The following is a 115,676-nucleotide window of genomic DNA, read 5'->3' as shown; positions in this document are numbered from 1 at the left end:
GCCTCAGAGCCCCATCCAACAGGCACAGGGGAATCCTGGTGCTGTTAGCTGAGAGTTTGCAGCCAGCATCCTCCTGGTGCCACACTGCCAGGGCCAGGGCTCCTGCTCACATCTTCTGAGTGGCTAAATGTTCCCCTGAAAATCTTAGAGGTTCTTGCTGCTCCTTTCCCAAGGTAATGGTGTGTCTGACGTGTCACCAGTGCCATAGGACCACAGCCCAGCCCCTCCTGCTGCTCCTTCACTCCCTTTATCTCACCATTGTGAGTGAGCCATACCCCAAGCAGCCAATGCCACCCCTGCCCTGCCAGTTAATGGCAGAGGAAACAATGCCAACGAGATGTGGGCACTGGACACATCTGGGCTGCTCCCAGAGCACCTCACTCTGGCTGCAGTAACACCCACACCTGGGGGCTCTGGGAATGGATCTTGGTGCTGATGATCTGTGTGTGCTCGGAGCACAAAGATGAAGGGCAGATGCTGGGTGCCCTTTGATGACAGTGGCAGAGCTCTGCCAGACGAGGACAGGATGGGTGGCAGTGCTTGGCCCAAGCTATTGAATCTGTAATGCCTCATTTGGCACCTTCAGTTTCCAGTTCCTAAGGAAACAGAAGGAGGAGGATGAAGGAACATGCCAAGCCCCATTCTGTGAATTATTACAAAAAGAGGTGTAAATATTTCCTCGGTAACCCTAGAGCCAAAATGCCAAACCCCAAACCTCTCCAAGTGGCACAGTGCCATCAGGGTGGGTCCCACCTCTGCTGCCACAGAGGCGGGGTAGGGAGCCACTGGCCACTGTGAGCCCTGTGGGGACAGTAGCAGCACCTGCACTGCTCTGACCCACCAGTATTAATAACAATGGTGCCATGGGAGATGTCCCTGCTGCTGGCACCACCCAGCCCCAGTGTGCCAGGACAGGTGACTCTGGAACAGCTCAGATCTTTGCCAGCTCTGGCTGCAAGGGCACTGATGGGGTTTTCCCTGAGACTCCTCTCACCCTACTGGGTTCCCCTGTGGAGGCTGGTCTGAGCCTCTCCCAGGCTTCTGCACTCAGTGACACCTGTTTGCTGTGCAGAGCATCCCAGGGGTACTGTCAGCATTGCCACTGCTCCTGCCAGGCTCTGCTGTACTGGCTGCTGAGCATGGGATAGGGAAAGCTTTTCTACCAACTGTATAAGGGCTTTTCAAAATGGAGTTTGGATAAGAAACTGTGAGAAGAATCTTCCCTTTAATGAAATGTCAGAATTTTCCCCATTTTTAAAGGGAAGCTGGTTTTGGAATTGCCTCCTGTTTGGTTCTGATAGCTTCAACCAAAGTCTTCCACTATTCTTTTTTAATCTTCCTGTAGTTAAATTACAGAAAGATGACATTAAAAAAAAAAAAAAAAGGAACATATTAAAAGACATTAAATAACCCAAAGACAAGGGAGCACCTTGTATGGTCCCCCATAAGTTTGAGACTAAACTTATGGGGTTTAGTCTCAAAACCCCATAATCAGCCTTACCAAAAGTCCAAAAGTGAATCCTACTTCTGTTCCCATCACTGTCCTCATGGATGCAGGAAGGGGAGGAGGACAATCCTTTCTGGCTGTTCATTTTCACAGCAATGTGCTGAATATTAATCACTCTCAAACCCTCTGCTGGAGGTGCTGCTGCAAATTACCCGTCCTGCAGCCGCTCTGTAATTCCTACATGGGAGCCACAGCCGGGGCAGGCGAGGGATCCCGCAATGACCTCGCTCTCTAAGTGGCAAACACATCCCTGGCAGTGTCCCTGAACACCCTGACAGCTCCATTAGACGTGCCACTGTGCATCAGGCTGTTGTCATCCCCGTGTTTGCTCTCCAGCAATTGGACACCTTTCTCCTCCTCCTTAACGCAAGAAATAAATGTAGGACAGCGAGGTTGAGATTTGGGTATTTTCAACACTGATTGACTTGGCTTTTGACACCCTTGGAGATATAATGAGAAAGCCCTGCCTTGTCCTTGCACTGACAGCCCTCCCTGTCCTCAGGCTGGCCACCTTGCTTGTCTCTGTGCTGGTTACCCTGCCTGTCCCCAGGCTGGCAGTACTTCCAGCTCCACGTTCCTGGTGGCAGTGGCAGCGGCCCCAGACTGGCTCCTGGGGAAGGTGGCTCGGACCCAGCAGGAACACGGACCCTGGGCAGGGGCTCCCTTGAAATAATGTGAAATAATTCCCTTTCACATTTCCTAGTGGAAGTTCTGCTGAAGGGGAAGAGCCCCTGCCAGGCACACAAAGCACAGAAAGCAGTCCTCTGTTTTTCACAGATACAGCTGTTCAAAGGAATTGCAGCACCTTCACCTCAGGGGAGGCATTTTAATTACTCTATTGACTCGTGCTTCTGAGAGCCCCAGACATGTCACAGCTCAGGCTGGGATCAGAGGGATGCAGAGAGACAGGGAGGGAATGCATGACCATCCCTGCCAGCCCCATGCAGCCCCACTGCTGCCCCATCACAGTGCCAGTGCCCTGCCCTGCCCACCAAGTGGTGCTGGGCCATTCCACGCTGTCTCTGACCAGCATCAGACCATCTTCATGTCTCTGATCTGTGTCTGACTGTTAAATAACTCAGCAGCAGGGGAAAAAAATACTTGAAAAAATATCTGGAAGATATAAAGCCATTAATGAAAAACATCAGAAAATAGATATCAAGAAATGACACCGCAATGAGAGCTTACTAATAGGAAAGGCTAAAGATAAAACTAATTTAAACCTGATGAGACAAGACATCTCATCTTCAGGAGAATGAGAAGTCAATAGTTGTCTGTCAGTAAAGGAAATAAATTGCTCACAAGGGAGGAGGGAAAGCTGCAGGACTGCTGGGCCCCAGAGAGCAGCAGTGCCTGTGACAGACTGTGAGATACCCTCTGAATTCACAAACCCCACAACTCAGAGCTGCCACTCACCACCGGTGCCTCTGTCATTGCCATGCAGGTCACAGCCCAGCAGTGCTCCGGGGAGGCACATGGACATGGAGGGAGGCTGGGGACAGACAATGCCAACCTGGGGGGGCTGCAGAGCAGCTTGGGGCTGGTCTGGGGGTGCACCAAGCAATGGCAATGGAGAGCTCGTTGCATTTCCAGCACAGCACAGAGCTCACCGCTGGCTGCAGAGGAGCCTGCAGGAGCAGCTGCATCTGCCCTGACAGAACCCAACCACTGCCAGTTTCAGAAGGGAGTGAACTAAAGATAGAACTGTTCTCAGAAATGGAATACAGTTTTGAAAGTTCTTTATGTTGCATTAATCCCAAAGCTCTGTGCAAAGAGCTGGCTTCAGAAATAGTGATGAAAAGCGGCTGAAGGAAAACTCCCTGGACCCCCAGCCCACAGCAGTCGCAGAGCAGGGAGAAGGAGGAGGCCTGGAGGAATGGGCTGGCAGGCACATGGAGCCTGTCTGCTGAAGTGAAAAGCCATGAGAAAAGAGAAGGAAAGCACTTCCCCTGGCACAGCCTGGCAGGCTGCTGGCATCACTCAGAGGCAATGCCTTGTCACCTGCCACCCCCTCAGCAGAGCGAGGCTCCAGCTGACCTAAAGCAAACTGTGCTTACAAGCTTCCATCGGGGAAAACGTCTATCCTTCCCTACACCAGCACCATGACATGCAGAGGGAACACAGACTGCAAAGTTTGAGGGTTTCTGGGGGAGGACATGATACACCATGGCCAGCTCTGGCACTGGGAAAAGCCTGAGTGCTCTGCCTAAGCTGCTTCATAAGTATTGGAGAAGGGAGCAAATTTGGGCAGGTGAGTGTAGGCAGTGATGGGAATCAATTTTGAGGCTGTCCTTAGGCCAATAAAAGCCAGTGCTGAGCAGGGAACAGGGGCTGTGAGCACCTGCTGCTGTCTGTCCCTCCACTCCATGAGCACAGCCAAGACCTGAGGACAAACAAGTTTGTTCTCTGATGGGGGCCTGGAGAACAAACGGACTCTTGTTCTCCCTGACAGCAACCTTTCTGCCAGGTGAAGCTATTTGTGTGTGTGGGTGATGTCCAGCCTCACCCACACACCCTGCCAGCAGAAAAGAAAGCACAGGCTGTGATTTACGAAATGCCCGTGTCAGGAGACACCCTCAGGGCACAGCTGCTGCTGGAAAGTAAATGTCATCCCAGCACTTCAGGTCTGTACTGGGACACCCGATCTGCCAAAAGCCTCCTTAGGTGTTTGCCCATGGGCGGAACTGGGGCACGACTCACCGTAAGGGCACAACTTCGACCTGCAGAAGGCACAGATGTACATCAGGGAGATCTGGGAGGGTTCAGGGCTCTCATCCCTGCTCAGGGTGGGAACAGAAACGTGCAAGAACACGAGGTAGGACCTCAGCTTTCCCAACAGCTGGATTTAGGTAGCAAACCTGACAAGTGACACAGAACCCGCATCCCACCTCCAGGCCTCAAGAAAAACAACACATTCCTTCTTCCATGCAGTGCCAAAGGACTGACTCAGCCTCCAAGGTCACCGTAAGCACTTCCTAATGGATGCTTTGCTGCCTTAAAATCTCAGTCTTCATTCCCGAGGCCTATAAAAACTAAGGAGGCAAAGCAAATGGTGAGTGCTATGGCTCCCCGGGGAGCCCGTGCAGTGAGCATTATCACCTCCTCATCAAAATGTAAAATCCAGCTCTCCTCCTCATTAGTCTCCCGCTCTTAAAATAATGATTGCAAAATGGCCACAGCTGGCCTCAAAGCAGGATGGAGGGGGGAGGGCACACTGTGGTCTGCATTTCCCACTAGGAATAGATGCTCCTGGGGAGGTCAAAATGAGCAGGGAAAAGTTTGTGTCAGCCCTTTCCAGGGTGCTGGCTTGTCCCAAAATGCCTGGGAATTATGATCTAAAAGATTTGCCACAGGGCAGTTAAACTCTGCCACTGCCCAGTGGGCTTGATGAGCCAAGCATGTTGGCCTCAATGCCCATCACCTCTGAGGGCTGTTGCTTATACATGCTGCTGCTTCCTTTGGGATTTCATCCCAAACTGCTGCCTCTTCCTGAAACCCCCCTGCATCACAGGCTCATCCTCACTGAGCAGCAGAGGTTCAGGCCTTGGTTTGTGAACTTGGGCCAAAGACACTTTCCCATGTGGCAGCAGGAGGGCAGATCAGTCCTGTGTGCCTGTCAGCCCCTCAGAGCCCACACAGAGTGCGCTGACTCTGCGCACTCTTCACTTCTAGGAGAAGGGACTCAGCTCTAAGATAATAAGCAAAATGTACTTGTTTCTTGAAGCCTAATGAATATTCAGTGAACCATGCTGTTTTCAAAGAGAAACAATTATAGCCCAGAAAGAGCTGAGCAGGAGAGGCGGCTCTCGAGCAAAACCCTTTCACGGTTATTTTAAAATTCTGAAAATTCATGTCATGACTGCCCTGCTACCAGCTGTTCCTTCAAAATTGGTCACTGGCTAGAGCCTTTTACAAGGATTTATTTTAATGACATGATTATCTGTAGGAAAAGGGGTGATCCTTTCTCACATCGCAGTTTACTCACAAATGCAGGTCACAGGTCCTTGTTTGAATTTCACAGAGCAGGCTGGAATGTGACACTGTGCAGCCAGGGTCAGCTGCAGGCTGATGAAAACAAGGAACTGTCAGATGCACTTGAAGAACTTACTGGCCATTTAAATCAATACAACCACTTCTCTTGGTAAGCAAAGGGAAGGACATCCATAGATGTTTGGATTACAAAACTGCACCCCAGGTTTTAAGAGGCCAGAGATGACCCTCAACTAGCAGCCATCTCTTCCCATGCATTCCCCAGGCATGGAAACAGGGAAATCTTCTCCAGACAAGATCCAGTCCTCACCAGTATCACGGTAAGGCTGCATTCCTTCAGTCCCAGACACAACAGATTCACTGGTGCACATTAAACACCATTTTTCATTCCACAGTCCAGTGCCACATTCCAACACACAAGTGTGGTGTGGGTTCTTGCATCCCCTTTCTAAGCATTTTGCCAATATTTTGAAAGAATTAATCCATCTTCTGTTATTTCAGTTCTTTCTACCCCTTGACAGTACTCCTGCCATTCTCCAGCAGCTACTGGGGATGTGTTTTGTAGGTACTACCAGCTTTTGCAGCTCCTAAATTCAGCTGAGCTCGTAGGAAGGAACAGCTCTGCACATCCATCTCAGGCTGGGCTGTGCCAGAGGACGTGATCACAGGGAGAGGACAGACCCACTGTGAGAGTGGGACAACCCTCAGGGCAAGTCAAAATACACAATCTCACAGTACTTGGATTTTGCAAGTTCACACACAGCTTCTACCCCTTTGAACCTGCACACATCTATGAGGGGTAACTTGGTACCAAAGCAGAAATATATGTGTATTTTATTATTTTATAAATAAATTTTAATATACATATATATCTCCCTGGTTCTACCATATCTCCACCTGACCACACTTCCTTGTTTCTTCATGGAGAATATATGCTGTTTCCACCCAGGGCAGCAGGGATCCCTCAGTGAGAAGCAGCAGCACGGGACAGAGTGGTCCGGCAGAGCGAAACTCCCCGCAGGGTCTGCGAGCTGGCAGAGGTTACCTGAAAGAAACAGCACAGGTCTTCAGGCACAGAAAGGCTGGGGAGGATCTATTCTAATTTTAGGCTCTTTTGGCAGCAGCTGCCCTAGAGAACAGCACTGTGCAAGGAAATGAGCACTGCAGGTAGGTCACCTTCACCATCACATAGTCCCCGGGCTGGGCTCTGCCTGGAGCCCCACACTTGGCAGCATCCTCCAGCTCGGTGTCGGGGAAGATCACCTTGATGTTGCCATCGTTCCTCCCGCACAGCTCCGAGGCAGAGCGTTTGCTGGGCTGGAAAGAGGACAGGGAACATTACCTGCATGGCAATTGCTCTGATTCACTGCTGGGCTTTATTGCCTCAGGAATTAATTGAGCACTATTGATGGAATTAAACCCACATTAACCAAGCCCTGGAACAGAGCACTGTGGCCAGAGCTGCTGGGTGACACTCACACACCAAAGCACGAATTCTGTGCTTGGCCAGAGATACATCCCTAACGGATCCCGTTGCCTGTGCTCAGCTCAGTGCTCTGGGAAAGTCAGGCTGTCTGTTTAAGTGTGAAGAAATGGTCTTGGGAGTCCTGGGATTACAAGGGGAAAGTGAGAAGGGAAGGCAGAAGTGGTGACTGCTGTGCACAGCCTCAGAGCCAGCAAGAAAGGAGGACAATTCCATTCCAGGCCCACTCACCCCTTCCACCAGCACCAGCTGGGCCTGTCCCACCAGTGCCACGTTGGCCCTCGCAGCCTCCTCCCGGAAGGTGGCAATGAGCTGCTCCAGCCGCCGCTTCTTCACATCTACGGGGACATCGTCCTGCAGCCGGTGATGCGCCCGGGTCTTCTGCACACACAGAGCCAGTGCGGCCCCTCAGCAGCCAGACTGAGCTCAGAGTCTTGTCTGACCCCAGCCAGCTCCACTGCTCTTCCAGCAACAGCTTCCCACATTCCAACAGCATTTCAGTTTGTATCACAAATGAACTATTCCAGTGCCAGCCATGTCCTCGTGCTCCTCACATCTTTCTTCTCCACCTTTTAGGCAGAAGGTCTGATAGAGGGCACTGAGTATAAGTGAAATAGTTTTGCAGCTCCTGTGTGGGATGTGCCTGTGCCTGTCTGTCCACAGACAGGTAACAGATTGTACTACTTCTAATCTATGTACTAAATGGTGATCCAAATCCCTTTGCTTCCTTGCATTTTCCAACCTTCTGTCCTCTTCCCCAACAGAATCATACACACTGGAGAGCATTGTAATAGAGACTTACCAGCTACCCACTCTTCTCATGGAAATACCTTCTCAAAAATTCACCACTGCCCTCCAGACTTGACTGACAGACCCTCATAGTTGGGCTCCAGCCCCGCTTCAACAGCGCATTCCTCATCAGCAAATAATGCATCTGCAGCCTCTGCTGACACAGTCACTTCCCTGCAATCACCCTGGAGCATCTGCAGATCCGGGTCACCAAGCAGTTACCAACCCTGACACTCCTACAGAGAAGATGGAAGCCTCCCAGGCACAACAACAGCTCTTGCAGAACCACATACCCTACAAGTGTTGCTTGGGACAAATGACATCTACCAGTATACCAAGTCTTTGGGAATGATTTTCATCAGCTTTTTAAAAATGTGTTTTTGTGAGAAACAGTACTGAGGAGTTTAGGGGACACGTCCAGAGATAACAGCCTTCTCCACCACGGCCTGCACTCACCTGTCTCATGCTGTAGGCAAACAGGAAGCCGACGTTGTAGCGGACTTCCTGCAGCAAGGACACCGTCTGCAGGTGATCCTCCTCTGTCTCTCCGCAGAAGCCAGCGATGAAATCACTGCTCAAGCTCACTCCTGTAACAGAGACACAGCTGTACACTTCCCTCATGGAAGACAGGAATGCCGCACTCAGGAAAGGACAGTGAGATGCAGCTGTGCCAAGTTCAGACCAAGCCAAAGGAACACACACCTGGAATAGAGTCACGCACGTGGTGCACAAGCTCTAAATATGCTTCTCTTGTGTATCTGCAATGAACAGCACATGGATTTGCTAACTGGAAACCCACAACATCAGTGAGGAGAAACCAGCAGCCCAAATCACAGAGCAGGACACAGGGCTCCTTGTGGGGTGACTCACCCTCGCCGCATGGCCTCCAGGACTCGTGTGCTCCCACTTTGGGCTGGGAGGTGCAGCTGTTTGCAGATGTTGTGTCGCTCCTGGATGAGCTGCAGGACCTGTGGTAAGTGACCAGGAGATGTCTCAGACAGCTTAACTGTACCTGGGTGCCAAGGGAAGAGTCTTCCCTGGTTAAAAGCCAGCAAACTGCAAACCTGCCAGCTTTAGCCCCAACATCCAACTCCCAGGAGCTGCTATTCCCAGTTTAGGAACCCACATTCTCTTTGTTTGGGAAGGCAGCACAGCCCATACCTCACATTTCAGAGCTGCCTTGCTGCCTGCAAGCAGAGGTCAAGGTGTTTATTTTATACTTGCCTCATCGGGAAAATCCTTGGGGTGTGGAGAGGTGAAACGGATCCTCATTTCTGGATCAATCCTAGAGACCTGGTCCAGCAGGTGGGAGAAGCGCAAACCTCCCGGTTTGGCTTTGTAGACTGTCCTAAAGCCACGGCTGAGGCCGGGGGCAGCCACTGACTGAAACTGCACCTCAGACAGGTCTCGAAAGCTGTTGACATTCTGACCCAAGAGGGTCACTTCTTTCACTCCCTACCAAATAAACAGAGAGGAGGAAATATAACCTGGGCAGGATGGCTGAGCTGCAAGGGCAACCATGGTTTTACTCCAAGGAGTTCAAACAGAAGCCCTCCCATCCCTGTCTGTCATGGAGTATTACAAGGGGAATCCAAAAGCCACTGGTGGAACCCACCACAACCTCATCTCTGCAGATAAAGGCAGTGACACTGGTTACAAGTACCACTGAAAACACTGTTACGTGGAACCACCCTTCCTCCCATGGCTTGGGACAGGTGGGAGGAGGCTCTGCCTCACCTGATCCGAGAGCATCCTCACTTCCTGCAGGATGGAGGCGATGGGACGGCTCCTTTCCCGGCCTCGGGTGAAGGGCACGATGCAGTAACTGCACATATTGTCACAGCCCCGCATGATGGACCTGCCGAGAGGTAAAGCACAGGTTACATCCCCCTCCTCCAGAACCATCCATGCTGCATCCTGCCCAGGATGAGCACTGCTGCCTGCAGCCCGCTCCACACACAGATCATCCACACTGCATTCAGCTTGCCCTGAGCCAACACCTCCTGATTTTTCATGCACATTTCCAAGAAAGCTAGAAAGAACTAATGAGGTACAAATTGCCACTGCAGCCTGGCAGTGATCAAAGACCCTTCTACATCCCAGTCCTGCAGAGAGTGATACTGTCCTTCCATATGCTACAGCCACACCAAGCAGAGTCTGATTTCATACCTGACAATGTTATCACAAAACTAAACAATCAGAAGTTATAATGTGTGGAGCATTAGAAGAAGGAGGAGCAGAACCTGGGGCAGGGCACCACAGAAGGCAGGGGATAAGAGAGGCATGGACTTCAGGAAGGGACAGTGGCACAGAAATCACTCAGTGTAGCATCAGGCTGAGAGTCAGCATTCCCAAAGGAGAAGAAGCCCACAACAGCCAGAGCTCAGGGCATGTTCTCCAGGGCTCAGTTAACACAGCAAAGCAACAGCAAACACACACACACACACTCTGGGAAATTCAGTGCAGCAAGGTTCTGGGAGAATCAGTGCAGCCAGGCACTGCATCTCCTGGGCAGCTGCTGTCACTGACACATCTACTCTGCACAGATTTGCAAACCAGAGCCACAGAAACAAGCAGCAGGGAAAAGGTACTCACACAAATGCTGTTGTGCCACCTGCACTAGTCTGGACAGGCAGAATGTCAGCATAGGTCTCATCTAGGGACAGCAGGACATTGGCAGCTTGCTGGCCAGACTCTGCCACTGCCAGCAGCCGGGGAAGGTCACGGTAGGCATCAGGGCCTGCCACGACATCGACCAGCTTCTCCCTGTGCAGAATCTCCTCCTTAAGCCTCTCGGCCATGCATCCTGCCAACAAAGGAGAAGGCTCCTCCTGAGGCAGTGCCTGCCCTCCCTGACTCCCCACAGCCCTTCCCAGCTGCTTCCAGCCCAGCCAAAGGCGGCTGCTGCCAGTGGGACTCGGGCGAGGCAGCCCGGCCATACCCAGGATCCCGACGCGCAGCGGAGCACGAGCCTGGCGCCGCCGGGCCTTCAGCGCCTTGAGGTGCTGCAGACGGTTCCAGATGGCCTGCTCTGCCTTCTCCCTGGGGAGCCAGGACAGCGGGCTATTCCAGCTGCTGCTCTTGCCCAGAGCCCCAGCCTAAGCGGCCCAAGTGCTTTGTGAGGAGGATTCACCTAAAGGCAGGGAATCTAATGGCACCTGAGAGTGCCGTTTGTGGTGTGGGGATAATGTCTTCCCTCTGTCTTATCTGCTAGCACTTTCTTTGCCAGTGGAGAGCATCTCTACTGCAGGAACACTTTAGGGACTAAGCTCTTGGGGAGAAAAAGTGTCTTGGCCATAGTACAAGGTATCCTGCAAGTGACAATGAGCATTTAGTGTCTTCTGCATTCAGGGAGAATGCAGAAGGAAAGAAGGAAAGTTCCCTTTATATCAACTTGCCCCTAAACATATTTCTCACATTTTTTAAGTACAGACATTGTACTAGAGAGTTGCTTCGAGAGAAGATAGAGTATTTAAACATATAATCATTTATTGTGCAAGTCTCTCACTACCCATGGCATATACACAGAGATGACACTACCAAAGAACTTCTCACTACCCAGAGAAGCAATTAGTAGCACAATTAATGTTGTAAATCATAGCACCAGCCAGCCCTACCCTAAACTAAAGAGCCAGTTTCACACCTGCACACTCCTTTCCTTAAGCAACAGCTTTACTGCCTTGGTTTTCAAATGGTAATTCCTTAAAAACTGCCCCAAACCAGTGACAAACATCTCCTTACCTCACAGAACAGGTGACAAGAAGAACCACATCTGCCTAAATCAAAAGCAACAAGAAAAAAATCAAAAAGAGAAAAAGCAAACAGAGAAGAATCTATAAAAACCAAACAGTAAGTTCTCATGCCCTGCCCAGGTAACCTGAAGAGGTAGACTCTAAAGCTCACTTAACTCAGGGAAAAAGACCTGCCTGAGTACACAGCAGGTTTTAACAAAAAGAGTTACAAGAAAGAAACAGAAGACAAGCACAGTCTTCACTAAATGGTAAAAGTAAACCCAAAGATGAGACAGGAGGATCCTGCTGTGTCTAATCCCTCTCCAACTGAGCTGGAGCCCAATAGTTTAAAGAAAAAAGACAACCCACAGCTTTCTAGCACACTTGTTAAGCAGTTTCCTTCACAGAACTCAGACTGCAAAACTCATAACATCCCACAGGGCTGCACTCCAAAGAAAAGCTGGGACTTGCATGCACAGCCAGGGCGTGAGGTCTCTGCTCCAGGAGAGCTGCCAAGGTGCTGCCTTACCTCCTCCAGCTCCTTTGTCCTGGCATAGCCATTCTTCTGCAGGATGGCCCAGGCGATCTCGGTGTCACTGACGTTCATCTGGCAGCCGTAGGTCTCCAGGTACACTGCAACAAAGGCCGTGTGGCGCAGGAGCCTGCTCAGCTCCCATCCACAACCCCTCCCATGCCCTCCGCTGAGGGAACAAGCCCTCAACCCCACCACCGGAGTCAGGGAAGCAGCACAAAAGCTGCCTCCACCTGCAGCCCACAAAGGATAAACCGAAGGGCAGGCTCTGAGAAACCTTGTGTTCTGACACACGGCAGGGCTGGGCTGTGACCAGCAGCAGCTGTGTCCCTACCGAAATACAACTCTCAGGGCAATGAACAGCACCCCCGCCAGGGCACCGCAGCCCCACAGGGGCTGCCACAGCCCCACTGACAGCCCAGCGCACACTGCGGGCGGGGGCCAGAGCGAACTGCGAACCGCCCAACTCCATGGTGCAGGAACACACACGACACTGCAGCCAAGGACTAAACTCCTTCGAGCGTCAAAACCCCCTCAGGGCCCCAAAAGCTCCCAGACAATCCATTTTCCCCACTGTGCTTCGACTGTGAAGCACCACTCTCTGCACCGGCCTTACGGCTGCCCTTGACCCGGCAGAGAGGCCACAGCAGCAGGGTTCGGCTGACGCCAACAGCTCCGGCCCCGAAGACCCACAGACCTTTCGGGGCCCCGGGGGCAGAGCCCGGCTCGGGCGGCAGCTCGGGCGACGGCCCCGGCTGCTCCGCGGCAGCTGCCCTCAGGAAGTGCCGCAGGTCGGGCCCCGCGGGCAGAGCGAAGCCGCGCCCCACCAGCCGCTGTCCCGGCCCGCAGCGCGCCCTGCGGGCGGCCCCAGTACGGGAGACGGCCCCGGGCAGGCGGAGCAGCCCCGCCGCCCGCAGCGCACGGGCCCCGGGCAGCATGGCCGCGGCGGGGCGGGGCGGCGCTTTGGGGGACGGACCGGCACTGCCGTGCGCCTACAATGCGGCCCCGCCGCGGCCTCCGCCCCTCGGCGCCGCGTTCCGCCCCGCCGCCGTTCCGGGCCCGCCCCGCTGCTGGGCGGTGCCGCCGCGGCAATCACAAAATCACAGAATTAAATAGGCTGGAAAAGACCTGCGAGATCATCGAGTTCAGCCTGTGACCCAGAACCAGCATTTCAACTAAACCGGAGCACTGAGCGCCATGTCCAGTCTTCCCTTAAACACCTCCAGGGACGGTGACTCCACCATCTCCATGGGCTGCCCGTTCCAAGGTCTAAGGACCCTTTCTGTGAAGGAATTTTTTCCTAATATCCAACGTAAACGTCGCCTGGTGCAACTGAAGACCACGTCCTCTTCTCATGTCCCTTGTTCCCTGGGAGCAGAGCCTGACCCCCACCTGGCTGCAGCCTCCTGTCAGGGCGTTGTGAGGGTGAGAAGGTCCCCCTGAGCCTCCTTTTCTCCAGGCTGAGCCCCCACAGCTCCCTCAGCCTCTCCCGGTGCTCCAGCTTCTTCCCTGGTACCACTGCCCTTTTCTGGACAGAATCCAGCACCTCCATGTCCATTTTAAAGTGAGGGTCCCAGAACTGGACAAAGCACAAACCCTTTCCTGGTCCTGTTTCCCCACTGTGGCTGATAAGGGCCAGGATGCCCCTGGCCTTGTTGGCCACCTGGTGCTCATGTTCAGCTGCTGTTGACCAGCACCTCCTGGGCCTTTTCCACTGTGCTCTTTCCAGCCACTCTGCCCCAAGGCTGGAGTGAAGGCACAGGACAGCAGGACACAGGTGTTCTGTGCTGCCTTGCCATGACCATGGACACAGCCAAACCAGGCTGTCCCAGTCCAGCTGCCATGTGGCCCTGTGTGGCCCGAGGTGCAGACAGAGACACCAACAGCACATCCCAAGCACCAATGTCTTTATTGCTGCTCAGAGGAAGGAGGGGAGGGGGTGGCCCAGGGCAGGTGACCCCCAGCTCATGGTAGCACCAGGTGAGGCCCCAGCTGGAGCATGGAGGGTCCGGACCAAGGCAGCAGTGCAGGACACTGGCAGGACTGGTGGTCTTTGGCTCATGCAGGGAAGGGCAAAGTGGTGAATGGAGCGTATTTAGTGCTGAAGGGCTCTCATCGCCTTATCTTCATCCCCGGGGCTGGAAGCGAACGTCTGCTCCAAGCAGCAGGAAATTCTGGGAGAAAGAGAGAAAGTGCTGAGCTGCTACGGGCTCTGGCAGCTGCATTGCCCAGCACCCATCACTTCCCTGAAGGGAGAATGGATTGGAACATGTGGCTCTGCCAACCCCTGTGCCTGTTTTTCCCCCAGCAGGTTCTGGAGGCGTTTCACAGCCACACCTCACTGCAGCTTTTTGCGATCCCCATGGTGACCCCACTTTGGGGTTTCCCCAAGGCACACCACAATAGGGGCTCTCTCTGCTCCCCTGGACCTGGTACAGCTCCTTACAGCAGACAAGGCAGGGGCTGCATCCTACCAGGCATCACAGCATCCATCCAAGCATTGCCAGTCAGGGAGAGTGGGGATTTGGGGCTGACACTGCTATAAAAACCGCTGTGGAAAATTCAGACCCCAGGCTTAAGAACTGGAGAACGATGTGGTGCCATCCCAGACACCCACCTAGCAGCCAGGAAAAGCAGAGAACTGGTTTGCTGCTGAGAGCTCCCATCCACCACTTCCTAGCACAGCTGGGGGAACTGGATTTGGAGGCTGTGCTGGTAAGCAGGGCTTTGTGGGCAGCAGGATGGGCCCCAGCTGGGGCCAGGTGCTCCCTCTCACTCACCTGGTGGAACCTCACAAGGATATTGGAGAGCTGAATCCTGTCCAGAAGTGGCAGAGGGAAACCCTCATCTAAGCGGGCTGGAAAAGACAACACATGTGTCTGCATTGGGATGGGAATGGGAGTCAAGGGAGCACAAAGCACTCAGAGAAGGTGGCCACCTCCTTCCCCCAGCCCTTTCCTCTCCTCCACTCTCCTGGGGCAGGCAGAGGAAACTCCTCCCAAGCTCCACAGAAGGGCTGTGTGTTGTGCCATGATAGCCCCCTTGGCCCATCCTGCCACCACTCTGGTTGAGCTGCTGGCGAGGCAGGAGATGCAGGGATTCGGGGAGAGGGTCTGGAAAGCATTAGGATATGCACAGGGCTCATTTTTTCCATTGCGTTGGCTGCTGGGAGCCTGACAGAGCAGCAACAAGCTCCCACCACTTCACTGCCACCTCCTGCACTCACTTTTCCCTGCATCAGCCTTGGCAATGAGGATTTAATTAGTGAGCTGGGACCACTTGGATGGAGCAAACTGAGAGGAGGGTGCTCCAGCAACCCTATTCCCCCCAGTAGGTTCTCACCATTGAGATGTGGGAGGAGGACCCTGGAAGTCAAGTAGTTCATTATGGACTGTAGAAATTGCACCTGGAGAGTGGGGAGAGGAAAAGCTTTAGTCTGTGGGACAGGAGACATGCAAACACTGGAGAATAACTAGGAAAAGACAACGTGACAAGAAGCTGGGATGGGCACACACTTTGCCAGAGACCAGCAGCTTTGTCTGGCTGCACTGGCAGGGAAGGAAAGGTTGGGGTGAGAGCAGCAATGGGTCTGGCTCCACATGCTTTCCCAGCCTTGCAGGCTGGGGCAGGAGGTGCCTGCAGGGTCAATGGGGGGGTGGTCCCATTTTGGCAGGCAGCAGGGAATGACTCCCTGTTCTGATCCCCAGTAGGCTGCCAGCTCCATGCTGGAGGCTCTGGTCGTGGTCAAGGATAGCTTACCTGGAAATGGCCGACAGCCGAATCCTTCAGAGACAGCCTGATCCTGCACAGGGACAGAAGTGGTGCCGTGGAGGATGTCCCAAGGGAGGGAGTGATTCCACCCATCAATGGCCATGCAGATCCCACTCCCTCCAGCCCCAGCTCATTCCCTCCACACCAAGCCCACATCCCAGGCACCTTCCCATCCCCTCTCTGTCCCTGGGCATCCAAAACAGAAACACCCCCAGCCACCCCCTGCCCAGTCAGTGGCTGCTCCCCTCTGTACCTGCCCACATCCAGGCTCCCAACGATGCGGCCGGATCTCACGTTGATGACAGCGGACACGTTCCCTGTCTGGGGAGAGAGCACAGAGCTCTGGCAGTGCTCACCCCACCTCACCCCAGAGCAGAGAGCCAGGGGACAGCTCTGACCAGCTGAAACACACCACTGCCCATCCAGGGGCGTGTTTGCACCCAGCATTAAACCTGGCATTTGTCAGCTCAGGAATTGTTCAGTTGGGGACACCCCCACTGTGCCTGGGCAGCACCTGGGAGCTCCCCTGGCAGGATCTGGGCAACTGCTCAGGACTGGGCCCTGCAACTGCAACAGGACTGGGCACAACTCAAACTCCCCTCTGCCCCATCGCCACAGGCCGTGTCTTAACTCACCAGGCTGAGGAGGAAGAGAGGAGCCAGGCTGGAGTTGGGAAGGATAGCATAAGCCTGGGCATCCACAATGGGCTGGAATGAGATTCCTCCTGGTCCAATAGTCAGGAATGGAGCAGTGGGAGTGGACAGCCTGAACTTCATTGGCATGTTTGGGTACATCTCCTCCAGCTGTGTGGGAGTAGAGAGAGGATGGGCATGATGGCACAAAGCCCCAGTCCTCAGGGAGAACACCTGGCACAGAGCAAAGCCTGTGTGTGCAAGAGCTCTGGACAGGCAGGGCCAGACTGCTCACCTGGGGAAGGAAGGCTGATAAGATAGACGTGTCCAAGCTGAATCCCGATTCCTTTGGGATCTGCAGGGAGAGGATTGTCACACTGGGGCAATGTGGCACAGAGGAGCCCATGGCGAGCCCTCCCATCCCCAAATGCTGCCATGTCTGACAGCCTAGCCCCATCCCACAGCCCCCTGCTCTCTCACTGGGGCTTCTCCAGGAACGCTGGCTGCTCCTGGAGCACCTCAGCAAATGGAACCCCTTTCCCAGCCCTGTCCCACTCATGCCACTCACCATGGCCTCTGTGATTTCAAAGACCAGTGCCCCAGCCTTGTGGTAGGCAATGCCAGCTGTGTTGAAGAAGTAGCTGGAGGCTCCAAAGTAAACCATGCGCTCGTGATCCGAGGGGAAGGCCAGTGGCAGCGGTGAGAAGGGGACAGCGGAGCGGTGGGCCAGGGAGTAGAATTCACCCTGGGAGGAGGGAGAGATTTGGAGAAGGGGTGCAAATAGCAGTGGGGCTCACATGCTGCCTCTGGCTGGCAAACAACCTTTGCAGCAGGCTCCAAAACCTTGGCTCCCACCTGCCTTTGGCAATGGCATTGGCCAAATCAAGTGTCCCCAGGGCTGCCTCTCACCTTCAGGTCTGCATCCAGGGACTGGGCAGTAGCTCTTGGGGGTGCCACTAAGGAGTAATCGATCCCAGTTTTGTCATCTATCCTGGCTGTGACTGTAAACACAAGAAAGAGAGGTGAGTAAGAAGGAGATGTTCAGGAAAGCTGGGAGCAGGTGGCCTCCTCTGGCATCTGGGCAGTGCCATGATTGCGCTTCCTGGTGCATCAGCTCACTACCAACTGCCCCTCTGCTTGCTTCTGCTAGGAGAAAAAACCCCCACTTTTCTCCTGACTTTTTCACAGCCATCTCCTGGACCTGAGGAATGGCCATCATCCCTAGTTAAGGTAGCCCAAGCCCCCACCAGCCCATGGGCACAGATTCTGAAGGAATTTCGTCAGCCACACAGGACACACAGTGATTTGTCTTTGTTGAGAAGGTGCTCCCCAGCTCCCAGCCTGGGTGCCTGAACACCAGGAGATGGGGAGTGGACAAAGTAACACATTCCTCATGGTTGGCAAAAGCTAGGAAGAGCTGTTCCTAAACCCACTTCCATCCTCCCAGTACCTGATAATGTCCGGAGCTGCTTCTGGAGCTCATTTTGTACAGACTTGGCCACATTGTCACAGACCTGCGGGACAGAAAGGCCACAGAGCTGAGCAGGGGCAGCTAGGTCACAGCCACACTCCCTGCTCCATGGCAAAGCCTGCTTAAGTAAAAGAGCACACAGTGATGATTGCCTCCATTCATCAGGCGGCACATTAAGTGTCCAAGACACAAGCAGGGTTTCTACCTACAAGCATCTGCTCAAAGCAATTTCCCCTCAGCACAGTTCAGCTCTGGGGAGATGCTTGGAAGGAATCTCATGTGGCCCATGCAGGAATGAACCGTGCAGAGCAGCCAGGGCATGGCCGAAAAAGAGCAACAGAGAGGATTAACCCACCCCACAGGCGTGTCCTGTGGCTATAGTTACATCCCTGCTTCTAATCCTTTGAGGACATCACCTACAAGTGAGGGCTAAAGACAACCAGAAAACCCAGGGCCCTGCCTTCCACTGCTCACATACCTTTCTCTCTAAATTCTTCCGCAACTTGGATTCAATAACGCTGTGGAAGAGGTTGTAAAGCCACCTGCAGAGAAACACAGAGAGAAGCCCTGGCTAGCTCAGATCCATACTGCAGAAGTATGTGCCCAGTAAAGGGAGACCCTAGAGATGCAAGACCCTGGGAGCATCATTCCCACACCGATTTGGCATCTGGCTTTGTCCCAGGGTTTACATTTGCAAACAGACTCACTGGTAAACCACAGAAGTCTGATGTCTGCCTTAACCACACTCACCCTCTGTTAAATGTGCAGCCACAGCAGGAGAAATTCAGGCCAGATTTAAGACCAGGCAACCTCAGATTTGCCAACAACCTACTCCTTGCAACAGGGCCACATTCCCATGGCAGGTGGGCTACCACACAGTGTTTCCAGACCTTCCAGTGAAGTCACATACCCAAGCTTGCCTGAAAAGCGCACTCGGACTTTGGAGATGCGGGCACTGCAGTCTGAGGTGCTGATGGTGGGCTTCCCAGTGGTGTCACTGCCCAGCCTCAGGATGATTTTCATGTAGACATTTTCTACCTTCAGGTTGAAAGATCCGTGTCCCCGGCTGCAGGGAGAAGGGGGATAAGAAAGGGACATTTGTCAATGACAAGGCCTGGTGAAGAGACCTCAAATCAGCTTCAGGATGAATCAATCTGGATCACTCTCCCCCATGTATGGTATCTCCAGAGGAGATTGGGAAAGTGTTTAAACTCAGGGGAACCACATTTCACTGGCACATAAACTAGGAGAGGTAACCTTTAAATAGAGGGGAGCAAGAGCAAGAAGGGGAAGAGTGACTGGAGGGTCCATGTATAGCTCCCCTTCCATGTGTCTTGTTCCTGCCTCCCAGCCTGTTTTATCCATCATATCTGGGGGAGCAAAGTGACAGCTGCCCAAAACACAAGGGAGAGGGAGAGGAGAAAAAACCTGTCCAATTCCAGAGAGGAAGACACAGAGTGGGTGCCTGAAGAGGGAGGGAAGAGCTGGGAACTCACATAAAGAGAAATTTCACCCTCCAGTCTCCATTCAGCTCAGCAAAGGCGTTGGAGATGGAGACCTGCAGGCCCACGTTGGAGATTGGGGTAATCCGTGAGTGTGGCAAGCGGAAACTGGGAATGCGCAGTCTAAAAATATATGAATAAAAAGAAAAGTCATGTTACAGTGCTTCCTTGCTCCCAAGCACAAGGCTAGGGAGGGAGGGAGAGAGTGAGACAATCAGGGAGGGAAGGAGGGTGAGCAGGATGGAGTCACTGCACTGGCAGCATCCCCTGCTGCACTTCTGCTGCTGCAAAACTACGCCTGGCAGGGACACACAGAGCAGAGTGGCACCTTTGGGAACGTGGCCCTTGCAGCCACCCAAGGCAGCTCGAAATGCTGCACTGCAGGAGCAGAGAGGCACCTGGGGCACCAGGGAGCCAGCATTTCCACAGGGACTGGGCTCCAGATTCACACAGAACATGGGCCCGGGTCCCACAGGCAAGGCCATCTCCACTGCCCAGGCTTTGATTGCACACAGTCCACCCATGACCAGAGTGCCGTGACCCTGGTTCCATTTTTCCCCTTGGGCAAAGAGTGAAACAGGAACATGCACCAAGGACAGGGCCAATATCTCAGGGAGCTGTGGAGGGGACAGGATGGTCCTCACTGCTCCGGGGGCCCCCCACTCTCCCCAGGCTTCCTGCCCCTCTCCTTGGTTGGGGGTAGTGGGTGGCTCCAGGCCACTGGCAAGGCTCACCTGGAGAGTGAATAGCGCACCTTCCCCGATTTACCCGAGATGTCTGGCAGCTTCAGCTGGGCCAGCTCCTTCTCCAGGATTGCGATCCCCTGCTGTTGGGCTGCAGAGACACAGGGAGAGCATGACTCCACAACTCCACCACTCCATCATTCCAGCCACAGGAGCTGGAGCTCACATCGGGCGCGCAGCAGAAGGATCAGAGGAGAGATCCAGGTGATGCTGCCTCCCAGGCTGGCTTTAGAGCAAACCTGTGAGCACACAGGCAATGCTCCCTGGTGCCCTGCTTGCAGCCCCAAGGGAAGGTGGTAACCACAGAAAGGAGAGAGGCATCCCAGTCCTCACTCTCCAGGCTGAGCAATGGCTGAGATCAGCATGAAGTCCGAGGCACTGGGATGCTGTGTGTTTCTCACACAGTGTATTTCAATCCATAACTGCGCTCTGCTGGAGCCAGGGCTCTGCCTGCCTCGATAAAACCAGCATGGGGCCCATCCATCTCCGCCACTGCCCCTCCCTAAACTCCCCAACTCCTCTCTCCTCTGCAGCTCCGTCCTCCAGGGCTCATGGCTCGGCTGCGTGGATGTGCTGTGGGACCAGCACCCTCCTGCTGTGCCAGCCTCCCACACTGCCTGGCTGCAGCTCCCTGAGACCCCCCAGGGCTGGACCCCTCTCCAGCGGCTGCATCAAGTTGTGGCGTGGGGGGCAGGCAGGTGCAACAGGGGAAGGCCTGGCCAGTGGTGCCTTTAGCACCCCTGGCCAAGGATTTCCCCACGCTGTCCCTGTGCTCCTCACATGGGCACCCATGGCCAACGATCCCCCATCCTGCCCTGGGACCCTGCCCTTCTCACAGGGTACTTGGCTCCACACCTCTGCCACCAGCACATCTGTGAGGAGAGAAATCAGAAGCAGAACCCACCGTAGTCCAATCCTGCCTGGGTGATCCTCACCACAAGGCCAGGGTTGGTGGCTGTGGTGAGTGCCAGGCACAAGGCCAGTGCCCCGCAAGCCACTGCCACGCTCTGCATCCCCATCCTGGCTTCCTGCAATGCTGTGCTTTGCTGGGCTCTCCCAGCCCACACCACCTTTATATCCCTGCCATAACAGGAACCTTGGGCAAAGGTGGTGTGTAGAGCCACGGGGGGTGTCACCAGGACTTCCTGCTTGGCCACCACCCTGCTCTGCTGTGCTGCTGGCACCATTGGCACGTCCCAGCACAGCGGCACACCTGGCGCCCCTCACCGAAGGTAGGGAAGGAGCAGTGGAAACTGGGAGGCAACAGCCCCATCTCCAGCTCTCTGTCACTGGCAGCAAAAGCTGGGAAGAGCCTGGGCTGTCCAGGAACAGCATCCCAGCCTTGCTGCTCTCCATCTCTGTCCCTGTCCTATGGCTCTCCTGGCTACTCTGTGAGCTGCTTCTCACACACCACAGACATGCCCAAGGAACCAGAGCAGCCGTGGGGCACAGCAGTGGCTAAAGAAGGCAGGTCACAGCTTCTCACCTCATGTGAGCAGATCCCGGGGACCCCCACACCCAGCAGGGCTGGCAAAGGAGCACCTGCCTGGGCTGGGCAGCTGCACCAGGGTGCCTACCTCAGTGGGGTGCCCTGCACCTCCAGACCCTGTCACAGGGCTCCTGCACAGAGCAGCCACATGTAGGAGGAGACATCTATCACCCCAGGATCAAGCTCCAAAGACACCACTTCTAAGGCCTGATATGTCACAGCTCTTGTCACGATTGCTGGAGACAGGGGCAGGAGCTGGGTGCAGCCAGGCAGGTGTGAGGGGGGAACACCCCTGTTCTTCCACAGCCAGGAGAGCTGGGCTGCCTGGTCTCACCTTTCAAGATAAAGGTGAGGGAGGGAGGAAGAAATAATTCAGTCAAATTCATTTCTTGTTCATGATGTCCAGGAACAGAAAACCCATGGTTGCTGATGCAGGCAGACCTCATGCTGGATCCAGGGAAGTCCTGGCTGCCAGAGGCAACATTGTGCCTGAATTCCATGGGCAGAGCTCCTTTTGCCCAGAGCTCCTTTTGCCCAGAAAGAAACATCCAAGAGCAGAGGAGAAAGGCAAAGGCCAAATCCCCACTCACAGCCTCCTTGGCACTGTTACCCTCCCTGTCACCCATCATCAGCTCTTCTCTGGGTCCAGCTCAGTTCAGAGCAGGAGCTCCAAACCTCCCATGGTGACAACCCCATCTCACTGAATGGCTGCATCAAAACAACATTCAAGATGTTCAGGAAGAGCATGGAGGAAGCAGAACTCTTCCATGAGGAGAAATGAAATTTTATAAGGAATAGCACAGAGAGGAAGCAAAACCAGGAAGTCTTCCCCCTAGCTTTGAACAAATTTTGAAGTTGAACTGAATAAATGCCTTCAAAGAGCTGAACCCTGGCTAAACACTGCCGTGTTTGGCAAGGAGCAGCCAAAACCACATCAAAAGCTCAACATATGTGCCGGTCCCAGTAATGCTTCCTGCAAGTGGTGACAGAGGGAATGGAACATGAAATCCTGCCCTGCTGGCCCCCACCCTTTGGACAGGTAAAGGCTTCTCCTGCTGAGCTGCTCTGCCTGTTCTTGGAGTGTGGGGTCTGCTCCATTGGGGAAAGGCTGGCTCCCCCAGGCTGCTGAAGGAGCAATGGGAATGGTCAGATGGGAACCAGGAGCCCAGGAGGACAGGGACTTGCAGGAGTCCTGTGCTGCTGTTGTCCTTTGCCCAGGACTGCAGGTCAAGACCCCTCTCCCCACTGTCCATAGGAACCCCCTGCTCCCCAGGCCAGGAGTCCCTCTGGCCCCACGCTTCTCAGCACGTGTGGGCAGTTCCCCATCCTGTCCCAGCTCTTTCCAAATCTCTCTCGTGGTGCCAAGGCTCAAACCCCCCTGCAGCCACGTGCCGGGGCTACCCAGGTACTACAGGCACCTGGCTCGGGCAGTTCTGCCCCTCGGGCTGTTAGCAGTGCAGACACATTTGCCATCTGCAAGAAATTCTGAATACATCTTTGTTCTGTGGTGCTATAACCTGCCCATTTGCCATCTGCAAGGAAATCCGGACACATCTGTGTCCCCCGGTGTCATTACCAGCCCGGGAATTCCCCGGGCAGCTTGTGCCAGTGCCAGAGGCATGACTGCTGCTGCTCCCCAGCCTTCCACTAGCAGGGATACGTGGGCTGGGGAACCATGATGGAATACCCATGGACTCAGTAAGAAAAGTGAGAGAAGCCTGCCTGGGTTCGGAGAGAACTTGGAAAGAGAAGTTGTCAGCCCAAAATAAAACCCCCCTTACCCATTTCCAGCCAGGACAAGTTAATTGTCGCCCACAGAACTGGGGAGTGGTCAGGACCTGTGGCAACTGTGGTTGTCCCCAGAACAGGAACTTCAGCACAGAGAGGTCACGGTAGGCATCAGGGCCTGCCACGACATCGACCAGCTTCTCCCTGTGCAGAATCTCCTCTTTAAACCTCTCGGCCATGCATCCTGCCAACAAAGGAGAAGGCTCCTCCTGAGGCAGTGCCTGCCCTCCCTGACTCCCCACAGCCCTTCCCAGCTGCTTCCAGCCCAGCCAAAGGCGGCTGCTGCCAGTGGGACTCGGGCGAGGCAGCCCGGCCGTACCCAGGATCCCGACGCGCAGCGGAGCACGAGCCTGGCGCCGCCGGGCCTTCAGCGCCTTGAGGTGCTGCAGACGGTTCCAGATGGCCTGCTCTGCCTTCTCCCTGGGGAGCCAGGACAGCGGGCTATTCCAGCTGCTGCTCTTGCCCAGAGCCCCAGCCTAAGCGGCCCAAGTGCTTTGTGAGGAGGATTCACCTAAAGGCAGGGAATCTAATGGCACCTGAGAGTGCCGTTTGTGGTGTGGGGATAATGTCTTCCCTCTGTCTTATCTGCTAGCACTTTCTTTGCCAGTGGAGAGCATCTCTACTGCAGGAACACTTTAGGGATTAAGCTCTTGGGGAGAAAAAGCGCCTTGACCATAGTACAGAGGGCGCTTTGGGGACAGACCGGCCGGGAAGGGACGGGGAGGCCCCGCCGCGGCCTCCGCCCCTCGGCGCCGCGTTCCGCCCCGCCGCCGTTCCGGGCCCGCCCCGCTGCTGGGCGGTGCCGCCGCGGCAATCACAAAATCACAGAATTAAATAGGCTGGAAAAGACCTGCGAGATCATCGAGTTCAGCCTGTGACCCAGAACCAGCATTTCAACTAAACCGGAGCACTGAGCGCCATGTCCAGTCTTCCCTTAAACACCTCCAGGGACGGTGACTCCACCATCTCCATGGGCTGCCCGTTCCAAGGTCTAAGGACCCTTTCTGTGAAGGAATTTTTTCCTAATATCCAAAGTAAACGTCGCCTGGTGCAACTGAAGACCATGTCCTCTTCTCATGTCCCTTGTTCCCTGGGAGCAGAGCCTGACCCCCACCTGGCTGCAGCCTCCTGTCAGGGCGTTGTGAGGGTGAGAAGGTCCCCCAGAGCCTCCTTTTCTCCAGGCTGAGCCCCCACAGCTCCCTCAGCCTCTCCCGGTGCTCCAGCTTCTTCCCTGGTACCACTGCCCTTTTCTGGACAGAATCCAGCACCTCCATGTCCATTTTAAAGTGAGGGTCCCAGAACTGGACAAAGCACAAACCCTTTCCTGGTCCTGTTTCCCCGCTGTGGCTGATAAGGGCCAGGATGCCCCTGGCCTTGTTGGCCACCTGGTGCTCATGTTCAGCTGCTGTTGACCAGCACCTCCTGGGCCTTTTCCACTGTGCTCTTTCCAGCTACTCTGCCCCAAGGCTGGAGTGAAGGCACAGGACAGCAGGACACAGGTGTTCTGTGCTGCCTTGCCATGACCATGGACACAGCCAAACCAGGCTGTCCCAGTCCAGCTGCCATGTGGCCCTGTGTGGCCCGAGGTGCAGACAGAGACACCAACAGCACATCCCAAGCACCAATGTCTTTATTGCTGCTCAGAGGAAGGAGGGGAGGGGGTGGCCCAGGGCAGGTGACCCCCAGCTCATGGTAGCACCAGGTGAGGCCCCAGCTGGAGCATGGAGGGTCCGGACCAAGGCAGCAGTGCAGGACACTGGCAGGACTGGTGGTCTTTGGCTCATGCAGGGAAGGGCAAAGTGGTGAATGGAGCGTATTTAGTGCTGAAGGGCTCTCATCGCCTTATCTTCATCCCCGGGGCTGGAAGCGAACGTCTGCTCCAAGCAGCAGGAAATTCTGGGAGAAAGAGAGAAAGTGCTGAGCTGCTACGGGCTCTGGCAGCTGCATTGCCCAGCACCCATCACTTCCCTGAAGGGAGAATGGATTGGAACATGTGGCTCTGCCAACCCCTGTGCCTGTTTTTCCCCCAGCAGGTTCTGAAGGCGTTTCACAGCCACACCTCACTGCAGCTTTTTGCGATCCCCATGGTGACCCCACTTTGGGGTTTCCCCAAGGCACACCACAATAGGGGCTCTCTCTGCTCCCCTGGACCTGGTACAGCTCCTTACAGCAGACAAGGCAGGGGCTGCATCCTACCAGGCATCACAGCATCCATCCAAGCATTGCCAGTCAGGGAGAGTGGGGATTTGGGGCTGACACTGCTATAAAAACCGCTGTGGAAAATTCAGACCCCAGGCTTAAGAACTGGAGAACGATGTGGTGCCATCCCAGACACCCACCTAGCAGCCAGGAAAAGCAGAGAACTGGTTTGCTGCTGAGAGCTCCCATCCACCACTTCCTAGCACAGCTGGGGGAACTGGATTTGGAGGCTGTGCTGGTAAGCAGGGCTTTGTGGGCAGCAGGATGGGCCCCAGCTGGGGCCAGGTGCTCCCTCTCACTCACCTGGTGGAACCTCACAAGGATATTGGAGAGCTGAATCCTGTCCAGAAGTGGCAGAGGGAAACCCTCATCTAAGCGGGCTGGAAAAGACAACACATGTGTCTGCATTGGGATGGGAATGGGAGTCAAGGGAGCACAGAGCACTCAGAGAAGGTGGCCACCTCCTTCCCCCAGCCCTTTCCTCTCCTCCACTCTCCTGGGGCAGGCAGAGGAAACTCCTCCCAAGCTCCACAGAAGGGCTGTGTGTTGTGCCATGATAGCCCCCTTGGCCCATCCTGCCACCACTCTGGTTGAGCTGCTGGCGAGGCAGGAGATGCAGGGATTCGGGGAGAGGGTCTGGAAAGCATTAGGATATGCACAGGGCTCATTTTTTCCATTGCGTTGGCTGCTGGGAGCCTGACAGAGCAGCAACAAGCTCCCACCACTTCACTGCCACCTCCTGCACTCATTTTTCCCTGCATCAGCCTTGGCAATGAGGATTTAATTAGTGAGCTGGGACCACTTGGATGGAGCAAACTGAGAGGAGGGTGCTCCAGCAACCCTATTCCCCCCAGTAGGTTCTCACCATTGAGACGTGGGAGCAGGGTACTGGAAGTCAAGATGTTCATTAAGGACTGAATCATTCGCACCTGGGCAGTGGGGAGATGAGAGAGGAAAAGCTTTAATCTGCGGGACAGCAGACATGCAAACACTGGGGGATAATTAGAAAGTGGAGATGAGGAACTGGGATGGGCACACACTTTGCCAGAGACCAGCAGCTTTGTCTGGCTGCACTGGCAGGGAAGGAAAGGTTGGGGTGAGAGCAGCAATGGGTCTGGCTCCACATCCTTTCCCAGCCTTGCAGGCTGGGGCAGGAGGTGCCTGCAGGGTCAATGGGGGGTGGTCCCATTTTGGCAGGCAGCAGGGAATGACTCCCTGTTCTGATCCCCAGTAGGCTGCCAGCTCCATGCTGGAGGCTCTGGTCGTGGTCAAGGATAGCTTACCTGGAAATGGCCGACAGCCGAATCCTTCAGAGACAGCCTGATCCTGCACAGGGACAGAAGTGGTGCCGTGGAGGATGTCCCAAGGGAGGGAGTGATTCCACCCATCAATGGCCATGCAGATCCCACTCCCTCCAGCCCCAGCTCATTCCCTCCACACCAAGCCCACATCCCAGGCACCTTCCCATCCCCTCTCTGTCCCTGGGCATCCAAAACAGAAACACCCCCAGCCACCCCCTGCCCAGTCAGTGGCTGCTCCCCTCTGTACCTGCCCACATCCAGGCTCCCAACGATGCGGCCGGATCTCACGTTGATGACAGCGGACACGTTCCCTGTCTGGGGAGAGAGCACAGAGCTCTGGCAGTGCTCACCCCACCTCACCCCAGAGCAGAGAGCCGGGGGACGGCTCTGACCAGCTGAAACACACCACTGCCCATCCAGGGGCGTGTTTGCACCCAGCATTAAACCTGGCATTTGTCAGCTCAGGAATTGTTCAGTTGGGGACACCCCCACTGTGCCTGGGCAGCACCTGGGAGCTCCCCTGGCAGGATCTGGGCAACTGCTCAGGACTGGGCCCTGCAACTGCAACAGGACTGGGCACAACTCAAACTCCCCTCTGCCCCATCGCCACAGGCCGTGTCTTAACTCACCAGGCTGAGGAGGAAGAGAGGAGCCAGGCTGGAGTTGGGAAGGATAGCATAAGCCTGGGCATCCACAATGGGCTGGAATGAGATTCCTCCTGGTCCAATAGTCAGGAACGGAGCAGTGGGAGTGGACAGCCTGAACTTCATTGGCATGTTTGGGTACATCTCCTCCAGCTGTGTGGGAGTAGAGAGAGGATGGGCATGATGGCACAAAGCCCCAGTCCTCAGGGAGAACACCTGGCACAGAGCAAAGCCTGTGTGTGCAAGAGCTCTGGACAGGCAGGGCCAAACTGCTCACCTGGGGAATGAAGGCTGAGAAGGCAGAGGTATCCAATCTGAATCCCGATTCCTTTGGGATCTGCAGGGAGAGGATTGTCACACTGGGGCAATGTGGCATAGAGAAGCCCATGGCGAGCCCTCCCATTCCCAAATGCTGCCATGTCTGACAGCCTAGCCCCATCCCACAGCCCCCTGCTCTCTCACTGGGGCTTCTCCAGGAATGCTGGCTGCTCCTGGAGCACCTCAGCAAATGGAACCCCTTTCCCAGCCCTGTCCCACTCATGCCACTCACCATGGCCTCTGTGATTTCAAAGACCAGTGCCCCAGCCTTGTGGTAGGCAATGCCAGCTGTGTTGAAGAAGTAGCTGGAGGCTCCAAAGTAAACCATGCGCTCGTGATCCGAGGGGAAGGCCAGTGGCAGCGGTGAGAAGGGGACAGCGGAGCGGTGGGCCAGGGAGTAGAATTCACCCTGGGAGGAGGGAGAGATTTGGAGAAGGGGTGCAAATAGCAGTGGGGCTCACATGCTGCCTCTGGCTGGCAAACAACCTTTGCAGCAGGCTCCAAAACCTTGGCTCCCACCTGCCTTTGGCAATGGCATTGGCCAAATCAAGTGTCCCCAGGGCTGCCTCTCACCTTCAGGTCTGCATCCAGGGACTGGGCAGTAGCTCTTGGGGGTGCCACTAAGGAGTAATCGATCCCAGTTTTGTCATCTATCCTGGCTGTGACTGTAAACACAAGAAAGAGAGATGAGTAAGAAGGAGATGTTCAGGAAAGCTGGGAGCAGGTGGCCTCCTCTGGCATCTGGGCAGTGCCATGATTGCGCTTCCTGGTGCATCAGCTCACTACCAACTGCCCCTCTGCTTGCTTCTCTATAGAAGAGAAAAAAGCTTTTCCCTCCTGGATGTTTATCAGCGATGCAAACCATCTCCTGGACCTGAGGAGCGGCCTTGATCCCCCAGCTAAAGCAGCATGAGCCCCTGCAAGTCCTTGGGCACTTATTCTGAAGGGATCTCCACCGCCTGACACAACACACAGTGATTTGTCTCTGCTGAGAAGATGCTCCCAGCTTGGGTGCCTGAACACCAGGAGATGGGGAGTGGACACAAAGTAACACATTCCTCATGGTTGGCAAAAGCTAGGAAGAGCTGTTCCTAAACCCACTTCCAGCCCCCCAGTACCTCTCAGCGTCCGAATGTACGTCTGGAGCTCACTCTGCACAGACTCGACCACATTGTCACAGACCTGCGGGACAGAAAGGCCACAGAGCTGAGCAGGGGCAGCCAGGTCACAGCCGCACTCCCTGCTCCATGGCAAAGCCTGCTTAAGTAAAAGAGCACACAGTGATGATTGCCTCCATTCATCAGGCGGCACATTAAGTGTCCAAGACACAAGCAGGGTTTCTACCTACAAGCATCTGCTCAAAGCAATTTCCCCTCAGCACAGTTCAGCTCTGGGGAGATGCTTGGAAGGAATCTCATGTGGCCCATGCAGGAATGAACCGTGCAGAGCAGCCAGGGCACGGCCGAAAAAGAGCAACAGAGAGGATTAACCCACCCCACAGGGGCAGGAGCACTGACTGCCCTGAAGCTGAGCTTTGCTGAACTCGTACAGCTCTGTGTGCCAGGACAGGAAAGTGCATGTGTCTGCCTCTGTCATCCACAACTGAAGCCCTGGCATTTGTGGGGATTTTATTGCTGGCTCACCACTACCCTCGGAAATTTACTGCGGTGCACTGTCCTGCAGATAGCTGAGGAAATCTCCACAAGCTCCTTTCAATGTTTTCACTGTAACATCACAGCCACCATGGGCAGGATCCATCCGTCATCTGTCTGACTGGGCATGCAGCCCACAGAGCTGATGGTGAGATGCAGCGCTGCAGAGGGGCAGCGACCACACTGACAGAGATGAGGAGGAGGAGGCAACACAGCCTTGGGCATGGCCTTAGTGACAGCAAGTTGCAGCTCTTCCCTGTCCCCAGTGATATTTTTCTGTCTGTGCTGGAAATGCTCCATTGCTGCCTGTGAGGATGTTGCTGCAGGCATAAAAATGCTGTCCCAGTGACTGGGATTTCCCCATGACCCGCATTTCCCTGTGACCTGGATTTCCCTGTGACTAGGATCTTCCTGTGAATGGAGTCCCAGAACTCGGGGTACTAGAACTGCCCAAGCATTGCAGCAACAGCAGGAGGCAGACACGGGCTGCCTGGCCTGGGCTGAGGCCCAGCTGTGCCCAGGGTGCAGCTCAGTCCTTACCCCTGCCCTCTCCTGCCCATTGCCCCTCACACCATGACTCCACAAAGACAATGAAGAATGTGTGTAGGGCAGAGGGGGTTTGGAGGAGGAGCAGAGGGCAGTGGGGTCCCTTTGCAGTCCCAGAGCTGTCCTGCTTCCAGGGGACAAAACAGCAGAAAAGGCCTCTGAGCCCTGTTGTTGCTCCTGCTGCCATACCATCTGCTGCCACAGACCCCGGGGGACTTGGGAACATTGTTGCATGGAATTGGGAATAGTGCCTGGGCAGGATGGGATCTGCTGCAGGAACGGAATTTGCCTGTTCTCCAACTGCCTCCTTCCCAAGCAAGGTTCACATCCAGAGAGGCTCTAACTCATGCCAGTTATCCTTGTAGTAATTATTGCTAACAGCTTGTTTCCATGTCTTGTTGCAGGTCTCCTGCATGTCAGTGTCTGTAGTAGGCAGCGGTACCAGAGCTCCCTGACCGCCCTCAGTAAAACAAAACACCAAATGTCTGAAATCCAGGAATGATCGTTTCCCCCCAAGTGCTCCCCAAAGCCCTCCAGAATACGGCTGGTTAAAGGACAGCTCTGATCAGGTTACAATGAGTTTGGCTGAGACATAAGATCTAATTAACTGACCACATGGAAAGAAAAGTCTTTGTTAATTAGGAACCAATTATGCTGGGCTTTGGCAAAGGCACCAGGTTTCAAATTCAGCCTGAGTCACTCTATGCTATGGAGCCTGCAACACCCATTCCTTCGGTTTTACTGAATTGGCAACAAAGTCATGTGCTCTGGCTACAGTTACCTCCCAACATCTATCTGATCCTTCCGGTACATCACCTAGTGAGGGCTAAAGACAACCAGAAAACCCAGGGCCCTGCCTTCCACTGCTCACATACCTTTCTCTCTAAATTCTTCCGCAACTTGGATTCAATAACGCTGTGGAAGAGGTTGTAAAGCCACCTGCAGAGAAACACAGAGAGAAGCCCTGGCTAGCTCAGATCCATACTGCAGAAGTATGTGCCCAGTAAAGGGAGACCCTAGAGATGCAAGACCCTGGGAGCATCATTCCCACACCGATTTGGCATCTGGCTTTGTCCCAGGGTTTACATTTGCAAACAGACTCACTGGTAAACCACAGAAGTCTGATGTCTGCCTTAACCACACTCACCCTCTGTTAAATGTGCAGCCACAGCAGGAGAAATTCAGGCCAGATTTAAGACCAGGCAACCTCAGATTTGCCAACAACCTACTCCTTGCAACAGGGCCACATTCCCATGGCAGGTGGGCTACCACACAGTGTTTCCAGACCTTCCAGTGAAGTCACATACCCAAGCTTGCCTGAAAAGAGCACCCGGACTTTGGAGATGCGGGCACTGCAGTCGGAGGTGCTGATGGTGGGCTTCCCAGTGGTGTCACTGCCCAGCCTCAGGATGATTTTCATGTAGACATTTTCTACCTTCAGGTTGAAAGATCCATGGTCCCGGCTGCTGGTAGAGGGGAATGAGAAAGGGACATTTGTCAATGACAAGGCCTGGTGAAGAGACCTCAAATCAGCTTCAGGATGAATCAATCTGGATCACTCTCCCCCATGTATGGTATCTCCAGAGGAGATTGGGAAAGTGTTTAAACTCAGGGGAACCACATTTCACTGGCACATAAACTAGGAGAGGTAACCTTTAAATAGAGGGGAGCAAGAGCAAGAAAGGGAAGAGTGACTGGAGGGTCCATGTATAGCTCCCCTTCCATGTGTCTTGTTCCTGCCTCCCAGCCTGTTTTATCCATCATATCTGGGGGAGCAAAGTGACAGCTGCCCAAAACACAAGGGAGAGGGAGAGGAGAAAAAAACCTGTCCAATTCCAGAGAGGAAGACACAGAGTGGGTGCCTGAAGAGGGAGGGAAGAGCTGGGAACTCACATAAAGAGAAATTTCACCCTCCAGTCCCCATCCAGCTCAGCAAAGGCATTGGAGATGGAGACCTGCAGGCCCACGTTGGAGATTGGGGTAATCCGTGAGTATGGCAAGTGGAAATCACGAAGGCGCAGTCTAAAAATATATGAATAAAAAGAAAAGTCATGTTACAGTGCTTCCTTGCTCCCAAGCACAAGGCTAGGGAGGGAGGGAGAGAGTGAGACAATCAGGGAGGGAAGGAGGGTGAGCAGGATGGAATCACTGCACTGGCAGCATCCCCTGCTGCACTTCTGCTGCTGCAAAGCTACGCCTGGCAGGGACACACAGAGCAGAGTGGCACCTTTGGGAACGTGGCCCTTGCAGCCACCCAAGGCAGCTCCAAACGCTGCGCTGCAGGAGCAGAGAGGCACCTGGGGCACCAGGGAGCCAGCATTTCCACAGGGACTGGGCTCCAGCTTCACACAGAACGTGTGCCCGGGTCTCACAGGCAAGGCCATCTCCACTGCCCAGGCTTTGATTGCACACAGTCCACCCATGACCAGAGTGCCGTGACCCTGGTTCCATTTTTCCCCTTGGGCAAAGAGTGAAACAGGAACATGCACCAAGGACAGGGCCAATATCTCAGGGAGCTGTGGAGGGGACAGGATGGTCCTCACTGCTCCAGGCCCACCCCCTTCCCCCCTCCACTCTTCTTGCCCCTCGCCTGGTCTGGGGGTAGTGGGTGGCTCCAGGCCACTGGCAAGGCTCACCTGGAGAGTGAATAGCGCACTTTCCCCACACGCAAGACACGAGAGTCCCCCGAGATGTCTGGCAGCTTCAGCTGGGCCAGCTCCTTCTCCAGGATTGCGATCCCCTGCTGTTGGGCTGCAGAGACACAGGGAGAGCATGACTCCACAACTCCACCACTCCATCATTCCAGCCACAGGAGCTGGAGCTCACATCGGGCGCGCAGCAGAAGGATCAGAGGAGAGATCCAGGTGATGCTGCCTCCCAGGCTGGCTTTAAAGCAAACCTCCAAGCACAGAGCCCTGCAATCACACTGGCAATACTGCCTGGTGCCCTGCTTGCAGCCCCAGGGGAAGGTGGTAGCCACAGAAAGGAGAGAGGTGTCCCAGTCCTCACTTTGCAGGCTGCTAATCAGGTGAGGTGTGTGGGAGATCTGAGGCAGTGGGCTGCTCCATGCCCATTGCCAGCAGGCGAGGATGGATGGAGCTTATGTCCCAGGGAGCAGCATGGCATCACTGGGTGCTGCACCCCAGCCTCCATCTGAGAAGGGGAGTCACGTTCTCTCCCACACTGCCTGGCAGAGCTGCCTGGTAAATGAGCTGTTTCTCACACAGTGTATTTCAATCCATAACTGCGCTCTGCTGGAGCCAGGGCTCTGCCTGCCTCGATAAAACCAGCACGGGGCCTATCCATCTCTGTCACTGCCCCTCCCTAAACTCCCCAACTCCTCTCTCCTCTGCAGCTCCGTCCTCCAGGGCTCATGGCTCGGCTGCGTGGATGTGCTGTGGGACCAGCACCCTCCTGCTGTGCCAGCCTCCCACACTGCCTGGCTGCAGCTCCCTGAGACCCCCCAGGGCTGGACCCCTCTCCAGCGGCTGCATCAAGTTGTGGCGTGGGGGGCAGGCAGGTGCAACAGGGGAAGGCCTGGCCAGTGGTGCCTTTGGCACCCCTGGCCAAGGATTTCCCCACGCTGTCCCTGTGCTCCTCACATGGGCACCCATGGCCAACGAGCCCCCATCCTGCCCTGGGACCCTGCCCTTCTCACAGGGTACTTGGCTCCACACCTCTGCCACCAGCACATCTGTGAGGAGAGAAATCAGAAGCAGAACCCACCGTAGTCCAATCCTGCCTGGGTGATCCTCACCACGAAGCCAGGGTTGGTGGCTGTGGTGAGTGCCAGGCACAAGGCCAGTGCCCCGCAAGCCACTGCCACGCTCTGCATCCCCATCCTGGCTTCCTGCAATGCTGTGCTTTGCTGGGCTCTCCCAGCCCACACCACCTTTATATCCCTGCCAAAAAGGGAACTGCTAGTCAGGGTGGTGTGTAGAGCCACGGGGGGTGCCCCCAGGACTTCCTGCTTGGCCACCACCCTGCTCTGCTGTGCTGCTGGCACCACTGGCATATCCCAGCACAGAGGCACACCTGGTGCCCCTCGCCGAAGGTAGGGAAGGAGCAGTGGAAACTGGGAGGCAATAGCCCAGTCTCCAGCTCTCTGTCACTGCCATCAATCCCTGCCTGTGGCAGCAGTGAATGCTCAGTGGAGCAGAGCTGGGTTTGGCATTGGCAGCTGAGCCTGACAGAGCCACATTCCTGCAGCCTGCACCCAGCAAAAGCTGGGAACAACCTGGGCTGTCCAGGAACAGCATCCCAGCCTTGCTGCTCTCCATCTCTGTCCCTGTCCCATAGCTCTCCTGGCTACTCTGTGAGCTGCTTCTCACACACCACAGACATGCCCAAGGAACCAGAGCAGCCGTGGGGCACAGCAGTGGCTAAAGAAGGCAGGTCACAGCTTCTCACCTCATGTGAGCAGATCCCGGGGACCCCCACACCCAGCAGGGCTGGCAAAGGAGCACCTGCCTGGGCTGGGCAGCTGCACCAGGGTGCCTACCTCAGTGGGGTGCCCTGCACCTCCAGACCCTGTCACAGGACTCCTGCACAGAGCAGCCACATGTAGGAGGAGACATCTATCACCCCAGGATCAAGCTCCAAAGACATCACTTCTGAGGCCTGATATGTCACAGCTCTTGTGACGATGGCTGGAGACAGGGGCAGGAGCTGGGTGCAGCCAGGCAGGTGTGAGGGGGGAACACCCCTGTTCTTCCACAGCCAGGAGAGCTGGGCTGCCTGGTCTCTCCTTGCAGGACAAAAGCGAGGGAAGAAGAAATTATTCAGTTGCTTTCATTTCCTGTTGGGGTCCAGGCACAGGAAACCCATGGTTGCTGATGCAGGCAGATCTCATGCTGGATCCAGGGAAGTCCTGGCTGCCAGAGGCAACATCCTTGAGCCAATTAAGGATGTTGTGAAATGCAGCTGTTGCTCAAGCACAGCAATCCCTCGGTGCTGCAGCCTCATGAGACCCCAAGGGATGAGGCCACGTTGTCCATTCTGGAGGAACTCGGCACGTGGAGATTGAGGATAGAGGGACCAAGTCATTCTGTTGCCCTTTGACTTTTGTCCCACAAGTTTTCAGCAGGGTCACTTGCAGGCTGCCTGGCAGACAACCAGCAAATGCCCACTGGGCGCGAATGAGTGGCTATGGCTTTGGAAAGGGGCACTGCAGTCACTATCAGCTCTGGGACCTGGGAAAGGGGGACATGGCAAGGATGGTGCCAGCAGAGAGGGACAAACCAGCCAGGGAAGAGCTGTGTCCCACAGGCACCCACCATCACCACTCGCAGGTTGTGACTCTCCATCAGTGCCAGCCCAATCCATCGCTGGGAGCCCAAGGGTAGAGAGCTCCTTTTGCCCAGAGCTCCTTTTGCCCAGAAAGAAACATCCAAGAGCAGAGGAGAAAGGCAAAGGCCAAATCCCCACTCACAGCCTCCTTGGCACTGTTACCCTCCCTGTCACCCATCATTAGCTCTTCTCTGGGTCCAGCTCAGTTCAGAGCAGGAGCTCCAAACCTCCCATGGTGACAACCCCATCTCACTGAAGGGCTGCATCAAAACAACATTCAAGATGTTCGGGAAGAGCATGGAGGAAGCAGAACTCTTCCATGAGGAGAAATGAAATTTTATAAGGAATAGCACAGAGAGGAAGCAAAACCAGGAAGTCTTCCCCCTAGCTTTGAACAAATTTTGAAGTTGAACTGAATAAAAGCCTTCAAAGAGCTGAACCCTGGCTAAACACTGCCGTGTTTGGCAAGGAGCAGCCAAAACCACATCAAAAGCTCAACATATGTGCCGGTCCCAGTAATGCTTCCTGCAAGTGGTGACAGAGGGAATGGAACATGAAATCCTGCCCTGCTGGCCCCCACCCTTTGGACAGGTAAAGGCTTCTCCTGCTGAGCTGCTCTGCCTGTTCTTGGAGTGTGGGGTCTGCTCCATTGGGGAAAGGCTGGCTCCCCCAGGCTGCTGAAGGAGCAATGGGAATGGTCAGATGGGAACCAGGAGCCCAGGAGGACAGGGACTTGCAGGAGTCCTGTGCTGCTGTTGTCCTTTGCCCAGGACTGCAGGTCAAGACCCCTCTCCCCACTGTCCATAGGAACCCCCTGCACCCCAGGCCAGGAGTCCCTCTGGCCCCACGCTTCTCAGCACGTGTGAGCAGTTCCCCATCCTGTCCCAGCTCTTTCCAAATCTCTCTCGTGGTGCCATGGCTCAAACCCCCCTGCAGCCACGTGCTGGGGCTACTTAGGGACGACAGGAGCTGGGTTGGGCTGTGAGCAAGGACACCAGCCATTTTTGCCATCTGCAAGGAAATCCGGACACATCTGTGTCCCCCGGTGTCATTACCAGCCCGGGAATTCCCCGGGCAGCTTGTGCCAGTGCCAGAGGCATGACTGCTGCTGCTCCCCAGCCTTCCACTAGCAGGGATATGTGGGCTGGGGAACCATGATGGAATACCCATGGACTCAGTAAGAAAAGTGAGAGAAGCCTGCCTGGGTTCGGAGAGAACTTGGAAAGAGAAGTTGTCAGCCCAAAATAAAACCCCTCTTACCCATTTCCAGCCAGGACAAGTTAATTGTCGCCCACAGAACTGGGGAGTGGTCAGGATCTGTGGCAACTGTGGTTGTCCCCAGACCAACAGGGACTTCACCAGAGCTCAGAGAAACCCTGTCATCAAGGTGTGGGGAGCTGCGGCTCCTGCCCACTGCACCGCATGTGGAGTCAAAGCCTGATGCTGTCCACTGTCACCTGCACATCTCTGACAGCCTCTGATCCAGCAGCAACTGAAAATACAGCTGAGGAACATGTGGGGGCTCTTCCACGGTTGTTTTCCCAGCTGCAGGCTCAGCATCACCCAGCCTCAGCTGTTCTTGGAGCTGGGAGGGCTCTGGGCCAGCATGGGGTCACCGCTGACGCCAGCCCTGACCACTTCATCTAACACAGACAGCGGGGACACCCCAGGACCCCAGAGCTCAGAGAGCCAGAGCCTGGTGGGGCACAGCCAGCAGCAGATGTGCAGATGGCCCCTGGATGTGGAGATGTGGGCAGGAGCCACCAGGGTCCCACCGGGAGCCAGCCCCAGAGACCACCAGGGCTCACCACTCTTACCCTCCCTCCATCCCAACATCCCAGTGACATCCCAGGGGTCCCTTGGGACTAGCACTGCACTCAGTGTGTCTCCCCTTGCCAAGGGCTGCATTCCCCCAGACAGGCGGGCTCCTCTCACAGCACGCCAGCTTGTGACACAGTCTGGGAGCCTCATGGGAGACAAAAGGGGACACAGAGAGCCGAGGGGGTTGATTTTGCAGAAAAGTAAAAATAAAAATGCAAGAACGGTGACCTCGGGCAGAGCCTAGGGGGATCTGAATGGTGGCTCTGTGCCGACAGAGGGGCAGGGCAAGAGGCCACAGGCAGCCTGTCCCAGCAGCTGCTCGGGACAAACAGGACATGGAGAACAGGAGCAGCAGAGGAGGGTGAGCTCATGGGGTGAGGGGGCCTGGGGACACCCGAGTACTCCCCAGAAGCTCTGCCTTTTGCTGGACTTGCTCCCCAGCACCCTGACTCCCAGCCTTGCTGTCTGAGGCTGGCCAGAGGGCATAGGAAACTGCTTTGGGGGATGTGGGGATGCGAAGCTGGCCCTGCTGGTTAACTCCATGGGTTGGCCCAGCTGAGCACAGGTGGCAAGCGACACCTCAAGGTGCAGGTGGGGAGCTGCTGCTCTGAGTGCAGGGTAGTGAGGTCCCTCTGGGCTCAGCTCCACATCTGTCTCTTCCTGCTCACCAATACCACAGAGGAATTGATCCGTTGTGCTGGTGCCAGGACACAGTCACACTGTTCTCCTCCCTGCCCTCAATGCCCTTTCCTGGCCTTGCTATCCCAAGAGCCACAGCTCTTGGGTCCATTTCTGAGGTGACTATGCAATTAAAAAAGGTCACAGCCTTGAGCTCAACTTCCCCTGCACTCAGAGGAACTATGAAAAACCTGAAGCTGGTAAGTGAACTAACACAATTACAGGAGCAATTGGCTGCTGGTGGGATGAGGAGCTGCCCAGCTGGTCCCAGCTGGCAGTGGGGATGCTGCCCAGCTGGTCCCAGTTGGCACTAGGGATTCTGGCTTGGAGCCAAGGGCCAGTCCTGCGTTGGGCTCAGGTGGGCACCCCAGCTTGGTACCCATGGCCAAGCCTCTGCCCACCCGCAGGACCAGCACTCGTGATCCATACGGCAGCGGGAGGGCTCTCACCAGCTCCCAAGGAAATGGGAAGCAAATGCGAAGGCCTCGCTGGCGCCGTCCTCCCTCCCACACGCCAGCAGCCCAGCTGCACCTCCTCCCGTCTCGGCTTGTTTTCACAGCGTGTCCTTTGGCCGCTCGCTGATCCCTGGACAAATGTTCACTAGCGAGACAGCCCCGGCAGCCTGCAGCCCACGCTGTGGCCGTCCCACCCACCCTGGTGCTTTCCCAGCCCCAGTCCCGGCCTTGAGCCCATTCCCACGAATGCAACAGTGGAAATGACTGCACCCTGAGCAAGGCGCAGAGAGGCTGAGAGTGCTGGGCACTGTTCAGGGCTGGCAGAGCTGGTGATGCTGTGCCCACAGTGCTTGGGGCTGGGAGAGCTGTGCCCAGCATGCCTGGGGTTGGAAGAAGTGTCTGTGCCCAGGACTGGCAGGGCTGTGTGAAGCAGCATTTTGCCTTAGGAGAGAACAAATCTGTGGCTTTGGCTCTTATGCTAGTTGTTTTTGTAAAGCTCTGGTTGCTGAATCCTATGATCCTGCCCCTCAGTAGGTCCTTCCCATCCTTGGAACAGTTCAAAATCCCAAGAGAGGCACTCACTGTCCTGATGCTGCAGTTTTGGGGCAACTCAGGAACAGGAACTGGGAGCCATGGGATCCATCCAGGACATAGACCACTGCCGAGAGTTCACACTGACCCTGGATGGATTGGAAAAGAGGGACACTGCCGCACAAAACGCCTGTATGAGCACATCTGCACACATGTACAAACACATGCACACATACACACACATGCACATACAGCTCTGTGTGTTGCCGGTGTGTTCCAGGACCCTTCGCCTGGAGCTGCTCGGGGGGGACGGCGGGGGCTGGGGGAGGACCCCCGGTACAGTCTCCTCCCGCACCCGCTCGGGGTCTCTTTCTCCTTCCACTCCGATCCCATCCCATCCCATCCCGCCGGGGGCCGCCCCCCCGCCCGCAGGGACACACAGGGGGACTGTCCCCCAGGGGCCGCGCCTCGGGAGCGTACGGGGGGCTCCCGCCGGCGGGCACAGGAAAGCGGCCCCCCGCCCCCCGGCTCTCTCCGGGCCACCCCCGCCAGCTCCCTCCCTCCCCTCCCCCGCCCCGCCCCGCTCCGCTCCCGCTTTCTTCGCCTTTTCTTTCTTTTCCTTTTTTTTTTTTTTTTTCTTTTTCTTTCTTCTTTTTTTTCCCCCAGAAGAGGCGCGGCGGGCGGAGGGGGCCGGGGGGGCCGGGGCTGGCCGCCCCCGCCCGCGGCTCCGGAGGCGCCGGCGCCGGGAAGAGCCGCCGGCGGAACGGGGACCGGCCGGGAGCCCCGGGCCGGGGAGAGCCGGCGAGGAGGAGGAGGGACGGGACGGTCTGTGCCGCGGCCCCCGGCTCCTCTGCCACTTCCTGGGAAACATGGTAATTCCTGGGGCATCCCTCTCCCTGCCGCTGCCCCTCCCCGTGGCTGCCGGTCCCGCGGGCACCGGGTGGGCACGGGGTGGGCAGCGGGAGCGACAGCAGAGGGAGGTCGGGAGCGAAGGTGGAAGGAGGTGCAAAGGCAGAGGTGGGTGTGGAGGTGGGTGTCAGGGCAGAGGTGGGTGGGAAGGCAGAACCAGATGTGAAAGTGGAGGTTGGGTGTGCAGGGTTGGGGATCAGGTGCGGAGGAGGACGTGGCCGCGGCCGCTTGGGCAGGTGTGTGCGGGGCTGCATCCTGCGATGCTTAACTTCCCTGCAAAGTTTTGTCAGGGGATGGCGTGCAGCGCCCGGGAGCTGCAGCGCGAGCCGTGCCAGCGCGGGGGATGCTCGCGGACCGACTGGATCATTCGTCACCGCAGCCGGCACGTGCCGTTGCCCCGGGCTCTGAGCTGAGCGCGGCCTCCGCTCTGGGCCGGGCTGAGCGCTCGCACCGTGCCCTGCCAAAGCTGGTGGCGGCAAGGGCTGCGGAGAGGCAGAGGAATTGGTATTCAGGACTGGTCCCAGGCTCAAACCTCGCTCCTTCCTGAGCAGGGGGGAGAAAGGAGCTGGAGCTGAGTCACCCTGTGGCTTTGGGCATGGGTTAAACAACTTTACCGCACCAAAACCCCAAAGCCCAGCCCGTCTTGTTGATGTAAACCAGTTTAAAAATATGGGTATTTGGGGAGAAATATCAATCTCTATTTAACAGCACTTTAGCTTATTAAAATGGAAATAGCTTTGCAAATGTAAATCTCCTTATGCTCCCTAATGCCTTTGTTCCAGCTCCCTCCCAGCGGGTGGAGGGGCTGCTTTTGGATTCCTATGGGCTCCTGGCCCGCCCGGATGCGGCTTCGCCTACGAACTCGGAGCTGCTGCACCATGGTTACCCCAAAAGCCTCCCCCAGTGATGAAGTGCTTTGTGACACTCCATGAAAACATTTTTAGTCAGTCATTCCAGGCCAAAATATTCCCCAGCACAACTCAGGCTGTGTCTGGTGCCTCCATCAGTCCCTGGTTCTCTCCTGACACTGGCTCACGCAGTCCCTGCCACTGGATGAAGTCCTGGGTGATGGAACAACAGGAAACAGCCTCAAGTGGTGCCAGGGGAGGGTTAGACTGGATACTAGAGAAAAATTTCTTCACTGAATGAGTTGTCAAGCCCTGGCACAGGCTGCCCAGGCAATGGTGGAGTCACCACCCCTAGGAGGATTTAAAAGACTGTTGGAGGCAAGGCAGGCAGTTCTGGCTCATCTCTCATGGCAGCATTCAGAGCTGGATGGATCCTCCTGTGCTGTTGTGACTCCTCGCCTCAGTGTTGGGACGGGGAGGAAGTCCAGCCAGGTAGTGCTGGGCATGGAGGTGGTGGGCACCTGGCTGGGGTCGGCACTGGAGACCAGGTGGCTGCAGCAGGACCCCGCAGGAGTAACATGGAATGGGGTGCTGGGCTTTGCCCTTTATCAGGGATTTTCCAGAGTAAGGTCTCCAGTCCATTCTAGGAACTGTACACAATAAAACAAAGCTTGAGGAGAAAGGTCCAGGCAGAAAACCTGGACAGGAAACACAGGGCAGATCAGGGCCCTAAGAAGGGACTGGCTTGCATCCTTTTCTGCCCAGCTCTCTGGATTCTCCTGTCAGGTGCAGGGGCAGGAGATTCCTGTGCTGAGACATGGAAAAAAAGTAATGAAGAATTAACCAGAGCATGACTGCAAAGTGCTTTAGCTAAAGCGCATTAAAACTAATTAAGCTGAATTAATGGTGGCCCCTTTGTCTCTGTATGGGCTCCCGGACCAGGGATTAGCTGCCTGAAAGCAATGCTCACCTTGAGCTAATCCCACCAGACTTCCTGGGTGCTCTTACAGGAGCAGGACCCATCTGCTTGGAGGATGCTCCTCTTCCCCACTCGCCAATGGGGTCCCCTTGACAGGTGTGCCAGGCTCATCCCCACGCTGCCTGGAGCGCAGCCCGGCATCACGGAGCCGTGGGATGGCTTCTCTCCATGTACCAGCCATGCCACACAGCTGCCAACTCCTGCAGCACTGAGAGAACGAACTGGGAACTGCTGGTCCACAGGTGGCACAGACCCAGTGTCTTCACCCCGCTCTGGGGCAGTGCGGGGGGATGCAACGCGGCAGAACGCTTCCCAGAAAATAGAGGCATAATTTTGAGTTTGGCGAATTCAGCAATGAGTCTGGACCAAAACACCCAATCCATCTTCAGATGTTTGTCCTTCCTCCCATCTGCTGCATTCCTGCAGCGAGCTGCGGAGCCCGGCACAGCCCCACGATCTGTCTGGTCTGACTGCGGTTAACCCCTCGGCTGCTGCGGCTCCTCCGCCTCCACATGGCTGGCGGCCGAGCAAGGCGGCTGCTGCCTCGGGGCTTATCCCAGGCTCCTTAACCACAGCCCGGCGCTGGGAAGCGGACCCGCCCCGCCTGCGGGGTGGGTCACTGCGCCGTGCTTGCTGTGCTCCACTCCCGGTTCCCCCGGTTTCCACCCTAGGAGGGTTTGGAGCCCCGAGCTCAGCAGCATTGCCATTGTGAGCGTCCCAGGGCCCCGACAGTGGCACAGTGCAGCGTGGGATGGTGGGCAGAGACACCAGGTCAGGCGGAGCGGTGTCCCCGTTGCAGGGCCACTCTCCCACCAGCGACACTTGCCTCTCTCCCGCAGGATGCCGGGTCATTGGATGCGGCGGTGCAAAGTGCTCTCCAGGCCCTCTACCCACCCTTCGAAGCCACGGCTCCCACCGTCCTGGGCCAGGTGTTTCGGCTGCTGGAGACCAGCTACCAGGGGGATGGGCTCTGCTGCCTGCTCCAGTTCCTCATCCCGGCCAAGCGGCTCTTCGAGCGCCTGCGGCAGGCAGCCTGTGTAAGCCCCCGTGCCCCACAACGGTGCCCCCCGTGAGCCTCTCCCAGACACCGGGGTTTGCCCTAAGGAGTCCTGCCTGCACAGGCACGCTGACCTGTGGGTTCTCTCCCTGCACGTCCACTCCTTGTCCCATCTGCTCCCTGCAGAGGGACCGTGGCACACCCAGCTCCCTGGGATTTGTCCAGCATATGTGGTCCCTGCAATAAGGGCAGAGGGGACTCTGGGGTCATCTTGCCTTGATCCTAGAGAGGCTTAAGCAGGGGTTTCCCCTCTGTAACACATGGGTAGACTCTGCACTGTGGGAAAAGCCATGGCTCAGGGTGGGTTTGCAGGGCTGTGCTGCAGGGGCTTGGCTCAGGGATATGCACTGGGTCACCAGGCTCTTTCATCCTCATTATGGGAAGCACAGGGCTGCACAGCAAGAGTGTGTGGGGGTGGCTGGGAGGCACAGAGCTGGCAGGGCTCTCTCATGCGCTGTGTTCTTCCTCCCTCCCAGGCTCCCTACTTTAACCGCATCTTTCTCCATGAAGGCTGGCCCTTGTGTCTGCACGAGAAGGTGGTTGTGCACCTCGCACCGCTCAACCCCCTCCTGCTGCGCCCCGGGGACTTCTACCTGCAAGCAGAGCCCTGCGAGGAGCACGCAGCGCGTGTCACCATCAAGCACCTCTCCTTGGACCTGCGCTCTGTGGAGGAGACACCTGTCCCCGAGGCCACCCACGCTCTGCTCTTCACCAACACATGGCTGGAGGAGGTGAACAGCAGCTGGGCCGGAGCTCCCCTGCACACCTGCCTGGTGGCCACCGAGAACGGTGTCACCCCGCTGCCGTGGAGCCGGATTGCCACCCCTGAGTTCACCGACAAGCCCAGGGCTGGAGCTGACAGTGTGCCTGCTGGAGCCCAGCATGAACCTGCTCCTGAGACTGCACCTGGCACACCCGTGCCCCATGGCACAGCGAATGTCCCCACACCCTACAGCAAAATTGTGGGCACCATCCCAGGCTGCAAGGCAATCTCTCGGAAGTCAAGCCAGGGACGATACCCGGGACTGATCAAGGTGGAGCAGGCAGGTCTGCAAAAGAAGCCGGCCACACTGGTTGTGCCCAGCCTCAGTGAAATCATCAGCCAGAACCTGGAGGGGGAGTATGTGGACCTGCTGGAGCAATCCCAGGAGGACTTGGATGTCCTGACCAGATTCCTGTGGCCCACCTGCCCTCCAGGACAAATAAGGGCTGGGGCCGAGGAGATGCTCCCCTGGGCAAATGGGGGATCAGGAGCAGATGTCTGGCCCTGTGGGGGAGCACTGAGCTCAGAGGAGAGTCCCTGCAGCCCGTGCCTGGAGAGAAAGCTGAGCCAGGAGCCAGGGCCACATGGCCCAAAGTGCCGCCAACGTGACTCCTACATGGCTGCGCTGCAGAACCCGGTGAGCTTCGGCTCTGGGCTGATGGCGGCCATCCTGGAGGAGCCGGACAGCCCTGGCTCCGAGCTGCCCCCTGCCACCCCCCGTGAAACCTCTGCACAGCACAGGAAGGGGGCTGGCAGCCCCATGCTCCTCGCCCGCCAGTCCCGCCGAGCAACTCCTGGGGTGCAGGAGCGAGGGGGGTTGGTGCAGCGGGGCAGCCCCCGGCTCCCCCCAGGTTCCAGCCACAAGTTCTCCTTCCTGAAGGGCACACGGCTCGGGGCAGCCCCCGAGGATGAAAGAGTCAGCAGCCAGCACGAGGGAGCCTGGAAGAAGATGTCGGCCATCTACTCACCCAGGATGGGCAGAGCCAGGGCAGCAGGGAAAGGTACCATCCTGTGGGGCTGCAGCACCTGACCAGGCACTGCTGGGGCTTTGCTATTCCTCTGCTTCATTGAGTGTCACCAGCTTCCCTCTCCTCTATCCCTGTGCACAGGTACGAATGCAGCCACTGCTGCTCCCGTGGAGGAACGGTCTCTGGAAAGTTCCAGCTGCAAGAATGGTCCCTCTGTGCCCAGCACTGGCACTGCTGGTCGGGAGCCTCCAGCCTGGCAGGACCTGCATGCTGGGCTGCTGTGCTCAGGCATCATCTGCCTGCCAGGTACTGCTGGCACTGCAAGCCTGGGGAATGGGCGGGAGAGGCCTCAGGATGGAAATACAGGCTGCTGGAGAGGGTGTTTTGGAGGAAGGTTTCAGGGCTTTGCTGGAGGCCAGAAATACTCCAAGCGGAAAACTTTTTTTCAGCTGGGTAAAAACATTAAAAACATAAATGTAGGCAGCCTGTGCAGAGCAGCTGCCCTGGTCCCAGCCGCCCCAAGCCCTCCCACACCATTCCTCTCCAGTGAAGCTGTTCAGCTTTAGCTGCCAAATACTAAACATTTGGCTCCTTCTTTTTCCCAAGAACCAAAAAGCAATAACAAAACCCATATTTTTCTCAGGAAAAATGTCCCCAGCAGCTCTGGAATTCCAGACATTCATGCCAAGAGCCCCCCTGGGCTGGCTCTCCCCTTCCAGAAGGGCCAGAGGGGCTGCACCATGGCAGGCTGAGCTGAGACAGCACTGATGGTTACCCCAGCCCATTGTGGGGTGTTCAGGTCTGGCAGGTGGCTGCCAGAGGGGTCACTCACCCTTTGTCCACAGGGAGCTCGGACAGGCTGGGCAGGGCCCTCCTCCTGGTGACCACCAGTGGCAGTGCCTGGCGGGCTGCGTGGTGTTCAGCTGCCGAGCTGGCCAGGCTCATCCTCTGCCTCTGCTCCCTCCCCAGGTAAGAGCCAGCAGGACCTGCCAGTGACCCCCGGCTGCTGCCTGGCTCAGGGCTCCCAGGCAAAGAGGGGATGGATGGCCAGCATCCCACACACTCTGGTTTGGGCACATCCCCAAGGTCCCTGGACCATGCCCCTGCCAGAAGCACATGCTCTGAGCCCTTAGGGGGGACATCCCACAGGGACGAGGCCACTGCCTGTGGCTGTGGGTTCCTGCCTGCCTGGGGGTGCAGAATGTGGGAGGGGGCTTTGAGGGGGCTTTGAAACACTCCTGCTGTGTTTCCCCTCGCTAGGCAAGAAGTGAAGAATGGTGAGAGGCGAGAAGCGAAGGATGTTGGGCTGACAGTTGTGGTGGATGCCAGGAAGCAGCCGCCTGCTCCCGTCCTATTCTCAGCCCTCCGCTCCGTCCAGGTATGCCAGGCTCTGTGTACCTGTGCTATAGACATGTCAGGGCTGTCCCTGTCTGGGAGGGAGTGCTGCCACCCTTTGGGGTTCCCTCAGAGCCTCCCCTGTGCCTCCGCTCTCCATGCGGTCTCCAAAGGTCCCTTCTGAACCCTGCCATCACCCAGCAGGCGTCACCAAGAGCCCTCCAGCATCCTGATAGGAGAATTCACCAGGAAATGGGCTCCAAAGTGACAATCCACTGTCGTGGCAGAGTCCTTGTGCCAGTGCCCAGGTAGTGCCACAGGAGTGCCCTGTGCTGTCCAGAGGCTATGGGGTCCCCGCTGCCACAGCACCTTTTGTCTTTGTATGCCCAATAGAATGCTGGCCCTGATGCTCCTCACATGGAGAAGTGTCACTGGTGTCAGAAAAGGGGTTCACTCATGAGGCTTTTCCCATGGTCCTTTGCCAGGGAGCTGGTGGCTGGGACAAGGACATGGCCTGAGGGACATGTTTCCATCTCCCACGCCAGTGAGAGTGGGAGCCTTTTCCTTTGCAATGAGCTCACCAGCCTCGGCTGACCCAGGAAAGCCCTGCACTGCCATGGGTGATCTGAGGGCTGCATGTGGAGTTTGCCCTGGTGACTCTCCCCTGCCTCCCACAGAGTGTGTCTCCAGGCTGCATTCACAGCATGCTGCTCCTGGCCGAGAAGGAGCTGGTCTCCCACCGTGAGAGGCTGTCTGGGGTGCAGGTGAGCCTGTCCCTGTCCCTATCCCCTCAGCTGGTTCAATAGGGGGTTTTTCCCTGTTCCAGGCAGCCTTACAAGCCCTGTGTCCTGCAGGTGGAGACCCTGACATCGCTGAAGGCTCTGGGCCGCCACGTCGACAGCTCCCAGCTGCCCCCAGAGCTGGACGGTGCCTTCCCCTACTGCCACGGCGAGTGGGTTCAATTCTTCCAGGTGTCTGTTACCACGCCGTGAGCCATTGCCTCACCTCCTCTGTGTCCCTCTGTCCCCACTGCATCTTATGTGTCCCACAAACATCCCTGGAAAAGCAGCAGGAAGGGCTGGGAGAGGGGAATGAATAGGAGAGCTCTGAGCACAGGAGGGTCAAGCTCCTTCCTATGTGCTCCTGCCTGCAGCTGCCCATCCACCTCCTCACTCCCTTCCTCATCAGTTTTAACCCAGTGCCTCACAGTATTTCCTGCTCTGTCCTGGCACTTCTCCTTCTCCTCCTCCTCCTCCTCCTCATGGGCAGGCTGCCCCCACTGACCCATGGTGTGTGTCCCCCACAGAAGCTGCAGCCCTTCACAGCCAGCCTCAGGCAGGCATCAGAGCTGCTGCAGCGCTGCATCCAGGAGCTGCGGGACACCGACGCACTGGCTGGGACACAGGTAAGAGGGTGGCAGCACCACAGATTGGGGACATTCCCAACGTGTCCATCTGCAGTGCAGCCACAACAACATTTCCCTCCAGTTCCCCAAAACTTGGCATAACCATTCCCAGACTGGCTGCTCCTGGCCATGGGGCTGTTCCCTGTCCCCTCTGCTCCTGCCTGGGGAGCAGCCCCAGGTACCCGTCCCGTGCTGGCTGAGACCCCAGGTGAGACACTTGTCTGACCCTCCCTTCCTCCACAGGATGCGGCCGCGGGCATCAGGAGGCACCAGGAGCTGATGCAGAAGGTGCTGAGTGACCCTCAGCTGGTGCGGGTGCAGCGTGAGGGTGGGTTCCTGCTGGCCAGGCTGCGCAGGGAGGCTGCCCGCCTCTGCGCCTCCGACCACATCAGGTAGGACAGGGCAGTTCCTCTGGTCGGGGTTGCCAGTGCCAGCTACCCCCGCTCCTGCTGGCTGAGAGAGCCACCTCCCCGTGGACAGCCTGGTCCCCATGAGTCCAAGTTATTGCTATGCTCCATCCTGCTCTGGAAGCATGGACCAGGTGTCTGGGGCAGCCCATTGCAGGAGTCCTCTCGTCCTCACTGGTGCCAGATCCCTGAGAGGGTCTGCTGTCCCAGGCCAGGCCAGATCTGTCACTGCTCTGCAATGCCGGCAGCAGTGCCTTGGGCTGGGCTCGGGAAAAGCCACTAGATGGGGCCAGGTCCCGGCCATGCCGCACCCGGCCAGCTGTGCTGTGCTGTGTTCCTCTGGCCGCGCCGTGATCGTCCAAGACAAGTGGTGTGCACTTGTCTGGCCGTGCCACACTCATCCAGTGATGTCACAGTCTGGCCGTGCATGGCTCCTCTGGCCATGCTGTAGTCATCCAGTAATGTCACCCCCACCTGTACGCGCCATACTCGTCCAGTGGAGCCGCAATCTGGCCACGCTGTTACTCATCCAGCCATGCTGTAATTGGGCCATTCCATACTCACCCGGTGATGTCGCTGTCGGCCGGGAATGCTGCACCCATCTGGTGACACCGCACTGGTCCAGCCATGCCACGCTGCTCCACCGTCCATGCAGACAGCACTGATCCACTGCTCCCTCCTGCTCCCTTCTCTCAGTGGGGCTGGGCTGCACTGATAGACGGGGCTTTCCCATCCCGTGGTCCCTGCCATCCATTTGCTCCATGGGTTGGGAAGATGTTCAGGTGCCTGCAAGGCTGGGGTCAGGAGATGAGCAAGAGACCTGCTCCCCTCCACCTTGTGCATCTGTGAGCTCACCTGGCAGCACCTGGCAGTGATGGTCCCTCTCCTCCCAACCCCCAGGACCGGTATGGAGTTGGCTGAGGGGCTGTATAGTCAGCTGGAGGAAGAACTTCACAACCTCGTGTCCCAATCCAACAGCTGCCTGGAGCACCTGAAGTTCCTCCACAAGGTCCGGGAGCTTGAGGCTGAGTTTGGCAAGGTGAGCTGGGTGTCCCTGGGGTGCCACAAGTTGAAGTTGCCCTCTGTGGTGTTCCATGGTTGAGTGTTTTGGTCACGTTTCCTTTATTTTTGATGATGATAGAAGCCTGGAGAGTGGCAGGATTGTCTGAGCTTTGATTTTCATTATGGGCGACTGAGTCTGGGCTGGGATGCGGGGCTGGGGCAGGAAGGGGAGGTGCTGTGGACACGCTGCTGCCATGGCTGTCCCATCTGATCCCTGTTCCGCTCTCTCACAGCTGGGGTCCTGGCTGGATGGGGAGGCAGCGGCTCGGCTGCAGGAGATGGGCACCGAGGATTGGAGTCCAGACAGCTGCCAGGGCTCCGCCGAGCACTTCAAGGAGTTCCTCACCCAGGCCACAGTATGTCCGGAGGGGCTTTTCTGTTACAGACATCCCATTGGTTTGGAAAGAGGCTTCTGGGAAGAACTGAGTGTCCCCAATCTGTTGAGTCACACTGCAGTTGTCAAGCTCAGCATTGTGGGGACTCTGGGCAATCCTGCTCCAGTGAGGGGGTGGCTGTGCTGATCCTTGATGTGTGCTGGGCTGGGACTGCTGTCCCCAACCCCTGCTGCACTCCATCCTTTTTCCTACAAAGCCTGGGCATCCATCAGACAACAAATAACATTGTGATGAAGATCTTCTGGTTCCCCTAGACGTGTAGGCCCTTTAGTCACACACACTGCAGGGAGGGTGAGGCATGGTGACCCCACTTGGGACAGGAGGTACATTTAGTGCATTTTGAACCAGGCCAGGGCAGAGCAGAGATTTGGAGAATCCCATTGCCTTGTTTCTTCTCACTTGCCCAGAAGTGTTTCTCATCCATCTGTAATGGCGATGGATGGGCTAATGGCGATGTCAAGTTCTACCCGTGGCGCATCACCCTGTGAACATATCCCAGGTCAGCACCATTCCCAAGTGTGGAGCTGTTCCTTCCTCCTGTCCCTGCAGGCTCGGTACCAGCATGGCCTGACCCTGTGCCAGGAGGCGGCTGAGGTCCAAGATGTGACATTTCCTGAGGCAGATGCCTTCCAAGTGTCTGCAGCCCTTTTCCAGACAAAGCTGACGAGCTTCTCCAAGCAGCTGGAGCGGCGGCAGGCAGAACGGGAGCTGCTGCAGGAGCTTGTCCAGTTCTCCAACAAGGTGGGTGAAAGGAATCTTCCCCTGCAGGACATTGGGCTGCTGGTGGCCACGAAACCAGCCACTCTCCCCTCTTTTGTAGGTGGCGGGGCTGAAGCTGGACTGCCGGCAGTGCTTGGCCCGGGCGCAGCGCGGGGAGGGCCAGGCACTGCGGTGCCTGCAGAGATCCTTCCAAAAGCTCTCGGTGGAGTTCGCCCTGGAGAAGCTGAAGGAGATGAAGGCTCAGGTGCACAGGATGCAGAGCAGCCAAGGGTCGGCAGCCTGGACAGAGGCACAGCACAGGTACCAGGAGACCCGGCAGATCCTGGAGGAGATGCTGGCAGAACTGCAGGAGGCCTGGGGAGCACAAGCTGATGGGCAGGGAGACTCCTCCATGCCCCCCAGCCCAGGGTCTGCAGCTCCTCACATGGAAGTCCCGGTGTGCAGAGCAGCCCCCAGCCCCAAGCCAGCAGTGTTGGGGGGCAGGGAGTTGGCAGAGCAGCCAGAGACCAGCACTGAGGGGCCAGGACAGCCCCAGGGGCCGGGACAGTCCCAGTCCAGCACCACTCCTGGCTCCACGCCGGGTGTGGAGCAGAGCTCTCTGCAGCCCCACTGCCGGCTGGGGCCTCAGGGTGCCCGCACCTCTCACCACCACATCTCTGCTGACACCCCCCATCCCAATCCCAAGAGCAAAGCCGGCCTGGGAGTGACAGGACACCTCACCCAGGAGCACAGCCAGCCCCCTCGGAGGCGTCCCTTCACCCTGCCTCCCTGGATACGCTTCCCAGGTGCTGACCCACCATGCCCTACTGCTGTGCCCCATGGGACTGCCTCAGATCCCAGCACGGCTGGTGCACCAGCCGGGCCACAGGCAGAAGCTGCCCAGTACTTCCAGATTTCCAGCCAGAGCAGTTTCTCCTCTGAAGACTCAGATTCACAGAACTCCATGGAAGAAGCCCCAGCAGCAAGCCTGGCTTTGCCCAGGGACCTCCAGAGTTCCAGACAACCCTGCCCGCCCGAAAAGGCCCACCAGATCATTTACCTGGAGAACCACCACACTGAAAGTTCAGCTAAAGCAAATGCCAAGTAACCAATTCCTGCAGTTGGGGCTGTTTCTGTCCGGCTGCATAAGCCTCGATCACAGACTGGATGAGACTTCTCATGCTCAGAGGTGGGATGCTGGAACTTTTTACCCCACCCTCAGTCCCAGAATCTTTGGTTCCCTGCCCTTAGTGCTCTTCCTCTGTGGATCAGCAGTAATTCCATCACCAGCTCACAGAGTTCATTCACAATCTACCAGATGTGTAGCGATCCTCCCATAAAGTGCCTTTATCCCTACCAGTGCCAGCCTTGTCTCAGGCAGTGGGGAGGGTTCCCACATTGGAAGCTGTGCCTGGAATATCCCAGGGGAGTGCAGACCTGTGAGATGTTCCTGTCTGTCACTGTGCTCCCTGCTCCACCGGATGGTTTCACCATCCCTGTGCTGCTGCTGCAGCCCTGGCTGAGCCCCAGCTGCGGGCCCTGGGTTTGTGTGTGCTCATTAACACGGGACTAACTCCATTAACATTAATAAACCTGAAGAGAAACACCTGGATGGTCCTCATGGAGGCGAGTGAGACGTTGTGTCCCACTGAGAGCCAGCTGCTGGGGTTCTCACCCAGGTTCCAGCTGCTCCTACCACCCCAGCATAGTCCAAGAATGCCCCCTGTGCCCCCTACATGGGCTGTGCCCACAGCCTGGCTCTCCTACTTGCTGCCAGCACCTTGGCCCTGCTCAAAGGACCCTTTTGCAAAGCTTAAGTGCCTCAGTCTCCCGCTCTCCCTCCCAGTAGATGAACAGAGTGGTGTCATCCTGCCCAGCCTGCCCACTCTGTTTTGGGAACTTGCTGTCCTGAAGCCTTTGGGCCCCGTTTGGTCTGGGTGCGACCTTGCCGAGCCCAGTCCAAAGCAGCCTGAGGTCCCCAGAGACCCCGTCCCCGCAGGCGCGTCCCTGCTCTGCCCGTTTGGGCATGCGGGAGCGGCTGATGGCAGGCGGGACCCTGACTGGCGGGGCCAGGCACTGGCCGGCCGCCCCCCTGGGCAGCCGCAGCATGAGCTAATCAAGAGACATCAGAGGAGAAGCGACCTCTGCCTTGGAGGCCGCTCCAGAAAAACACACTCCCCCTCCCAGCCCAGCACGGTCACGGCTCGCACCCTGCGGGATGCTGCGCCTCGGCAAAGGGCACTCGCCCATCCCAGTCTGGCTGAGCATCACTCATACCCCCCTCAGCCTTGTTTTTGCCAGATCCCGAAGCCAAGCCCCGCTGAGCTCCTTTCGGCCCCAGCTGCCCCCCGCGGGCGCCACGCTCCTCCTGTCTGGGTCATCACTGAAGCATTAACGGGACCGACCCCGGCCCTGCCCTGTCACAGGACCTCTGCCTGTCACCACTCCTGCTCCTCCCCACTTGTCTGCTCTTTACTTTTCTCTACAATTTTTTTAGACTCCATCTTCCCCAGCTCAACACTCATTTCCCTACTCACAATTCTGTCCCTGCTCCACTGAAATCCTGGTCACTGAGTCTATCCCATTCCTTTTGGTTTTAAAGTTGTAGTCATAGAGAACCCGGACAGGTCTGCACAGCCTGTCCTGTGCGAGCCTAGAGTTCATTCCATTCTCCAATAATGCCACATCCTGAGTGGCACCAAGGTCACCGAGCCAGGACATTTCTACCTCTTCATGATGTGTCCCTCCTCCCCATCCCCATGCCCTACAGCTGAGGGTGCCCATGTGGCCAGTGCAAGCTGTGCCCACCTGGATGGGACCCAGCTCACTGCCAGAGCCAAAAATCTTTCCTCCCTCCAGCATCATTCCAAGTCAAGCCTGACAGTTCCTTTGCTCAATTTTCCACTCTGTTGAGAGCTGATCTGCTGTATCCCCTCCATTACAGCTTTTCGTTTGGAGAAATAGTATTTTCCAGCAAGAAGGAGAGTCATTTTTCAAACCAGATGGAATTATGATTCTTCTGAATAAAGCAAACAATGACTTTCCTGTTGTTTTCTTTTTCCATAAGTCAAATAAAAAAGGATATTTTGCAAATCCTGAGTTTAACCGATAACAAAAAGGGTAATTTCCGGCCTGTGGCTGGAGGGTGAATCGTTTCCCTGGAAGGGTGCTGTCCACTCAAGAGTCATCAGCCCCCACAGCTGAGTGGGCATACCAGATCCCTCCTTCCCTCCTACCAAAAAGTGTTTTGCAACATTCTGCAAAAATTTTCTTATCTCCACTGATCCTTCAGCACATGATTTATGACTCCCAGGTTTGACCAATTAAGACCTAACCTTTCCAGAAAGGCAAGTACAGGAGTTAATCAATGTCTCCTTTCCCTCGTGAAATGGCAAAATCATGTGTCAGGGGCTGGCAGGGATCCAGCAGTGTGGGCTGGTCAGGGTCTGGCAGTGCCAAGGTGCAGAGCACCCCCCAACCTTGGAGGGAAACTCCCACAAAACCCCAGGAAATGCTTTTTTCCAAAGGAAAAAAGCTCAAAAATGTTGGATGCAGCAGACAACAAAACCAGCTCAGAGAGGTGGAGGGCCCATGGATCAGGCACAGATCCCAGCCCCAGAGAATGACCTTGTCTTCCCCATGGCAGTTCCTGGGTCAGCCGTTCCCCCTGTGCTTCCTGAGCCCTGCTCCAGCAGAGCACAGTACATGGATTGGCACAGAACAGGGAGGTCCAACCAGAGACAGCCACGGCACTCTTCTTCCTCCTCCTCACCACCAGATTTCCATCAAGCTCTGCCCTACAAACTGCAGGGGCTGCAGGGTCACTGGGTTCAAGACAGAGCAAAGAGGAAAAACAGAAGAGGAAGAGCAAGAGGCACTGGGGTTCCCAGACTCCCAGCCACTGCCACAGCTGTGCCCTGTCCCAGTCAAGGAGGAAGTGTGGGAAATGGGTGGCAAGGCAGAGATGCAGTTACAAGAGCGTGTGGGAAAATTCAGAGCCCCCCACATGCCCCCCCACCAGCAGTTCTGGTGCCAGCAGAGCCACCACAGGCCCATTCCTGTCCTGGCAGCCCCTGGAACTGGGGTTCAGCCACAAACAGCCGTGGGAGTTCAGGAGCACAAGTTGGGGGCTTGGTCCGTGCCACAGTGGGAACTGTCTTGCCTGGATTTGTCCTCCTGGGTGACAGCCAGGGCGGTGGGTCTGGTTTCAGCAGGTAAACACAGAGGCAGCTCTGGGTGCAAGAAGGAGCTGAGCTGTGGGACAAGGACACCAGCTCAATCCTGGCTTTGGGACGTGGCTGCAAGCAGAGGTATCCCAGAGAAACTTCATTCTCTCCAAGTGCCTGCTCTGGCAGAGCAAAAAGAGGTCTTGCTTGTCACTGAGCTGGGGTTGCTGGTGCTCTGGGGAGCTGCAGGATAGCCATAAGAAATTGAAAACCAAAGAAACCGGTGATACCAGAGGAAAACAGGAAGGGTGAAGGGTAACGCCAAAGGGTAGAGCTCCAAGGGCTGGACATAACTCAATCTGATCTGAGCTGGCCAGGGAAAGGCCAACGCAGCTGCTTTCCAAAATCTCAGCTGTGCTGCATCCCAAGGGATGAAGGGAAAATGCCTTTGCCAGCGCTTGCTCAGGGGCCCTGCAGACACCCACCCTGGGAAGATGATGACAGGACACAGGCCACCTGCATGGGGGACACACACAGCTCATGTGTTAGCCCTGGGGGAACCACCCAGCTTCAGGCATTAAATCTGGACATGTGCACTCATGGAGGAGCACAAACACTCTATGCACCAACTGGGGAGCACAGATCCTTCTTGTTTCCCCCTGCAGACCCATTGGAGCCTGAAAGCTATGAAGGTGGTGAGGGATTACCAGGGAGCGGCGCCCTGGGGGAACAGGCGCCCTGGGGAGGGAGCGCTGGGGGGGTTCCAACAAACTGCTGGGAAATGACAGCCAGAGGCTGGAATTCAGTTTGCACCAGGTACGGCCAGATCAGTTTGCAAAACATTGTGTTTGGCTCATGACGATGCTGGCAGTGGACATGAGCCCATCCTGCAGCACTGCAGCCCACTCTCGAGTGCTATGGGACCCTACCACAGTGGAACTGGCCTTGTGGTCATCCTGGGGCCACCAGCAAGGAAAGGTTTGGCACAGCTGGAGAATCCACCTCCCCTGCATGCATTGCTGCTGTCCAACACAGGACCCACCTCCCAGGGGCTTGCTTGGGACCTTGCCAGGGAAGCCCCCAGCTTTCCTGCCCCCACTGTGCTTGCAGACCCAATAAACCCAGAGACTTTCAAGAGGGTTTTCTTCTCTCATTTCTTTTAAATAAAAATACAGACTCTGCCTAAAACCAAAGACAGTAACATAATTAATTCCTCCTGAGGCCCCCCCCCACCCCCGGCCTTGCACCAGGACTCCCAAGAGAAGCTGATTATCAGCTGCTGGCCGATCCCTCCGGGTCATGCTGGTTCAGGCTCCGCATTTTTCGGGAACAGCCTCTGGCTCAGCCCTGTGCCGTGAGCTAGGAGCCAGAGCCCCGGACTGCATCCGATACCACCGCACATCCCTCCCCGTGCCCTGGGAGCCGCGGGCGCCTCAACTCCACGGGCTGGATCTGCCCTGTGGCTGCGACACCGGAGCACACCACGCCTGCCTGGGGGGCCGGGTGGAAAAACAACCTGCTTTTCCTTAAAAAGTCACTTCTCCTCCTAAAGGAAAGGCTGCAGTGCTTGGCCTGGCACAGCTGCCCACAGCTGGAACAAGATCCCCTTTATGCCAGCTCTAAGCCCCACCACCTCGGGAGCCCCGCGCTGCACTGAGCCCGTCTTGCTGAGCCGCTGGCCCAGCGCCAGAGCTGCCTGTGGCAACCAAAGCCCCAAAGGAAGCGTGATGCCGTCACCATCCCCACCCTCCCTCGCCCCAGCCTGCATGCCCTTAAGGACCCTTGTCTGCGGCTGTTGAGGAGCTCCTTGGCTCTGCCGACCGCATATGGAGCAGCTACAGTCTTTCACCCCAGCTTTGGGAAGTACTTTCCCATGCTCACAGATCAGAGGTGTGAGAAGGGGTAGTTGCTGCCTCTTGCATGCCAGGATGCCCACACAGCCCCCAGAGCTCCCTGCTGGCCCTGCCATCGTGGACATAAAACATTTTGTCCTGAAGTCACCTCCCTGCAGGGCCCCTTACACACCCTCACCCCGGGACGAGGCTGGGCCCCCACCGAGGAGCGCACAGGTGCCCCGGCTTCGGGGGGCTGCGGGAGCAGCGGCTGGGCTGAGGCTGAGTTTGGGGAATACCCGGGGCGGGAAGCACCGAGGAGATGGGCAGAGCTCCTGAAGTCAGTTGACGACTTAACAGGGCGACTCAGAGCAGACACTGCCCCTTTTCAGGGGTTGTTTATCTGCCTGCACAAGGGACTGAGTCAGGATGTGCGGGCACTGGAGGGGCTGCAGCCGCCCCGGCACACACCCAGCAGAGCAAACAGCGGCTCTGTCTGTGCAGGACACACGGCAGGGACCGGCACTGCAGGGACCGGCACGCTTTGAAGCAGCTCCAGGAGAGAGGCGGGGGCGAGGAAATTCGCGATCCTGCACTGAACACCTTGAGCAAATGAGGAGTTATTCTGGGCTTCAGCAGTGCAAACACCCTCTTAATGCAACCCTGTCTTAGTAAGAAGAGTAAAAATAACACCAGCAGTGTGGCTGGCCTACCATGGGCGGCATTTTCCAGTGCCTGGTCAGACAGATGCCTCCGCAGTACAAGGTGGTGAGTGAAGTGGGCACTAAAGCTGGAAACAAGGGAAGTTTCCTCTTGGTGAGGTGCTGGGACCAAGCCCGGAGCTCCCTGGATAGCCCCTGAGGGACAGCCCTGACTGGACAGAGCCAGAGGGACAGCCCTGGGAGACAGCCCCAGGGGACAGACAAGCACTTGTCTCCTGCCACTTCTGCCCCAGGTGCCGGAGCAGGGACAGGTACTGTGAGTGGTTCCCATTCTGTGTTTGGCAGGCAACTGGACAGAAGATAATCCCAACAGCCTGTCCAGCACCAGACACCCCAGCTTGCCCAGTCCCACACATCCCACACACCCCTACCCCCCTCACAGCAACAAACTGCTCGTGCTTCCAAGCTGAGTGAGAAATGGCTGCTTCCAATTCCTCCACTGCTGGCAGTGCTCTTCTGACTGTTTGTCACACATTAACTCAAGTGTGCACCTCCGCTGCAGAGTGCATCCAGAGTTCACACTGGGTACAGGAGGAAGAGCGGGCTTGTGCAGGCAGAGCCGAACCCAGCAGCACGAGCCCAGACACACTGGCACTCAGCAACACCAGTGGCAGAGGTTCCTGTGCCCACGAAGCAGCCTTGGGAGCAAGGCCAGCTCAGGGCAGGTGACACCAGCTGTGGGCTCCCATGGCCACCAGCCCTCCCCAGGCGTCACAGTGGCCTGGCAGAGGACAGCAATTCCTGTGGCCCTGATGCTCAGAGAGGGTGCAGCCCATGGGACACTCTCCCCCACTGACCCCTCCCTGCATCCATGGGAACAACTCAACCCAGTGCTGTCCACAAGGACCAAGGGGTCTGGGAAGAGGGAGAGGGTGTCATTTTCACTGTCTCTTCTCAAACCTGAGCAAGGAGAGCAAGACCCCAGCATGAGAGTGGCACACTGACAGGGCAGCACTGTCAGACTATTCCTGTATGGACCTTGCTGCGGTGAGGTGGCACTGCTGGGGTGAGGAGGGCCCTGCTGGCACAGGCTGTGCACTTGGCAAAGGCCCCCACCATGACCTGCACACCCCGAGCCCATACAGATACATGGTGGAGTAGTACATGAATTGTTTCCATTAAAATCAGCTGTCCCAAGCTTTCTCTCAGCAAGGATTTGCTGATTCTGCTCCAACATCCCTTCCCACCTCCCTTAGAGAACGTGATGGAGGATGGGACACCCCCAGCCACGGCTGCATTGCGGGGCAGTGCTTCTGTAAAGCCAGCCACGTGCCCCCAGAGCAGGACACACCAGGGTACCTGCACATGGGGCTTCTGCTGGACTCTGCCCTTGGCATGCTTGGACCTTAGCAACTCTAAAATCCCTCTGTAGAGCTGGAGGGGGAGTTTGACTCACTACACCCTCCCGGTGCAGTGTCCTGACGTGCCTGAGCAGAGCACTGGCCACAGCTGGGGGCCCCTGACCAGGACCAGCCCAAGTGTGGGGAGGGCAGAACTCCCAAACCCCAAGAGCCCACGGAGGTGTGGGGTCTCAGCCCTCTGTCCCTGATAGGTGGTCTCTAGTGTGTTGGGTGACCCTTAGGACACACAGGGAGGGCTGGGACATGCCAGGCAGCCCCAGGTGGTACCTCTGGCAAGACCCTGAGGCAGGGATCCCCAGGCAGGAGAGGGAGGGATGGCCAGTGCGTGCGGCAGGGACTTCCAGGGAAAGTGGTGGTCACTGCTGTGTGCACACTTCCATGTCCCAGAGCAACCAGCGCTGATTCCAACACATCTGCTGTCCAGCAGCGAAGTTTTCAACACATCTCCCCTTCAGATTCCATCTCTCAGAGATGCAGCTACGGGAAGGGGATGCAATTCCCGACAAGAGCATCCCACCCGGATTGGCCAGGATGGGGACGCTGCCAGAGGAGGGAGAGAACTTTATAAGGAGAAAACAGTCCCGAGTTCTGGCACTTCGCTGGAAGCAGCGCAGCCCCTCTCCGCCCCCTTGTTCTCCCCCCTCTTGATCGGCAGCGGGGCCATCTCCTACCCGAGGGCTGTGGGGTCCCGGGAGACTCCGGTGGGGGCCAACCCGGGGGGCTCCGGGGGCCTGCTGCTTCTTTTTTTTTTTTTTGGTTTTTTTTTTTTAGGTGGTTGCTTTCAATAGGTGGGATCTAAACCCGCCCGTTTCCTGGAAACTTTGTTTTCCCTTTCTTCCCTCCGGCGGCCCGGCCGCGGGGAGAGGGGGGGTGCGCGGGGGGCGGGCGGGATAAATGGGACGGGCGGTGGGGCCGGACAGCGGGCGGTGAGGGGCAGCTCCTCGGCATCCGGACCGCGGCACCGACAGCACCGCCAGCGGGAGCGGGACAGGCACCGGGACGTGCACCGGCGGGGGCAGAGGCAGCACCCGACCCGCAGCGCCCAGCGCCGGCAGCATGGCCGAAGGTAGGAGCGCGGCGCGAACCCCCGCAGGTGCCGGGCCCGGTCCCGTCCGCGGGAAGTCCCGAGCGGCCGCACCCCGCCCCAGCCGGCGCTCGGTGCCCCCGCGCCCTCCCTGCTCGCCTGGGGCTACAGCCGGTCCCTGACCCTCAGCCGAAGTCTAGGGCGGTGGGGAACGGGAAGGACTAAAGCGGGACGGCGATTAGGAGCCTAGCAGGATCCGTGCGGGGTCCACGCCGGTCTGAGCCGTTCCCTCCCTCCCGACTCTCCTCCGGCCCGGGTGTCGCTGGTACCCGTAGAATGAAGTTTGGTGCTATTTAAAGCTTTCCCGGTAGAGCAGGGTGGACAGCTGGGCTGGGAGCGTGTGCCTGACACGGTGAGGGGATTTCAGGAGGCTCAGGCAGGAAAAGAGCTTCTGGGCTTCAGGAATCCTGCACGCTTGGCTTTTCAGGGTAGGTACACCCCCCAGCTTCCACACAGCTGCCCCCAGAGTCCCAGGAAATGGATCTCTGTGATTCCCACGGGCACACAGCCCTCTGGGTGACACGGCATCACTCTGCTCTGCTGTGCCACGGTGCCGCAGGCTGTCCTGGCTCCCAGCACTGCTGTAGCAATACCAACGCAGGTCCCTCGGGTCAGACACTCACACAGACACATAGCTGAGCAGCTACAGAATCACAGAATTGACTCGTTTGGAAAAGACCTTTGAGAGCCTCACATCCAACCTATGACCTAATGCCACCTTATCAACTAGACCCTGGCACTAAGTGCCACATCCAGTCTATTTTTAAATACATCCAGGGACAGAAGCTCCACCATCTCCCTGGGCAGCACATTTTAAAGCCCAGTCACTCTTTCTGTGAACATTTTTTTCCTAATGTCCAGCCTGAATTTCCCCTGGCACAGCTTAACACTGTGTCCTCCTGAATACACTGGGCAGCTCCTGCTCCTGAGTGCCCAGGGTTCTGCTACCACTTGCAGCACCACAGCCCCCTTCCCACCCATCTCTTGGCACTCATTGGTTTGGATAGAGGCACCTGTGCTTTGAGAAATCTGCTTTTTGCTAAATCTGCTGAGGATGAAAACGCCAGGGTGACTGGGACAAGGAGGAGCCCTGATCCTGTTCTCTGGACACACTTATTGTTTGTTTTTTTTTTATTGTCAGCGAGTTTAACCATGTCAACTAAGCTCCATGTGAGCCATGAGATTCCACTTGTACAGTCTGTGTCCCATAGCATGGGGCTGTGTGCTCACAGAGGGGGAAGCAGGGAGGGAAAGGGTTTGTGTGTGCTCTGGCCCCACTTCACAGTTCTCATGGACTGGCTGTGGGGACCCTGCCCTTAGTTACAGACTGTTCAAGTGGCTCTCACATTGTGGTGGGGACAGGGACAAGCCTACTACCCTCCACTGGGCCCATACTGTAGTCACCTTGCCCAGTGAGCCAGGAGCAGTGTTTTCATTTAGCTTTGGGAATGGGGAGCTCATGGGCTGCTGTTTCCATTTGGCACTGGTCCAAGGAGGGCTTGGTGACTACCAGAGCTGGTACAAGGAAGGGCATGGCCGAGGAGAGCCATGGCATGGGGCAGCAAGCCCCAGCTTGCCCACTGATTGCCCACTGATCTGCCCACTCCCTCACTAGCACTGAGCTTGCTGTGCTCTCTGCACAGAATGCTTTTGCTTATTCTGGTGATTAATACGTCACTGCAGAGCAGTCAGGGGTCAGTGGCCTCAAGTGATGATGAACGATATCTCATCGCTCCAGCACAGTGCCCAGGGTGGCAGGGACATGGCTGCTGGTGTTCTGGCACACAGCCCTGCCTGGGCTGCGAGCAGAGCACAGCAGCCTGCATATGTCTGGGGCATCAGACACCCTCTGTCACCAAATCTACACTTTCTCTCCCCAATTTGTCAGCAGGTGCAGCACAGTAAAGCTGCTGGAGGCCTGGCTGAGGCACAGGAACATCCTGGGCATTCCTGGGCTCACTTATCAGCACGTGCTTGGGATGGGGGCACACAAACAGCAGCCCTGAGAGCAGAGCTGAGCGCTGGGCTTTGCCCTGGTGCTGGGTGCTGTGAGACACAGGCCTGGCACAGCTCTGGCAGCACAGTGATACCACAGAGGCAGCTCCACGGCACAACACAGCATAGAACTGGATCAGGAGGGCAAAATGTCGCTGTGAGCTTGGCTGCCAAAGCTGTGCCACTCTCACAGCACAACGGGAGCCCAGCCCTCAGAGCGCTCCTGGAAGGATGCTCAGAGTCTGGCACGGTCACAGCGCCCTCCTGGAGAGATGCTCTGCCCGGCACATCTGGGAGCACAGGGCAGTGTGGGTGGGGGAGGCTCAGACCCCTCGCCAAGGTCCCAGCCCAGGGCTCGGTTTGGGCACAGCCACCCCTCCTTCCCAAGCGTCGGGACTGCGTGACGTGTCCCAGGCTCGGAGCTGTACCTGCCTCTGCTTCGCAGATCTGGTGCTGGAGACGTGGGACCTGCACTGCGACCGCAATGGGCGGGAGCACCGCACGGCGGACATGGGCTGCAAGCAGCTGGTGGTGCGGCGGGGGCAGCCCTTCACCATCACCCTGCGCTTCTCGGGCCGCGGCTACGAGGAGGGAGTGGACAAACTCTCCTTCAACGTCGAGACCGGTGAGTGCCGCCACATTTGTGTCGCGAGGGAGGGCTGTGTAGGTGTCACCACCCCCTGCCCCAAAGCTCACCTGTGCTCCCACGGGGGCTGTGCCACCACACCTGCCCCATGTGACACAGTTCCTGTTCCTCACCTGGCAGAGGCTGGTGCTGTGCGCAGCTTTTATATCACAACAAGAAAAAAAGATAGAAACTCATCTCCTTAATGAGAGCGGAAGAGAAGCAATAAAGAAATAAAACAAAAAGCCACCAGCATCATCACCTCCTCCCCTCCTCCTCCTCCTCCCAGGGCCGAGCCAGACTAAGAGCATGACAGAGCTGCCAGCTCACCAGCATCTTGGCTGAGGCCAGGATCCTGCCCAACCCTCCTGTCCCTCTGAGAAACATCAGCACAGTGTATCTTTTCAGCCAGAGGTATCACAGCATTTCTGCTGATGGGCTTTACACCCAGCCCTGCTGCCTCTCAGACACTCCGGAGCGGGGTTTGCTCAGGAAACACAAACACTGGAGAAAGGAAATGTTCCCACGGAGCCCCCCCAGCGCAGCCCCCCGGGCCGGGGCTGGGCTGGGCTGTTGCTCTCACAGCCAGGGCTGGGTGCAGCCACCGGGCAGGGGCTCAGCCCCGCCAGCTCAGAGCAAAGGGAGAGGAAACTATTTCTCAGGCAGGAGTTATTTTGGGGCTGAAGCACCATGCTGAGTCAACCCAGCCAGAATTCAAAGTAAAACTGCACCCAAGTTTCCTCACAGAGTAAAACTCTCCTTTTTCCGTCCCAAAAGCTCTGGTGACAAAACAAAACCCAGCACCTCCCAGCTTCACCCTGCACCAGCAGTTCCCTCGGTGCCCTAGCAGCCCCATGGGTTTCCCCAGGCCATGCTACAGCCAGGCAGTCCCGGGCTGGTTTTGCAGGGGGAGTAGCCGCAGGCACAGCCACAGGCACAGCCTCCCAGGCCAGGGCACAGGCTGGCAGAGGCTCCTCTGGGCTGGAGCCCAGCCCCAGCATTGCAGAAAGAGGGGAAAGGTGCCTTGGTGCTCGCAGAGGCACGTGGCAGTGCCACCCCACCGGCGGCAGCGGCCCCAGCACATTCCTCACTGTGGCCGGACCTGTCAAGGCAAGGACCGCCAGACCTGCCCCTCCATCCTGGGACAGCAAAGCCACCGAGGCCATGTGCCGCCTCCCACAAGAAAGGGGGAAGGAAGAGTAGAGTGAAAACAGAGCTGCGTTTTTGCAGTAGCCGTTTTGGCAGAGCCCTGCTCAGGTGCCGGAGTCCAGGGGGATGTTGTGGGCTGTGGGGGCAGCAAGAGGAGGAGAAGGAGGAGGAGGAGGAGGAGGAGGCAGGCTCTGGGAGTCTGCCCAGCCCATGGCAGCACCGGGCTGGCTCTTGCCCAAAGGACGCCGTGAACTCAGCCCAGCCTCTCCGAGAGGAGAAACTGTGTCACTACCATGAGTTCACGAGTATTTTTGGTGACTGGCCTGTGGGCGAGGGCTGGCAGGGGACCAGCCGAGGCGGTGCTCCGGCGGGGACAGGGGACAGCAGTGGCACCGCTGCCTCGGCTGCCGGCCAAGCACTGCATGGCCAGGGAGCCGCGGGGCCGGGCTGGGCGTCACCGCTCCGGCGAGCGGGTCTGGAGCTGGCTCAGTGCAGGTGGCTTGGCCATGGCTGCAGCTCGGAGGGGCCAGCAAGGATCACACTGTCCCAGGCTCGGCGCTTTGGCCACTGAGGTCATCCCTAATCCCGGGATGTTTGCAGCAACGCCTGAGGCTGCACACACGTACTGGGGCACGCAGTGCCGGGCGTCTGCGGCTCATGGCCGGGCTCTGCCAGCCCCCATGCCGTGGCTGGAGGGACTCGACAGCGCTGCTCCGAGGAGAGGCAGGAGCGGGTGCATCCGAGAACAGAGACCTGGCAAGCGCCCCTGTGCTCTGCTGGCCCCCCAGGGCGAGTCTGTCCCTTCCCAAACATTGAGAGACATGCCTGAGCTCTCCTCAGCTGGGCTACCCTGTGCCCTCAGTACCTGACAAATACATGATGAATGTTCCCAGACTCTGACAGCCCAGATCCAGGCAGCTGCTGCAGGGCAGGGGGGCTTGGAGCAGGTGACCTTGGTGCAGCCTCCATGGCACGGGGCTCCCAAGGGCTCTGGAGCACTGGGAGAACTGACCTACTCCTTCTTGACAGGGCCCTGCCCCAGTGAGACATCAGGAACCAGCTCCCACTTTGTCACGACTGACTGCCCAGAGGAGTCGTGCTGGAGCGCAGTGATCCAGCAGCCGGACGGGGAGTCCCTTTCTGTGTCACTCTGCTCCCCAGCCAACGCTTGCATCGGCCGCTACAGCATGACCCTGGAGACCTGCACTGACTACCAGGGCTCCAGCTACCAAATCGGGGACTTCGTCCTGCTCTTCAACCCCTGGCACCCAGGTGAGGCTTCCACCTCTCTGACTCCAGGGATTCCAAGGCTCAGGCAAATACAAGATGCTCCCCACGCACCTCCCCTACAGGTCTCATCCCAGGGCAGATCCCAGGTGTCCCAAACCCTGGTCTGAATGCAGGTTTAAGCAGAAAGCTTCACTTTGCTTCCATCTCCACACAATCCCTGCAGTAGGCTGGGGTCAGGAGCACCATCCCCACCCTACAACACACACAGCCCCTTTGCCACCACCCCAAACACTCAATGGCCTGTCCAGGCTGCCCCCACCACACAGTGGGAGCTCACCACTGTGCTGCTGGTGTGAAGCCCTGGGCAGTCCCTGGCACCAGCTCCTGGCCAGGCAGGGGACAGAGGAAAAGCCTCTGAATGTCCCTAATTGCCCCCAGTTGTCCCCACTTGCTCCCAGTTGTCCCTAATTGCCTCCACCAGGCCCATTCTCACCCATCCTCACCCAGGCACCCAGCTGTGGGCTCAGTGACATGGATATCGCTGTCCTGGTGAAATTTGGGCAGCCAGACCCAGAGGAGAGGTTCGATTCAGTGCTGTAAGGTTCAACAGCCCTGGGATTTTCCTCTCTCCATGTCCTACCCCTGCCCCTGCACTGGCTGATTTCCTGGATCTCAAAAGTCCCATTCTGGATCTGCAGAGATAAGGGGCCATAGGAAGCTCTGCTCAGCCAGGGCTGTGCTGAGCACTTGGGGTGGATGTGTGGGGTTTCCTTCTGCAAACATTTCCAGTAAATGTTCATTTCCACAGCAGTAGCTGCTGTGAGTGAAATGGCTTTGGCTGTGCTGAGCCAGCACACCCACTCCCACTGCTCACTGCACCCCCAGGGGGTGTCCCCTGCTGAGAAGAGATCCATCTCCATTAAATAAAAGGGAGGAAAGACAGAGACATGAGAAAGAATGAAAAGCAAACCACAAACCCGCTGAAATTTTCCCATCACTTTAAATCAACCTTGGTTGAAATTCCCCAGCAGCTGTTTAAGGCATGAGCAGTTCCAGCCCCTGGTGCCTCATTTCCCACTGGATCCATCCCCAGGGAGGGGGTCAGGAAGCTGGTTGTGCAGGGCAGAGCCCTGTCCCCATCACTTGCTGTCCCCACAGAGGACGCGGTTTTCATGCGTGACGAGAACGAGCGACGTGAGTACGTCCTGTCCCAGGACGGGCTTATCTACCAGGGCACCTGTGATTACATCTTCTCCATCCCCTGGAACTTCGGCCAGGTGAGCGGGCAAGGCCCCCTGGGACCCTTGGGACCCCTGGCTGGCCCAGGCCATGCAGCTCTGGTGCTGCAGGACACAGGGACTGGTGCCATGTGTGTGCCCCTCACAAACATGCCCCTCAAATGCTGTCAGCACCTTGGAGGCCAGCCATGGGTCAGAGAAACCGGAATCTCATTTCCAAGAGGGAATGCGCTGACTTCAAAGCATAGCAAGGCAAGGGAGTGTTTCCCCAGGGCTCCTGGGGGCCCCATGTGTCCCTAATCTGGGTGGCCCTGCTGTGCTGGGAGCTGGTGCCTGATAAATAATTCCTGGGCACTGTGCCAGGGGTGCTGATAAGGCAGTGCTCACACCCTGAGCTGCACCCATGGGGCACAGGGTTTGCTCAGCCACCCTCCCTGAGCAAAGGGCTGGGGGCCCGCAGCAGTGGGGGTGCCCATGGCCTCCACAGGATCCGTGCCTCAATTCAAGGAAGGGCTGTGACTCAGCCGTGATGGGAAGTAGATTTTCCTGGAGGTCAGGTCCAGGCCCTGACCCCTGTGAGGTTGCAGGAAACCAGATCCAGCCCCAGTACGTAGGCAGGAGGTCACCCACAGGCTTCACAGGCTGACTGCGGACAGTGGGAACATCACTCAGCGGATGCTGGCTGGGGAGGGGACCCTGAGGAGGTGTGACCCCTGTACCCAGCAGTTCTGCTGGCAGGGGCATCACAGTGAGCCCGAGAGGGAGGACAGAGGTGGCAGAGCCCCTGTGGAGACCTCACACAACCTTTTCTCCCTGCTCTCCACCAGTTTGAGGATGACGTCTTAGCCATCTGCCTCAACATGCTGGACATAAACCCCAAGCACCTGAGGGATCAGGACCGGGACTGCTCCCGCCGCAATGACCCCGTGTACATTGGCAGGGTGGTGAGCGCCATGGTGAGTCTGGGCTGCAGCCAGCAGGGTGTCCCCAGCACCCCACATTCCCTGGGGTGCAAACACCCCCCAGCTACAGCTGTGGTAGACAGCATTTGCCATCCCCCCCAGTTACACCGTTTTCCTTCTCTGGGGTGTTTCCTCTCTCTTTTACATCCTTTCTCTGTTACTGTTCCCATATGTATAAGAGCTTTTTTAGAGGAAACAAAAAGCAGAGATGGGCACAGATCATTCCACGGATAATCACTCCCAAATTCCCAGGCAGGAGGATGTGTTTCTAAAATTCATTCCTAATTAGCACCGTGTCCACCTGCATCCCAGTGAGCTCTTGCATGGATACAGGATGTTAAAGTGGGTGACAGTGCATGTGAATAGGGCAAAGACTCCCTCCCTCCCTCCCTCCCCAGCTTGTTCCTGCTGCTCCATCTTTCCCCTTTTCTCCTGCCACAGGTGAACTGTAATGACGAGGACCGAGGGGTGCTGTTTGGGCGGTGGGACAACTGCTACGAGGATGGGATGAGCCCCATGGCCTGGATTGGGAGTGTGGATATTCTCAAGAGGTGGAAGAAGTTTGGGTGCCAGCCAGTCAAGTACGGCCAGTGCTGGGTCTTTGCTGCTGTGGCATGCACAGGTGAGAGCAGATTCCTCTGGTCTCCCCTTCTCCACAGGACAGGGTTGTTCCATCTCCCCTGTCTCCCACCCCATCCCCTGCCCGCATCCACTCCCAGTGCTGCGTCCAGAGGGAAGCGCTGCAATCAGCCAGCAATGATTCCTTTGCAATTAGCTCTCTATTACTCTAGTTTGTCAGGAAATAGAGGGAAAAAATTATACAAAAGGGCTCTGGTTTTTCAATCAGCACTGCCTCCCAGGCCAGGCAGCAAGGGAGGAACTGAGGCAGGCCAGGGTGAGGGAAGTGACTGTAAGGCCAAGTTTGCATTAAAGTCACAAACCCACTAAGATCAAAATAATGTCATGGCCACCAGGGCAAACAGACTGGGGAAAAAGAAGACAACAATTCCAGACTTGCTGCTGCTGGGAAACACTCACATATGCTCGTGCAGCTTCGCCCCAAGAAAAACGCTGTCTGTGAGAGCATTGATGTGTCACAGACAGACGAGACCCTTTTTAGAGGAGAGAAATAGCAGAAAACTAAAGTGGATTTTCAGCGACTCACAGAGGTTTATAGCCTCCCTTTGAAGCACTGTAACTGCTTCCCTGCTCCCTGGGGAGTTCCCTGTGCAGTGAAAGACAGCTGGGAGATGAAATCCAGGGTTCAGCACGGCTTCCCACACTCTACCTCCAAAGCTCTCACAGACGCTTTTTGTGCCTTTTTTTGCTGCAATATCAAACCAGTCAGGCTGTCAGAGCCAGGTGCCACCCAGCCAGCTTGCCTGTGCACTGTGGCTGTGGGAACTGGCTTCTCCTGGGGATCAGTCCCCAGGCAGCCCTTTCACAGGCAAGGGGAAGGGCGGGAGTTGTTCAAACCTGGGGCTCCACGGGACACGAGCTGTGCAAACCTGGGCCTCTGGGCTGGGGAGGTGGGGGTGCAAACCTGGGCCCCTGTCTCACCCTGCCCTGCTCCCTGCAGTCATGCGGTGCCTGGGAATCCCCAGCCGGGTGGTGACCAACTACAACTCAGCCCATGACACAAACGCCAACCTGACCATTGACCGCTATGTCAACGAGAAGGGGGAGCAGGAGAGGCAGTCCTGGGACAAGATCTGGTGAGCAGCACAGCAGGACCTCAGCCTGCCCACCACTGGGCTACTTCTGCCCCTTCCCCAGAGCCTGGCAGGTGCTTGGGGAGGCTGAGACTCCTACGTGCTGGTTTCCCTCACAGGAACTTCCACTGCTGGGTGGAGTCGTGGATGGCCCGTCCAGACCTGGCAGCTGGCTACGATGGGTGGCAGGTGCTGGACCCCACGCCTCAGGAGAAGAGTGAAGGTACAACGTGCTCCACACGGAAGCTCCATCCACCTCACACCCTGACACGGCTGGGTCGCCCCACCACAGCCACCCCTTGTGGCTGAGCCCTGGAGTGGTGACAGTGGCTCTACTTCGTGCAGGAGTTTACTGCTGCGGGCCAGCCCCCGTCAAAGCCATCAAAGAGGGTGACATGCTGCTCAAGTACGACATCCCCTTCATCTTCGCCGAGGTGAACGCCGACGTGGTGTACTGGGTGGTGCAGGGCGACGGGATGCAGAAGCAGAGCATCCGATCCTCAGATGTGGGGAAGTACATCAGCACCAAGAGCATAGGCAGGGACAGCCGGGAGGACATCACCCACAACTACAAATACCCGGAGGGTATGGGGGATTTCAGGGGCAGAGACAGCCAGGGAGGGATGTTGCTGCTGGGAAACAGCTGCAGCGGGAGGGCTCCAGGGCTCAGGACAGAACAGCCCAGGCCAGGCCCTCCCTGTACTCCAGGGACTCACAGGAATTTTGTGCACCGCAGGGTCTGAGGAGGAGCGGGCAGTGTTTGAGAAGGCAGAGCATCAGAAGAAGTCAGTCGGGGAGGAGGATGAGGGGCTGCACCTCAGGATCAAGGTGTCAGAGGGTGCAAACAAGGGCAGCGACTTCGATGTCTTTGCTGTCGTCAACAACAACACGGACGAGGAGCGTGTCTGCAGGGTGACGCTGTGCGCCCGCGCCACCAGCCACAACGGCACCCTCGGGCCCCAGTGCGGCCTCACGGACCCGGTGGACATCGACATTGAGCCCGGGGCAGGTAAGAGACCCACTGATGGCAAAGGAGATGCTTCACCAGGGCTGGGGTCAGGTCAGCCTGTGTTCAGCTCCTCGGTAGGCAATGCTACTTTGGGGCATCCTCCTCAGTTAACTACCAGTGTGGATTTTTAATCTTTGTGAGAGGATGAGGAAATTGCTCAGGCGGAGGCTGGAAATGCATTTGGAGCTGGACAAGCCACTGCTGCTCTAGCTGTTATGCCAAGGGAGCAAGCTGGGCACACCCAGGCTGCCATCCCTAGGCACTCTGTGGCACTTGTCTGCATCCCTCCTGCTTTCCCTCAGACTTTGGGCTAGGCAGGGCTCTCTGGTGGGATCTTCCCACACCAGGGAGAGCGGAACTGGCCCAGCTCAGCCCTGAGTGCGTGGTCCCAGGCTGGAGGAAGTGAGAAGCACTGGGTTTCCTGGCCAGCAGTGCTGCAGCTCTCCGTGTCTCTGTGGGTGGGCGTTCGGCTGCAGAGCTGTCCTGGCACGGCCCCCGAACTTCCCTCACCCTCGTCACACGTGAACATCACCATCTGGTCGTTAAACACGAGTTTGGGCTTACGTGAGTTTGCAGAGACCCTTCAGGGCTTGGAAAGGCCACACATCTGCTGTCCTGGAACAGCCAAATGTTTATCCTGCGCCGAGCCCTGCTCCTCACCAGCCCTCCTGCAAACGCAGTGCTCGGCGCTCTGCCAGATGTTGAGCTGCTTTGCAGGAATGAGGAATGTGCTGGCTCTTGCCACCATGGAGGGGAGAGGGATGTGCCTCTGCTCATGCTGGCAGAAGCACCAGCTGGTACTTGGAGCCTTTTGCAGGGCTGGATGGGAGAGTGGGGATATGTGCTGTGGCCTTTAGGGTACTTAACATTCCTGTGCAAAAGTTAACCCAACCCCATTTTTTCTGAAACATTAATTATGAGCTCCTGAAACTTCTACCCTCAGCTCCTGCCTCAGAATATAGACCCCAGGACTTCCCAGTCTGCATTTTTTATTAGAGCACCCCAGCATTTTGTGCCAGTATGGAAAGCCAGGCTTGTTCCTCTCCCCACAGTCTCAGTTGATGCTACAGCACTTCAAATCTTGCCTCACGAATGTCAGGCTCCATTTCTCATGGTCACAGCCACTCTAGGCTCCTTGTTCCAGGCAGTTCTGCAGCTGGTTGATCTCAGCCTCCTTCCCTGTCCTTCACCCAGACAGCCCCATCCCTGAAGGACTTTCAGATGAACAAGGCTGAGGGCTGAGTGTGGGCAGCTGCCAGGGACCAGGCTGCCTCCCAGTGCCCACATTGGCTGCCAAGGGCTGGCACTCTGGACCCCTGGGCAGGCATCACCCTGGATTCTTGCCCTAGGACATGGCTCCTTCCCATCCCCACACCCTGAACATCCCTTCTGGCACTTAGTATTGGAACCTCAGCCCTGCATTCCTGCTCCCCAGTCCTTGCAAGGCACCTGGAGAAGCTCCTGGGGAGCCCACACCATGCCAGCAGCAGCTGGGTGCCAGCACAGAACTGTGGGTTCTGGGCTGGAGATGCCACGGGTGCTGACCCCTCTCTGCTGCCCTTCCAGAGAAGAGGGTGCCCCTGCGCATCCTGTACGAAGAGTACAGGGACAAACTGACCCAGGACAACCTCATCAAGGTGGTGGCTCTCCTGAATGATCACCAGACTGGCGACATCATCGTAGCTGTCAGGGACATTTATGTTGAGAATCCACCGATCAAGATCAGGGTAAGGGTTCAATGTCCCATCCCAGGCAGGTTTGAGGGGAATGAGTTGGTGTGATCATCTTGGGGTTACCCTGGGGCTTGGGCTGCAGGTCCTGCTTCACTGAGCAGGGCTGCATCCCCTGGGACCTGCATCCCTATGGTCCTGCCTCAGCCCCGGGGCAGGGGTAACACCGTGTCCCCCGGGATCAGTGGTGCTTGGGGTCCAACCTCTCCTACTTGCAGATTTTAGGAGAGCCAATGCAGAATCGGAAGCTGGTGGCAGAGATCAGCCTGGTGAACCCTCTTGCAGTGCCCCTGAACGGCTGCGTGTTCGTGGTGGAGGGCACCGGCCTCACTGAGGGACAGCTGGTCAAGGAGCTGTAAGAGCTTTTCCCTCTTCACCTGGCTGGGATGGGGGTGGTGTGGGGGTGTATTTCTGTGTGTGGAGCCCCCGGGGAGGGCAGTCATGGGGCACAGCAGGAGCCAGGGCTATGCTGGTCCCTGTGGACTCAGAGTATCCCTACCCTACACCTTGCTGGGGAAGGGGTTTGGCCACCCTACAGAGGCCTTTGCTTGCCAAAGTCCCAGCACTGTCCTGCAGCACCACGGGCCCTGGGACGGTGACAGGGGTCTCTGAGGGTGACAGGCCACAATGACTCCCTGCCCTCCCACAGTGAGGAGCCGGTGGAGCCGCAGGCAGAGGCCAAATTCCGGATGGATCTGATGCCGCGGCTGTCGGGGCTACAGAAGCTGATGGTGGACTTTGAGAGTGACCAGCTGACAGGGGTCAAGGGCTACCGCAACGTCATCATCGCACCCCAGCCCATGTGAGCAGCTGCCATGGCCCCCCAGCTGCAGAAACCCTGCCTCGCTGGCCCCCACCCGCTTCAGCCCAAGGTGGTCCCACAAGGGCGACTGCCAGAACCCAGCCTGACCCCGACACGGCAGCAGTGATGCCACCCACGCTCCTCCCCGGGAGCACAGACAGGATAAAGGGGCTGGTGAGGTCTGGGGACTGCTGTGGCAGTCGCTCACTTCACTGCTGTTCTCTCAGTCTGTGGAGTGGAAACATCCATGTGCTGTCTGTCCCCCAGCACTGGGCACACCGGGACCCCTGTGCCAGCCCCCTCCTCTGTGCAGTGCTGGCAGCCCCAGCCCACAGAGCCATTTCCATAGAGGCAGCAGCAGAACGACCCCTCCAGCCCCTGGCATCATCATCCTCTGACTGCAGCTCCATAGAGAGAGATTCTATACTGTGAGCACAAAGCTGTTTATGCACCATATACCTATAAAACAAATCTATAAATATTTACTGCAAATAACCTGCTTGGGTACAGCCAGGCATTGGCTTCGATAACCATCCTGGCACTGCAGACACTGCAGGGAGGGATGGGACATTACCTTGATATGAATCAACTATGCAAACACTGAATAAAAACTTTATTTTTCACTTTAAAAGCCAGACCTGGCTCTTCTTGCCCTTCCCCTCCCCACAGCAGGACTCAGCAACTCCTTGCCCAGCATCCATGTGGGTGGGGGGTGAGTTCTCCCAGCCCAGCACTGGGGTGGTCATTGCCATGGCTGGCACTGCAGCCACAATGGCCTCATATTGGCCACCCCCTCTGCCCCAAATCAGCCTGGCCTGGTGTTCTCAGGGTGCTCTACACTCAGCCCCCGAGACACCTTCCCAGGTAATTTCTCCCCTCTCAGGAATGATTCCACATTGTGCTCAGAGAACTGGAGGGAAACACTACAAGTAAATCAAACTAACAGGTCTTGCACACTGTGCCAGGCTCTGGGCAGGGCTGTCCGCCCAGGCTGGGGAGGTGAAGGGCAGCTGGATCCTGCACAGGGAGGCAGGAGGAGAGTGGGGATTTGTCTCACACCTGGAACCGGGGTCAAGGCTCTGCTGAAGATAAACACTTTCCATGCCAGAATGGCCCACCCACGTGCTCCCCACAAACAGGGTGGGAGCCTCCCTGCCCCTGCAAACAAACACCATGGATACCATTATAGAGCTGGTGGTGTCTGACTGAGGGCCCCACAGTCCCAGCAGAGGGGACAGTCTGTGGGACAGGAGAATCTCACTCATACTGGCTGTCCCAGTCACCCTGACATCGTGGGGTCTCCCATCCCCGCTGTGACTCAGGCTGGTTGGGCAGCTGGGAGTGTTTCCCATCAAGGACTGCCCGTTCTCCAGCTTTCCTTTCTGTTTATCTTTAGGATGAGATAAAATCCCCATGTGCAGGGCTCCACACACAGCTGCTGCTTCCCCAAGCCAGGTTGAGGTTCATGGCCAGAACTCCCCAAACCCTGGCTCTGCTTCCCCCATGGGAGGCCAAGGACCCATCTCAGCTCCAGCCCCGGCTCCGGCTCCCAGCATGGAACTTGAGTGGGCACAGCAGAGCCCGGGCCCCACGTGCAGCAGCAGATTGTTTGGCCAATAAAGCCTTTCAAGAAACACCCCCCAGGAGAACCACACAATCCATCTCCCCCTACCCTTCGGAACTTTAACCACCACACCTCCCTGTCCTGCTTTGCTCCAACACAACCCAAAAAGGCAGCAGCAGGCTGGGAGCCCTGTGGGGTAGAGTGGGGACAGAGGTGGGGCCTGGCACAGGGAGGGATAAGGAGTTGCACAAGCAGCTCTCCCAGGGGACAGAGAGCACCCACCCTGTGGCATTGGGACAGGGCAAGAGCTGCAGGAGGCAGAAGGATGGGGGGTCTCACCTGCATTCAGGGCAAGGGGCAGGGGCCATGCCAGCCCCCAACTCTGGCAGCACCAACTCCCCAGACACCAGTGCCAAGAGCACGTGGAGCCCCAAAGAATCCTGAAGGAGTTAACGGCACGAACCAGCGCTGCCTTCCCTGTCAGGAACATTCTTCAGCCCAGCAATGATGCACGGCTCCTCTTTAGAGCATTTGTTACTGGGCTCTGCTGAGCCAGGCCTCCAGCTGCTCAGCGCCTGGGTTAAAAATAACCAGCAGCTCCGCTGCTTCGGAGCTGGGTCCTGATAAAATAAACATTAGAACAGCTATTCCTGAAGGTCACTCCCATCCATCTGAGCCTCAGCAGAGCAAGGCTGCTCCGATGCGAAGGGAGCAGACTCCAAACGCTGCAGTTATGGTTTAGCAGCAGGGGTTGGCTCTCAGGGCTGGGTTTTCCTCCGATATCCACAGAGCTGAGGTCAACTTCCCTGCGCCCAATCCTGGTCACTGACGTGGTACCACACTGCATCCATCTCCCTGTGCCCATCCTGGATCACTGGCACAGTTCTGGGCTGCATCCATCAGACTCTTTGGCACTCTCGCCGTGCAAGCAATAAATTATAAATCAAATATTTCCAGTATCCATTGTGTGGGAGGGTTTGTAATTCAGTGCTAGTCCAAGTGCCAAAGCCAGGCAGGAGCATTCTTGGGCAGGAGAGGTTCTGGATATATCTCAGCTTGCTGGAGATGCTGACTTGCCAAGAATTGATTGTAAACTCATTTTAGACTTGATGACCTTTAACTTACCTTCATTGATGGATCAAAACTAGAACAAACTCCCATAAATCAGAGCTTTCACAAGAACAAATCTGTGGGATTTCCAAATGGTACTGCCTCTCCTAAGGTCTCCCTCCTCCTCCACAAACATGGAACACATTTTTATTCTCCTTGGTGCAACGAGACAACTGAGGCACCATCAAACAGCAAAAGACAATAACCCCCCCATGCAGGAGGTCCCTCACGGGAAACCATCCCCTCTTCCACAGCCACGGAAGGTGCAGGAGACACTATGCAGAGATGCCTCTTCCAGCATGGCCATACCATGGACAACTCCAACAGCCTCTCTGTGCCTGCCTGATCCCTGATGCAGCTTCCCAGGGGAGCACCCCTGTCCATGCCCCGTGAGGTCCCTGTCCTGCCCCTCATGGTGGGCTGTGCTGACACACAAACCAGTAAGGACTGGTCAGCTGGGCACTGGCAGCAAAGGGATGTGTTGACTGTCAGCTCCTCATCCCTTCCCAGAACAAGACAAGCCTTGTCTTTTCCCAGAAAGACAAAACAAGATTTGCCTCTTCCCAGAAAGAAGTGACAAGACCCTAAATCTGTGAATTATTTACTACTGTTAGTTGTCACACAGATTTGCTCTGTCAGCAGCAGTGCAATGCTTGGCCACCATGCCCCAGCCAAGCTGCAAACCATCACATCCTTGTGCCAAGGGAAAACACTGGGACATGGATTTACAAGCCCCGTCCAGAATCCAGCCTTGTCGGGCTGTAGAACACCATCCCTCAGGCTGCTCTGCACCCAGGGGACACCAAAGTGTTTGTTTTCCTTAAACATCCCCCTCCAATGCTGGCTGGTCCTGGGGTTTCCTGGGTTTTGCCTCAAAACCCATACATAACCAGCATGACCATGATTCCGTCTGCTCCAGCACACATGAACGCCTGTGAGGCCCTTGGCCTTTATTGAACTTCTTCCTAAATGACATTACATGAAGCCATTACTGAAAATAAAAATAAAGAACACATTTTCTACCTACTGTTGCCTTCTAGCAGGTGAGAAAGAGGCAAAGGATGCCTGTGGCACATCCCTAAAGCCAGTGACATCACTGGCAAATGTCTGATTCGGCCTCACTCCAACAGTCTGGCGCCAAGTCTGCTGTGAAATTTCATCCAAGTCTTTTACCAGGTCATTTTTTTTTCAGAGCATTAGGGAAAGCTTATACTTTTTCTAACTAATCCTAGAGATAAATATACATGAAGTTTGGAACTGACCAGGGAACATACCAAAACTTGGCCCAGAAAAACCAAAGCTCAAAGCAGCCCGCCCTGGGTCAAAACTCTGGCAGCACAACTACCCACCCTCCCCCCATAGGATGCCTCCACCACTCCAAGGCTCTGCCAGCCCTTCCTCATCACCATCACAACCTGGGATCTCACAGTTAACCTCTTTGTTAGTCAGGAGTGAGCTCCTCACCTTGTACAGGTGCATAAGCTGCCACTCCTTGCTTACACAGTAGGGAATGCACACCAGTGCACTGAGGTACTGAACTGCAAAGGCAGCTGCCTAACAGTCAAGTATTTTTGGAGAAGTTTGTTCCAGCTCTTAAAAAAAAAAAAAACAACAAAAACCTGATTTACAAAGGCAAGGAAGGACAGCCAGTACCTTGTCATATTTATGTCTTTGAAAACCCCACCTTAGTTCCTGCAACACCACACAAAGGTGGTTTTCACTAGGAGGACCCACACCAACTCCCTCCTGCTCCCACTGCAAGCACTGCCCGGCCTCTGCAAGGCTTTGTGAAAGCAGTGCTAAATATAGTCCCTTTAAGGGAAGATTTGTAAATCAGTATAAAACATAATCCGCTTTGCAGATCCTCTCCAGGGCATATGAAACAATCACTGTTTGCCCACAGAGGCTGTTGCAGACTGGTTAATTGAAGAACCCCTAAGCCTCCCCAAAACCTCCAGAATTAACTCCCAGGGCAACGTGAAAACCCCCAAAGCTGAGAGGCTTTGATCACACTGACCCTCTGGAACAGTAGCTCCTGGTGCTCATGCAGGGAGGCACCTTCCTCCCATTCCAGGTTTGGCTTTTATTTGTATTTTTCCCAGAGTAACAACTGACATGTCCTACAGAAATCCCCCATATCCACTCTGCATGAAAAACTGACACAAGGATCTCCCCACGTCACTGCCTGGGCTTCAGAAAGGTAAAAAACCCAAACGAAACCCACAGGGTGCTGGAGCACTGCAGAAAGAAGTAAGGACACTACTGTTCAATGACACCCTCTTTATTCAAAAATAGATATCTATGAGACATTTCAGAATATACTGCTGTCAAATGGCAGCCTATATGTCTAAATTAATTCCTAAGTCAATTAATATACAGATTTAAGCTTTTGTTAAAAAAGACACACTGTGGGTAATCTGTTTAACCTTCAGAAAATGTCAACCAGTTCACCAGATGCCCTTTGCCCAAAAAGTAAAACAAATAAAATTAAAGACTAGACTTCATTTAAATTAAGCAAAATAAAACACACGCATATATTAAAAAAAAAATCAAAACATTTCAATTAAAAATAAAAAACAGACAGACAACTCTCTCACAGATCTGCCCAAAACACAAACGTGAGATGCCAACACATTTGTCTACATCAGTTTTCGTCCTATAATGGATACACATTCAATCAATGTTCAAAATAACTTGGTTTAAACAGCCTCGGGGTAACTCTGTGAGCTGAATCAGGATAGAAAAGAGTCTTTTGGTTTGGGTTCTTGAAGTTTGGTGTTGGTTTCCTTTTTTTTTTTTTTTATTTTTGGCAAAAGCAGAGAGAATGTACAGTGCTTAATCTAAAGTATGGACGATAAAAGACTGCACAGTCAAAGCGACTCAGGGAACACATAGTTTTGCCACTGGAAAAATTCCTGTAAATTTAAAAGAAAAAAACATCTGTAGGCTGGGCAGTGAGGGTGCAAGGAGCGTTAAAAAAGGACAAAAGGAAGTGTCAGTAGGAAAAGGACGTGAGCTTCTGAACAACTGAATGATCAAAAGATGCTGTGGTGGTGTTTGTTGTGACTGAATGCTGACCAGCCTACTGAACAGCCTGAAAAATACATTAATGCAGAGCAGAACAAGCTTTGCATTTCTGCATTTTCTTCTCCTGGCTTTGACACCAGCTCAAGACCCCAAGGAGGCACAGAGAGAGCATCTCAGCTCACTTCATCCTCTGTCTTACAAAACCTGTGTTACCAGATCAAGTGTCTCTAGAAACAGAACCTGTTTTATCGTGAGAGGTGCTAAATTTAAACAGAATTGTATCCAGATTGGAATGGTTCAGTGATTAGAGTCCAGTTTGTCACACCTAACACACAAACTGAAATGTAACTACACCCCTGGCAGCTAAAACACTAGCCAGCAACATAATGGAATTAAGAGCTTTTTAAATTTACCCTTTTTGTTTTTTACACTTTTCCTGATTATAAAAATCAACTCACAATCTGTGACACAAAATTAAGTACATCCTTCTAATATCTACATGCATGGACAGGGTACATGTGCATACAGGATATATGCATATATATGGGTCTATTTTCTATATAAATAAATATTTATACCACATTTAACTTCTGTGCATCAGACAACTTCACTAAAGCTACAGAGAGAGTTTATATCATTGGATTTTCAGTGTAACCATCCTGAGAGCAGACCTAACAGTGCCTGTCACAGGGACACCAGCAGCTGCCACACACCATTCCAGACTCTCAGGTCATTAAATCAAAGCTTCCATCACCATCTGATTTCATATAATGAAGAGGAAAAATGTGGTATAAATCTAAGGTAGCTAGAACAAAATTTACTTCCACTCCCACTTAGGTAACATCCAGTTCTGCTTTGCTCAGCACAGTGTAACTTATGAGTCTACCTCTAATTCACAAAGAAAAGCTGTTTATTTTTATTGCCTGTGACTTCAATTTACATCCATACCAAATGGGAACTACCTTCACATCAGGCCACAGCATTATGAGGAACTGCAGGTTTAGGAAAAAAATCTTTCCCTGTACCATTGCTGAGCAGATGCTTCCCCTGACGTGGCACAGGACTTGCATGCACACACATCCCCACAAGCCATTCCACTGCTCCCAGAGATAGGGCTCAGAAACCCAACTAAAACAGATGAGACTTATTCAGAAATAATACAATATTTGTACAGAGGGAAGATGCTGCATAGTCAACCTTCCTCTGGAAGCTTCCCAGGTTATGTGTGCACATGATTTGTGATCTTTGTGGAGGTAACAAGTGCTAAGGGCAAACAGCAACTAAAGAGTACAGGAAAAGATGAGAGAAGTTTGCCTAACAGACCACCCCCACTCCCTTTAGAGCTCACAAAACTCACTCCTCTTCCTCCCCTCACGTGAGCCAGTGTACACAGAGAGGGTGAGTACGAGCAGCCAAGAGGTTCAAAGCAGGGTCTGCAAGTTCCTTCCTACTGCAGATCTTGGAAGACTGGACTTCCAGCCAACACCAGTCTTCTAACTTCTGCTGGTAATAATGAAAACTGGGGCACATGGTTTGTTCTAGTCTGTCGAAAACAGGTCCCCAGCAGATGGCAGAGGTGCCAGACCTCCTGTGACATTGGGCAGCAGTGACAGGTCTGGAAGGCTCTGGATGTGAGATTTCAGCTCCTTGCGCACTTGGGTTACCCGAGCAAGCTTCTGTTTGTACTCCTGAGGGAGAGACAAGAGAACAAAGATTAAGCACAGGTTAATTAACAGTGCCGTTAGTTAAGCCAGGAGTCGCTTCCAGGTGAGGACTCACAGAAGGTGGCCAGGCCCTGGTGCTCTGAGCAACTGCTGGCATGACTGCAGACCCTGCCATCTGCCCCAAATTCACAGCCTGCCCACAGGCTCCGGCATCCCTAAACTAATAACCCTGCCCTGCCTTACTAATTTTACATGTAAAATGTCCCCAAACCAGCACACACTAGGGCCTGAGAGAGCATTTGAGAGAAGTGTCAGTGCAGAGTTGCTTTATCCTTGTGTTCTTCCCCAAATACTGACTCCCAGCTGCTGCCAGAATGTTCCTGACACCCCTCCACTGCCAGAAACCACAGCCTGAGGCACACCACAGGTATTACTATGCTGCCAAAATGCTCATTGCTTTCGAACTTGATCAACTTGATCAATTCTGAACACTTAATTAATCCAATTTCCCCCTTTCAAGCCATTAAATCAAACCCAAGTTCTGGTTGTCAAAGAGGCCCTCCTTTATGAGCTCACATTACAACCCCAGCAGCTGTGCCATGAGACTGGCATGGCAGGGACACCATGGAAACATGTGTAGGACCACTGAATGTAAACCAGGGAAAGGCACATCCACACTGGATACAGACATGAACATCTTCAGGAATTTATTACAGAGGGAAAAAAGAGCAAGCTAAATATCTCCAAAGAGGAAACTTGCAAGTGTTTTTTCCACAAATGAGGTCTGGATTAAGTAGTAAAAGTGCAGTAAGGAATCCCTATCCATGTGCAGAAATTTCCCCAGGTCCCAGAGACACCAGTGACTTGTGTTCATAAGAGGAGAGAGAGGAGTTTGGACTCTGAAAATGGAAGAAAGAACAAATTGTACCTTGGTCAGTTCTGGTGAGAGGCCACTTATGAGCAGCCCAGCACACATCCAAATCATCCAATACAGAAGACAAATTAATGAGTGCTTATGCAATTTTCAAAGTTTTGTGATTCTATACATTCAGGTAACAGTCAGAAGACAGCAATTGAAGGAATAAAACTCCAGTAGCACATAATTTTTTTCTGAATGTGCCAGTCTTTACTCAACTACATGTGGCCTACTTTTCATGGCACCTCCAGAATGCAGGAAACAATGAGCTTAAGAAAAAAACAAAACATACAGAATAGACTGCCACACAGCCAGCTAGAATATCAATTTACTTTTCATTTCTTAATTACTTGGCAAAGAGATCAGAAGTTTATATCTCTGAAGATCAAATGAAACTAGGCACATGTTTAATCAAAACATCTTTCTGAAGAGTTTACAACTTTAATCCAGTCTTTCTAACCTTCTCAGTGATGGAAATTCTCTTCACCTTCTCCAAACATCAAAGCACAGCAGTTCCTGTAGGGTTACAAGCAAGGAGTTTACACTGTCTGTGTTTCATTATTTTGAATTAGAACAGTGAGAGCAGCCGTCAATCACAACAACTCCCGATACCCCTGCAATGGCTGAGTAAGTGTATCCCATAAACTTCCTGCCAGCACCAAGCAGGAATGTCTTTTAACAGCCTGTTTTAAACTCAAATCCTTTATGAGGCTCAGTGAGTTAATATAACCAAACACTTCTGTTAACATACACATGATATACAGTGAAATGATCAAGTCCAAACAAAGCCCTCCCAGCTCCATGAACTGCAGGGTGCTGTTCTCATGCCTAGAGAACAGTAACAAAAAAAAAAAAAAAAAAAAAAAAAACCACCTCAAGGTGCACACATTAATTTTGTGAGGATTTGTCTTGTTTTAATGAAAGACAGAGAATCAGGACCAAAAAAAGATTGCACCCACATCCCTAATCACACTTTTTGTGTGTGCACGCATTTCCAGGAATTCTTAAAGAGATAAACAAGTCAAGAAACTCATGAGATGAAGACAGAACAAAAAAAAAAAAAAAAAAAAAAAAAAAAAAAAAAAAAAAAAAAAAAAAACCAAACAAACAAAACCCCAGAATGTGGCATTAATAGAGAGCAGCAGCAGATAAAGAGAGATGCCATGGAGGCACAGCATTCCAACACTTGGGATTCTTCCCCAAAAGAACGTGGGAGCCAGCCCTGGGGATAGGGAGAGAGTGCCCAGAGTGCTCAGCTCAGGGCTGGCACACGCCCAGCGCTGGAGACGAGACAGCAGCACACCAGATCCTGCACACACAGCACAGACAGCAGGAACATCTATTGAGCTGCAAATGCTGGCAGAGAGAAGGTGGAAGAGGCTGGACTTGGAGATCTACAGAAGACCATCTTAAAAATATTTTAAAATCCATAATTCACAACATTGTCAGGGAGTGATGGATATCAAGCCGTGAAAGAATGAGCAGCACTTCCTCCTCAAGAATGCCAAACTGTCAAGAGTGAGTATCAGCAGGTGCTTCTTTCTTCTGTAGTAATTCCCACTAAGATAGGAACCAATAAAAAGAAGGGCAAGGCAGCTGGCAAGTCCTCCAGGACTGATAAATGGGCAGTGAAGACAAAAAGAAGTTGCAAATTCCAGGCAGAAGCCAAGAAAATACCTCAAATATGGCTTGAATTGCCAAGATCCACACAAAACAATTATGGGTTTATGGATCCAATTATAGATCCACATACAACAATTATGTAAAACCAGGTACAACCTCCACAGAAAGACTAATGTCCTGCCATTTTCAGGGCAAAACTGACAGGCTGACCAGGATCCGTCACTTCTCATGGACAGTCAGGACTGGAATGTGATGGCTTTTAAGCTGAAGATGATTTGCGTGACCATTAGAGTTATATTAGATGCAAATAACATTCCTTCCCCAAGAGAGTTACTTAGGGGAGGGAGAATCTTGCCAATGCCTTGCCTGACAGCCCAGTTCTCATAAAACACACTGACAAATTAAGAACCACCAAGATGTGTCCAAACCACACTGCTGCTGGCAAACACACAGACTTAGGAACAATTCTTCTGCATATTAACAGCACCAACCTGCTTCCAGCTTCACAGTTAACAGCTTCAAGTGTTTAGGAAAATATTGCTCTTAGCATGTCCTTATTTTCAGGGATACTCTACATTGAAGGCTACATGGAACACTGAGTTATCAGAAACATCCTCCCAATTTGAAGAGACACTTTTGTATGCATATGATGACAAAAAATAAACATCAAGTCACCTTGAGAACCATAATCCTTTCAATTCTAAGTAATTCCACTTTACTAACAAGTAAATGCAAGCATTATCTAGTCCACACCAAAGGCCTAAATCCTACTTGCTAAAAACCAAATGGAAAAATTAAGACAGAAAAAAATTCTTAAAAGGAATAGGCAGCAATAGCCCCCAAACCAAAACTGGCTCAGAAAACCATCACTAAATTCAGGAATGGAAACTAAGGGAGTAATCCAGGAACCAAGATTTCCTAGAATAGATGAATACTTACTGGACAGATTGGATACACATCACAGAGCATGATAGAAAACTGTCTGCTCTATGCTTAACCCTCTCCATCCCTCTGGGCCTGAGATGCTGTGCTGACTCCTGGCAGAGCTGTCCAGGAGTGAAGAGACCATGAGGCAGAGCTGGGACAGGGAATGCTGGCTGCTCCCCTCAAGAACACACAGCAGCCAAGACACGGAACCCCCTTCCAGCTTGAGGGCTTCACTTTTTCCACAAGTTCTGGCCATATTCTGCAACACAGGACTCTGGAAGCAGGTTTTATGGGAAACCATGTTTTTCATGTAGCCCACAACATGCCTGGAAACTGCACCTTGCAGATTTTTCCACAAGGTCCTTCCATTCCATGAAACAGAACAACACAAAGTCCAGTTAAAAAGCTGCTGCTTTCCGAGGCCTTTGCTTGTACTCAGTGTCGAGCTAATTGTCTCACTGCTCAGTAGGCTTATATTAAGATTAATAGTATTTGGATGCTATTTGCTTTTTTTAGACAAAATAATGAGACCTCTGCTGTAAGCAGGAGTTTCAGGATGATAGAGGAAAAAACTGGCACTGTGCCACACGGATGTTTTTGCTAATCAACATTTCCTTTCAGTGTGTGGCATTCTACATCCTCAGTGGCCAAGAGAATTAGATACTCAGTCCTTGAAACAAATGCAAAATCAGAATTAACCACCACTGAATGAAGCTGACAGAGTGTTTCATTCCAAAGCAGCCGTGCTCGAACGTTATAGAACTGACTGTAATCAACATGACAGGAAATTCATCCTGAGCACTGCTTTGTGGCCTGGTTCACCTTGTCACGTACCACAGCACAGATTTCAGCTTATTTTGGCTCAGAGTGTGCACTGGACGCGTCCTCTCCTGCGCAGGGTTGAGCAGGAACATGCTCTAAGTCATCACAGCAATTGCATCTACTGAAAAAACATCTAGCTAAGCATTAGTGAGAATTTGAAAAATGAACAGGAAGAGCAGCCGGTCAGGCACAGTTTTGATATGATGCAGCTTGAGCCTGCTGTGGGAAAGCAGAAGACCACAAGGAGAAAAATGCATCAGAGGCTCAGCAGGAATTTGGAGAGTATGTAGTGAAGTGAGTGGTCTGACAGCCATGTGATTATATGTTCAGGTAAAACCTCTCTTTAAAAACATTAAATATACCACAGCACTGCAGCAGGCTGATTAGGTATTCCTTACCTTCTACTCCTTGCCACTTAACCTATGTAAAGTACTTTTAAAACAAAGGTACTAGAAAAAGAACAGAAAGGAAAACTTCTGCCATTCCACAAGCTCACTGCATCAGAACCTTCCTCAAAAGCGAAGTGAAAACAAATGCTAGGGTGAAACCAGGTTTCCTCATTTTGCAGCAGCACCAAACCAACAAATCAGAGGTTTTATCTGAAAGATGCAGTCCAGGAATCAGAGCTTGAATGATGTATTTCCTTTCAGAGTCTTCAGTTCATTTACAACCTTAAATTTGTTCAGCCTTGCTCTTTTAAATTTGACAAGGCTTCTTTCTCCTGTGGCATCATTCATCACACTTCAGCAGAGATGCTGTTTCTGCTCGTGGCAGAATTGCGTGCTCTCATAACCCGTTTCCTTGCTCTCCTCTTTGTTTAGAACAACAGAAGAGGCAGCAGTAGAGGCCTCCACAGAGCATTTCTCTAGCTGTTGGGAATGCTTCAACCTCTGCAATGTTCAAAAGCTCTCAGAAAAAGCCCAGGCTGCTGCCACTGTATGATGGACAAATCATCATTCCATTTCCCAAATACCCTTCCAGAAATAAACATTGAGGGGAGTACATTTGATGTTCACCATAAAAATCAACATCCAGGGCACAAGCCAACAGCTACATTCACCTCTCCAAGCATCTTACTGCTTTTCTAGCTAAGCAAGAGAGTGGTCATACACTCGTTCACTTCAGTAAAATGTATAAAAACACTGTATGTTAATATTGTATTATTTTTATTCGCTTTTGTTGTTTAGTATTATTCTATTTGCAGCACTACTGTAACTATAAATATCTACAAGCACCTACAAAGTGAAGGAACTGTATCTTTCCACTGTGCAAAGAAACACAGCAGTTGCCTTGAGCCATACATGGCCCAACAAACCCACACTGCCTGCAGCTGTCAGCTCACATCCCTACAGAGCAATCTGTGCTCTTGCCCCACACTCAGAGGCACCAGTGGCTCACAGCTGGCAGGACTGGTGCACAGCCCAGCATTTCTTGCCCCATTAGTCACCAGTTTGGTCCTACAGACCCAGGTCTGACACTGTCTGGGTGCTCCAAGCTCAGGATCTCCCTGCCAGGGTCGCAGAGCCGACCCCACTCTGCTGCTGCTTCCTACAGCTGCTCCTGCTACTTCTCTCATGTCAAATACTGACAATTTTGTTTCCTAGCAGGAACCCTAAAATTTAATCTCCTATTTCACTGTCTAAGCCACTGAAATGAATATACCACACAACCCAAGAATTCCTGTCTGAGGGAAGCAGCAGCCACAAAGCCGTGCCAACAGTGACACACTACAGAGACCCAGGCAGTGGAAGCAGCACAGCAATAAATTGCCTATTAACCCACTGAACTAAATTGTATTTCAAGAAAATGTGTAGTGCTGGGCAGTCCAGAAAACCTCAAGTGAGAATGCACTTCATCCCTCAGATGCATTATCAAAGAGGGTTTGCAAATTTGTGTGGGCACGGCATTAACACCTTATTAAAGGTGCCTTGAAGCCATGAATATTAAAACTCACAAACATCTAAAAACCCCCAGAGCTCTCAGCAGGACAATTTTTCAGCTGCAGCCAAGAGTCAGAATACTTCCCCTAAACTGGATCTTAAATTCCCCTAAACTGGATCTTTATATTTATAGCTGCAGACATGTAAACACACACTTATTTGAGTACATACATCACTCCATCCACACTGCCTGTTTTACTCTGTTCCTCCTGTCACTTTTCACCAACACAGACACAGAAGGTATGTGGAAGAACTGCCCTCACTGACTGCACATCAAACCAAAAATTCTAAATTTACAATCTTCTATTTTTTCTGCCTCTTCTCCCCATCAGATTAAAACAACCCTCCCTCCACCCACTCTAGGTTTCCTACTGTCAGTAGTTATTTCAGGTACCCATGAAGCTTCTACACAATTTGCCATTTCCTTGGTTCTTCCAGTCTCATCTGTTTATCTGACTTCATTTTACAGCTGCCTGGTACACCAACATGGGATGTTCTCCCCACTACATTTCCATTTTACACAAGCTAATTCCCTGGATTTTTTTTCTCCTTGTCTGCCATGTATTCCAGAAGAATGCTCTGACTTCAGAAGACAATTCTCCTTGAAATTCTGCAGGCTCAGGTGCTGGAGGACAAAAAACCTCCCCAGCTGATTGTGCTCAGTAATTGTAATGGTGCAGCAATGGCCAAAAATAACACAAATCAGGAAACTGCCATTGGAACTTCAATATTACTGTGAGATACAAGGACACCTCTCATTCTCATAGAAACAACAGTTCCTGCTTCTACACCTGTCTGAAAGTGGATTTTATTTCCTGTCATCTGCTATTGTGAATGCCCAGGCTACCTCTGATCTATCCCTGGCATGGAAGATCAAACTGCAGCTGCAGTATCGAGCCCACAATTGCTGAGCAAGATGAAGCACCTTTTTAAAAGAAATTCAGTGTTCAGCTGCTGAATGACAGTATCCCCCATACCTTTCAGGAAGTTAACATGAGGAATACTTACCTTTGAAAATATATGTCCTGTTACAGGCTCTTTAGTATCAGTTTGGGGCCAGCTGATTTTAGTGACTGATAGAATTAAAGAAAATCTATCTTCTTAAGTGCTCTTAGACTACAGTCAAAATACCACAATACTCCCAGGATAAAGGAATCCTAGTTATTACACTTTAATTTTTTCCACTGCTGCCCTAAAACCAGAGTTTGTCCATATGTTATGATCTTCAGGCTCTGTTGCAGCTTTCTCCCTTCAAATCACCAGTGCTTCCTTGCCTCTTGCTGTCTCAATCCTTACTCATGCCAGCTGTGCCCATGCTGATGTGTAATTCCTTTCCAAAGCCATGTTCCTCAGCAGTGTCCCTCAGTTTAACAGCCTTACTGTAACTGATGACAAGAGCTGTGTCACAGGGGTTTGACATGCAGAGCATTCTGAGTATTAGCCCACCAATACACTGAGTTTAGTATGCTTTGACAATTTGCTGCTTCATGAGGGACAGCATTAACAGGATTAGTAAACAACTGCAGCTCTTTAGACCACAAAAGCTGCGTTTTTAAAAGACCCAGATTAGCTACTTCCATTGCTATCACAGTGAAAGACTTTGCGAGTAAATAAAATACAAAAAAAACATCCAGAGTAATTTCTAAATTAGGTATTTCCATCTCTTAAAATATAGCCCTGACTTTTATTTCTGTCAGAAGCCCCTCTGCCTAACCAACAGCCTTGGCTGGATGAGGATGGTGAAGTAAACAATCCATCTTCCATCCAAACACAACCTCTCATCTAAGTCAGGAAACTTCCTCAGCACAAGAGGAAAAACTCAAAAGTACCAAAGATTCTGGAAAAGATACTTCAAGAGAGCAAAGCCTACAATGAGTAGATATGTAAAATTAGATTGTTTTAAGTTATTTTCTCATTTCAGACCTTGCCTGAGTAAATGTTTTGGTTTTTAATACATTTTTAATTGTTACAAGTTTCAGATCCTTCTAGTAAAATGCTTATTAGCACTACAAAGAAAAATACAGGCTTATCAATACTGTGAGAACATCAAAGACTCATACAAAACTGATAAGGAGATCTGGCCTGCCTTATCTGTAACCAACATCTTCCACTGTTTATTAACCCTCTACAAGGGCAGAACAATGGAACGCTGTAATCAGGCAACATCCCTCACTGAGGTTTGAGAGCTGACACGAATATCAATCGTGCCTCACGTTCACTGTTGGAGTGGCATTTCCTGCAACTCTGTTTAGGCTGCTACAGCACTGAGGCCACCTTGTCTGGCAGAATGACAAAGATGCCAACGATGCCAACCTAAACAGATACTTAATAAGATCCTAATATTTTTAATAGGATCATTCTTTATTTTCTAATGTAGCGAAGAACTGCGTTTACAACTAATAGTGTGCAAGCAGCCTGTCCCCTTGCCATCAGCAGGATTGCTATCATTAACAAAGCAACTCAACCAGCAAAACACTTAATTTGCAGGGTTACATTTCTGCCTCTGCCAGACTTAAAATTTTCAAGTAACACTACTTACCAAAAGGATATTTTCCAAACAAAAAACCTCCATGATTGTCACAACATTTCAGCTAATGCATTAGAAATTTTAATTTCATGTTGTCATTATGGATTTCTCAGTTTCACAGTCTCAAACCGACGCAAAATTGTGAACTCTTCTGGGCCTTTTAAAGTATTATTGTGCAGCATTTTGCTACCTATTTACTGCAAACAGCTGTATGCCTATCATTTATGTATTTTTTTACATATATAGGTGTCCTTCTTTAAGCAAGAAAAAACTCCAAAACCTGACCCAAGACTTCCACAGAAAATAAATCAGCTGCCAAACAACATTTGGTTTCATGGCATCATCTGTATCCATGTCTAAAAGTGTTTTTTCTGACTCAGTCATAAGACTGATGCTATGCTTGAAGAAATTTAGTCACAAGGCATTGAGAAACTCCAATATAAACACAGGCAAAGAAAACACTGAAAATGAGTTTTATCTGGGAACAATGTTGCCGAGCTGTCAGAGGAGGAGGTTTGCCACGACAGTAAACAGACTGCAATTGCTGCAGCTCAGTCTCCTTCCAGGAGATTTTGTCCTCCACGTCCCCTCCCATCCCACCCCGCAGCAGCTGCTCATCACCAGCACCGCGGTGCAGAGAAGCCCTTAATGTGCCGCCAAGGGGCAGTTTAGCAGATGGCAGAGTGACATACAACCACAGCCATTAATTAAACTCCCCACTCGTCCCACAACGTGCTGCAAAAGAACTTCCATGGAGAAGGCACGTTTCGGATAAACAGTTGTAAACAGCTGGCTGCACAGCCTGAGCAGGGGGGCTCGGCTCAGCCCCAGGCTGTTTTAGGGTCCTGCCCTCCCTGTTCAAAGGAGCTGTACAGGAAACACAAGTCATTGTCTTTCACTACCAGCCCCATTTACACTGCGCCACTGAAGCTGTGGGTAAGTGGCTGTTAAAGGATGCAGAGCAGAAGATCTGGCTTAAACTGCTTCCCCTAAACAAGCAGGGGCTCAGGAGGCAGATGAAGGACACCTAACCATCAGGAAAACAACAAAAAACCCAAGCAGTATAAAAAAACCTCAGCTAATTACGGCAAAAGGAGGATAATTTTTTGAAAAAGGCTAATTTTTTGAAATTTTGTCATAACAAAATAAGGTATGTGTTAGGCAAGTCTATTTTTCTTTAGGAAGTATAGAGCTCTGGGCTCTTCAGGTGCATTGAAACACCTAGACTGAACATCAGAACAGATTTGCACTCTCCAGATATAACAATGCTTTCTTAACCATTTTATTCCAAGTGTAAAGACAACTAGAACCTAGATAATCTAGAACCAAAAGTAAAGGTAACAGCTGGAATCGAATGTAAAGGCAACACAATCATGTCCCTCGGGAGAAACCCATAGATTAGGAGTCCAGGGTGAGCGTTTGGTGAGCCAATTGTTCTGCCAGCCCCAGTAACAGGCACTCACCTCCAGCTTCTTCTCCTTCTCCGTGAGCACATCCTTCTGGTTCTGGGTGTACTCGATGAGCATCCGTGCCAGCTGGCGCCGGTCCTCCAGCTCGGCCGCCAGCCGCCCGTTGTACTCGGCCAGCAGCAGACACGCCTCGTCCACCGTCTTTGAGAGCCGCTCCGCAGCCTCTTTGTCTGCGTGCAAAAGCGTTGGGTGATTTAGAGGACAAAGTTTAAAACTTCCAATTGTTGACAGAAGGGCTGCAATTCATGAGCCGCAGGCACAATAACATCTTGTTCGTAAATATACTTCTGGCTTGACAGGAAAATAAGGGCTTTTATCACAGGGATATACAGGAAATAGGACATACACCCTTTGTGGGCTGCATTTTAGACACCTACTGCATTTAATTCTTGCAGAGATGTCACTGAAAGCAGAGAGGTAAATCTGTGAATAGTAAGCCTCTACAAACAGGTTAATTAAAATGTTAGAAGTACCTTCAGGTAAACAAATCAGGCCGTTTCTACATTTAAACACAGTGTGCACTTGTTAATTCCTCTTATATATGAGTAATTTCAAATGTATTGACACAAATCTAAGAATTGCACACAGTCCAGTTGGACACTAAGAATGTATTATGAATGGCAAAATAAGTGATAATTCATAATGAGTTCTAAATTAAAACTACCTCCAGGAACAAGAGTCAAATCAGTTCAACCTCTAAATGCTTCTATTAAAATTACTTTTCAAATGCAATTGCAGACGTTAATTTAAACAAAGACTGACAGATTAACGGGGGTAGCAATTTGCCTTTCCCATAGCAATCAAGGAGTATGTGTGTACTCAGCAGTCTGGTAGAACTCAAAAATATATCAATCAAGGAGTACGTGTGTACTCAGCACAGTTTGATAAAATTTCAAGATATCTTAACAGCTGAGGTGTTTAAGAGCAAATGCATCCACTTGAGAGATCTGGCCCAATTTCCTTTATATTCTTGCAAAATGCTGATGATGCTCTCAAAGCACAAAAGCCTCAGTCCAAGCCAAAGAAATGGAAGCAGCTATGTAAGTTTAATCTTCAGTGTTACTTCACAGGATTGCTATCTGTTAATTACCCCAGAACTACAAAGCAAGGACACAAAAGCAGGAATTCACTCCACCACACATTGTGATTATTAAAAACCCCACACTTTGATTTCTAAGTTATTCTTTGGACCCATGTTCATTCATCTTCCAGTCTCATACCTGTAATTTTCTCCAGTAATGAAACATCTTGAACTTCCTGAGGCAGGGAAGCAATTTTTTGCCGCACTGTTGCATCTCCTGATGCTGCATTTTCCAGGTCTTGCAGGGCTTTGATCAAATCCTCGGTCTACAAGTAACAGTAAAACCAGGTAACCTTAACCACATCCACTTCCCAAGGGATGTGGTCACTGCAGAGGAGCTCACCCACCTCTGAAAGGCACCATTTGGGGAATATTTTCTTCAATTTTTAAACCTAACACAAGGAGTATTCATTGAGTTTACACTATCCCAGTGTTCAGCTCCTCCTGTATAATTACAGCAGAGTCATCCTTTTCAAGACTCTGCAGTGGGAAACTTCTCAGTCCAATTAAGAAAAGTGATCATTTAAGACATAGCTGAGAAGGACATGACCACACCAGTCTGAGAGAACCACCAGCCCTGTGTGCTGCCTCAAGCTGGAACTGAATCTTCCACCCAAGCATCCCTGACAGTCTCTTTGCCCCCCTGGAGTGCACAGGCACCTTTTTGTTCTGTTCTAAAGCTGCATTCTGACAGAGCAAAAACACCCAACACCAAATTTCCATCAGCCCAATTAAAACTATACTAAATTTCCATCATGACAAGGTTTAGAATTCTTTAACTTGCTAATGACTATCAATTCCAATGATGATAAAAGCTCCTCCTATAAAGGAAACTTTGTAATGTCCTGATTTTGCAAAGCCCTGGCTGTCCTCACCCAGCTCCCTGCAAGCACACAGCTTTCTACAAATGAACTGGGCTCCTTGGTGTGCCCTCAGCTCATCTCTCAGCTGGCTTTTGTGCACTGAGGAAAGATGTGTCAGTTTGAATAAATTCACTCAAAATGCACCTAAACTTTGAAAGGACATGGATGAGGAGAGCTCTAGGTGGACCATTCCTGACATGCTGTATTTCCTCCTTGCTCAAAAAAACTTAAGTAAAGAAACTCCCTGAACATGGAGAACAAAGTGTTGCTTTTTTGTTTTAAAAATTCTCAAGTAGGGGAGGTTTTTGAAACAGAACACTAGTACCATAAACACATGCACTGATTTTTAAACTACAGTTCAATAGTTTGAAAGCTAATGAAAACACTAACAAATTTTAAATAAATATTTTCTTAATCTGAAAAACAAAGAGGTCCATTACTTAATATTTACTACTTCCTTGCAAACTGCAAACGATTTCCAACAGTGATAATGTTTATAATCAAGAGAAACCATAAGCTGCAAGGCATCTGGAGGTAAAAACAACAACAAAATTTTCACTTATTTCCTTGACAACTGTTATTTATTTTTATTTTTCAATGTTTACAGTTTACCAGATGGATGGTGTAATTTTTTATCCCCTTCAAATAGGCTCTGGGTTAACATATGTTCATTCTGTAGCCTCAAATGGCCACAATGATTTTCTATTTCATTCCAAATATTTCCACACCAGTAACATGGAGCCTCTAAAGTCTTCAATGGTGGTTTTCCTATCAGCTCCATACAAATATAACAATTTTTATGCTTTTAAATAACTTACAGAAAGATATGGCCTACAAAAGGAAATTGTGTATTAACTGTTTACACATTTAGATTTTAGAGGCTACACATTGATTTTAAAAATAATTTAAAATATGGCCTGTTCTCCTAGCAGTCCTCTGAGATTCTTTCCTGGCAGCACTACTCAGATCTTGGGTTAGACTACCTGGAATTGCTCAGAAGCGACACACTATTGCAGTAGGAAAAAGGAATCCGTTCCATTTCACATGGACTTCTCAACCCCAAAGTGCAGCTCGCCACTAAACCCATTTCACTTGTTGTCAGCTCCACCTTGTGGCTGTGACACAGGGGAGGTGGCCATATGGCTTCCAGAGCTCCTCCCAGGCTCAACCCACTCCACATACCAGCAGTGGCCCAGCACTGGGGTCTTGGGGTGAGTAGCTCCCAGGGTAATCATCATCTTCCTCCTCCTGTATTTGCTGGAAAGTTCGCTTTAAAGACTTCTTCTCCTCTGCAACTGAAGACATAGAAACAACTCATTTAGATGCCAGATCTGCCCACCTTAACTATCTCTACTTCAAAGAATTACACCAGATGGATGCTCTGATGATTAAGCCCTCTAGGGGATGACCACAGCTGGACTTTAATGTTGGCATCATATTCCAAACACTCAAATGCAAAACAGTAATAAAAGATTGATTTTTCCCCCATGCGTCTCTGTACATACCAGGCGGAGGATACACGAGCAGGGTGCACTTCATATGTGTTTGTGCCTCTCAGAATGAAAGTAGGAAAGACAAATGAGCTATTTGTCAATAAATGACAGACTTCAACCCTCAGATGCTCTGGCTAACACTGAGTGTACGGGTGAGGATTTCTACCATTAGAAATGAAGCAGTGATGTGAAGGTACACAAGGACAGAGGAATTTCAAGTTATCTTTTTGCATGAATTATACGCTGCCTGTGGTCCCACAATCATCACAGTAATTGCTTGTTATTCAACCTTCCACTCTTTCATCAAAATAAAGGCTTCAGGACAGTTCTGTGAAACTGCAACTCCAAGATGTGACAGCAGCAACACCAATGGACAAAGCATGATCTATCTCCAAGCACATAACTTGCAACACTTCAGAAACAGGGATGTCATAAAGCAAGACAGCTCTGGTTAAATGAACCTCAGCATGGCAAACATTAGCTTGAAAGGGAAGAGACAGTTTATTTAAATGAGTCAGAAGTATTAACGAAGCCTTTGATCCAGCCACAGAACCTTCAAAAGAAGGTAGATAATTTTTCAGACTTGCCACCAAAGATAACAAGATACGGGGTAATTTGTAAGAAATCTTTGGGCAGTCTTAAGAACATCTATTCAATAGAATCAAGTCTTGCCAAGATAATCTGTATATACTTTGATTCACAGGAAAATCCAAGATCACTCAATTTAAAACAAAACCAGACTGTCCCATTCTAATGGGGAACCAAACAAAGGTCTGTCTTTAAATGCAGAGTTTTGCCTGCCTTGTCAGGTGGGACATATGCAAAAACTTTAGAACATGGGTTGGACTCGATGATCTTAAAGGTCTCTTCCAACCTACAAAAATTCTGTGAAAAAACTTCATTCTAATGGAGACAAATCAGAGGATCTGTTATATCCTCCTCACTGGGGAAAGAGCTGAACAACCTTCCCAAAGCAGACACAAACATGTCTGTCAGAGGGAAGGCAAAGCAGCACTCAAAAGTTACCCTAAACCAAAGGAATTGTTAATGTTTGGTAAAACAAAGCTACCTAGGCTAGAAAAAGAACAGCCAGTTATTGCATGTATCCATCTGATGTATGAGTGCTTGGCAATCTGACTGACAAGCCAGTGAGGCACTAGATCAACAAGGGAAACAGCTGCTGCCCACTGATGTCTGCAAGAAACACGAGCTGGGTTGAACAGGAGATGAGCAGATGAGAGAGTGGGCAAAGAGAGCATTTAAAATTACCCAGCCCAGCACAAGAGGTCATCAGTATTTATCACTTGTATGTACTTATCATAAAATAATTAACCAACAGAGGATAAACATGAGCCAAAAACAGAAGAATGCATGACCACACAAGTGAAATTAAATTGAGAGCTGGGATTCAAATTGCTGAAGAGTTATTCCTGCTGTGCTGCCAACTGGTCTACCACAAGACACAGCATTACACTTGCTCACCACTCTGACACAGAGGATTCAGAATTCATTGAATATTCTATCTGAACAAGGCCACGTGAGTCAGACTGGAACCGCTCTGAAATCAGTGATGATGAGCACCTGCAAACCTAAGCAAGTCACTGGAGACTTCTAGAAACACTATCTCAATTTCATCAAAATAGAACAAAATCCCTACACTTATTTGCAAACCCAAGAGCATATGGAGCAAAAGGACTCCTGAAAGAGAACAGAAGCATGGCATAGATTATATAATACACCTTGCCTGGGGAACTTACAAAATCTGCCAGCCAGGAGTAATTTAACCATCTCAGTCTACACTAGCAGAAAAGCGTGTCAAATCCAGCCAGAGAAGGGGAAAACAAGCACTGAGAACATCCAGAACTGATCAGAATGTAATACATCTCCAAAACAATCAAGATATCCTTGTAGAATATGGACCGCTTCTTCCAAGAAAATCAAGAGCCCACCTCGACATGGACATAAAGAAGCCAGAGAAACCCCAATGAAGTCAGCTCTCCTGCTTTGCTGTGCTCTTCACAGAAACTGAACTACTCCCAAAAAGCCTCCAAAGGGCAAAGCACTCTCCATTTCTCCAAAGCAACAGACAACTGCTCTCCTAACACCTGTGCAGTGACACTCCAGGATGTTGTTACCTTGCTGTTGCAGAGTCCACAGACATAGGCAGAAGCATTTCTGCATCAACTTTTATGCTAAAAACCATCTCAGCTGACTTGAGGAAGGTTACAGTGTCCAAGGCCTTGCTGACAACTATGAGCTTTTCCTGTCAGCTGGACACCTGAGGGATCTTCCCAGCTCAGGTGCTCACTGTTGTTCTCAGCTCCTGATGCCTGTTCAGAGGTAAACAGGCTTCTAATGAGCCAGCACTGCCTCCAACCATTCCAAACCCTTCTCTCTTTGGGGGCAGATTACTTGTGGTTCCTGAAGCTCTCATTACAATATGTATTTGTTGGCAGCCTCTCCTAGGGTGAGCAGAACCAGAGCTGAGCTGCTCCAAAACCCTACCTAGCCCTGTGTCCAGGTGCTTTTAATTCAGCTACCCTCAGAAGCCTCCCTGCCTGCTCTCCTCTCTGTTCTTCTCCATATTTTAATACAGGTCTGACTTTCTGTGCCAGAATTTGCAACATAAACACAATGAAAGCAGTCAGGGAGCGGCTCAGTTCTGTGTTAAGAGTGACACACTCCTATATCACAGCACATTCAAGGACCTTCTTCAACTGCTTGTTACAAAGACAACAAAAAAGAAACACATCAGCTATATCGGCTGTATTGCCTGAAGGGTTTCACATCAAACCTTTAAGACCTAGTTTTTCCAGTCTTTGAGAGAAATAGGTGTTTTTTCTCTTCCCTATTGCTTGTGAAAAGAAACATTCTAATAAAAATGAGATTAATGAGAAAGCAAATGCAAGCTTAATGAATAGATTTAGAGATAAAACAATGTATCAATATTCAAAAGCTCATTTCCATGCATATGCATACTTCCTTAAGGAACCTGAAAAACTAAAATCTGGTAGTCAGCTGCACCACTGAGCAGTCAAACCAGGGAATACAATGCTTAGACAGGGCTGGTTGTCTTACCCCTCTGTCTCTCTGAAGGGAAATCAGCTCTGCTCCACAGCAGGAACTCAGCATGTGCAGACAACTGAATTGCCATGCATTACCCAAGGCCTTGCTAGTCACAAAACAAGAAACAAATTGTACCACTGAAACACTGACTGATGAGCATTAAAGACTTATTTCCTCACTGATACAGGATTCTATTGCACTTTGGCAAGTCACACAACTCTAAGTGATGCTTTCAAGACAAGCAGAGTCATCCTTCTCCAAGAGAAGCACCCACCAGGCCAGGAATTTAAGACACTGCAGTATGAAAAATAACAGAGAACTACCTGCACTGACCTGTTGCCATACCTCAGGCTAAAGCAAAGAACAGTTGTTATCACAGCACCAGGTGTTATCAACAGCACCAGATGCCCTTAAGGAGCTCCAACATTTTAACAGCACAGCTTGCACCAATCTAGAGACACTAACATTGCCTATTTCTCAGCTGTGTCTACCTTGGGAGTCCACAAACCCAGAAAATCAGAATGGCTTTGGAGGAGCACTGGACTATGGTTTTCCACATTTATGACAATTGTTCTATCTGTAAACCAGGACACCTTAATCTCCATACTGCTTACATTCACCTGTTTGAAAACGGAATACAGTAACCACGAAAAAGCCTTCTGCAACTCACCAGAAACTCAAACACCAATTTATCTCAGAAATTCATAAAGCCCCCAGGGGAAACTAGCTCTTACCATCAAGAAGCTAATTTGCACACATGCCAGTCAAAGCAAGGAAAAAATCCACAGGATAATTTTTCAAGTTTCTTTTTGACCAAGAATTGACAAGGCAGTAACATTCAGGCTCATGAAAAGGCCTGAACTTTCCTTCAAATAAAATATACTACATTAGTATCTCTAATTACCCAGGTAAAAAAATTAAGTTTTTTGCCAAGTGAAGCTGTGCACACAGCAGTTCTTGAAGGGTTTGTATTCCTCCACTCTGCTTCCCACAGACAAAGATCTGTTACTCTTAGGAAGTTTGATTGTACAAATGTTTTTAAGTGCAGAAGACAAGAGTAGCAGAAGAGGTTGATACAATCAGCCAAAGGCAAAGGACACTGAGTGACAGCTGGTTGCCAAATGAGCAGGAAATAACACATGATATCAATTATCAATGCCTTTAGATACAAAGCTAAACACTTGTGAAACACCTACCCAGGTACACTAAATGAAAGTTCCAAATCCTCAGTCAATCGGGTCAGGGTTATCAGGAGTGTAAATTCTGGCCTTTGATAACACACAGGTGTTATCACTGCATTCACTGCACCCAGATGAGAGGAACCCCAACATGAGCCAGTTCATACAGAGACTGTTCACCTTCACCCCTCAGAGCACAGAGTCCTTCTGTTTCCATAAAGATGGGATAACCCCTTTGGTCAGGGCATCCCTTTGGCTCACAACATTTGGGGAAAAAACTGCCAAAGTCGTCTTCCAAAAGGTATACCTCAGTCAGGGGCAGGTGGAAGGGCACTGGTGTGAGCTGCTGAAGCACACATTCAGCAGTTCTGCCCAAAGCACCGTGTGAAAAAGCACAAAGCTATCGCCAGAGAGGTCTTCACATACAGATCTCATATATGTTCACATCTTCATATTAAGTCTACATTAAATACTGACTCAATCAGACCTTGTTTTAACCACCTAAGAATGGCATAAGAGCATTTTACTAATGACCAGACCAACTCTCTCACACCATCAGAACTCTGTGAGCAAGAGAAAAAAATATGACCAGAGCAGCAATGTCATTCCAGCTCATTTGAAGACACTGACACTTCACAGAATCATAGAATGGCTTAACAGAAGGGACCTTAAAGGCCACCTCATTCCAACTCCCCTGCCATGGGCAGGAGCACCTGCCACAAGCTCGCTCAGGGCCCCATCCAACCTGGACTCGAACACTTCCAGGAGTGGAGCATCCACTTCCTTCAGCTGTAAGGTGGACAAATATTCCTTTAACCAGAACACTCTTGATTTTTAATGACCCTCACCTTCCATAGTTGAGGCATCCCATTGTTGCCGTCTTTCCACTGGAGCGCTACCAGTAAAACACCTCCAAGTGCTACAGAAGAGGCAAGATGTGCCAAAGCAGTAAATCAAAGCACAGTAAACACAAGCTCATGCTCAGTTTCTCACAGGTCTTGTGCAGTAATAAGGTTATACCTGTGATGTTCTAATAATACTATGCAAAGTTAGAGTTTTCTCCAAATGACATCAGCTGGTGTAAGAAAAAAAGAGACCAGACAAGCTTCTGGGGCATATACTCCAGACTTCAATTATTCAAAACTCCTTGCCACATCATAATAAAATACAGTAACTATGGAAAACAAAACAATTAATATGAGAATGAAAGCACTAACGGTATTGAATAAGACACTCTAATAACCCAGCTGAGCAGTCTCAGAGATGCAAAGTGGAACACTTAACTCGAGGTGGACACAACAGTTCCCTGCATGACTGACTTGCTTTCACCCCAAAAGGCAGCCCTGGAGCACTATATCTGCACAAGCAGCACCAGACATCACACCCAGTTAGGATCACTGCCAGCCCCAAGACAGCACACCTGCAAACCAGAACTGAGGATTTAATGAAAATCAGACTTCTCAACACAGTCCTGAGGAATCTCCACGACCAGCTCTGGCAACAACTCAACTCCGAGCTCAACACCTCACAGTAATTCCAGTGAAACATGCACCAATTTAAGAACAAAACACACATGACAAGCAATATGCATGTACCTTTTGTTTGGGGGCTGTTGGAATCTTCCATAGACAGTTTGAGCTGCTGGATGAACTCGCTGCCATACACACTCCTCTCCTGCCAGATGTTCAGCAATCGTTCCAAGGGCTTCTTGCAGCCCTCATCTGCTTCTCTGTTCAAAGATTGGGAAATCATTACAGTTCAGCTGATCCAACACTCCTTATGTTTTCAGAGAGCATCTTCCAAACTGGCAACTGCACCCACTGCAATATGTGAACATTTGGAGAGAATCTTGCCCATATTGTCTGAGACAAACTGCAAAACACACTTGTGACCAATTTCCCCCTATATTTGACCTAAAGATTGCCTGGAAGTCTTCCACTATTCCCACCTCAAAGTAAGGGCAGAAAAGTTGTGAAAGAAGAAACTTGCTATCATTCAGAATTAGCAATAAGAGTTTATAAAAAACCCAGAAGCTGACAAGTTTTGAACTCTGAGTATTAACTTTAAACAGCTGTTTCAGCCAATAACATCCCAATTAAAAGCAGGTTAATTGGATCATTAGGCACTTAAATGCACTCAGAGTGTGCTCTAACAGTCAGACAGCCCTCCAGAAAAGACAAATACCCAGAGCATTAATGTTATTTAGCTGAGGTAACAGGACTCATAATGCCATTTAGACACAACCTTAACTAAACAACAGTGCATTTTAGTGAGGTGGTGGCTGCATCACTTCTTCCCTTCTAACTATGAAATTCTTCCTTCCTCCAACAAGGATATTACTGATCGGGAAACACACAAAGAAACTGCTCATACCAGGAGGCTGGTGAGAACCCAGTGACCCAAGACATCAGCTCTTTTACAGTCTTTTGACAATGGGGCAGAGCCATTCATTATGTGGCTTTAACAAACACACCCAACTGCTCAATTCCACTGCCCACAAACAGATCTGCCAGATCTTTAGGTAACAATTGAAATAAAGTCCAAACAACACGTGAAGCTGTGAAGGACGATGTTACCCATTTACACTAAACAGTCCCCAACCACAAAGCAGTCAGGATCCAGTCTCTACCACAGACAGGGTACAAGCACCCCCTAGACTTAAAAAAACAACAAAATCCAATTGAATTAAGTTTGAATAACAAGAATGCAAATCCCTAGAGAGGAAAGCTGAAGAAATACAGCAACATACCTGGCAACATGAGAAAATGCATCCACGAGAACAGATTCAAATTCCCTGGTAAATTCAGGGCCTTTCCTCTTACTGTTCTGGATGACATCGTTTGCTAAATATAGGAAAGTAAGCTTCCTACTCGACTTTGCTGAGAAAGGAGAAAAAAGAAAATAAAAAAGGAAAAAACAAAAGGAGAGTTTGCATTTATTTCTCATTTCTGTCACCTGGAATCATTAACAGGGCTTTCAAAGTTGTTCATAGCTTTGCAGTCTAAAACCAAAGTTCCAAACATTTCCATGTTACCCAAGGAAATCAGGGGCTTTCAAATCAAGTAGTTCTCAGTGTCCTCACTTCTGCTCTTTTCTAATTAACTCATAAAAACAAACATGAGTTTAATGCTTTTTGTGCAGTGACACCTCAACTCTGAGAAACCAATACATTTTAAACACAATTTTAAAAAGCTGTTCTAACCCATCAGCAAATTAATAAACCAAATAGTTTATTTTTATCAATTAACTTCAGGAAAAATACTTGAATAAAACAGCGTAACTCAGAATGAATGAAACTGTAGGAAAAAGCTATTGTGGAGACTTAAAAATTTTCCAAACAATGCTCCTACCATCAAATTTCTTCAATATACCCTAAATTGTCCCATTTTGACACCACCTATTCTATATCAATATGGCCAGAATTAGGGAAAATTAGAATTAGGGAAATTCACTGTTCCCCCAAGCAAAAGAACCACAAACACACAGAAGGCAGAAAACAAAGGTGCTCATTTCCACAACAGAGCAAAGGCAGATCTTCCAAAAACTCATCAATAAACTTCAAATGGTAAAAACCAGCAATCACATAGAAGATACCCCAGCTGCTCCAAGGGGCGCACAGCGCCGGTGCCAGCAGGGGAATGGGGACACTGGCTGAATCTGGGGACAGGGCATCATCCACACAGAATCCCAGAATGGACTGGGTAGGAAGGGACCTTGAAGACCACGTTGTTCCTACCCCCTGCCCCGGCAGGAACACCTTCCACTAGGCACTGGCAGTCCCCTTGACCTCAGGATGAAGCCATCTGGGAAATTACCTTTTGTTAATCTGCAAGAAAAACGCGCACAAAATGTTTCTGGCTGAGAGCACCCAAGAGTTTTACAGACTTCTGCTTCTTCTTTGCTTATCTCCTCTCACTAGCTCTGTAATGGGTGAGCTGTATGAATCCAAACCCACAGTTTAAAAACGGAGCCAAACAGCCAGAGCACTTCCAAGTTTGCCTGAGCACAGTCAGGGGAACGCAATTCGTACATCCCTGGTTTTACACCCAAAGCGCCCGCCCAGAGCCGAGCATCCCCTCCCTCCCAACCCACACTTGGCTGTGCCTCCGTCCTCTGCCTTCCCAAAACCGCCGCCTGTGTCACCGGAATGCTCCGCTCACACGCGGTATCCCCCCCAAAGTTTACTAAACAACAACACAGCAGCTAAAGAGCGCCCAGGCTCCCACGAACTCCCGGGACAACAACTTCTCCCGGGCCGGCCCCGGTACCTCGGGGCAGGGGCTGCCAGAGCGGCCCCCGCCGGACAAACCCCCCGCGCACCTTTGCGGAGCTCCCGGTGCCACACGGCGACGATGGGCCCCGCGTGCTTGCGGTGGTGGATGAGCCACAGCGAGAGCGTCTGCACGCTCTGCTGGGAGTTGCTCAGCTCCGACAGCTTCTTCTCCAGCGCCGACTCCGAGAAGGAGGACATGGGGCCGGGGCTGCTCCGCCCGCGGGGGGGGCGCGGCGCGGCCTCACCGACAACAACCCGCCGGGGCCGCCGCCACAAGATGGCCGCCCGCGCCCTGACCCCGCCGCGGGGCGAGGGGCGGCATCGTACGGAGCGCCGGAGGGAGCCGGGCCGCGCGGCGGGCGGGCTCGGCGCATGCGCGACCATCCCCGGCGCCTGCGCCCTGCGAGCGCTCGCGATTTTTCTCCCAGCGCCCGCCCAGGCCCGCGGGAGCTTTGTGGCGCTGCCCGCTCCGTTCCCCCAGTGGCGCGCCGCCGACGCATGCGCGCTGCGGGCACCCGAGACTTTCCTCCCGGCGCCCGCCCCACTTCGCGGGAGCTTTGTGGCGCGGGTAGCGCGGCGTCACTTCCGGCACCCTCAGGGCTGCCCGGCCTGGCCCCGGGTGGGACCGCCCGGTCCCCCGGCATGGCCGCGTTCGGCACCCCGCAGGCGGCCTTCGGGGCGCTGCGCCCCGTCTGCGTGCAGCTGACGCGGGCGCAGACGGTGGAGAACGTGGAGCAGCTGCAGGCGCACCTGGCCGGGGTGAGCGGCGCGGCCCTGCAGGAGCTGCAGGAGTACGTGCTGTTCCCGCTGCGCTTCGCCCTGCGGGTGCCGGGGCCCAAGCAGGAGCGGCTGGTGCAGAGCCTGGTGCAGTGCATCTCCTCCGTGCTTGCGGCGACGTGCGTGAAGAAGCAGGAGCTGCTGCAGGAGCTCTTCTCTGAGCTCTGTACCTGCCTCGCTCCCCCTCCCAGCTCGGGCAAAGCCGCCCCGCTGTCCGAGGAGCTGAAGCTGGCTGTGATCCGGGCACTCCACACCCTGATGCATTCGGCTTATGGGGATGTGATCTTGTCTCTGTACCAACCTTCCACCCTTCCGCTCTTAGGATTTGCTGTGTCTTTGCTTCTGACACTTGCAGAGCAAGAAAAAGCAAAGCAAATCAAGATCTCTGCTTTGGAGTGCTTGCAGGTCCTGGTTCTGCAGTGTGACTGCCAGGAGCACCGACACCTGGATGAAGATGAGGCACAGCAATGTGGGGATTTGTTTGCTTCTTTTCTGCCCGGGATTTCTATTACACTGTCTCGAGTTATTGCTGGAGACATCAAACAAGGTCACAAAACCACCGTTTCTGCCATCAGACTCTTTTATCTGATTGTTGGCTTGGTCATGGCTGACAAACAGCTAGCCAGAATCCCAAAGAGTAAGGAAAAGCTGCCAGTGGAACGCAGCAGAATATCAGAGCTAATGATCCACAGAGGACCTGAGTGGACTAAAAGTACTGCTGAAAAACTCTCTCTTCTCTTGCATAAGGTGGTTGAATCTTCTTCAGTTCACCCCCACTGGAAGGTGAGACTGGAGCTGGTGGAGCTGGTCCACCACTTACTGAGGAACTGCAGTCAGTCACTGGTGGACTCGTTCAGTCAACTCTTAAAGGCCTTGGTTGGGCTGGTTAATGATGAAAACAGCGAAGTCCAGGGCAGGTGTAACAAAGTTCTGCAAGGGATTGCAGAGCAGAGGATTGTGGCACAGAACAGGGCTCTTGCTGATGTCCTCTCTGAGAACCTCCATTCCCTTGCCACAGCTCTTCCCCGCCTGATGAACTCTGAGGATGACATGGGCAAGGTTTCCACACTGAGCTTATTGCTTGGCTACCTGAAGCTGCTGGGCCCCAAGATTAACATTGTCCTCCACTCCGTGTCCCACCTGCAGCGCCTGTCCAAGGCACTGGTGCAGGTTCTGGAGCTGGATGTGATGGATGTGAAGATAGTGGAGGCCCGGCGCTCTGGGCCGCCGGACCCCTTGCAGCAGGGTGTGCAGAAGGGCAGGTGCCAGAAGAAATATTTCCGCTTCTTCACGGAGGAGAAGGTTTTCCAGCTCCTTCAGCAAGTGTGTCGTGTTCTTGGCTACTACGGGAACCTCTACTTGCTTGTGGATCACTTCATGGGGCTGTACAGCGAGTCCGGCCTGTACCGAAAGCAGGCAGCCATGATCCTCAACGAGCTGGTCACGGGAGCTGCCGGAGTGGGAGTGGATTTCCTGCAGGAGAGGGAAGTTTCACTGAGCTTGGATGATCTCAGAGGGTCCATAACGTCCATTCTGGATGAGTACATGGACCAGGCAAACTGGTATTTGGTCACTAGCATTGACACAGAGGAAAGCAGCCCTGAGCAGTCAGTGCAGCACCTGGGACTCGCTGTGCGTGCAGGACGGGCATCCAGCAGCGTTCTCCATGTGTCCCCGGAGCCCCCAGTCACAACCCGCACCATGAACAGCAACATCTGGCAGATCTGCATCCAGCTGGAGGGCGTTGGCTGCTTTGCCGCTGTCCTCGGGAAGGAGTTCCGGCTGCTGCTGCTGTCAGCTCTCTACCCTGTGCTGGAAAAGGCTGGTGACAGGACTCTGCTCATCAGCGAGACAGCACTGGGGACACTGGCAGACATATGTGAGGCCTGTGGTTACGACTCGGTGCGGTGTTTGATTAATGAGAACTCTGACTATCTGGTGAACGGGATTTCCCTGAATTTGCGCCAGCTGGCGTATCAGCCACGTGCATCCCAGGTCCTGGACACGATGCTGAGGCATTCAGATGCCAGCTTGCTGCCACTGGTAGAAGATGTAATCCAAGATGTCCTGTCTGTGCTAGATCAGACTTACAATAGCCAGGCTTCCACCTTCCTCAGGGTCCTCCACTCAGTCATGACTGCTCTAGGTATCAAAACAACGTTTACTTTGTGTAATTCAGCCTTGCTGTCACTGAGGGTATTTGTCTAGGACCTTTCCACTTGCCATGGGAGGTTCCAGGTAGCCAAGGTGTTGCAGTGTGATGGCCACTGTGCTTTGCTTGCTGGGGCAGTGCTCAAGCAAAGATCACCAGTAGCTTTCCCTCTCCAGTTTGCCTGGCCTGCAGCCTTTCACAGGAGCACGGCCTTTAGTGGCTGAGGAAGGATGGATTCACTGCTCCCATGAGCATTCTGTAAGAGCACATTGCACAAATTCCTTTTTAACTTGCTTGTACTATCAAGGAGGTGACTGGGATGTGACAGCAGGTGCCCGAATCGGGTGCAATCCTGTGAGGTGTGAGAGCCATCTCATCTCTCATGGAATCCATGGCATCTTGCTGACTTGCAGGAGGGGATCGTGGTTGCCCAGTGACATGTCAGTTCTTTTTTTGCAGTGCAGTGGTTTGGAATGCCCAGCGCTCAGGAGCACCAGCAAAGGCAGACTGACAAGGGGCAGAGCAGGGCTCGGTCCCAGGGACAACAGGAGGTGACAATCACAAGTCAAGAAGTGGAACGATTCTTCCTTGACTATGTCAGCCAGAAGCAGATCGCAGAGGGGGATCTTCCTGACCTGGAGGAAGAGGAGGCAGGTCAGTGCTGTGCGTGGCTGGAGAGGAGCACAGTCAGCTTGCAGAGAGACTGTGACCTCTGGGGTGTCCTTTTGTCACATGGGGGCCTTGGGACCAGGCTGTCTCAGGTCTTCTCTGGGCTGACCTTGGTTCATGTAAAGTGCTGTTGGGTCTTCTCACTTTGTTCTCTTTGAGTGGGGGAGCTAAATGTTTACAGATCAAGGCTTCTCTAGCTCTGACACACAAGCACACTGTGTTTTTTCTTACCTTGTAACAGTTCATTTGGGTTCAGGACCTGAAGTTCCCCCTTTCCAGGATCCTATGTGTTTTCCTCGTATTCCCTTGGGAATCTCTGTACTGTTTTCTCCTGGCTAATGATGCCACTGCTCCCTTCTCACTTGGCCTTGGCAGGCACTGCAGACATTCATATAGGAAACTTTTTAGTCTTCACTGGGCTGTGCTGCAATCCTGACCTTTAAATACTTCATCTTTAAATACCCAGGCTTTTCATTTTTAATAAAAATCAATGGGAAATAAGTCCATGGTGAGAAGAGACTGCAAATGTCAGACCAGCTGCATTGTCCCATAAAGAAAGCGAACGTTCTCTAGCCCCACACTCATAACTGAACCTGACACTAACTCACAGAACTCATAGGCTTAACTATATCTACGCACATTAAAAAATGCCAGAGGCCTTACTCGGGAATTTGCAGAGTTATTGTGGGTGGGTGATCTGTGACTGTGATCTCCCAGAGCTCCCAAGTCATTTTCATGGCTTCAGTAATGGTTTTGTCTTCCAGATGAGGTTCCCCTTGCTAAGCCAGAGCCCAGCTGTGACACGGAAGGAGAAGCTCCAATGCCAAGCCATGCTCAGCTGGCCAGGGATGTGATGGAGAGGTGCATCCACTTGCTGTCTGACGGGAGCCTCCGAGTGCGGCTGAAGGTCGGTAATCGCCGGCTCTGAGGGGACAGATGGTGCCCATGAAGGGGCTGGTAGCTCGTCAGCATGTGTGCCATGCACGTTGGGCTCCCTGCCATCCCCAGGTTTGTGCTGCCATATGCTCGAGCAGGACAGATCCTCCAAACCTGGCAAGAGAAAGGGAGATAGTTTTTTGGGAGCGCTCTGGATTAGGAATGGCAGCCAGGCGTGGCTTTGTATTGGACACTTCCCCTTGATGCTCATGACAGTTAAGTCTTGTGCTTTGTCCTTTGGTGGAGGAAACAGAAGCATCTTTCTCCCATCCGTGCCTCCCATCCCCCTTCCTCAGGCTGCAGTGCACAGGCTGATGAATGTTTTTGAAGTAGCTGGGGTGATGATAAGCAGGGCTAAAGGCCTGGCTTTTTTCTAATTATGAAAACCCTTTGAAGGTGGCCTTCTTTTAAAGTGCAAAGTGAGACAGAAAAATGAGGAATAACCCAGATTCTCATCCAAGCAGCCTCAGCTCTGCCAGGTGATCCTGCTGCCACAGCCACAGTGGGGTCCACGGGTGCAGCTCAGCCTGTGGGATCAGGTCAGGAATCTTGCCCTGCTCCCAGCCCAGCTCTGTACCCAGTACAGGTTGTGTCACTGCAGTGCTTGTCCCTTTCTGAGCAGGCCTGATTTCTAGCACTGTTCACTTGTCCCCATTCCTGCTGCGGTAAAACCGCACCCTTTGCTGTTCAACCCCTCCTCCCCGGCTTCCTGCCGTGATGCTGGGATCCACCTGAATGCCTGGCACTGCAGCACTCAGAGTCTGTTCCCTCCCCTCCTGCCCAGGTCCTGGACGTGCTGGAGCTCTGTGTAACCATGCTGCATCCTCATGGAAACCATCTGCTTCCCATGGCTCACCGTGTCTGGCCAGCTCTCGTCACCCGGCTGATTAGCGACGACCCTCTGGCAGTGCTCAGAGCCTTCAAGGTACGGCAGTGACTGCCAGCAGCATTTCCAGCTGGGGCTTGGGCAGGAAGTGGTTCAGGCAGTGCTGCAGCTCAGGAGAGAGCACCAAGCTCCTGCAGTGATGTTTAAATGTGGTTTGGAGCATGGGGTCACCATGTTCTGCTGTGGGTGGGTTTGTACCACTCTCACTGCAGCTCGTCCACAGGTAAAGCCTTAATGCTTTTCCTGGGCGAAGCAGCAATGTTGGTGGTTATTGCAGGGATGAGATAAACAGCTCTACAGCCTCAGCAGATGTTAGGGGCACCATACAGTGCAGCTTGGCCTTGCTGGAGACACAGTCACAGCATCCTCTTTGGAGATCTCAGATTGAAAATAGGGGAACATTTCACGATTGAGGCATTGGCAAGGGAAGGGAGAGGTTGAACAAAGACTTGGCCCTATAATGACATTATTAAAGAGCTCCTGACCTTGTCAGCTGGCTCCTTTCTTCTCCTGACTCACAGGTTGGCCAGTAAAGCGTGTTTCCAGAGGTTGCCAGCCCCAACGTTGCACAGGAATCCGTCTGCTGGGCAGAGTGAGATTCATTTTAGAATCCTTCTGTGTGAATAAAGAGAGATTTGATTCCTGAAATTCCAGAAGCCACGCACTACAGTCTCAGAATAGGCATACCTGTCATGTGCCTGTCCTAAAAGGAGGTAGAGATTGCTGTAAAAAACTAATTAACTCTTGAAAAGTTCCAAGTCATCATTACAATTTGCACCCAGCTTGGGTTTTGCTGTATGAATTTCCCCCAGAGTGTCTTCCTGCCTAAATTCCAGGACAAGAAGTGTTATATCAGTGTAAAGCTAACACAAAATAACCAGCATCTCAGTCCTGCACACTGAGACCATTAGCTCAGTGAAGTTCCAAAAGAGAGATCAGTGTTCTGGCCATGTGGATCTCCCTTTGCTTTTACATGCATTTAGGGCCATTCTCTATCCAGTTTGAGTTTGATCCTGGGCAGACACCAGTAGTGCTGGGTGCTGTTTTCTGTGGCCACTTGGCGTTTCTGCTTGCTGACATGCTTGGAAAGATGGGTTGTCTGCACCACAAAAGAGATTTAAGGAAATAATCATATTTAATGGCATTTTCCATCAGAGACTCCTCCACTAATTCTGAGTAAGAATGCACGGCTGCTCTTACCTTTACTGTGCTAATGAGGGAAGGGCAGTCCAGGAGGTCAGCCAGGGGCCACTGCAGAGCAGGGTGCAGCTCACTCAGCCTCTCAAACATTCACCTTCTGCTCATTATGGGGAAACTGGGGCAGGTGTGGTCACAGTGCTCTCACCTGCAAAAACAATTCTCCAGGAGGGTGAATGTCTGAATCCACCAGGCTGGTGTGCACCACTGAGCTCCTCCCAGGCCAGTGTGTGCACTATCCCCTGTAACTGATGTCTCTCTTAGGTGCTGTGTACCCTGGCTCAAACATGTGGGGACTTCCTGAGGCAGAGGTTCTCCAAAGATGTCCTGCCCAAGCTGACCAGTTCCCTCCTCAGCCAGGCCCCAGTGAGTGCCAGAGCTGGGCCTGTGTACAGCCACACACTGGCCTTCAAGCTGCAGCTGGCTGTGCTGCAGGGCCTGGGCTCTCTCTGTGAGGAGCTGGACATGGGTGAGTACCAGGGGAAGCACAGGCTGTATGGATCTCTGCCAGACTTTACTGTCTCCTCTCAACTCACTGCTTCTCCTGCTGCCCACGGAATTGATTTCCTGATCTTCTCTAGCCTGAATCTGTTCTCTTTGGAAGCTCTGTAAAGAGGTGCTGGGCACTCTTTTCTCCCAAGGAGACAAATGGGAGAGAAGGTTCCCACCACATGCAAAATGTGACTGCTCATCCCACTTGTGGATGAGAAGAGGGTACAGAATGGAGTCCCTGCATTGCTGTTGGGCCGCACTTTGTTCTTACTGGACAAACTGGAGCCCAGATAAGACTTCTGGCTAGCTTGACTGGTTCCCTTGTGAGCTTATCTCTGGGTGACCCTTTAAATCCAGCACATCACACTCTCCTATTGAATGAAACTCTGAAATTCTCCCCAAGTGAAATTTCTGGAACTGGCTTTGATGAGGGAGAAGGTTTGCTGGCTAGTTGCTCTTTTCCTCAGTGCCCTTGATTGCTTTCCTGGCTTTGCAGCAAGATGCTTAAAAGGCAAGGTCAGAAGAGCTCTGGGTCAGACAGCTCAAAGGCTCTGAAGCCTCTGCTGCCAATTTGGAGCTGATTCCATTAGGCAGCAGCTGCTGAGGAGGTCACCTCCTACCCTTCTTTCCTGTTCCATTTCTGCAGGCGAGAATGACCTGAATAAAGTGGCAGATGCCTGCCTGATTTACCTCAGTGCCAAGCAACCTGTGAAACTGCAAGAAGCTGCCCAGAGGTAATGTCTTTTAAATGCAGGTGTGTTGGGTGTACAAATAGTGGGGGACAGAGGGAGCATGGTGATCCCATTCCTTTTGCACCTTTCCTGTTCCACCTTCCAGCACATTCAAGTACTGTACAACAGGGCTTGAACTCATGGAATTTTTCTGTGGTGAAGTATCACTTACTCCCCAAAATGAGTTAGAGGGGTCAGCTGTCAGCTTGCACAGACATTACAGGTTACCTTGCAGTGCATTTGGGGATAGAGGGGAAGATGTGCTACTTGCTTTTTCCTCCCCAAATACTTGAGGCTTTCGGCCCACTGGTGGCATCAAACTGCAGAGGGAAGACAGCTATGGAAGAGGATGTGCCAGGCATTCCCTTGTATTTTATCACTTAATACCTTCTGCAGGCTGGGGGAATCTACTTCTGTTATCCTTCCATTTTCCCTGGGCTCCAACCCAGGCTCTGCCAGGTGGACCAGAGTTTGTTGGGGAAGCTGTCAGTCTTGGCACCAGTGTTGCTCTGAGAAGGCTGGGAGAGTCTAAAAGAGCAAAGACAGTTTAGGTGAACACACTCCAGCTCTAGGAAGTGTTGACAGACATACTTTGCTGCTTGGTGTACAAAATCCTGCTCAGCATGTTCTGCTGTCAGGATAAGAAATCACTGTTGTCATATGTTGTCACCTGGAACCAAGGCCGGAGATTTCAGGAGACAAAACGAGTCCAGGTACAGAACATGGGACATAAATCAGGAAGCCCCTCTGCCGAAGGATGGGGGTGAAAACCAGCCAGCCCCCCTCTTCCTGTGTGGCCAGCCCTGCCCTCCCCCAGGGGAGGGGAAACCAGCAGGTTCTGCAGGCTCTGCGGTTTCGGATTTCCAGGGCAGGCTGCTGGAAAGGGAAGTGCAGCCCATCCGTTCCCTTTCACAAAGCACAGGCTCCCGGGGGTGCAGGGTGTGAAGGGCTTTGTCTGGCTGGGCAGCAGTTCAGAGCCAGCACTCTCTGGAGCTGGAGCATTCCTTTGTTTGTATCTCTGCGCGGATGGGAGCAGGTTTATTTTTACCTTGGAGGCTTTCACAGCAGCACAGCAGGCTTCCAGCAGCATTTGTTCTGCAGAGGGGCTCTATGCTGTGGGAGTGCATCCCCTTAATGCAATAATGCCTCAGACTGTGCAAGCAATGCTGGATGAAAAGCAGAACACCAGGATTTATCTAGATATTTGGAATCTGAAGCTTTTAAATCATTAACCAAGCAGCTTGAGAAGCTGTGCAATTTCCCCCCAACAGCAGGAGTAGGGGGAATATGAAATGAGCCCTGTTGGAAGCTGTATGCTGAAGTGAGCTCACTTGTTAGAGCAAAAGGGCAGCAAGGGCAAGTAACATTTTTCTCCTATATGTTGCTTTTATTATATTTTAAGAGGAAAATGCCATATATTTTGTTCCTCCCTCCATGCTTTTGTTGCACCATACATCACATATGTGAACCAAGCTGCTCACAAAAGTCCTTGTTGTCTCCTGTTTAACTCCATTGACCAGACACACGTATGCACTGAGGTGTGCATCATGCCTGGCCTGACACTACAGACATGGCAGCATTTGCAGGTTTCTTTTGGGTTTAATTTTTTCAGTTTAGCCCTGTGTGATCCCTGGTCTTGGAGCCTGGATGGATCAGAGTTCATCGTATCACACTCACTTTTAACTGTATTTCCCTGATAAGAGGTTTCAGCCTGGAAAAGTCAAAATTAGTTTGGACCATAACAATCAGCTCCTGTATCAGGATAAGAATCACTTCTCAGCCACCTTCTATTTCTGTTATCCTGCTGCTGAACCACCACATTCCTGTAAGTTCTGGCTCTTCTTGCTTTCCATGTGCCTGAAAGTAATCCTGCAAACTGACACAGGCTGTCATACATAAGGGCCTTCCCATCTAAGCAAGGGCAGTGTTATCAGGCTGATAAATGAGAAATTCTGCATTTTAAATGCTTCTAAAAACAGATAGACCAGAACTAATCTTAGCCCCAGCCTGAGCGCCAGCATACGTCACATAACTCAGCTTTATCACTGCAGAAATCATATGAGGTAAAAGGATGTTTGGAATCAGCTTGCCATGGTGATTTATACTAACTGGCCTTTACTCAGCTCTTAGGGTTCTTATTCAACTGATGGGTTGTGACCTGTCAAAATCAAGGTCAGGACTTGCAAAGTCAGTTGTAGCTCCAAAAATCATACACTGACTACGTGAGGATTCTGTAGGCCTGCAAAGAGCTGAGCAGAAAGTTTTGGCCAAGGTGCTTGAGTCACACAAAAAAAAAGAAAAAGGAAAAAGGGAGTTTGGCTATCATCCAGGGGTGTTATCATGCCCTAAGGAGTCTGCTTAATCCCATTTATGGGACCCTGTAGCTTTATTAGATGAAGCAGTGGGAGTAAGTGATTTTTGTAACTGCAGCTTCATGCAATACTCAACAGGCAAAAATAGATGCTGGGAAAAAAAGAACTCCACATCTGAGGAAGAGAAAATGGGACAATAACAGTAGGTTTTACTAGAAGATGACTGCTGGGAGTATTCCAGGAGACCCTTATCCAAAGCTTTTTTAAAAAACCAAACAACAAACAAAAAGCAAACGCAAAATCACCAAAGGGACCAAACCTACCGAAGAAGAGTTTTGGAATGCAAGGAGCACTAGAAAAGTCTTTGCCATCATTGCACATGAGCCTGTGCAAGGGTGGGGAAGTGCCCAGAAAGACTTGAGCAAGGGGGGCCATGTGGGGCCCCACCTCTGGGAACAAGGCCAGGGGAGATGGTGGGAACTGAAGGTCACAATTTCTAAATCTGAGCTACTCGTCAATTTATGAAGTTACATCATCCCTGAAAAGCTTTTCACTTCAGGGAATAAAACCTTGAAGGAGAAGAGATTAGGAAATTGTCACTGGTCCCTGTCAAAACTGACAAGTAGTTTTTCATTATTTCAGTTTCAAGTGATTGTTTCGAAATTTACACTTAATTCCTACTAAATGCTGACCTTTCAGTCAGTGGTCTGATAGGAATGCTTTTTTTTTTTTTGCTCCTAACTAAGATGCAGAAATAATTTCCTCAGTTCTTACCAAAGCCTATGGTGGGCTGTATCCAGTTAAGCATTCAGCAGGGATGGAAAGCCAGGAAGCCTTGTCCTTCTGCCAGTCTGCTCACCGTGCCATGGCTTTGCTTGGAATTTGGGAGAAGACAAGGCATCAGAATAGCCAAATTGCTCTGTGGTAGTAGAATAAGTTTAGCACACTTAGGACAAACATGAGCTATTTGGGGAGCTTTTTGCATACCAAGGTTGATTATGCAGTTTACCACTTCTGGTTTGCTTGTGTGGTTTGTTGGGTATTCATTGTCAACTGTCACTCTCAGGCTGGATTGAAGCATGCCAGAACAGCCACCTGCTCAAGGCAAAATTCAATAAAGTGATATTTAAGAAAAAAAAAAAGAAAAAGGCAACAACAGAAAACAAACTTGGATTAACCCCAGGATTCTTTGCTATGGAAACAGGTTGCTTGGAAACTACCCCAGAGTTAGTTTGAAAATGTAAAAGTCAAGTTGTTCTTTAAGCTGCAGAGCACTCCCGGCTATCAAGGATAATCACAGCCTCGAACCATTATGGGCACCAGAGGCAGTGAGTTCTGCAGGGTCTGGATAATTTCGGAGGGTCGCCCTCCCTGCAGCAGCTGATTGGGAAGAGGTTGGAGAGCAGAGTGTCTGTGCTGTGAGTGTAAGAGCCATAGCTGTGTGTGTGCTGGGGATCAGCAGCCTGCTGCACAATATCCCCTCTTCCCATGTTCACTTCACAGCAATTCGTCGTCCTTGCCTGCTCCCATCCCAGCCATAAGGAGCAAGGATTATCTCTGCAGCTGCCCATTGAAAACTGGGTGGAACCACTGGGAGCTGGTGTTTGCTGGCACACAGAGCTGTGTGCTGCTGCTGTCACAGCCAAGCCGAGGGCACGGGCAGGGCAGTGTCTGGAGAGCTGGAGCCATGATGGCAGCAGCGAGAGCTCCATACCCTGCCCCTGCCAGCCCCTCACTTGGGCTGGCACCGAGTGGGCCACTCCTCCCCTGCCAGTCAGCAGAGCTGCAGGAACAAAGCCAGGGGAATGAGGAGTCCTGTGAGCTCACCTGCATCTGGCCAATCTACAGAAAAAAAGGTCGTGTTGCTGAGACAGCTGTTGCCAAGCCCAGCTATCACTGTGGAGCACATTCCCACTGGTTTCTCTGGAGCAGGCAGATAGGCACTGCCAGCACCTCTGGGAGGGGACACTGCCAACAGCTTCAGTGGTGACATCTCCCCTCTTGCTGTTCAGAGACCTGCACTGGGGGACAGGTGAGGTGTTAGTGGCAGAGAGGCAAAAGCAGCTTTGGCTGTGCATGAGTAACGAGTCACATGCACAGGGTTATTGTGGAGAGGGAGCTCTCTCCTACCTTCATCTCATTTCTGTGCTCTTTCACTTTACCCATGGCACTGCACTCTCTTTTCAGAGGAAAGCTTCTCAAAGGGATTTCTTCCTGCTTTACATTGGAAGCAACCTCACTTTAGGGATGAAAGCTCTTCCAGGAGAAATTTGGACAGCAATGAGATCTGGATTTTGTGTGGCTTTTGTAGCAAGTGATCTTTGCTTGTAGAGAGAGAGTTCAGTCCTGTGCTTCTTGGGGGAGCAGAGACAGACCTACTTGATTTCTCTTCCCATTACCTGACCTGGCAGCTGTTCTCCTCACAGCTCCATGATTTCACTGAAAACTAGAGACCTGAAGATGCATGGCTGGACTTTACTGGGATCTTGGAAAAGTGTACCATAGGTGTGGGGAGTGCTGAGTGCCTTTGGTGCTCACAGAGCACTCAGCACCATTCAGGAAGAGGCCTTGCAAATTCCAGTCTAATTTTGTTCATGGCATAGCCAGAGAGTTTAATACCAGTTAAGCCTAATACACCTGTGTATTAAACCATGACACAGACCTAGCTAAGCCCAAAGTTTGCTGCAGGGAGAACTGGCAGGAGGGAGTGGGTAAGTGTAGGTCACACAAATCAGAATTTGCTCTTTCACTCCTTGAGCTTCCTGCTCTTCAGCAGCAGCTGTGTCCCAGCAGCTCACAGCTGGAGCCCTGTGTGAAGGGCATGCTGGAAAGGCAAATCCCATCTTACTGAGGTATGGAAATGCAAAGTGAAAACCATCAACACAGCAGTAAATCTGCAGAGGAAGTTGTGATTCCTCTTTTCCTTCATTCTGTTGTTAATGGAGGTTCTGTTTGGATTTGGTTTAAAATCCTGCTTTGTGAAAGGTGCTGTGCAGAACTACAGAAATTTGGAGGCAGCTAATAAGGACTTGGGATGGTGGGAGATCACACTTGAGCAAAAAGCCCTCAAATACAGCGTTGAGCCTCCACTGGGGCCCAGCCTGGGCAGCTGTCCCCAAATACTCTTGGGTTTGCCACCTCTGGAAAGGCAGAGAAGCCCAGCCTCCCGAAAACCAGAGAGGGTGGTGAATAACACAGACAACTTCCCCCAAGATCTCTGCAGGAGCTGTTGTCCATAAGATCCCAGATATGCATAGCACATGCAGTCACCCACAGTCACCTCCTACCACCTGGGACAGACAGGTTTATGCTTGTGCCAGCAACAGCTCACACGGTGCCAGCACCAAGCCTGGGTCAGTCCTGCACCAGCTGCTTGTTTGATGTCCGTAAGTGACTGTGTGGTGTCATAAATATTTTTCTCCCACATGACAGTAGCTGTGAGGCACAGAGCTGCTTTCTCGGGCACAGGGGCCACTGCGCTGCCCTCTGTAAAGAGCAGAATTTGTGCAGCTGCCAGAGGTTGCCAACAGCATCAAAGCTTTCCTTAGCTCTTAATAACCCCACTGGGTGCCAACCACAAGGCTTGTCCTTACTCTTCTTTCCTCTCTTTCTACTGTTTTCCCAAGTGTTTTCCTGCACTTGATGCACGTGGACCCTGACAGCACCTGGCTGCTCCTGAGTGAGGTGTGCTGCCCCGAGGGGTACGAGCCCCCCCACGCCAGCCTGCAGCCGGTGAAGCTCAGTGGGATGGGGCGGCCACGGAACGAGCTCACAGACAACGTGCTGCTCCTGCTCCAGAGGCTGCAGCAGCAGGAGGGCACGGCTCCCAGCACCAGCACACAGGAGGCATCTCCTTCCTGACAGACATACACAGCAGCTGGGATGGGAAACAGGAACCACCAGGATAGAGCTCACCTGGGAAAACACCATCACTGAGAACCCAAATGGTTCAGGGGCAGAGCAAGGGCTGCCCAGTCCAGGGCACTGGCTGAGACACCATCCCTGTGGCAGAGGGTTTAATTTTTTGAAGGGGTGTTTGAGGGTGAGGAGGGTTCATGACCCTGACTCCTCCTGACTTGTGCCTGGCCAGCACCATATGCAGAGAAAATGGCACATCTGTTCCAAATTCTTCAGTGTGAAGAGTGAATCATCTTCAGAAATTACTTCCTTGATCCTTGGGAGGGTGCCCCTTTAGCACCCCCGCCTCCACCTCTCTGATCTCTTCACAGCTGTGATGATCCCTCCCATTCTCAGCTGGACAGTGACTGACAACTCAAAGCAAAAGTTTTTCTGGCTTTTCCCCTTCCCAGGAAGATAATCTTGTTTGGGGGTGCACTATAAACCTGTTCTCTTTAAAAGCAGTTAATCTCAGAAGTTAAAGTGCATTTCCAATAAATTCCTCACCTATGTTACTATCAAGAACGTGTCCTCTCAGAGGCATCAGGGCTGCTCCTCACAGCTGCAGTTTGCTGAGACCAGATAGAGGCAGCCAAACATGCTGTGTTCTCTGTCTCACTCTCTGTGAGGTTCTGTAGAGAATCAGCCAGCCCTGATTTACACCTGGGAGGGATTTACAACTTTTCCCATGCCCAGATCACGGTTCTCAGGCCATTTCTAACCCCTACCCCAAGGAGAATTGGATGAAGCAACTGCCTGTGCCCCAGTACAGCCTCTG

At 52.9% G+C, this 115,676-nt stretch overlaps 7 protein-coding genes and 3 long non-coding RNA genes across 14 annotated transcripts; 5 read left to right on the top strand and 5 right to left on the bottom strand.

Annotated features, from left to right (window-relative positions):
• Nucleotides 1-6,313: 6,313 nt before the first annotated feature.
• On the bottom strand, nucleotides 6,314-13,004 carry CDK5RAP1 (CDK5 regulatory subunit associated protein 1). Its single transcript, XM_068207697.1, has 13 exons — nucleotides 12,730-13,004; nucleotides 12,030-12,133; nucleotides 11,511-11,545; nucleotides 10,711-10,811; nucleotides 10,365-10,575; nucleotides 9,507-9,627; nucleotides 8,994-9,224; nucleotides 8,640-8,737; nucleotides 8,472-8,527; nucleotides 8,226-8,356; nucleotides 7,212-7,361; nucleotides 6,674-6,814; nucleotides 6,314-6,542 (listed from the first exon to the last, which is right to left on the bottom strand). Exons 1-13 carry the CDS (start codon nucleotides 12,968-12,970, stop codon nucleotides 6,462-6,464), a joined length of 1,701 nt encoding a protein of 566 aa, XP_068063798.1. The 5' UTR covers nucleotides 12,971-13,004; the 3' UTR covers nucleotides 6,314-6,461.
• A 920-nt stretch (nucleotides 13,005-13,924) lies between these two features.
• LOC137484111 (bactericidal permeability-increasing protein-like) lies at nucleotides 13,925-21,212 on the bottom strand. The gene is made up of 14 exons (XM_068207696.1): nucleotides 21,056-21,212; nucleotides 20,143-20,242; nucleotides 19,403-19,531; nucleotides 18,817-18,972; nucleotides 18,385-18,448; nucleotides 17,886-17,949; nucleotides 17,345-17,436; nucleotides 17,004-17,180; nucleotides 16,731-16,790; nucleotides 16,439-16,606; nucleotides 15,792-16,124; nucleotides 15,375-15,438; nucleotides 14,813-14,889; nucleotides 13,925-14,206 (listed from the first exon to the last, which is right to left on the bottom strand). The coding sequence occupies exons 1-14, from the start codon at nucleotides 21,168-21,170 to the stop codon at nucleotides 14,159-14,161; spliced, it is 1,647 nt and encodes a 548-aa protein (XP_068063797.1). The 5' UTR covers nucleotides 21,171-21,212; the 3' UTR covers nucleotides 13,925-14,158.
• On the top strand, nucleotides 18,663-31,557 carry LOC137484113 (uncharacterized). Its single transcript, XR_011004751.1, has 2 exons — nucleotides 18,663-18,769; nucleotides 31,330-31,557. It is a non-coding gene; the product is annotated as an uncharacterized lncRNA (long non-coding RNA).
• On the bottom strand, nucleotides 25,043-33,972 carry LOC137484110 (bactericidal permeability-increasing protein-like). 2 transcript variants are annotated; one of them, XM_068207694.1, is made up of 14 exons: nucleotides 33,815-33,972; nucleotides 32,725-32,839; nucleotides 31,982-32,110; nucleotides 31,396-31,554; nucleotides 30,964-31,027; nucleotides 29,009-29,072; nucleotides 28,464-28,555; nucleotides 28,123-28,299; nucleotides 27,850-27,909; nucleotides 27,558-27,725; nucleotides 26,911-27,243; nucleotides 26,493-26,556; nucleotides 25,931-26,007; nucleotides 25,043-25,324 (listed from the first exon to the last, which is right to left on the bottom strand). In XM_068207694.1, the coding sequence occupies exons 1-14, from the start codon at nucleotides 33,927-33,929 to the stop codon at nucleotides 25,277-25,279; spliced, it is 1,665 nt and encodes a 554-aa protein (XP_068063795.1). In that variant the 5' UTR covers nucleotides 33,930-33,972; the 3' UTR covers nucleotides 25,043-25,276. The 2 variants fall into 2 exon arrangements, with proteins under 2 accessions (XP_068063795.1, XP_068063796.1); XM_068207695.1 differs by having other exon boundaries at nucleotides 31,396-31,551.
• Nucleotides 33,973-39,613: 5,641 nt separating this feature from the next.
• KIAA1755 (KIAA1755 ortholog) lies at nucleotides 39,614-52,733 on the top strand. Of its 2 annotated transcripts, XM_068207684.1 has the most exons (15): nucleotides 39,614-39,734; nucleotides 42,438-42,635; nucleotides 43,132-44,055; nucleotides 44,299-44,419; nucleotides 44,528-44,692; nucleotides 45,232-45,355; nucleotides 45,647-45,764; nucleotides 46,399-46,485; nucleotides 46,576-46,692; nucleotides 47,028-47,126; nucleotides 47,370-47,518; nucleotides 48,434-48,572; nucleotides 48,829-48,951; nucleotides 49,540-49,731; nucleotides 49,811-52,733. In XM_068207684.1, the coding sequence occupies exons 1-15, from the start codon at nucleotides 39,732-39,734 to the stop codon at nucleotides 50,795-50,797; spliced, it is 3,546 nt and encodes a 1,181-aa protein (XP_068063785.1). In that variant the 5' UTR covers nucleotides 39,614-39,731; the 3' UTR covers nucleotides 50,798-52,733. The 2 variants fall into 2 exon arrangements, with proteins under 2 accessions (XP_068063785.1, XP_068063784.1); XM_068207683.1 differs by having other exon boundaries at nucleotides 43,132-44,419.
• Nucleotides 40,448-42,427, bottom strand: LOC137484108 (uncharacterized). The gene is made up of 2 exons (XR_011004749.1): nucleotides 41,590-42,427; nucleotides 40,448-41,424 (listed from the first exon to the last, which is right to left on the bottom strand). It is a non-coding gene; the product is annotated as an uncharacterized lncRNA (long non-coding RNA).
• Nucleotides 52,734-58,683: 5,950 nt separating the features above from the next.
• Nucleotides 58,684-71,937, top strand: TGM2 (transglutaminase 2). Its single transcript, XM_068207687.1, has 13 exons — nucleotides 58,684-58,836; nucleotides 61,295-61,474; nucleotides 63,653-63,895; nucleotides 65,012-65,130; nucleotides 65,919-66,047; nucleotides 66,495-66,675; nucleotides 67,633-67,768; nucleotides 67,885-67,988; nucleotides 68,111-68,350; nucleotides 68,502-68,774; nucleotides 70,341-70,501; nucleotides 70,723-70,859; nucleotides 71,154-71,937. Exons 1-13 carry the CDS (start codon nucleotides 58,827-58,829, stop codon nucleotides 71,308-71,310), a joined length of 2,070 nt encoding a protein of 689 aa, XP_068063788.1. The 5' UTR covers nucleotides 58,684-58,826; the 3' UTR covers nucleotides 71,311-71,937.
• Nucleotides 71,938-76,245: 4,308 nt separating this feature from the next.
• On the bottom strand, nucleotides 76,246-101,209 carry RPRD1B (regulation of nuclear pre-mRNA domain containing 1B). Of its 3 annotated transcripts, XM_068207689.1 has the most exons (8): nucleotides 100,897-101,208; nucleotides 99,326-99,455; nucleotides 98,172-98,305; nucleotides 92,022-92,134; nucleotides 90,116-90,242; nucleotides 88,890-89,065; nucleotides 80,048-80,103; nucleotides 76,246-78,695 (listed from the first exon to the last, which is right to left on the bottom strand). In XM_068207689.1, the coding sequence occupies exons 1-7, from the start codon at nucleotides 101,045-101,047 to the stop codon at nucleotides 80,071-80,073; spliced, it is 864 nt and encodes a 287-aa protein (XP_068063790.1). In that variant the 5' UTR covers nucleotides 101,048-101,208; the 3' UTR covers nucleotides 76,246-78,695; nucleotides 80,048-80,070. The 3 variants fall into 3 exon arrangements, with proteins under 3 accessions (XP_068063790.1, XP_068063789.1, XP_068063791.1); XM_068207688.1 differs by lacking the exon at nucleotides 80,048-80,103 and having other exon boundaries at nucleotides 100,897-101,205; XM_068207690.1 differs by lacking the exons at nucleotides 80,048-80,103; nucleotides 98,172-98,305; nucleotides 99,326-99,455 and having other exon boundaries at nucleotides 100,897-101,209.
• LOC137484109 (uncharacterized) lies at nucleotides 92,804-93,098 on the top strand. The gene is made up of 2 exons (XR_011004750.1): nucleotides 92,804-92,942; nucleotides 93,036-93,098. It is a non-coding gene; the product is annotated as an uncharacterized lncRNA (long non-coding RNA).
• Nucleotides 101,210-101,444: 235 nt separating the features above from the next.
• Nucleotides 101,445-115,043, top strand: TTI1 (TELO2 interacting protein 1). Its single transcript, XM_068207685.1, has 7 exons — nucleotides 101,445-103,772; nucleotides 104,238-104,432; nucleotides 105,212-105,354; nucleotides 106,168-106,308; nucleotides 107,731-107,935; nucleotides 108,605-108,692; nucleotides 114,628-115,043. The coding sequence occupies exons 1-7, from the start codon at nucleotides 101,492-101,494 to the stop codon at nucleotides 114,860-114,862; spliced, it is 3,288 nt and encodes a 1,095-aa protein (XP_068063786.1). The 5' UTR covers nucleotides 101,445-101,491; the 3' UTR covers nucleotides 114,863-115,043.
• The last annotated feature ends 633 nt before the right edge of the window (nucleotides 115,044-115,676 follow it).

Source organism: Anomalospiza imberbis, chromosome 17 (assembly GCF_031753505.1).
Source record: "Anomalospiza imberbis isolate Cuckoo-Finch-1a 21T00152 chromosome 17, ASM3175350v1, whole genome shotgun sequence".
In the NCBI taxonomy this organism is placed as follows: Eukaryota; Metazoa; Chordata; class Aves; order Passeriformes; family Viduidae; genus Anomalospiza; species Anomalospiza imberbis.
Note: the sequence above shows the minus strand (reverse complement) of the source record. Positions and strands in the feature narration are given on the sequence as shown.

Coding starts and splice junctions, on each gene's coding strand:
- CDK5RAP1 (XM_068207697.1), bottom strand. CDS start 12,970: ATGCTGCCCGGGGCCCGTGCGCTGCGGGCGGCGGGGCTGCTCCGCCTG. Junction 8,738..8,993: donor CCAAGGATTTTCCCGATGAG/GCAAGTATAAAA, acceptor CACTTACCACAG/GTCCTGCAGCTCATCCAGGA. Junction 8,357..8,471: donor CGTGCGTGACTCTATTCCAG/GTGTGTGTTCCT, acceptor TCTCTGTTACAG/GAGTGAGCTTGAGCAGTGAT.
- LOC137484111 (XM_068207696.1), bottom strand. CDS start 21,170: ATGGGGATGCAGAGCGTGGCAGTGGCTTGCGGGGCACTGGCCTTGTGC. Junction 16,791..17,003: donor TTGAAATCACAGAGGCCATG/GTGAGTGGCATG, acceptor CTCTCCCTGCAG/ATCCCAAAGGAATCGGGATT. Junction 15,439..15,791: donor CGGCTGTCGGCCATTTCCAG/GTAAGCTATCCT, acceptor CCCACTCTCCAG/GTGCAATTTCTACAGTCCAT.
- LOC137484110 (XM_068207694.1), bottom strand. CDS start 33,929: ATGGGGATGCAGAGCGTGGCAGTGGCTTGCGGGGCACTGGCCTTGTGC. Junction 28,556..29,008: donor GTACATTCGGACGCTGAGAG/GTACTGGGGGGC, acceptor TTGTGTTTACAG/TCACAGCCAGGATAGATGAC. Junction 25,325..25,930: donor TCCTTGTGAGGTTCCACCAG/GTGAGTGAGAGG, acceptor TCTTTCTCCCAG/AATTTCCTGCTGCTTGGAGC.
- KIAA1755 (XM_068207683.1), top strand. Junction 46,486..46,575: donor AGAGGCTGTCTGGGGTGCAG/GTGAGCCTGTCC, acceptor TGTGTCCTGCAG/GTGGAGACCCTGACATCGCT. Junction 49,732..49,810: donor TTGTCCAGTTCTCCAACAAG/GTGGGTGAAAGG, acceptor CCTCTTTTGTAG/GTGGCGGGGCTGAAGCTGGA.
- TGM2 (XM_068207687.1), top strand. Junction 61,475..63,652: donor CTCCTTCAACGTCGAGACCG/GTGAGTGCCGCC, acceptor CCTTCTTGACAG/GGCCCTGCCCCAGTGAGACA. Junction 66,676..67,632: donor TGCTGCTGTGGCATGCACAG/GTGAGAGCAGAT, acceptor TGCTCCCTGCAG/TCATGCGGTGCCTGGGAATC.
- RPRD1B (XM_068207688.1), bottom strand. CDS start 101,047: ATGTCCTCCTTCTCGGAGTCGGCGCTGGAGAAGAAGCTGTCGGAGCTG. Junction 99,456..100,896: donor GCACCGGGAGCTCCGCAAAG/GTGCGCGGGGGG, acceptor CTCCTTTCTCAG/CAAAGTCGAGTAGGAAGCTT. Junction 89,066..90,115: donor ATTACTGGAGAAAATTACAG/GTATGAGACTGG, acceptor TTTTGCACGCAG/ACAAAGAGGCTGCGGAGCGG.
- TTI1 (XM_068207685.1), top strand. CDS start 101,492: ATGGCCGCGTTCGGCACCCCGCAGGCGGCCTTCGGGGCGCTGCGCCCC. Junction 104,433..105,211: donor CCTGGAGGAAGAGGAGGCAG/GTCAGTGCTGTG, acceptor TTTGTCTTCCAG/ATGAGGTTCCCCTTGCTAAG. Junction 108,693..114,627: donor CTGCAAGAAGCTGCCCAGAG/GTAATGTCTTTT, acceptor TGTTTTCCCAAG/TGTTTTCCTGCACTTGATGC.